The 123,382-nt window shown below is 41.2% G+C and overlaps 4 protein-coding genes across 5 annotated transcripts; 3 read left to right on the top strand and 1 right to left on the bottom strand.

The window, feature by feature from the left end:
- Nucleotides 1-1,738: 1,738 nt before the first annotated feature.
- On the top strand, nucleotides 1,739-44,608 carry TTC23L (tetratricopeptide repeat domain 23 like; the record flags this gene model as incomplete). The annotated part of the gene is made up of 12 exons (XM_080933748.1): nucleotides 1,739-1,779; nucleotides 2,731-2,802; nucleotides 8,074-8,257; nucleotides 12,177-12,300; nucleotides 19,906-20,080; nucleotides 21,912-22,019; nucleotides 24,837-25,014; nucleotides 27,284-27,392; nucleotides 34,213-34,337; nucleotides 38,727-38,870; nucleotides 40,297-40,379; nucleotides 44,533-44,608. 12 exons carry the CDS (start codon nucleotides 1,739-1,741, stop codon nucleotides 44,606-44,608), a joined length of 1,419 nt encoding a protein of 472 aa, XP_080789874.1.
- Nucleotides 44,609-53,219: 8,611 nt separating this feature from the next.
- On the bottom strand, nucleotides 53,220-60,693 carry RAD1 (RAD1 checkpoint DNA exonuclease). 2 transcript variants are annotated; one of them, XM_080933645.1, is made up of 6 exons: nucleotides 60,681-60,693; nucleotides 59,923-60,186; nucleotides 58,473-58,581; nucleotides 56,091-56,349; nucleotides 53,871-53,969; nucleotides 53,220-53,578 (listed from the first exon to the last, which is right to left on the bottom strand). In XM_080933645.1, exons 2-6 carry the CDS (start codon nucleotides 60,118-60,120, stop codon nucleotides 53,404-53,406), a joined length of 840 nt encoding a protein of 279 aa, XP_080789771.1. In that variant the 5' UTR covers nucleotides 60,121-60,186; nucleotides 60,681-60,693; the 3' UTR covers nucleotides 53,220-53,403. The 2 variants fall into 2 exon arrangements, with proteins under 2 accessions (XP_080789771.1, XP_080789770.1); XM_080933644.1 differs by lacking the exon at nucleotides 60,681-60,693 and adding an exon at nucleotides 60,491-60,580.
- Nucleotides 60,694-60,761: 68 nt separating this feature from the next.
- On the top strand, nucleotides 60,762-70,306 carry BRIX1 (biogenesis of ribosomes BRX1). Its single transcript, XM_080933692.1, has 10 exons — nucleotides 60,762-60,923; nucleotides 62,697-62,808; nucleotides 64,395-64,438; nucleotides 65,851-65,921; nucleotides 66,194-66,243; nucleotides 66,337-66,410; nucleotides 66,539-66,589; nucleotides 66,726-66,827; nucleotides 68,308-68,436; nucleotides 68,623-70,306. Exons 1-10 carry the CDS (start codon nucleotides 60,768-60,770, stop codon nucleotides 68,890-68,892), a joined length of 1,059 nt encoding a protein of 352 aa, XP_080789818.1. The 5' UTR covers nucleotides 60,762-60,767; the 3' UTR covers nucleotides 68,893-70,306.
- A 3,758-nt stretch (nucleotides 70,307-74,064) lies between these two features.
- On the top strand, nucleotides 74,065-89,952 carry DNAJC21 (DnaJ heat shock protein family (Hsp40) member C21). The gene is made up of 12 exons (XM_080933638.1): nucleotides 74,065-74,378; nucleotides 76,524-76,617; nucleotides 78,175-78,298; nucleotides 78,520-78,642; nucleotides 79,327-79,631; nucleotides 80,492-80,643; nucleotides 83,583-83,670; nucleotides 84,765-84,923; nucleotides 85,322-85,364; nucleotides 86,943-87,115; nucleotides 88,720-88,795; nucleotides 89,484-89,952. Exons 1-12 carry the CDS (start codon nucleotides 74,282-74,284, stop codon nucleotides 89,649-89,651), a joined length of 1,602 nt encoding a protein of 533 aa, XP_080789764.1. The 5' UTR covers nucleotides 74,065-74,281; the 3' UTR covers nucleotides 89,652-89,952.
- The last annotated feature ends 33,430 nt before the right edge of the window (nucleotides 89,953-123,382 follow it).

Genomic DNA, 123,382 nt, shown 5'->3' with positions numbered 1-123,382 from the left:
CTATCTTGCTGCAATCAGGCAAGAGGTCTATTTAAGGGGGGGGGGGAAGGCCAGAGCTCTGGGGACGACACATATCTCACGCAGGAGAAAGAGGAGTCAACAGCGAACTCAATTAGGAGGACATATTTATAGGGAAGATTACATAGGCAGTTAGCAACAAGCACATAGCAATTTCATTGGTTCGTTCAAATTGGCACACTGCTTTTGGATATGATTCAACTCCAGACCACTCTGTTTAGGGGCACACTGACCTTCATACTAGTTTTTCTCAGGACTGCAGAGTCAGACCTTATCAAGACCAGGTGGTCTTCGGTTTTTGTTCTCAGCCTTGAGACATACTTGTCCTCAAGGAAGGGCTAGTGGGGGTAACTTGAAATTTTAACTCTTTCAGAAGCAGACTCATTATCACTTTTAGGAAGGGGGTTTAGTGTCAATCCTGGTACCACACTAACAGTCACAATGATTGGCAAAAACAAGTATTTGGAAGAAACAAACTTTCCTTTCACAGACTTAAATTTTCAACTCCATGGAGCCTGACTTCATTAAGGGAAATGGAGTCTTAGACAATACAAAATTCTTCCTTTTATTAAATCCCCATAAATGTCAAATATCAGTCATGGGGTCATGAGAGTCCTCATAGAATCCTCGAACCAAAGCAGCATCAGAGAGGAAGTGGTACATATATACTTAGAGTGTAGTCAAGGAAAGTGATACCCATGGGATGTGACTTACACCAAGCCTCAGAGGCAAAACTGCAGCCTTGCCATCCTGAAACCGAGTGTATCATTCTGGCCATCATTTCATAAAGGTTTACCTCAGAAACTGGAAAGCAGACGAGTGGGAACTTTCCAAACGTTTGGCTCAGGCGCTTGAGAATACAGATTATTAATCCGAATTATCAGATATGAAAGCAAACTCATTTAAGTCCTCCTGCCTTGAAAGGCTTTCTTGACATTCTAGCATCAATGATAAATTTCCAACCCAGATATGTAAGAACAAATGCAAAACATACAAATTTTCTCTGGTCTTTTTTTTCTCTACCCGGGCTTTCCTTTTAAAACAGGAGGGTCTTGCCTGCTCAGTTCTCAAGAGCCCAGTGCAGAGTATAGTTCATTATATCTCTTTCAAATGGGTGCCACAGAGAGTGTGTTCTTCACATCTGTGTAGTACTGCTGTGTGCTCCGTAACCTTGTGGTGGAAACCTGCCTGTGATTTAGAGCTACATGGTGTTTACCAACTGTGCCTATCTCCCCGAAATGGTAAGCATTTGACAGCTACTGGCCCATTCCTGAATCTTCCTGTACAGCACTGTTTTCTTCAACAAGCCTGATTCTAACCTTATCCGGAGAAGTCACAGACCATGACCCCAGGACACCTGGAGACTGCTGGGGTGCTGGTTGCTTCAGGAAAGGGGAGGACTGGCTAGCCCAGAATCATCGCTGTAAACACCCGTAGACAGAGCAATTTTAAAACCACCAGGCTCCTGAGGCCTACAGCTCCTTCCTTTCTTCCAAGGGGTTTATTCTCTCTCCCTTCCTCTTCAAGAAACAATGTCCTTGTGCGACAGGCACTACAGGACCATTCACAGAAGCAGCAAGTCTGTCTGAACGCCAGAGTCGGCCGGCCTTGGCCTTAGATCGCTGAAAGTGCCTCACTTTGGGGCTCTGGTGTCAGCGTTCCGTTCCTATGGCAACGCATTGTCTCCAGATCTAGAAGCCCAGCTTCAGTGAGACTCGACATGGACCAAGCAAGGTGCAGAGGTCTGAACTGCCTAGCCGGGTGAGCGGGCCGGGAAGGTGTTTCAGTGTCGGCGAGCCAGAAGAGCTCACCAGCTTCCGGTGCAGGACCCCAGAAACCAGGCAGGGAAGATGGGGCTAAGCTCCAAGGGCGTTTGCTGTTAGGAAGCGACGGTAGAAAAGCCACGGATGAGCAGCAAGAAACATGAGACATGTCTTAGAGGGGGACCAAGTGTGGTGTCCTAGTCCAGCCAGGGGCCAATGAAACTGTGTGGTGGGGACTGTTTGGGACTTTGAGAGCCCAGAATGTGAAAGAAAGTAGGACTTAGACCCCCTCTCCCCGGCCTACCCACCCTCCCCCACTCCTTTTTCAAAGTTGGGTGTTCTGGACCAAGGGAAGTTACCACAGTAATCTTCAGGGAGCAACTTGGATGGTGTTACTATTCGATAAACTGTATTTAAGGCTTAGGGATAATCTAGAGTTTCAGAAATCATTATCAACCACATCCCCCGCCCCCCATCTTCCCACGGGGTTCACTTTGTCAGCAGCTAACAGCAACAGCCTAAGTGGGAACCTGAGTTTTAGCCTCTTAACTAGAACTTCCTATTAAGTAGTGGCATGGGTTCTGGAAAAGGAAGAATTGTTGATTCGACTTTCCTTTGGCACTGCCAAACAATTATTTGGGTTGAGTAGCACACCATAGTGTTTGGATGATTCAGTAAATGTAAAAAGGCGTGTCATTTAAGAAACGTTTTTTAAAAAGAACTTTGGCGATGTAATGTAGAGTAGACGTTAGGGAAAGGAAATAAAACTCCAATAAGCACCTTCAATTTCTTCTTCTGAGGAGTGTCTAAACATTGGTCTGCATAGTTTATTTGTAGGTTTATATTTAGCAGTTTTAATTTAAAGTCAGTAGCATCCACCGGAGGGAAAATTGAACAAACGTCTAAGCCCTTTACCCCTAAACCTTACCTCAAGCGTGACTCTTGGTAGGAAAACTCAAGCCAACACCATCTGCATCCCAACCATTAGCAAGGACACAGGCTGGGACTTCTGCTTCCACCTGTAAGTACTGACAGTGCCTTGTCATGAAGTCACTTGCCAGAAAAGATAGGACTTCCCATTTTGAGGAAAGCCTGAGTGAAAGGCTTTGTGAGCACTTTCTGTAGAAGCGAAAGGTCCACAGCTGTGCTGTATGCTAACAGTATTGACGTCATTAACAGAATGACGTCCAGTCGTGTCGACAACCTCTGAAGGATGGACGATAATTTTTTTTCTAACTTATGAAAATGTCCACGTTTACAAAAATGAAATGACAGTAAAACAACTCTAGTAAAGCCAGTGGGAAGAACATAGCAAAACCAATGAGTAAGATTTCATGAGATAAAAGGCAGTGGACAAATAAAAGCAGTTTTAAATTAATTTTACTGTTTTTATTATTATGTTTGGGGGGAGGGTATGTGAATGAAAGAGGGATGGATACCCGAGTGCTGTAGTTACAGAGAATTGTGAACCACCTGACATAAATTCTGGGAACTAAGCTATGTCTTCTGGAAGAGTCGTGAGTGCTTTTAACAAGTCCTACTAAAAACTTTGACATCCTAGTAGGTAGTCCTAGTACGGAGCAGATTCTGTACAGATAGTCTATTTTTAACCATCAGCCATGTCTCTAGATGGAGATCCCTTACTCTTGGCAAGACTGACATTTTGAGTTAGAAAACTTGTTGTTTGGGAGGATTAAAAGCATACTTTGTACTGCCCAGTTTGTGACAGAAAATATCCTTAGACGTTGCCACATATACCCAGGTGGCAGAGCCGGCCTTAAATGAGAACCCTGCTTTGTACAAATGCAGCAGAAACAATGGCTATCAACACTGAAGCCATTTAAGCTTTGCTGATAGACATAATAAAATGTGGACAGAAATAAGTATATTTAATATCAATGTTCTCTTAATTCAGTATACTTAAGATATCACATATAACTGCTAAATATGTTATATCATTTTTTTCATAGCGAGTCACAACAATTCAGCCTGTTTTCACATTTTTGAGAACATTAATGTTCACTAGCCATATTTCTGGCTCATAATTGCCACCTGTGGCTACTGGTCATCTTATTGGAGAGAGATTATGTAACACATCATAAAATATCTTAAGGTTAAATGTTTTTGAAGCTGTGGCGTTCTAAAGCTCGGCGGCTGTCTCCGAAGTTAAGAGCGCACTCTGCACTTCCAGGCAACTAGAGCTCAAGTCATGGCTCCCATGTGGCAGCCGACAGTTGTCTGTTAGGAGATCCAAACCCTCTTCTGGCTTCTACATGCATGCGCAAGGTGCCCTGACATACATACAGGCAAAATATTAATAAAACAAGAATAAACAAATCGTCTTAAAAATGTAGAGTTAACAATATAGCATCGTGGGGATAACCCAGTTCTTTAAATATGTTACTGATCAGGATTCATATTTATGATGTCAACAGACAGAATGTGTCTCAAGTCTAGGAAGGCTTCATTCAACTTGCCCATTCCTCTCGTTCTGATTTTCCTTTGAGATCTCTCAAGTGTCCTGAATAATTGTGAGATATCTCCACTGTCATGTCTCAATTGTTAACTTTTTTATTTTATATTATTTTTTTAGCTGAATATTCAAAACTAGCTCAGGGCTATTCTCAAATCACCTTCAAAGACCTCATTGTTTCTCTCTCTCTCTCTCTCTCTCTCTCTCTCTCTCTCTCTCTCTCTCTCTCTCTCTCTTTTGAGATTATTGTTGAAAACTGCTGCCTTGATCTCAGCACGATATCATTCAAGGCTTAATTAAACACATTAGAGCTTACAATTTTTAACACCCATACTTTGAAACCTCGTTCGTGAATTGATGGAGTTAACTTCTGTACCACGTCTATAAAATAAGCAGCTCAGGGAAAATTTTCTAATGAGTGCAAACTTCTTTCCATTAGCGGTTCTGAGTTTAGAAACTCTTGTCACAGGTTCCCCCACTCCTTAGTTTTCAAACATTCCAAGAGGCGTGCTGTTTCTCACACCCATTCTTGTTCCCAGTGCAGCAAAATGCTTGAATTTACTGTGAGCTACACAGGTATTAGGATTTGAGAAATAAGTGTGATTCAGACCCAGTGTCAGTCGAATTTACTTTTCAAAAAGCAAGAAGACTCTTGGGGGTGGGGGGCAGTGGGAAGGGGTAATTGGAGAGGGAGGAATAGGTAAGACGATAATGCAAATTGCACTTTAATAAAAATTTGGAGAAATTTTTGCACCCCCTCTGAAGTGTCTCTTTAGTTCTAAAAGAATTCTCATAATGTATATTCAACCCCCTTTCCTACCCACCCAACTTGGTCTTCTTTAAACAAGCAGCAAAACATTATCAAGTCTATTTTGAACTGACCAGATACCATGGGGTGTGTAGCCATGCACTGGAGTGGTATCCTTAAACAGAACTGACTCCCTCCCCCAGAAACCATTAGTTCCCAATAGCAGTTCAGCGAGGGTTGAGACTTCATGCCCACCTCCTCTCTCTATGCTGGAATTTTCCCTGGTCATGTATGCCAGTACAATGGCTGGGAGTTCATAAATGCAACCGCCCTGGTGTGTCCAGGGAATGCTTTTGTTGTAGTCATCTACTACCTCTGGCTCTTAAAGTCTTTCCTCTCTCACTTCTGAAATGATCCCTGAGTTTTTGGGAGGAGGAGTATAAAAAAACATTAGTTACTTTTCTATTGCTGTGATAAGACTCAATGAATAAGGCACCTTCAAAAGAAAAAGGTTATTGGGAGCTTTATAGGTTCAGAGGGTAAGTCCATGACTATTTTGGTGGGGAGCATGGCTGTAGGCAGGCATCCATGGTCTAGGGCAGCAACCAAGAGCATGCATCTTGACCACAACCATGAGGCAAAGATAGCTAACTGGGAATGACATGGAATTTTGAAACCTTAAAGCCTACCCCCTAGTGACACAACTTTTCTAAGGCCACAAGGTCACACCTCCTAATCCTTCCCAAACAGTTCATCAACTAGGGACCAACCTTCAAATATATGAGCCTATGAGAGCCATTCTCAATAGCCCATAATGTTTGCAGATCTAGAGGGCTTCACTGGTCAACAACTCCAAAAGAAGTAGTCTATTCATGACCCTGAGATTTTTGTTAGCCTGCTGTGTCTAATAAAAGCATTGTCACCACATTATAGTGCAACTACATTTAAATTCACCTTATCACATGATCCAGCCATACTTCTTTTAGGCATATAACCGATGTAATTGTATAATCATACTTCAGAGATAGCTGGACATTTATGTTCATTGCTGCTCTATTCACAATAACTAGGAGTGGACACAGCTTTGATGACCATTGGCTGATGAGTTGATAATGAAAATGTGGTACATTTACACAATGGAATGTCATTTAATTGTTCAGAAAATAGAATTATGAAATTCACCAGTAAATGGATGAAATTGGAAACAGTCATTCCAAGTGGAGTAACCCAGACCCAGAAAATACAAATGTCATGTGTTTTTTTCTCACTTGTGGATATTAGCTTTGGATCTTTAATCATGTATGTTTCCTTTGCAATACTCAACGATGACAGGAAATTAGTATGAGGCCATGGAGAAGAGCCTTCGAGAAAGGGGCGATAGAACTGCGTGGTAGTAAGGAAAGCAAGGGAACAGGAAGGGTTACATGAAGCATGGGGAGGGAAATGGTAGGGCAAGGCAGAGGAGGGCATATGGAGAAGCATGAATATCATTAAAGAACTTTTGAAACAGGCACAGAGAAACCTAACACTGGAGAATCCTCTTAAAGTACATATGATACGCATATAAAGAGAGTTGAAGTGGACCGTTTTGGTCACTGCTTCTGAGATTTCCTAGCAGATGTCCAGCCTGTGTCTGGCAGGGAGGTAGAGCATTCAGTAGATGGAGGAGAGTCCACTCCTTCCCAAACCAGCCTTTTTCGTGGTCTACTAAAAGCAGGATCATCTAGGGTAAGGTCCATCCTGTCTGGCCTGAGGAAGAGCTCCTCTCTCCACATGAGCTGGCATGGTTGCTTGTCTCTGGGTGTGTTATTTGAAAGAAGACTCTGGATTTTATGTAATTTTTCAAACGTGGAGTAAAAGATAACACTTGGCCTTTTCCCCCCATCATACCTTCCTCAAGTCCACCCTTTAAAAGAAGAGTAAATATGTGTTACCCAAGTATCAGTGGAAAAGGATAGTTTTTTGAGACAATTTTGTTTTGGAGCACATACTGATCTTGAACTCGTAATTCTGCTTGAGTCTCCTGAGTCTTCTTCCATAGGCAGAAGGCCCTACAACTGCTTAAGCAAGACAAACTTTATTTTTAAAAGGTTTCAGCATCTGGACTCTTAAAAAGCATTTTGAATACAAAAATGATTCCAATGGGGGACGTTTCTAAGTATTATTCCTCTTAAGTTGTCAGACTTCGGTTTATTTCAGATCACTCACATTTTTCTGGGGATGTTAGGATCTTCTCTTTTATCTTCTGTACACTTTTGTACACTTCCTATTACCCACTTAACAACTGCTATGGGTCTAGCCATCAGAAGTGGTTGTCTAGATTGTATGTGATTTTGCATATGTTTGTGGAGAATTCACAACTTGGTTCTTTCTTTCTTACCACATTGATTTCTATTTCTAACACAGCAAAAGAGCCACTTGCTTCTCAGTCTGCACTTGACCTAGGACGTGGTTCTCTCTTGCCAAAAGCTGCATTCTCTCTGGTTAGTGACAACTTCCAGGTTGATGGCTTTGAGATATGTGAAGGAGGAGCTGTGCAGTCAGCCAGGCCTGCAAATGTTAGTCCCCACTCTCAAGCTTGGATCTTAACTATAGATTCTTCAAGATTTTCTAACTCAACACTCTGGTTTTAGAAGAAGAAGCCAAACCATAGAGCCAATATCAGAAATAATAGCGAACGTTAAGGAAGCACTTGCAAAATGCAGCTCACTACAACAGTGATTTATGAATATCACCTCTGTTGTCCTTCTAATTACAGAAAGCAGGTGTTGGCTTTAGCCCGCATTTGTAGAGAAACCATTTACATAATGGCTTGTGTAAGGTTACCTAGTTTACCAGCAGAGGATTCAAATGCTCTGGTTCTAATGCAAGGTGACATGTCTACCAAATGTTTGCTTTGAGCTCCCATATTGCTGTCCTAGATGCTGGGTCTTGAGAGTAGTGTGTGTTTACTGTGTTTCCTTATGTGAAACTGAGCTTAGAAAGCAAGTTCGTATCCCCAGCTGTGGACACTTTGGCCTTCTGTTTTGTCTTTCTGAGAATCCTAACCCATGCCCCTCTTCTGCCCTCAGGTCCCAGCAAACCAGAATCCCAGCACAGGAAACAGATGGCTTGTTCACTACTTGTTACTGTGGAGAGACTGAGGGAGACACTGCAATTCAGGAAACAGCGATGACTGTTGACTCTCTGTGTATTCCAAAACAGAAGTTAGCTCAGTCCCAGAAGAAAATTAAACAATTCATTAACAAAAAAATGGTAAACAAATGAAATCTTTACTGGGTCTAGCTTGCCATTTCTAAGTGCACACGTGATATCAGATAGTCTGCCTTTACTGTAGGATAACGCGTGTGAGGAGAATGTTATGTGTTGTAACCAGGAGAGGACATAGCAGAGGATGTTTTGGGAGCCAGCCTACCCTCCAGTTCTCCTCTTCATCTTCTGGTCCTCACAGGAGGGCTTATGCTTTTGACTTTTAACCAAGCATTTAACTGAAAATTCAATGTTTGCCATATCCAGTTGCCCTTGGGTTATTGTTACCTGAAAGGTCTCTTAATTCTTATGTCAGAATTTCAACATGATCCTAGTGTAAGAAGAGGGTCAGGATAGTGAAGCAGGGGAAGAGTGGTGGTGGTCAAGGAGACACTTATTGTGGGTAGGATGCTATGGCCACAATAGAATGAGCCATAAACCAAAGGCTGAGAAACAAAGTAGCAGAGGTGAGCAGCCTGGTGAAAGTCCCAAGCATTTCTAAAGCCTAGCGAAGGACTTGGGAACTTGGGAATCCAGATAGCTGAATAAACGTATAAACAAAGTGTCCAAATCTAGGATCTCGAGATAGCAACACATTGGCTTTCTTCATTAAGACATGCCACCAGCCTGCTACAGAGGTTCGTACACTGACTTCCAGCCAGTCATGGTCAAAGGAAAATGATTCCAAAGTATGTGTGAGGAAAATAGGGAGAGGGCTCAGAGAAGGCCAAGAAGGCCAATAGAGGCAAGGGATGTTGATGCCTCTAATGGATATCTGTAAGCCTGCCTCTGAAAACCCTCCAGAGAACTTTGAGTAGACAATTACCACAGCTTATATCTTCTTCCTCAGTTCACACATGCAGTCTGGAAATATCAATGGAGTCTTAAGTGTACATCTTTGCTTTCTGTTGCTCTAATCAGCACCAAGACCAATAGCAATGGTTTCTTTGTCTTGTAATTAACAGCCCATCACTGAAGGAACCCAAGGCAGGAACTCAAGCAGGGGCACAGGCAGCAACCATGGAGGAAACATGCTTTCTAGTTTGCTCTATTTCTTATATACGCCAGACTCACCTGCCTAGGCCTTTTCTGCCCACTGTGGGCTGGGCCCTCCTGTATCGCTTAGCAATCAAGACAGCTCTCCATAGACACGCACAAGAGGCCATTCTGATCTGAGCAGTCCCCAGTTGAGAGCCACTCTTCCCAAGTAACTCTAGATTTCTTTCAAGTCCAAAATAAGCATTAAGCAACATAGAAAATAGGGTTTTTAAGGTTTGAAAATCCTCAGCCAGTTTAGATAATGGAAATATTTATATCATAGGAGTTATGTGTCACAGTGCTGAAGGACAAGATACTGCCATTAGTCACAGTGGAGGGGTGGCCTCTAAAGCACACACTAGTCATGTCTTCTTCCCTAGGACAAGGAGTGTATGGGGTAATTCATACTGTTAGAGGCCAGCCAATCTAATTCGGAGCCTGTGGGAATTCTGGTGTTTTGTTTTCTACTGAAAATAGAACTTAATATTTGCTATGGCTAGCACACAATGAGCTCTTCAAAATGCTGACTGGATGTTTCTGAAGTATTGGGAAATGCCCTTTGCCTGTGGCTTGCATCATTAGATGCAGATGAAGTACCTGAGTGAGGAAGAAAATGTGGGAATCAGGAGGAGGCAGTCGGTGGACCCATTTGAAGTGTTACTGTATTTTAACTGGATATAATTAGATAACATTTAACAAATTTGGATCATGTGAACATGACCTAATAATTTTCTTGCAAAAACTGTTTTAGGTAGATTGTGTAGGTTCCCAAATTTCAGGAAAGGAAGCTGGGATGTGGGCGAGCATCCCCAAAGCACCACATAGCCAGCAAACATCACAATAGTGCTGGATCCTTTAAAGTGGTACTTCATTTCACCTGGAAATTGATGTCAACCACTGTAGCCAGTGAGTGACTATGTAAAGTCACTGAAATGCATGGGGACACATGCATTTCATCATTTCTAGAGCTCTTGGCTGAGCTCTTTGCCTTACATTATCCTTATCACAAAAGATAATCCACTCCTTAGATGGTGGACATTAAATGTCCTCGGTGCACAGACTTGAAACAGTGAATGTGAAGGATAAACACATACTCTCTCTTTCTTTCTCTCTGTGTCCCTCCTCTCCTCTCCCTTCTTCCTCCCTCCCTCTCTTCCTCCCCCCTCCCCCTCTGACAAGGTCTCACTGTAGAGCTCTGGCTGTCCTGGAACTCACTATGTAGACCAAGCTGACCCTTAACTTGTAGAGATCCCTCTGCCCCTGCCCCTGCCTCTGCCTCCCAAAGGCTGAGATTAAAGGTGTGAGTCATCATGTCCAACAGGAATAAACTTCTTATGGAAGTTATAGTCTATTTGTGAAGGCAGATAGTAAACAAACAAGCTGCAATATCAGATAGGGGTACTATGGATTAAAATAAGACAGGCAAGGATTGGTGAGTAGCTCTTTTAGAACAGTAGCCAAGGATAGCCTGTGAGGAGAACAAAGTGAAAATGGAGAAGGGCAAGAGCCCCACAATGAAAGCTATTCTGCCCCATTCAGGGTCAACTGGCCACTGTGTGTAGCAGCGGGAGAAAGTGAGAAAAGTGAGAAATAAACAAGTTACTGGATGGTCATAAGGTAGTGTAGATCATTTAAATAGAACTATATAGGCCATGGTAAACATTTTGGATTTAATTTAACAATACAAAGAATAATTTATAAAAAACAGTCACATAAGCTAATTATACTTTTAGAAGATAATGTTAAGCTTATTATAATTATAATAAAGTATTTGATCACTTGGAGCTTGCTAATAAATTAACTTATTCTGAAAGTTGGTAGGCAAAAGAGAAAGAATGATCACGTGTCCTGCCTTTCCAATATGCACTGCACTATGGGGTGTTTGTGTGTGCACACACATGGACATTCCGGCACGCACACACATGTGCATGCATCATGGTACATATCAGAGGACAGCATTGTAAAATCAGCTCTCCTCTTCCCACTCTTACATAAGAGCCACAGATCGTGCCTTAACTAAGCCATCTCACAGTCCTGAGGAATTTCAGTGCAGAGAAGTTTTCCAGCTAACATGTGAGGGAGTAATATGGGAGATTAGGAAAGTATTACTTACACGCTTTTATGAATGGAACTACGCAAGTGTGCTAACACAGCATAGCAGGAGACGAGACAAGGAAATACTACCTTCTCATAGACTGCCATGCCATACTTCCAAAGGTTTTTAAGATAAGGGCAGGGTAGCACTCTCCACTCAGGAAGCAGAAGCAGGAGAACCATAACTTTAAGGCCAGCCTGAGCTACATAGCAAAACTGTCCGAAATGCCAAATGACAATCAAAATCCTCAAACTCTTCAGACTGTTAGGTTTCTGATACTATATGCTATTACGAACTCATTGCTAGCACCTGGTGAAATGATTTGTGGCTCTTTTCAATTCCCCATCTTTTAGACATATTAACAGATGAGATCATGTAGTCTTTCTTCGGTGCAAGAGAAGGTGAGGGTGTGGAGGGGGAGTCTAGGCTGGCGCAGGACCGACAGCACAATACCCGGGAAACTGACGAGGCCCCGTGCCTCACTCTCTAGGGGGAATGAACGTCTTCCAGGTCAAGGTGCAAAAGGGAGCTCTGTGGCTATTGGAAGCGCATGGAGGACCAGGGTAGCAGCAGTTAGGACAGTGACTGTCAAGTGACATAAAAGATGGCGGTGGCTGAGAGACAGGGATCCAAAGTGGAAATGAGAACTTGGTTTCAGGATGTACATAGAAGGTGGCGACCAGCAGATGCAGCGTGATGAGAGAGGACAAGAGTGACACACCAATGCCACCCTATCCTCTAGTGGGCCCCAATCTGCCTTCTGTCCCTAAAACGCCTTTCCCTTCTTTGCAGAGCACCAAAGCAAACAAGGAGCTGGTCCGGAGCTTCACCCTCTCTCAGATTGTGTTTGGGAGAGACCACTGGAAATGCGCACAGGCTTCAGCCAACCTGGCTTACGGTTACCTGACACTAAGAGGTACTTGGTTTCCCCAGCCAGATTTTGATGTGCCAGCCTGTGAGGCCAAACTAAGCCTTTTTCTGGGGGGCTAGGATGACTGGGAGGACCCCCACATAACTCCACACCACACCTCTTAAAGAGAAGTGCAGAGTCTGGGCAAAGGAGACAGTGTACCTTAGTAATAAAGATGATGATGACCATAGTTACTGAATATTCACTTTGTGCCAAGGTAGTCGTTTTTTTTAGTCTTCATAAATCCTTTGAAGACCACCAGGTGGTGATGGTGTACACCTTTAATCCCAACACTTAATGAGGCTGAGGCTGACAGATCTCTGAGGCCACCTGGTCTACTCCATGTAGTCCACAGAGTGAGTTCCAGGACAGCCAGGACTGCACAGAGAAAGCCGGTACAGATAACATGTTCTGGTACAGATTGCCAATTGGAATCCCTTTGCTGAAACTGGAACCTTAAGTAAAACTCTGAGTTCAGGACTTTTCAGTAAGAGCTCAATAAATATCTTCAACACACTGAGGCACTTCTGCAACAAGGGTGAGTGGGAACTGGGAAGTAGACATTCTACACAAAACTCCTTTTTTTCAGAATGGTGTACTCTTTAGACCCGAAGGGTGAGAGCCTTTACCAAAAGCCAAATAAAAGTTTCCTCCCCATGGTGCTTCTGGTCATGATGATTAGCCAACAGTGGAAAACAAACTAGGCTCGTTGGCCACTGAAAAGAAGATGTGCAGCTGGGAGAGCATGAACCAGGGGTGATCCGTCCAGAGTAGCAGTGGAAGCTGTCGGATTGGACAAGCTTCAGGAAAAGCTTGATGCAAGAGGGCAGAAAGCAAGAGTTTTAGGAACGAGCAGCAGGAGAGGAGGCAGAGAAGAAAATGGACGGGCTGTGTCCTGGAAGTTCAGGGAGGACACAGGGTTTGCACAGGAAGTGTAGTCTGTCTCGGCAGCAGCACTTGGTAGTCAGCAGTCAAACAAGGTCATGTCTGGGGACCCGATGGAGTCGGAAGTTGGTCACTGTTATGGATGAAAGCTCTGTCTGGGCCATGGGAAAGCCCGGATTCACAGTCACTACCCAAGAGGCTATCTGACTAGAGTTCACACTTGAGGAGTGTGAACCTGAAAGGGAGAGTTGTCTGATCTTAGAATAATGCCAGAGGCTGTTTCTTATGGAGCAGGTAGAAGACAGCCATGGTCAGGCTATGCAAGAAGAGTGTCCCCTATCCCTTTGCACTGTCAACCACAAACTGACTTTGAGTTTTACCTTTCCAATTCAATTCAGAGCTGAGTCTTAAGTAAGGGGTGATCTCACAAAACATGGTGTCAACAGCCTTTTTTGGAAATTTGAAGTTCTTCCTGCTGTGTGAGTGGAAAACTACATATGGGATAAAAAGTGAGAAGAAAAAAAATCTGTGAAGGGGAGTGTTTTATTTTGTTTGTGTCTCTCTAGATGGGAGAATTTTCTACTTACAAAGAAGTACCTAGACTTGAAACCCGAGTCCCTGGCACCCAACAAGAGTTTTTGTAGACTACACTGATTGTGACCTTTCTTTGGGAGTAGGCCCATGTCTCAGATTTCAGCTCTAGTCTTTAGTCTCTCCTTCAAGCTTTTCCTAGTGTTTGCCCATGGACTAAACAATGAGATTTTGAGAGGGACAAGGGACCTTCTGTTGCTACTAATCCCATAACTCCTTTTAAAATGGACAGACGGACAGACTATATGAATCACCCTGCTGTGGGGACTAAGGGAACATCCATTAGTGTGTTCAGACCTGGCTGCACAAGTGCAAGTTTTATAGAGATCAGACCCATTTTCTTCATTTTTCCCCCGTATATGTTCCTGCATTGAAATATGGGTGTCAAGCCCAAAAGCTGCTCTCTCAATAAACAGCCCATTATTAAATATTCTGTGAGAAATGTATACATACAAAAGAAATACCAGGAAGAGCAGGCTGAGAATATAGTGTGTATGTACCCTTAAGTGAAGTAAACTACCCAGAGACCTATGATTGCAGGCATTTAAGGTCAGTGTAATCTAATAAAAGCCCTTGGAAGGTTGAGTAAAGTCATTCCTGACTGAGGCAGCAAGTAGTAAGTACATGGTGTGTGTGTGTGTGTGTGTGTGTGTGTGTGTGTGTGTGCCTTCTTGTGTTTGTGTGCCTATGAGTGTGTGCGCATGTGTGCATGTATGTGTGCCTGCGTCTGTATGCCTGTGTGTTTTCAAGAAAGCATGTGGGAAATGAATAGGGTATGTTTGGTAAAGGAAAGCATGTTGTGAGAGGGACCAGGCTAGAGGTGACAACTTAGTGTAACAATATGCAGCACCTGTTTAGATAACAGGGAAATAACCTATCTACGAATGATTTGGAGCAGGAAAATGAACTTGGGAAGGAGAATGTGCTGGGTAGATAAAAGCATGGCATTTAAACATGGGCCGAGAACTTTGTCCTGATCCAGTAGGCAGGGATGGTTGCTAGAGATTTTTCGGCAAGCTGATGAAAATATCAAAGCATCCCTCTAACAAAACTAACCCCACAAGTGATAGTTGAATGGAAACCATCTAAGTTATCTGGATCTAATACTAAGGCTAAACCTAGAATGAATGAGTAAAAAAGTAAGGATTCAGGAATCTATGAGAAAAAAGGCAATTTTAAAATCAAGTCTCACTCCAGGAATCTTCCTTATATACCCACTTAGAACATATAGATAAGCAATATTTCTTCTGAATATTGCTATGGCACAGAAATATGATAAACAGCAAAGAATCTGTCAACGGAGAACAAGAATTGCAAACACAAAGGGAGTATGATTTACTAAAGAACATAAGGGAATCTCTATATACAATCAGGGAAATATCTAAACACGTCTTTAGGGAAAAAGGAATCACAGTGAAGTATACAATTAGTATTCAGTTATTTCTTCATAATTAAGAGGGGATAAAAACATACAATACCGAGGGTTTGTGATGACAGTAAATCAGACTGGAAATGAGTCCTCAATGTTTGCCACTTCATACACCTTTAACTTTTAACAAAACTGTTGTATGATGTGGCCCAGGCTGGCCTCCAGTTACTATGCAGCTGAGGATGATGTTGAGCTCCAGATCCTTCTGCCTCCATCTTCCAACTCTAGCTTGGTTTTAGCTTTTCCACTATAGAAGTAAATAATCTATCCTAAAATTATTATTGCACATGAGGGCAGAGCAGCATGTGCTTGTAACCCACAGCAGCCAGGAAGCTGGAGCAGCAGGAGGATCACAAGCTAGAAGCCAAACCACAGACCAAGCTTCAAGGCCAGCTCTGGGTTACACAGTACCCACCACAAAAGAAAGGGAGAATTCCCAAAGGTGACCTTGATCCCAAAGATGCAATTTTCAAAGATGAATAGGTCATGAAAGAAGAACTGGGATTATCATATAGAAGGGTTTTTGTTGTTATTGTTATCATTTGTTTTTGAGATAGGGTCTCACTATATAGCCCTGACTGGCCACAGACTCACAGAGATCTGTCTGCCTCTCACTGCTGGGGTTGAAGTCCTGGCTGGATCCAGGCTTTGCTGTGTTGACTCTGAATTGCAATAGGGAAACCTACCACTTTCTTACTTGGTGTTAGAAATTGGGGATCAAGAAGGAAAATCATAAACATCAGGACAATTTGAGGCTAAGGCTAACCTAGAGATATGGATGCATTGAAGGGTTGTAATTACAGGAATTCATAAACTGGCTGAGATGCAAAGAGAAGAGAACTATATGGAGACTTGAATATGAACGTGTTAATGAACATAGGAACAAAGAGCATTGGGATAGACTTAGGAAGAATTGGTTAGAATGGATCAAGTAAATAAGGGTACCCAACGCTGCAGCAAGGTGGGAACTGAGAAACTGATTTGATGCATTCTTTTAGGACTTCAGAATCCTGTGAACAGTTGCTCCACAGTAGTTGCAGCAAAAGACAGATTCCAGAGATAAGTTTAAGGTTACACTGTATGTTCTTTGGTGTTAGTTTAGTTTGATTGGTTTTGAGACAGTGCTTCATTTTTTTAGACCAGGCTAACCTCAAACCTATAATCCTGATGTCTAACCCTTCTGGGTGTTGAAATGACAGGCATGTACCACCATGCCTACCTGAACTACATGCTATATATACTATATAATGAAAGAGATAAAGGGAGATGGAAAGAATAGCTAAAAATGTGCGGAGGAGGAGAAGGTAGAGGAGGGGAGGTAAAAGAAGACATCTTGTTTTCTAAAAGAAAGAGAAACTAATATTTAAGGCAGGGGGAGGGCGCAAGTTGGGAAAGTATTGGAAGTGTCTTACTCAGTGATCTGTGAAGAGATACCTGGCCCTGGCAACTCTTATTTAAACAAACAAACCAACAGACAAACAAAAAATTAGTATTGGATTAGGACTTTGTGATGGTTTGCATATGCTTAGCCCAGGGAGTGGCACTATTAGAAGGTGGGGCCTTGTTGGAGGAAGTGTGTCACTCTGGGTGTGTCTTGGAGACACTCCTAGCTGCCTGAGGTTGCTCAGTCTGTTCCTGGTTTCTGTTGGTTGAAGATGTAGAACTCTCAGCTTTTCCTGCACCATGTCTGCCTGGATGCTGCCATGTTCTCACCTTGACGATACTGGACTGAACCTCTGAGCCTGCAAGCCAGCCCCAATGAAATGTTGTCCTTATAAGACTTGCCTTGGTCATGGTGTCTGTTCACAGCAATAAAACCCTAACTAAGACAGGCTTGCTTACAGTTTCAGAGGTTTGGTCCTTGGTCATCTTGGAGGAGAGCATGGTGATGTGTAGGATGGCATATTGCTGGAGATGTAGCTGAGAGACTACATCTGGATCCACAGGCTGTAAGAAGAAACACTGGGACTGGCTTGCACATTTGAAAACCCAAAGCCCAACCCCAGTGACAATTTCCTCCATCATGGCCATCACTACACCCACAAGGCCATACCTCTTAATTCCTCTCAGTACTGCCACACTCCCTGATGGCCAAGTATTCAAATATATGGGCCTGTATGGGCCCATTCACATTTAAACCACCACAGGAAGGAGTTTTCAAGATGGTGACACATAATGATAGTCTCAACTTGGGAGACTGAGGCGAGGGCTATCAGACCAGAGCCATTCTAGGCTACATAGTGAAACCCTATTCAGTCAATGAACTAGTGGGTTGGATGGGGTGCATAAGGGAGCCTGAAACCTGCTTAGAGTAGAATGCGTAGGTGGCTATTGCTTGATGAGTCAAAGTTGAGGATGCCAGAAGTGTAACTGTTTCCAAATGCCTTGTGGAGAAATTCCAAAGAGCTTGAAGACGCTGCAGCTGAGAAGAGCAGGCAGGGAACACCAGGGTAGCTTGGCACCTGATGATGCGCTGTTTCCAAGCACACAGAAAGGAGCATATGGTATGTGGACAAGCAATTTCCTGCTATTTTGCTTATTATTAAATGAATAAGTTTGTTGTAATTGGGAACTGTCCAGGTATTCATAGCTCTGTTTTAAGTGGTACAGAACCAGAAAGAGTAACAGTTATGAGCCCTGTTTTCTCTAATTAGTGAAAAACCTGGTACAGACACAAGTGAGGATTTAAAACAAAGTCAAATAAACAACCAACAAACAAGCAGATCCAGACCTGCAGGAAGCATGACCTCGGCTTAAAGCGAATTTGCAGTCGAGAGAATCTATAGGCTCAGCCATGAAAAATGACCAAACTTTAGACAAATGTAAGAAATTACTCACTAGGAGCCTCTGGGAATAAAAGTGGTTAATTTGTATCCAGACTCAATTCCAATACCACTGAATCCTTTCTCATGGGTTAAATTTATCCTGGAGGTCAAAATAAAATAGAAAATGTTTTCCTTAGCATCTTTTAGAAAGATAAACCTTGAGGCACAAGTAAACTAAATAATTTGTTCAAGACCACATGTATGTGGCTGGCAGGACTTATTTCAGAAATCTGACCCTTGACACTGCTCACTGGTTCTAAAATAGCCTCTTAAACATAAAAGATGACCAAAGGTAACTGCTTTCAGGTAACAATAGTGACCTCCAAAGACTGGATCACTCTGAGCAGATTCCCTCTGGCCTGCATCGAGTTAAGAGGCCGGACATTGTGGTGCACACACCTTTAATTCCAGCATGAGGAGGCAGAGGCAGGCAGATTCCTGAATTCAAAACTTGGCCTGCAGAGCAAGGCAGGGCACTAGGGCTGCATGGAGAGACTCTGTCTCAAAACAGACAGAGAGACATGGAGGAAGGAGAGAGATCAGAAAGTGCCTGCCCACAGTGAAACTAAACAATAAGATGTTCAGTGGACGAGTTTGAATCCACTTTGCCATTCAGCACTTCCCTGTAATCCGTGACTCAGGCTTTTGCAGACACTCCGACTTTTACCTCTTTTATGCACCGTTAGTTCGGGGGAGTACAGATGGTGCTGTTCCTGACCTGGAAAGGCAGATAAAGGAAAAACCGAAGTTGGAAGTTAGAGTTGTAGAGCTAGTCCAGGGATGACTTTGCTCCTTTCCTTGTAGCTCACTAAGGAGGTCTTGCACATTTAGAACATGAGGGTCGTGGGCACTGAAGGCCAGTCCTTTCCGAATACCCTTGTTGAAAACCAAGTTGAACCCATGCTGTGACACTGTTTATGCTCCAAGGCCAAAGCAAGTTAGACATGAGCCATTGGTGTGAAGTGAGGCCTGAGAGGCCTACTTGGTAGGCATTAGGATGTTTACCAGCCCTAGATGCCTGCAGAGAGGGGGAAAGTGAGCACTAGCTCCTTGTTTCCAATAGAATGGCCTTTTTCTTTTCCCATTAGGAAACAGGAAAGATGGGAGTTAGGGTTGATGATGACACAATAGTCTAATAACCTGTGTTCTCTAGTCTACCGTCTACCTCCGTTCACTGCACTCATAGTTGGAAAACTTCTCAGGAAGACGATTTTCCTTAGAGAACAACAGAATCCCCACACCAGCTCTGTCTAGCTGGGGTTTGGCATTCCCTGTGTCTCCCTAGTGAGGGGCCCCATTGCACTGAGAAACTGGATTCTTGTGTGTGTTTGTGACCAATTAGTATGGCCAGCTTCATCTTGGATTGGATTGGACAACAAGAAATGTCAGATGGAAGTAATTACATTCCTGAACCCTTGTATTTATAGAATGTGTTTTCCAGAAAGCTTGAAAACTAGCCTGTATGTCTCCATGTGCTTGGTAAGGGGCAGCTTTCAAAATGAGTGTCATTTGCCATTTGGAGGATGGAGATGCTTTGCAAGTTGAAAAGGTCACATGGCATTTTCAGCAGAACTATGAAGGGTTTACTCAGCTCCTTTCCCTGGAAGTTGGCGATTTTCAAAGTGAGATCTGCAGATCGATCCGGGGAAAACTGCATAAAGATCATTTATGGAGTTCAAAATAGAATTTTCTGGACCTAGTCTAGAAAATTCAGCTTACTAGGTCCAGGTTGGATCCAGGGAACTGTTCTGTATAAAGACTCCAAATACTGTGGTTCACAATAGGAACAATACCTGACAACCATGCTGTCCCCCTCCCTTTGACAGGGGACATGCCTTGTGTAATGTCTTTTTGTCTTGATACCTCCTCTAACTTCCTCAGGCCTCCCAGCTCAGGCCAAGAAACATGCGGAGTCGGCCAGGAACACACTGCTGACCTGGAAGCGAAACACCACCTCAGACAAGGACAAAAAGGAAATCCTGGAAACTTTGGTCATACTCTACTATACTCTGGGGACAGCCTGGCTCCTAGAAAACCAATATCCTTCCTTTCTCAAGTGTATCTGATGATCAAGGTTACAGACCACATGGCAGATGGGAGGGTAGGAAATGGAACTGTTTCCTGTTAGCTGTGTTTCAATATCTAGGCCCTCTATAAGGTGCTTGTCCATCTAAAGGGGTACACATTTTATTTTATTTTATTTTATTTTATTTTATTTTATTTTATTTTATTTTATTTTATTTTATAGGAATTCTCTAAGCCCAGAGTTGAGGCATGGAAGTCATCTCACTAGTGACACCATAGCCAGTTGGAATGTTGCGAGGCTGATGGGCTTTTCATGGACCACTAGAAGTCAGCACTCACAGTGCATGTGAAAGGTAGTGGTGGTCACAGTATAGGACTGGAAAGAATGAGTGGTGATTTGGGGTCCACTTTAGCAACATAGCTCCCCATCTATTGTAATTTCCTGGGCAACTTTATGAACACATGCTAAATGGCTTCCTTCCTGGAGATTTTGGTTTACTAGTGCTGCTTGAAAGCTACAGGCAACTATGATATATAGAAGAACCCAATGGTTTAATGGGTTCTTGATCATCTAATCATGTTTAAAATTACTGCTGAGACTATTACCTGTGAAACTGGAAGCCAAGAAAATGGACCACTGAAGTTCTCTCCAAAGCTCCAGAAAGGGGTCCTCATATATACCTGTATCACCTGAGACTACACAGTTTATTTCAGCTGATAGCTGTAGAAGTTCTAGTTGGAAATCTGATAGGTCCTTTACTTTTGGGTCTGTAGCAGAGAGCATCATGGCAGGAGCAACTACTGAAGCAGAACCACTTACCTCAGAGCCAGGGAAGAGGTGAGAAACACAGAGGAGGCTGGAGAGATGGCTCAGTGATTAGGAACACCGGCTACTCTTCCAGAGGTCCTGAGTTCAATTCCCAGCAGCCACATGGTGGCTCATGACCTTCCATAATGGGATCCTATACCCTCTTCAGGCACGCAGGTATACATGCAGACAGAACACTCAAATTAAAAAAAAGAAGTGGAAGGTTCTGGGACCCCACTGCAGTCATCAAGGCCTTCTGCCCATGACCAGATCCCACCTCATACAGGCCCATCACCTCCACTGCTGTCACACTCGTGTACAAACCCGTGCCGTGTAGACCTTTCAGGACACCAGACAGACATGATATCAATGTCTGTCCTCAAGAGATCGTTGTGTATAATCTCCCCCACTCGGAAGCCGTCAAGAGACCTATAGTTCCTGAAAAATCTTAAACATTCTGGGATCAGCAGCCTCTGTCTCTCCCCCTCTACATCCCCACCTCTCTATCAGTTCTGTGGTCAGCTTGCTGGGTGTGGTCTTCCGCTGTTACACCCTTAGCGAGGATGAAATTCGGGAAATGGAAGGATGTTTAGGAATTAAGGGGATTTTCTTTTCTGCTATTTGCCTCTGGCCCCAAACCTGCTTTTCCTGGATTTTGTAAATGACCCGAAAAGTCCCTTTTATCCTAATTAGTTCCTCCCTTTTCCCACCACTATGAAACAATTTGGTTAAAATGAGTAACTGTCGTCCGGTAGTTGATGTTGTTAAAGGAAATCTAGTATAATTTACAGTTCAGTCCTGCAGACACTCACCACTCCAGACCTGGATTCAGGCAGCCACCACAGGAAACCCAAGATCTTGTTCTTGTTCAGAGAATTCTCCCTTCTTGTTGACACATGGAGACTAGAGAACACAGTGAAAATGCCCATTTTCAAGCACTGCATTGGTTTCCCATTGGCCCCTCTCGTTAGCTTATAGGCTACTATCTCTGTATAGTAGAAGTTAGTGTGCCTGGCATGACCCTTGACTGTGTCACTGGGAAACAGGCCTACAGCCACCTGCAGAAAGCAGAGAGGAATATGAAGGAACTGGAGGAGTTAAACAATGGCAGCATTTGTGAAATTCAAGTCTCAGAGAAAGATCTAACCATTGCATTGGGCAGGTAAGATCAGCCAAAAAGAAGCAGAAACTTTCATGTTGTCTGGGGTACTTTCTGTTCTGTGGCCTAATAAAAGGGGTGTTCAGACCCAAAAGCCCACAGATCAACTAATAATAAAAGAGGTCACACTTATCAAATGTGGATACTTTGAGCTTACTGTATACTGCCACGGTTAATCCTCACAGCCACTTTGGAGGTGGTCAGTATAATTATTGTTTCCTCAGAGGAACAGCAAGAGACTGGACTGACTAAGCAAGTGGTATAAGGTTTTCAGCCAACATGTCGGATATATACATTACAGTCCATAAGAGTAGCAAATTTAGTAGCAATGAAGTAATTTTATGGTTAGGGTTCACCACAACAAGAGGAACTATATTAAAGTTGCAGCATTGGGAAGGTGGAGAACCAGTGGTTTAAGGTAACTTAACTTGTACATATTGAATCTGTGATCTGAACACACACGGACACACACACACACACACACACACACACACACACACACACAACATTACATTACTTTGGGATTGGTTATTTTTCTCAGTGGCCTCTAACTTTTATCATCAGATGTGGCATCTTAACAGATAAGAAGTGAACACTTGAGACATTTAATTGGAGACTATCAGAGCAATGTATAGGCATACATATTCTTAAGGAAAACTGTGTTCTGTATAGAAACAAAGTCCATGGGATTTGTTAAAGCCAGAAAAAGACTTAAAACTGTTTTGAGTTAAGGATCCTCTGAGAGTTGAGTATTTAGAAAGGAGAGTGGGCCCATCAGATTATCAGGAAAAAGAAATAAGGAGAGTTTACTGTTTCCCAGATTTTTCAAATATCTTCACATCCTTGAAAGAAATCTCTTTCCAAAAACTATAAGTACTTGGCATGGTAGGGCAGATGACCGAATGGTAAGTAAATGAAACCCAGGTGTCACATCTGCCTCCTCTAAACACATGAATCTAGAAGTCAAGTGGGACATGGTGGGGACACGGTGGAATAAAGTAAGACTGTTGACACAAGTCCATAGGGCCATAGTTAGAATCTGGTGAATGTCTGCTGCTGTCATGGAAGGCAGCACTCAAAACCAATAATCAATCCTGGTGTTTACTTTGTTTATTCATACCATAATCTTTGAGTATCTTTGTCTATACTTAAGTGTTAGAATCCTTTCTAGGTTCTGGGTGCTTTGAAATTGTATTCCATTCAGTTCTTGTTATAACCTATAGGAATAGGCATTCTTAACATTTTTATTTTACAGATGAGAAAATAAGGCACAGAAATATTAACTGAGGTGATAGAACAAGTCAAAAAGTTTGGATTATCATTGAAACATCTGAATTCATAGCTCATTTTCTGCACCTTGCTGTTACGTTTGATATGGGTCAAATATACAGTAAAGACAAATATGTAGGAATGCCTTTTCCCACTGAAAGGTAGAGACAATAAGGCAAGATCGTTCAAGCCAAACAGCTTCCTATCCCCTCTTTCAAAGCTCTTGGTGGGAGCCATTCTTAATGTTTGACGACCAAGAGAAATGCCTTTGGTCAAGAGAAATACCCGTCTGCTTGATAGAAGGGGTGGTTGTGACAAAGAATGGTCAGACAGCCTGCCATTGCTCCTTGTCACTCACTCTCATGTTCAGGAAAAGATAAGTCTTTCAGAAATGGCTGACTCATGGGTCTCTTGCTCTCTTCAGGTGCAAATCATAACTATCTAACCCTGAGTTGTTTTTTTTTTTTTACTGGGACATGATCTCAACTCTGTTGCCTAGGCTTCCCTCAAATTTAGAACAATCCTGCTTCTGCCTTATAAGTGTGGGCCATCATATTTAGCAGAGAGTTCTGGGGGTTTATAAACCCAAAAGCTATAAGATGTACCATCTAGTTCCATAGCTTTAGCAACCAGTAGTTGGTATCTCTAGATGCTCAAGCAAAGTCACATTGCTCTAGGTTTTGAGTTCCATCAACCTTCAGTAGATGGTAATTCATCTCCTGAGACTCAGGAGCCAAGAAACTGAGCTTTAAATATTGATGGCTCTCTAGCTCTGCTTTGTGGCCAGGCTTGAAGGTCTTACAGTACCAGCTTTCAGAGCCTCATGCCTTCCACAGTCTTAACTCTCCAGTTCCTAACCTAAGCTGCACTCTCTTGAACTCTTCAGACACCTTTTTTTTTGTTCTTTTGCTGATAGGTAATCTCAGGCTGATTATTACAGGGTCTTAGTGTCTTCTATTGTGATAAAGAGAACGGCTAAGTAATAAAAGACAATTCTGGAGAAGCCTCTACTGGGGCCTAATTTTGCAGCCCAAGATATGCCCTAGAGAGAAGCCTCCAGCACAGCCTTGCTTGCATGACTGCTAGTTATCCCAGTTATGAGTCTCTCCTGTAAGCCTCTCACGTGTTAAGTATGTACGGATTGTCAGACTCACATAGATGCAGCCTGTCAGGCATGCTCTGCTAGGTCATTGGGGCTGGTGCTTCACCCTACCGTCACTGAAGACGGTTACTGACATTACAAGACCCAAATTATCCCATCTTAGGAATTTCTGAGTGACATTTTTCCATTTGAGTTTTTATAAGGAATTATACAAGAATCAAACATACCCGTGGGTTAAGCAAGTGGTGGTAGTCTGTGGGATCTTGTGGGCAAAATTCAGGATAATGGGAGTTTATTTATAGTAAAGGCTGGATTTTGAGCCAATTGTCCAGTTGATTGGCCTATGAAGACAAATTCTTTACTTCTTGTAATTAATTCCATATGTGTCTGCAAAGTGAGTGACCTCTGTGTGACTTCCCACCTTCAATTTTTTTTTTTTTTTCCTGTAGAGCCTCCTTGGCCATGCACAGGATGAACCTAGCTCTGGCATACTTTGAGAAGGCAATTTGTGGTGTTATCCTTGCCAAGGGTCAGGACACATCAGATCTGATTAGTTTGTATGAAGAAATTGCTCAGATTGAGCAGCTGAGGAAGAACCATGAACAGGCCATCCAGTATTTGCAGCAGGTTGGTTCTTTGGCAGGGTGGTCTTGTTTGGCTCTGGGCCCTGTTGCTCTCCATAACAAGGGATTAAGGTTGGTTCCTAATTTCAACCCTAACATTTTAAGGGGTAGAATTGGTTCCATGTTAGCCTCAACTCCTCTCCAGCCCCGTACAACAGCCTCAAACCTAAAAACCTGAGCAGAGGCCCCTGACTGTAGTAAACTGAGCAGGAAATGCCACAGCCCCTCCTAGGCCTTTCATCTTTGTTAGTGCAGGGAGGAAACCAAGAGGGGAAAACACAGCTGGCCTCGAAGAAGACACAAAGGGTAGACCGGTGATTCAGCTCAGAGGTGTTTGCCATGTAAGTCTGGTGACCGAAGTTTAATCCCTGGAACCCATCTGAAAACAGAATGGGACAATAGGTTCCACAGAATAGCCCTCTGGCCTCCACTTGTGTCTGTACATGTCGATTTGCACACACATACACACACACACAAATAATAATAGTAATAAGAATAATATATAAAAAATTTTAAACTACATAGGTCTTTTAATTGAAAATCCACATAGGTTTTTACAATGTGTCAGATGCCCTTTGAGTTCATTGCAGATGGTTTTATTTCCAAGTCTAACGTTAAGGTAACAACAGTGCATCTCACTTGGAGATAACTAACAAATACTCAAACCAAAACCTAGGCCTAAATGTTGGTCTTATGACATGAAAATCATTTAAGGCATTTCCATTTAAAATGCACTCTAAAATGTTAGTGAAATTCACCTTCCTCTGCTGGAGAAAAGGCTGCAGTGCCGCGGGAGCCTCGGATACCCTCACATGCTGCACTTGCTGCATGAGAAAAGCAGTAGCACCTTCCTGCAGTCCATGTGAACAGCCGGCTAGCAAAGAAGACATGTGGCAAACAATTTGGCAACCCAAGATTGTGAACACCAGGCAATGGAGAGAAACACTGATACAATGGCTCTCATCCTTCCTAATGCTGTGATCCTTTAATACAGTTCCTCATGTCGTGTGACCCCCCCAACCATATAATTATTTCATGACTACTTCATGACTGTAACTTTGCTACTGTTATGAATCACAATGTAAACATCTGACGTGCAGAATATCTGTACGCAACCCCTGTGGAAGGGTTGGAGAAGCGCTGCAGTAGAGGAGTCACTGCCTATGGAGAAAGGCGTGCTCTTTAAATTTGAGGATCTCTTAAAGGTGTGGTCAAATTAGAACGAAGAAAATAATCAGCCTCAATGTTCACAGTAGCACCAAAGAGTTAAAATGTATACAGTGTTAACCATACGCACCTGAGTATGGTGTTATTCTAACCCACAAGCAAAGACCTTTAAAATGGGGATCGTTGTATAATCTCACTTTTTTTAAAGGATCAGAGCGGAGCACAGAGTTAGAGCAAAGTGGAGAGGTGGACTCAGAAAACCTGACCCAGGAGCTTATTGTTAAAGGAGCAGTGTGCACACACTGCCCTGCTTCCTGGCTCTGTAGCGAGTTCGGGTGTTAACAGTCCCTCTGGCTCCTTGGAATAAGTATGGGTTTGGCCAGTGAGTTGCTGCTAGCTGTGGGTCATCTGTTGTCATTCTTCTCTCCCTCTAAGTGACAGTACTTGCCATTCAGCCACAAAGAATATGAACAATGCTAGTAATTATTATTTTACATTAATGGCTACTGAATGCCAGGTGGCATTATAAGCACTTTACATATATTAATAAATTTAACATTTATAGCAACGGTGACACATACTGTTTCCATCATATTTTCTCCTATATTTGACAGAGTTAAGGGACCATCCTGTATCATGATAAGTGGTCAAGCAGGCCTGGAGCTCTTAGCCCCTCATTTTTTGACTGGCTTTGACACTGAACTCTTGTAATGCTGAACTAAGGTCACAGTGATCCTCTGCTGGGAAACCCAGTGGAAGTAATGTGGCTGAGATTTAGTTAGAACTAACCACATGATAGTGCTCAATCATTACATCGGTGCCTCCTTTAATGTTCCCTGAGCCCTCATCACTAAGAAGCATACATTTCATCTGCATAAGAAGGTGAAATTACTTTGTCAAGAACCACAGTAGGAAGTGGCTGAGCTGGAACGTACAGGCTGCTCTCATCCAAGTCCGAGTTTAGCTGAGTTGGCCCCCAGTCAGCTAGCAGGTCTGGTAGCTGCTGAAAAAGGCAATGAAAGACTGCCACTGGGCAATCACTGAGTTTGTTGTCATGGTTTCCAGACTGTCACTGGGTACTGACCTTGTCATGTTTTTCTCCCCAGGCCTATTCTATCTGCGTTTCTTCATTTTCTGAAGTCAGCCCCCAAACTGCTGAAGCAAGTGCTTTACTAGCAAAAGCTTATGCCATGTCCGGAGAATCCCAGCACAGAGGTAGGTAGAAGATAGCGTTGCATTTCTCATCTTTTCCCAGTGACGTATGAGAAGCAAACTGACAAATGATCTTCATATAAGTAAGAGCTTATAGGTAGCCACTCTTAGTGGAAAGATAAAGCTGGTTCTGATTCTGTACAAAATCAATTCCATAATTACACGTGATGATATACCTTATAATGTCTTCTGGAATTAATTGAGCACCAAAACCAACAATTTCCTGTATTCCCTTCCAATATCCACCACTTCCCCTCTCTGCACTGTCAGCATGGCTTGCTGTAAAGCTCAGTAGTGAGGTAGCATCGACTCCTCTCTCCCTGTGCTCAGCCTTAACTCCTTCCCTCTGGATTACAGAAGAGAAGGATGGAAGAGTTAGAATTTTCTTGTCTGTATTCAAAGACAATGTACCAGGATTTCAGAGGAAAGCTAAGGATTTAGTGGATCCTCCAGCCAGGCTCCTCTGCCCATCAAGGTTGGGGGAGGGATAGAGCTGGTGGGGGATGACAGTGTGGTCTGGGCAGCCTAAGGGGAGTTCATGGTTGGAGGACCTCTCCTCTATCTATGGTTGGAGGAAGGGGAGGAAGAGAGCCAGAACTGCAGAGGAATATGCATAGCATTGGTTTTCCTATGCTACTAAAAATCTTCTCTCAGTTTGAAGTTTGGTGTTTTGTTTTCTCAACACTGAGTGTTCACTGAAGACTTTCTGAGTCAGACTTTTCTAACTAATAATTTTCTACTTTGAAGATTTATGTATACTTGATAGTGGGCATATTGCGTGGATAAAAGATTTTCACAATTTTTAATTTTAACAAAGCTGATATATTTGTAGATTGTGAAATAATTAGCTTTTTATGTGAGAAAAACTTCAATTCCGAGACAACTTATATTTTCTCAATTTTTAAAAAAATGAATATTTATTTATTTACTCTGTGTGTGTGTGTGTGTGCATGCTCACACTAGTGCATAGACTTGCTTGCACACATGATTGCACATGCAAATGGATGGTACACATGTGAAAATGATCGGACAACTTGAAGGAGTCAGTCCTTTTCTTTTACTACTTGAGACCTGGGGTTTGAACTCAGTTCACTGGGCTTGGAAGCAAGCTCCTGTGCTACTGAGCCAACTTGCCAGCCTCCTGCATACTTATTTTTAACATTAAGTAAAAGGATGGAGAAATGTACATTGGAGAAAAAAAAATCAGTCTTTTCAAAATTAAGTGCTAGAAAAACTGGATTAGCACATGTGAAAGCTTGGGTCACAATCCTATCTCTTACCCTGTGAGACAACTAACTTCAAATTTGATCACCAAATGCCTTAGAATAAGATGAAACTTCCAAAGTGATGGAGGACTAAGTAGGGGAAACACTGAGGACACTGGCATAGTGCGCACTTTTGGAGTGGCTCCAGTCACTCGGGAAACAACAGACCAACAGATAGCAAGTGAGAGTTCGTCAGATTGAGCCGCTGCAGAGCAAAGGAAAAGACTGAGGAGTCAGCCTGTCTTTGCTAGCTCTACAGCGTATGGGATGAACATCTAGAATATAAAAGGAAATAAAAAAAAAAAAAAAAAAAAAAAAAAAAAAAAAAAAAAAAACAACTCAATCCTAGATGAGATGATAAACGAGAAGCAGGTCTTGAACCATGAATACAGATGATGTTACGTTGGCTGCGGGCAGTTAGCAGAGCTGCCTTCCACCTGGGCAATAAGTGAGAAATAAGGCTCAACATCAGCAGCAGTCAGAGACGTGCACACAGAGACTGAGTTGAGATTCTCTCATCTCCATCGGAAGTCACATGAAAGCAGGCTTTCTTTAAATCCCATTAAAACCAGAGAAGTTTTAAAATGTACATCATCAAGCCTTATAATTAAGTACATTAAACTCCAGCTAGATTACAAATAAAATTCCTGATGGCTAAAACTTTATAATAAATATCCGTTCTAGAATAGAAGGAATTAAAATTAAACTCTGAGAAAGGACTTTCTAAGCACACATGTACAGTGAAAGAAGTTGAAAACTTTAATTACAAAAAATGTCTCAAACTCTATCAGGCAAACAGACAAGAACAAATGCTGGCGAGGATGTGAACAGGAACAGGGCTGGGGGGATGTAAATGGAGACACTTGCTCATGAGTGTTTGTGATAGCACTATTCACAACAGCTAAGCTATGAAACAGCCAAGGTGTCCATTGACAGGAACACATAAAATACACATACAACAGAACGTTTTCAGCTATAAAGAAGAATGAAGTTATGCTCAGAATCGTAGATATAACCAGAGGTCATCATACTTTGTGAATTAAGTCAATATCAGAAAGACGAATTTTATGAGACTCATAAAATATGTACATAATAAATGGAAGTAAAAACGAATGTGTCTAAGAAAACAAAAGGCACAGCAGGGAGGGTGCTGGGCTCAATGGGGAGGGGAGAGAGCCGGACATATTAGCTACAGGTCTCATTGCTGTGATAAATCACCTGACAGAAGAGGCTGGACGAAGAGTTTGTTTGGGTGCACAGTTTCGGAGTGTGTTCCATCCTCGCAGAGGATGTGTGTTGTCGTGGTGACAAGAATAGGAGGCAACTGGTGTCTGCTGCATCTGTAGTCAGGAAGCAGGGAGCTGACGAATGCCTGTCCTCGGCATCCTTTATTTTAATTCACCCTGGACCTCAGCCCACAGAGTGATGCTGGCCTTATTTAGGGCAGGCCTTCTCATTACAGTTAGCCTGGTAACTCAGTTAGATGATTCTTCATAGATTTGTCCAGAGATTTGTTCCCATGGGGACTCTAAATCACATAAACTTAACAATCAAGGTGAACACCATATGAGGTCTTATGGGTGGGAAGGATATGCTCAAAGTATGATGTAGATATCTATGAAAGAAGTCTTATTTAACCCCGCACAATAAAATTTTTAAAAATATTTTAAAATTGTATAGTTATGTTATTACTAAATCAAACCAGATAGACCCAAATTTTATGCAGCAAAACTAAAACTAAAATTTGGCCCGAGAAACGACAGTTCTAGGATAGAAAGAACGAAAATCTAAGTTTGAGAAGGGTTTTCTAAGAAGTCATTAAAAATTTAATAGCAAAAAGATTGAAAACTATGTCACAAAGTACTGTACATAGAATATAAAACTCACCCAGGATGAATAAGTCACAGATGCATATGAATTAAAAATACATTCATAGTTAACCATCCCCCCCAAAAAAAAAAATCTCTAGGTATAGACACTGTCCCTTTGGAAGTCCACCAAACATTTGAAGAAAGAAAATACCAATTCTCCATCATCTCTGTGACACAGAAGAGGATGGTGAGGTGACGTCAGATAAAGGTGGTTGCCACCAAGCCTGATGCCTGAATTCAATCCCCAAACCCCACATGGCAGAAGGAGAGAGCTGACTCTGAAGGCTGGGCTCTGACCTCCATGGGCACACCATGGCACATGAATACCCATCCTTAGTACTTACATGTGTACTTACAAAAGTAAATTTAGGATATAGTAAATAAAAAATCATACAAGAGTCTTTTAGCTCCTTCCTGTTTCAGAGACTGCTGCATCTTCTCATGCAGTGCCATGAGACATGATGGTGAATGTAGGAGTGGGCAGACTTGGCCATATCAGTCACTTGGTCACTAAGTCTGCTTTCAACTCTGATGAAGTGGATATGGACACCAGTGATGCCTTAGTTGACCTTAGCTACATAGTCTTCCTTTCTGTTCCAGAATCACTCTACCCCACAGCAGGTCACATAGTCAAATCTGAGAAAAGGAACCTTGTCATCAAAGAGAGGGCATCTCTTATCTTCTAGGAGTGAGGTCCTGCCAACATCAAGTGGGGTGATGTTGGTGCAGGTATGTTGTAGACTCTACTGGTATCTTCATTATGATGGAAAGGGCTGGGTTCATTTGAAGGGTAGAGCCAAAGGGGCCATTACCTCTGGCCCTTCTGTGGATGCCCCCATGTCCGTGGTGGATTTGTACCATGAGACAACTCATATGACAATTCACTCACGGCTGTCAGCAGCAACTATTCTTCTAGCCCTGATCTGTCCAACATTATCCCATGACAACTTTGGTGTAATTGATGGACTCATAAGTGTGGTTCATGCCATCACTACCACCAAGAAAATGGTGGAATGCTCCTCTGGGAAACTGTGGTATGATAAGACATGGGGCTGACCGAAACATTGTCCTGTATCTGTCAAAGAACTGTGGGTAGTGTTATCCCAGAGCTAAGGGGAAAGTCATCGCATTCTTCTGCATTCCTACCCTCAATGTGTCTGCCATGGATCTGACATTCCAATTAAAGACACCAAATACTAGTGAGAACACACACACCATGGCAGGCACTATGCCCCAGAGTAGTTGACTAAATACAAAATATACTGCATGGTTTTTTTTGTCTGTGCTTTTGATTTTGTTTTGATATTTTTGTCTTAATGTTTTTCATTTTGTTTTAATGTTAAGTGTCTTTTGTTTTGAGAGAGAGAGCAAGAGACTGCACATGAATCTGGAAGTCATGTGGGTAGAGAGATGGGGAGGAGGGGAGGACCTGGGAGGAGTTGGGAGAGTAGAAAATATGACAAAATTAGTGCATGGAAAATAAATAAAGACCGTGCTGAAGCCACTAGTGGAGTGTGCCTGTATCAGTCAGTGCTCCTAGCTATTACAGTCCCCTAAAAGGCATCCTAAGCTATACTGAAAACCAGACTGTCTCCTGAAATTTTTAACAGTGACACCCACCTTTCAGCCTTTAACATGGGGTTGGCATTGACTTCAATAAGCTCTTTGTCCAACTCATTTTCTGACTTAACAATGAATGGTGAACCAACCTCACTGTCTACATGTTCACCAAGGAGTAAGAAGCCCTTGAACCATCCACCCGAGAAAGAACTTGAGAGGAAGAGAGAGGCCGATAGTTTCTGGAAAGACCTTGACCCAACTTGACCCCTAACACATTGAGTATCTTCCTCATAATCTCCACTTTAAAGTCTCAGGGGGAAAAAAAGAGTCTTACTCTTAATTACATCAATCAAATTCACTGCAACAAGCTTCCCTCCAACACACACATATGAAAGCAAACAAAAAAGCAAAAACCATAAGAGACATGAATAACTCCTAATTTTATGATGTCAGTATCATAAAGACATTGCAAGGGAAGCACCACAAATCAGCACTTTCAGCTCTGTAGATAAATGCATAGCAACTAAATACTATACAATAAACAACCCAAAGCTCGACCGGAAACGGTCAGAGGAAAGTTCTCAGGCTCATTCAATATTCAACTTCCAGCCAGTGCACCACACTAACAAAGATGTAAACATATCATTTGTATCAATTTCTTCAGAAAAAAATTATACAAAATTTAATAGCCACTCATAATAAAGGGGAAGAATTTCCTTAATCCACAAAAGGTGTGTATGAAGAACCCTACAGTAAAAATCTTGCTTGATGATAAAAGACTCTTTGTATCTTAAAATCAATCAGCAAGGCAAGGTTCTTTTTTTTTTTTCTATCCATAATTTTTTTATTCACTTTATATTCCAATCCCAGGCCTCCTCCCCTCCGCCTAGTCCCACCCTCACAAGACCCTCCCACCATTACTTCCTCCAATTCTCCTTGGACATCTCTCTGCTTCCACCTCTGCAGGGTAATGGATGGAATTAGAAAATATCCTGTGTGAGGTAACCTAGACCCAAAAGGGCAAGCTTGGTATGACTCCCTTATTATGAGTGGTTAGTAATCATAAAGTACAGGCTAACCATCTTATAATCAACACACCTAAAATAATAATGGGTTGGAGAGATGGCTCAGTGGTTAAGAGCACTGACTGCTCTTCTAGAGGTTCTGAGTTCAATTCCCAGCAACCACATGGTGGCTCACAACCATCTGTAATGGGATCTGATGCCCTCTTCTGGTGTGTCTGAAGACAGTTATAGTGTACTCACATACATAAAATAAATAAGTAAAACTTAAAAAACAAAAATACAAACAAATAACTGGGAGGGTCCAAAGGAGGATGGCTGAGTTTTTCTCAGAAGGGGAAACAAAATGGATATTGGAGGTAGATTTCCTTAATCTAAGGTTAGCTAGTTTAAAGAAAGGCAAGATGGCTGACTGACCCACAACTGTTGCATAAACATGTTCTGATCCAGACTTGAGTTTGTTGAGCCATTCCATGAGCAGGCATTCTTACTGGCAGGAGAAAAAAAAACACAAGACATTTATTTGAGACAGCGTCTCCATTTGGAACCCAATAGTATATGGCCTAGGATTCCTTATATAGTCCAGGCAATGTTTCATGCCTCAGCCCATTAAGTGCTAGAATTGTAGGAGTGAGCTGCCATATTCTGATTGTACAATACATTCAAAACAGTAAAACTTGCCAAATCATATCTCTGTATATACATATATAATATGCACATAGTAAATATATAAACATGCATATAATGTGTTAAATACACAAAATTTCTATCAGAGTTTTAGCTAACAGTATAGTCTTTCATAGCTAAAATTATAGTCTTTCAATGCCCCTGGAGGTCTAATACAGTAATTATTTTGGCCTTTAGGTTAACATGACTATTTGGACATTAGCCTTTCTCCCTTCATGTGTTCCATGCATGTGTTCCATCGTGAGAATACCATCTGATTCTATCCAGTCCTGTCTTGGACTTTTTGAGGATCTTTGTGAATCCTGGAACAGGAGCAGGCATAGACTACAACCATGAAAATGCCAATGGAACCCAAGCTGACAATAGACACTTCTGAAGGCTTTAAGTTTGCCTTAAATAATCCTTTCCATTTTTATAGATGCCGTTGAGATATATTTTATAAGAAGTATTAGTACATACCAAACCCTGGGCTCAGAAGACTATGAAACTCTTACCACCATTGAAGACTTTTGTACATGGCTCATCCAAAACGGCGAAAAAGAGGTAAATGTTACCTTATTCCTATTTTGTTTGTTAGCTGTAGATGGTTTTATTTCACAGTTCAGAAACAAGAGCTCACAAAAGTCTCTGATTAAACTGGGTAGAATACATAAGATTGCTGTTGCTTATGATATCAATAAAAAATAATTTGCTTTTGTCATTATACACGAAGTTCTTTAAACCCAGAACACGTCAAGCTCAGTGTTGAGGTTTGGTCTGTGGCTATGAACTGTAATGCTAAATTCTGTATCCTAAGGACTAGTTGCTTCAAGAAGATTAGATTCTCACATAGGTCAGCTTTTGTTGTGCAAACCTTGCTCCTGAATTTAAAACTATTGGTTTAACAAAGATGCCTACAGCCTGTAGCTGAGGAGGAAAGTAAGTGGGGCTTTGGAGGAGAGTAGATGAGGCTTCGGAGGACAGTAGGTAGGGCTTCGGTTTGCAGGGCTGGGGGTCTGAAGCAGAGCACTAGGAGAGGAGGAGGAAAGAAGAATGAGCCACGGGGTCGGTGGATCATGAGCGCATGGACATGAGAGTCAGCCCATTGGAGTAAGAATGGCCCGTGGCAAGTGATATCTTGGGATTATTGACAGGGAAATAGACAAAACAGCACAGAGGGTTGATATTTGTCTGTCTCTAATGCTTTAAGGTTTATTATAAATATAAAGGCTTTGTGTCTTTAATTTGGAAACTAAATGATCTCAGATGGGGTAGAAACCCGCAAATAATATTTATTGCAACAGCTCAGACCTTTATAAACTTATTAATTTCAGGTAGAACTAGCTACTACCTTTGGCTCTAAATGCTAGTTTCTTTTTTTAAGGTGGTGTTTCCCTTTCAATCTGACCTTCATCTCTTACTCACTAGGATTTTGTCTACACATTTAAAAAGTTATGTAAAAATGCTTCAGAAGCTATCTTATCTATGACTTTTATTGCTGTGATGAAACACAAAGACCATAAACAACTTTGGGAAGAAAGGGTTTATTTCAGCTTACATTTCCACAGCACAGTCCATTGCTGAGGGAGGTTAGTGCAGGAACCTAAGTGGAACAGGAACCTGGAAGCAGGAAGTGAAGCAGAGGTGGGAGGCGGGGCAGTGCAGCTCCTCATGGCTTACTCAGCGTACTTTCTTATAGCACCCCAGAACACCAGGCCAGGGGAGGCACCACCCACAACATTCTGGGTCCTCTCACAGTAACCACTATTAAAATGACCTACAGCTGATATATAGATGTATTTTCTCAATTGAACTTCCCTCCTCTCCAGCTTGTATCAAGTTGACTCAAAAACCAACCAGCGCATATACTCATATTTTTACTTAGTGATCTCAGTAGTCTAAGTCATTGCTTAAGTTATGACCTAATCTCTATGTATTTAAACACAGCGTTGACCTTTGTGTGTTATGAGAGTCTATATAGTGTTGAGCTGACCAAACCAACCTAGTACTTCCTCAGGCAAGTGAGAAACTTGGATGGATTTGACATAGTTTCACTGGCCATGTGTGACAACTAGTTTTATAGTGGATTTATAAGCATAGAGTTAAGAACATATTTTCTTTCATTAATAAAAGCTTTTCGATGGTACATAGAAGTATTTCTATTTTCTATGGTACATAGTGTAATTCTTGACACTTTTATCAACTCGTGTTTTATAAAAACAAAAGAAACAGTGATTTATGACATTTCTGAGGGCTGAGAAGGTTAATTTGAATCTCACTGCCGTAGAATAACCACAAGTCTATAATTTTTCTTTTAAAGATGAGTCTTCCAGCTTTTAATAGCTCATTCTTGTTATATTGTGATGCAAAGAACATCATGATCTTGTTTATAATAAAATTGCAAAAGCCCGCCTCTTCTAAAATCAGGTGCTTTCTGGAATAACAAGCTCTTGGGAAAAGACAAGAAGAGGAGTTGTGTCCGGGTCATCCCTAATGTATTATGAAGCAGAACTTTGAAACGGTTGCTGTGCCATTCAGGAAAAAGAGCACAGAGCAGGAATCAGCATCTGCTTTGTTAGCTGCTGTGTACCCACTGTGTGGAGCAGTAACTAGCACAAAGTAGGTGCTCAATAATGAGCTCATGAAGTGTCTTCATTGTATTACATGGCTTTTGCTTTAAAGGGGACTTCTTTATTCTTACCAAGTAATTTAAAACTAAGTGTGTGTCACAACTTCAATCAATTTAATTTAGTTTCATTTAAAAGGCAAATACAAAATATTTTGTGTCTGTGCACTATTCACAAAAAATCTGAAAAGCAATAAAACAATTGAAAACAAGCCCATTTACACGGGTAAAAGAAGACGACACTTAGAAGTAAGCTTGGCTAGGTAGGTAAGATATTTTTGAAAACTGAGAAGATAGAGAAACCTTTTAACTATATTTATTGTGCTTTTCTTCTCTAAAATATACAAAGGTATAGAGTTTTGAGTTTCCCGAATTGTTGGCCTTGTTTTCTGAAAACCAGGGTGACATCCTTAGAGATGTGCTGTTCAACAGCCTCACCCCAGGCTCAGGAATATCATAGGAGAGGAGACAGGAAGTTTGTAAGAGCCAGAGGGCTAGGCTCGTAACAATGTTGTGAGATGGTTTTCTCTGGACAGAACCTGTGAGCTGCACTCACGAACTCTCAGAAATGAAACCAGCACAAGACCACACCTGTCCACATACCAACTGGGCAGGCATTCTTAAAGTGCCACCCCAGATGAAGACCTTCACGGTAGTCAGTGGCTGATGAGGGAGGGAGAATCAAGTTTTCCTCACAACCCCCTAACATGTTGTCAGGCCTACATGGTGAAGCTCTAAGCATGTATGCAAATGGAAGAGGTCATGGACTTGAGAGGAGGGTGGGGGGTGCGTGGGAAAAGTTGGAGAGAAGAAAATGAAGGGTATAAATACAGGAAATGCAGCAGACTCGCTTATGACCTTCTCAAAACCGTTGCAATATGAACGCTCTGTTTGGAAGTGGAAATGTTAGGGTTCTTTGGAAAGTCAGTTGGATGGTGTGTTGCTGGGGCAAACCTGTGAAGGACGTTTCACTAAAGTGGACACAGGTGTGAAAGGCTAAGGCCTACTGGGGAAGGAATGGTTTTGCTGAAGCAGACACAGGAGAGAGGACATTCTGCTAAAGGGAGCAAGAGAAAGAACTCGTGATGAAGGATTCCTTGCTAGTGACGTGCATGTATCGGTCAGCCTTACATTGCATAGTTGAGCAGCATTTGTCAGGACGCCATATGCAAGTAGATTGAGCTGCTGCTGCCTTCTGACCTGTGAACTCTGGTTTCCACACAACACAGACAGGAGTTGCTCCAAAGAACTTTTCAAAGTCCACCCTCCCCACCCCCCTGCCTGTATACTTTCTTTTTCACTACCTCAGGTGGGTGGTGGGCTACAAGGGAGGTTAGAGCATTTAAGAACCATCACTAAAAATACCGGTTGAAGAATTAAAGTTACAATGTTTTGTTCAGTTGGGCACCTAAAAGATGATGATTGTTCAATTTAGTTCTAAGGAAATGGTCTGTTTAGACGTTCAAAGTGGATAATTAAGCAATGCCATAAGTGAGGAGTACAGCAATTACTGAAGCTCTTCGCTCCCTCTGAGAAAAGTACATTGGCTATGGGAACACCAAAGGCTGTGGACAGCTAAAGCCATTCAAAGCAGAAAGAACACAGCTGGACCCTCACATTACGTGGCTCCAGGCTGTACTAGAGTCACAGTGATAGGTACCATGGGATTAGTACAAAAACACACACATAGATCAGTGGAACATGACAGAAGACCCAGAGACAAACCTACAACACATAATCTTGACAAAGATACCAAAAACTTGCACTAGAAAAATGATGGCCTCATCAACAAAACTGCTGGCAAAACTGGATATGCCCCCTGTAGAAAACCAACTTGGTTCCATATTTCTTTCCATGAATAAAACCCTTCATGAATCATGTATGGCATAATCTCAATCAAAGGCTTTAATTTAAAAAAAAATAGAACAATAAAATAAATGTGAGGAAGTGGTGATCTTTTGTGAATCTAGGGAAAAACTTTATGGGTGTTGAGTCTTCTAGTCTCTGGCTTTTCTGAAAGTCTGAAAAGTGGAAGAAAGAAAAAATCAGGCCTATGCACTTATAATGTGGAATCCCAACTCTTATAATGTGGGCAATGCGATCATGAGGAAGAGCTTAGCTTTTATCCAGGCCTCTTCCATTGTCTGTAAAGTAAGTACAGTGATGACAGTTATCCACTGGGAACATTAATTCATAGCACGACAGAGACTTGGATGAGTCACCGTAAGTGACTGCTTGTGACTGGCTGTGTCATCGTGAGGTGAGAACATCCTTTCCCAAGATCCACAACTGCCAGCTTGACTTTATTTTTAATGTTTATTCCCTAGGAGGCCTACAGACTGCTAAAGTCTACACTGAATTCTGGCACCTTTGGGGACTGTGGCAAAAATGTAGCTGAAACCTTCTATAACATGGGCAGCATCTGTTTTGCCAAAGGAGAACTCAGAGAAGCAGTTGAGCTACTGAGGAAGGTGAGTGAAAAAAGGCAAGCTTGGCTCAACTTCATTACATTTTCTTCATGGGATTACTAGAAGCAGAATGTGGGGAATGGTGCGTGTATATATGTATGTGTTTTAGTCAGGATTCTCTAGAGGAGCAGGACTGACTGATAGAATGAATGTGTACACACACACACACACACACACACACACACACACACACACAGGGATTTATGATTAGAGTGGCTTAAACCTCCAGCTAATCCCACAATGGCTAGCTATGACTGTAACGTCCGAGAATCTCAGTATATGGGGCTGGATGTCTCGTTTGGTTTTGGATTGTGCTGAGATCCTGAAGAAGTATGCCCTAAAGCTAGGGGAGAGCTGCCATTGAGAGTGAGGGCAAACATGTTTTCCACCTCGAAGACCCAGATTAAAGGTGGGCTTCCCACTTCAAATGATTTCCTTTAAGAAATGAAAGAAAGGCAGTTGGAGAGATGGCTTAGTGGTTAAGAGCACTGATTGCTCTTTCAGAGGTCCTGAGTTCAATTCCCAGCAACCACATGGTGGCTCAGAACCATCTGTAATGAGATCTGATGCCCTCTTCTGGTGTGTCTGAAGACAGCTACAGTGTACTCACACATATGAAACAAACAAACAAACAAACAAATCTTTAAAGAAAATAAAACCATTTTTAAAAAAGAAGGAAGGAGAGGGAGGGAAGGGAGGAGAGAGAGGGAAGGGAGGAGAGGGAAGAGACGGGGAGAGAAGAGAAGAGAGAAGACCCTCACAGGTACTTTCAGCACTATGAGAGATTCTGGTGAGCATGATTTTGTCTCTGTGTGTGGCCCAGAAACTCCGAGTGATAGCCTGGCCCAGTCATGTTGCTTACCACACTTACTTTCTCCCTTTGGGACGATCACAGCCCTTTATTGCCTGATGTCCAGTGTCTTGAAAATCAGTTCATGCACTTTGTATGCTTTCTATAGGCTGTTTGAGATAAAGATCAAATCTGGTTCTACTATTCTATTTTATATGGAAACACTTAGCAGCAATAGAATTTCAAGAAACTTGCCTAAGAGTAAAGTGGTCAGCATCAGAATAGAGGGCAGTTCTGAGAGGCATGTGGACTTTGATTGTGTTTATTTACTTTGACTTATTTCAAAAATCCTACCAGAAACCACTGCTGTTGGCATGTCTGAAGGAGTGATTCCATCACTTTGGGGTCTTGTTACTTTGGTTGTCTGTAGCAACAAGGGCAGTAGAGTGGATTTTGTATGTAGTACATGGAGCACACAGAACATAACTAGAACCCTCAGTGCATGCTGATTTGCTTTTTGGATAGAAACCAACAGACTTGTCACACCCCCAGTTCCCTAGTCTGTTTCTGAATTGGGTTTGCATTGATGTGTCTACTCTGAGTCTCGTTAACCTGCTATGTTTCTCACTTCACCTGTAGTGTCTGATGATTCAGAGTCTCATCTATGGAAGTGAGCACGTTAAGAGCATAGAGACTAAAAGCCTCCTTTCCCTACTGCAGAGGTAAGTTCTGAATCTGGATACAAGCCATGTCATCACTGTGGGTGTATAAATATGTCTGTCTCTGATTCAGGCAGGTATCGATGACTTACCTAGTAAAGCAAAAATTCTTACCATAGTTATGGATTTTCTCAGATTCTATACTGGGAATAATCAATTGATCTCTTAATATCTTAGGACCGGAATTATAGGCATTGGTTAATTCTATACAGTGTATTATTTCTTCTACAATAACATTAAGCATATTTCTATGTTAAACATTTTAGCCAAATCAGGGTCTTTTCTGACTGCATGATGGACACAATATTATAGGAGCATGGATTTTTACCAAGTCAAATAAGTGGGTACTTTAAAATTATTTTTCTCATTGACTATATGCAGGTCTCTAAATTTATGGCAGTTGTTTGAGGCAATTTAGCATGTTCAGATTCCCCTTTGATGCTTAGATTTAAGGCAAAGAGAATGATGGTTGGCAGAGACCTGCTGTGTCCTCCTTTCTTATGCCATTGATATTTACATCTCAATGCAATCTTGAACTCAAATTGTCCCCTAACTGTGTTAGATGTTGACTAAAACCCTCAACTGAGCTAGGTTCTGCTTAAAAAGGGTTTCATCTAAACTTCCACAACTGCCCAAAATGAAGCTCTCATTTGACAGAACAAAGACCAAGCTTCTGAAGATTTTCTCTAATCCATAGTCTCAGAGATTTGGATTCAAGTAAATATGACCCTAAGGGTTGTATGATTTTCAAAGAGAGTTCTCTGACAAAATGAGTGTCATTATTATTGGGTGAGGTTAGGATTCTGATTTCAGTCACCAGAAATGGTTCCTAGTCAGTCCAGTCTAGTCAGAGACATGAGCTTTAAAAACGGCTGTAGCCCATTCTATCCACACCAGTCTTAGTAAGCCACATCTGAGGTGGGTGCTGAAGAAAGCTATTGCATACTTACTACCATCTGGAGAATTAGATTCTCAGCCCCTTCCATGACATTCAGGTTAGGGGTACAGAGAACCAGCCTCACAGAAGCGTCCCACTTGCAAGTGTGTGTACACAAAAGCATATTTCTTAATCAAAACAGAAAGCATATGACAAACTAGAATATTGATCTTTTATTTCTGACTCACGTATGTTTTTCTCTCAGGATAAAACTGAAGCTTAGATGTTTGGGTATTTTGTTTAAAAAACAAACAAAAAACAAAAAACCAAAAAACCCACAAAGTTTGCCCAGGAAGAGACAGATCTGGAATCTACCACGTCTCTCTAATGTCAGAGTCTGGCTTCTGAAGGCAGAAGTCCAGCTTCTACTCTAAAAACAGATTCACAACTCAAGACTCCAACTCTCAGATCTCTCATCTTAGAGAATGAACTTAATGCCCATAGTCTGGAGCTATGCAACACTATAATAACCACACTTCCCTCGACGAATGGGCGTTTCCCTCTCACTTCTGCATTAATGAGACCATAAATAATTGCCGGGTTCAGGAAAGCCTTTAATATTAAATATTCTCTTCTCTTATTGTCAGTATCATGATAAAATATCAATACTGATAGTAATTTCTTTTCTGAAGAGTAGACATAATTTATTGTAATGTTTAAACAAGTTATATATATATATATATATATATATATACACATATATATATATATATATGGCTCTATTACTGTTATATATTTAGAATAGGGTAAGGAATACTCAGAGTAAGATTTATGATTTTAATCCATTTTACCACTTGGGAAGTACATGAACCTGAGCAAATCATTTGCCTTTTGTGAGCTTTGGATTCTTCATTACTAATGTGCAAATATCAGTCTATCATGAGTTAAGCAAATTCCTGTCTATACATGCATATTCCAGTGCCCAGCAGAGTATGTGCTAAATCGATGTTAGCAAAACATTCCTCCCTCCCCTTCCTTATAGAACACTCACTGCCTCTTACTTTTTAGACAAGTCAGGATCATTGAAAGTAAGAGTAATTGTTAGCCAGAATCACCATATTTTGTGTTTGAGATTTTGACATTCTGTACCTTTTATGTTTTGAAATTGTCAATAATGAAACAAAGCAAAAACAGCATGCAATTTCAGAGAACCACAGAGCTCTTTCTTCAAAATTGGGGCAAAAATTCTACCCAGCTTGTATCCAAACAATAGGAAGCTCAGAACTGGTGGAATGGCTCAGTAGGTTAGGGGGACCTGCTGCCATGTCTGCAGCCCTAAATATGATCTCTGGGACCCACGTGGTGGGAGAAAAGAATAGACTCCTCCAAGTTGTCCTCTGAACTTCAAATGTGTGGCAGAGCGCACACACACACACACACACACACACACACACACACACACACACACACGTACACATGGGGAGGGGGGACCCACAACTGACCAAGTTTAAAGAATAGGTGACCGTCGAGTGCTTAGCACTAAAGGAGATGTCCACAGATGCCCCCTCTTCACAGGGCTCAGGGCTCACTGTGGAAGAGGGAGCAGAAAGACCATCGGGGGCAGGTGGATGACTACAGGGAAAAAGTGTCCTCTGTGTACAGCAGTTGTCTGTATGGACTCATAGTGGTTATGGCAAGTTCTTATGCTCGCGATCCGTACAAGTCGAAGGTACACATGTAAAATTATGTAGCCAACAGCAGAACTCTAAGGCTTTAACAAAAGAGGAAATGAAGTCAGCTGGGTGGGTAAGAAGCGAGGTGGATCGGAAGGAGAAAGAGACAAGATGGCCAAAATACAATGCACTCTCCAAGAGTTAATAAAATGCACCTCTAACTCTGTAAAGGGAGAAAGCAAGATAAATGGAGCGAATATATTTATTTTCTCAGTAGCTTCAAGGTGACAAGTGCCTGAAAATGAGGAGAAACTGGGGGACTTTTGTGGACACTAATCCAGATGCCAGGCAGTCTAAGTTCCTTTAAGTGCTTGATCAGATTCCTGCTCTTTCACTTTATAAAGAATCTGGCTTTGAAGGGTTTCCATCTTCATATAGAGAGGCCTCACAGCAGGTTACACTCCCCTACCCATTTTACATGGGGTAGTTGCCAAAACCCAGATGTCCAAAAGCAGTGCAGGGACAGCTCTTTCTACTTCAACCTCTCACTGGAACAGTGAGTCCCAGCTGTTCTCTTGTTCAGTGTGCTCTAGTGTGCTTTGTGACACCTCCTTCAGGAACTCAGTGAAGTACTCAGTGGACTGCCACAGCCAGCAGCCTGAGTTCTTGTCTTGTGGAGGCTCTGCACAGAAACCAGAGCAGAACGGGCTGCTTGAGGCAGGAGCTAACTCCCGAGCAAAACAACAGCTACAAAGGCATTGCGTAGGATTTCAGTGCTTAGAAAAGGCAGAGAAAACTTCATATTTGTAAAATAAGCCTGGAAGTTGTTACGTTTCTGCCTATTCATTCACAAATCACCCATAAGTCAAGTTTAATCATTTAGTCATAAATTCAGTTTAATCATTCATAAATCAAACTCAAGTACTAAGTACTCAATGTGTTTAAGAGACTTCTCTTCCAGAACAAAATACACATAACCCGTTTGAAATTACTCCGAAGTATGCTTTCAAGAGAATTATAAATAAAAACGATAGGGAATAAATTGTGAAGCCAAAACTGCGAGCGTAAACTGCGGGCAGGAAGGGTAGGGAGCCTTCAAAGTAGGTAGATGACTGAAACCACAGACTGAAAAGGAGCCAGAGAGTTGTTGTTTCTCAGGAAAGCAAGTAGTCTTGAGTTGTTCTACTTAAGTAGAGCACGGGTTATAGCAAGCTGGGGATAAACTCGGGGTGAAATATTAGGATCATACCGTGGGGCTTTCATAAACTAAACTAAACTTTTAGATTTATATAGAAGGAGGCTATCTTATTCATGCCTTCAAGATCCGCTAAGAACCTCTTAAATAACAGGTACAGCCATAGGTACGTCACAGGTAAGCAAGATAAATAAGACATTCACAAGCTGTCAGAGGTAACCATCATAAATAAACTAGGGTCAGTCACCGCTAGGGGGCAGCCCTCCATGCAAGAAAGAGCTCAAAGAAACAGTAAAATATAGAATGTGTGTCCCAGATTAGAGCCCGCTATGCGATGAGGCTAAAAATGAGACAGTAGCTATAGGACCCAGCAAAGCCTTCATGGTGCAACCATTGAGCTGTTTCCCAAAGGGCAAGTTTATCCAGATGGAAAAAAGAAGCCACTCCAGGAAGAAAGAAAAGTGTATGCAGAGACAGAATGGAATGAAGGCGGGCAGTGCCTGGAAGGAACGTACGTACTTAGCTCTTTCACAGTCTTGCTGCCGTTTCTAATAGGGGATGCTGACTCCCAAGAGATGCACACAGGCTACCTGGGGAGGGGGAAAGAACTGTGGTCGAAACCAACTGAGGTCGAAACAGGTTCTTCACTGTAACTCACAGGATTTGGAATACACTACATCTGCTCCTTCCATCTGCAGATTAAGCTGTTATTTTTAATGCTGTATTTCTATGAACCTAAATTCTGAAATGGTCAGTGATTTAAATTTTTGCAAATGAAACTTTATATTATCTTAGGACCAAAATAGACTAAGTTGGTCTTGTTGAATTCAAAGGGTATAGGATATGGTTGGTCTGAGTGTTCAAGAATGCCTTTGTAGTTTGGTAAAGAATTTGGGTTCTTCTTTAGAGCATGATGAAGTCTTAGGACAATAATTATGTCAGCAACCAACCATTTATCTGATCATAGAGAGTTGACTTGACCAGGTCCTGGTGAGCTAATTGTCTCTTATGACTCACAGTGGTTAAGGGTATATAAGGGTAGCTCAAATGCCAGACATCGGGGCAGCTGCCTATGGTCTCAGCTACTTGGGAGTCAGCATTGGCAACACAGTGGGCTACAATTTGAGTGTAGCTCTAAAAACGGAGGCCTGGGTTCAAACCACGAATACTTTCTAGTTATATCTAATCCCATTTTCCTGGTCTATAAAGTAAAGTTGAGTACTATACTTATGTCAGGGTGGCTGTGAGAAACCAATGGAGCACTTGCAAAGCATTCGCCTACAGTGACCATGTTCTAAACCGACAGCCATGTTTATTATTGTGACTTCATCATCTTTTGGCTAGAGCATTGATGCTTAAAGCAAATGGGAACAGGGGACGGCTGCTTGAGAAAGCTAACACTAATCTCATGGGCAAAACATTTTGTTGGTTCACGTTCAAATGGGATCTAGAGCCCATGAAAACAGAAAAGGAAACATAATTAGAAATGAACACTTAAACCCAAGGAAGGGACTGACTATACTTAGTGCAAATCAATGCTGACAACAGAGGACTTTGGACAGGGGAATCCTGCCACCGTGTGGCAGCTCGCTGGCTCACTCGCCTACCAGTCAGTCCTCAGATCTTTGCCCACCTCTGATTTAGTGTAGCCCTTGAGCAGAAGGGCATCTGTGCCTGTTTCCTCTGTTAACATTATCTCTTGTTACTGACAAGGTAACTAAAGCCATAGCTATTTGGTTTTTTGAAATATTTATTTATTTTATTCAAGTAAGTGCATTGTAGTGTCTTCAGACACAGCAGAAGAAGGCATCAGATCTCATTACAGATGGTTGTGAGCCACCATGTGGTTGCTGGGAATTGAACTCAGGACCTCTGGAAGAGCAGTCAGAGCTCTTAACCACTGAGCCATCTCTCCAGCCCCCAACTTCCTGTATCTTATGTAGCCTGATAGTAGTCAGAGCATGAAACAGTCTGTAATGAGATTATACATTTAAAACCCAAGTCCCACTCCTCCACTGTTGGTGGGGTTGTAAACTGGTACAACCACTCTGGAAATCAGTCTGGTGATTCCTCAAAAAATTGGACATAGTCCTACCTGAAGACCCAGTTATTCCACTTCTGGGGTATATTCTATATACCCCAAAGATGCTCCAACATACAATAAGGACACATGCTCCACCATATTCATAGCAGCCTTATTTATAATAACCAGAAGCTGGAAAGAACCCAGATGTTCTTCAGTAGATGAATGGATACAAAAATTGTGGTATATTTACACAATGGAGTACTACTCAGCCATCAGAAACAATGACTTTATGAAATTCCTTTGAAAATGGATGATGCATCTAAAGAATATCATCCTGAGTGAGGTAACCCAGTCACAAAAGAATAGACATAATATGCAGTCACTGATAATTGGATACTAACCCCAGAAAGCTCTGAATACCTCAGAAACAACTCACAGGCCATATGAAGCTCAAGAAAAACAAAGGCCAAAAAGTGAAAGCCTCAGTCCTTCTTAAGAAAAAATAAAAGTGTATAGCACCCTCTAAGAGTGTGGTACTCCTGGACCTTAAATCATTAATAACTCAAGAGCTAAGAAGATAGCCTTGTTGCAATTTTTGGTATTTAAAAATCATTAAGTTTAATCTTTACACCCCAAGAAAACTTTGACTATTTCCATGTTACGTTCTGTTCTACATGTACTTTATGCTTATGGTAACTAGTAAAATTTCAATGTATACTATCAAACCTTTAAAAAAATCAAGTACTGACAAAATATATTCATATAGTTTTATGCCAAAATGCTTTAAAAATTTGTACATGTTTCTCTGTTTTTTTAAAAAATAAAGTTGTAAGAAAAAAAAAAGGATTTGGAAAAAAAAAAAACCCACGTTTCTTGTAAATTGTGTATCAGATCTGTGGAATATAGTTACTCCATGCCTCCAAGGGCTATGAAGTCACCCTGTGAAATGGGAACATAGAAGCATTAATAGCCAGAAACAGGCAAGGTGGGCCCTCTTGGGATTTGAATTTCTGTGCCCATCAGAAATTATTTGAAAATCCTCAAGTACACTGGATAAATTAGATAGGTTTTCCTCGGCGGCAGGTTAAATGCAACCCAGATAGATATGATACCCAGACTTAGCCATCTAAGTCCAGGGAAGAGCTTTGGTCTTTTGGGTCAAATCCAAGACTCCAGTCCTATTTTGGATTTGGTTAAACACCCATTCAACATAGTTAAGTATGGTAATGTGAAGTCATACGACACTGTCCTAGCTTTAGGATGAGCTTTCAACACTGATAAGGCACTGATGTGGTGTTGGTGGAAGGGGTGGCTGTTATCAGAGGGAACAAAAATAAAAATGCTTTTCTCCTTCATTTCCAGGTCTTTCTCATGTTATCAGGGACAGAAACCTCTACATAAGATAACCAACAATAAAAACAACCTTGTTGCTAACCAAACTTCTAGAGCACAAAGTATGTTAATCAGCATAGACAGCAGCAACAGAGCAAATGTGGAAGTGTTTTTTTTTTCTTTAATTAAAAAAAAAGATTTATTTATTTATTATATGTAAGCACACTGTAGCTCTTCAGACACACCAAAGGAGGTGTTGGGAGCCACCATGTGGTTGCTGGGAATTGAACAGTGCTCTTAACCACTGAGCCATCTCTCCAGTCCCTCATTTCTTCTCTTTTAAACTAAGGGCTCTAAAGATTCTTGAGGAAAGAGTTCCATCTCACAGTCGTGCTGGTGGGCTATGTAAGAGCTGTTAGAAACCAGCTCTTGATCTATAACCTGGCAGAGAAACCCTTTAGCGATGCTTTGTTCAGGCTGTGCTCAACGCAGCTGGTCTCTGTCACCTCCCATTTCTCTCTGCTAACTGTAACTCAGTTACGTCTTGACTTCTCATCTAGATACTGTGGGTTGAACAGAACCACGTGCTGAGAGAGGGCTCCAGAACTGCACCTCAGTCTCATGCCTTACTAAGCAGTTTATCAATGAACATCCTAATAAACTGGAAGTGGTCTGAGTCACAGCCTGTTCAAGGCTACTGAAACTGCTTTGTGAGTAATGTTTGAGGCTCCTGAGAAGTCAGCCCTGATCTGATCGTTTGTTAGAATCAGAAAGGACCTTATTTTATAAATGACCTATGGGTAGGAGAAAAGAGATCATGGGGTTTGTGTAAGGGTAGCTTGGTAGTTACTCCTGGATTACAGATGGGCTTCCAGAACTCAAAGACTTTGTCTTTGGGAAACTCAGTGTCTCATTACCAAGTACCCTTTGTTTCTTTATTCAAGAGGTAACTTGTTCAGCCAGTAAAATCCAATAATCATACAGTTCCCACGCGATAGGAAGTGATGAGCAGTGTTTGGCTATGGCCAGAGCACATGCACTAAGCTAGCTCATAGACTGGTAGGTTTTCTCTGAGCGGCTGCCATCTTTTTCCCAGAATGCTTTAGTCTGGCACTCAGAATCAAAGTCCCCAGGTGAGGCCCCACCACTGGTTACTCGGCTTGTCATTGTTGATTTTAGTCCTGCCCAGAGCTGGAACCCCTGCTCACATCCAGCAGATGATCTTCTAAGTAGCACTGGAAGAGTGGCCTCCTCCTCCACACAGTCATGTATGGATCTGAGAAATCTATAGACTCAAACCACTGTGGTAACTGTATGTTTACAGGTAAGTGAACTCAAAGAAACAGTAGAAATGTTGAGTAGAACGTAGCCGAATCTGAAGTTGCATTCCCGTTGGAAAACTGGGGAAGTACCCAGCTGCATTCCAAACTGAATCATTTGGGAGCCAGCAAGCAGGATCACACCATCAAACTCCTGATGTTCCCCATCCAAGTGCTAACCAGGGCTAATTCTGCTCCCTCCTGAGACTACAGTAAGCTGTGTGTGTTTGGGGTGGTGTGGCTGTAGACAAGCACACACAGCTGCTCATGGGCCTGCACTCCACTGCTCTTCTGGGTTAGCTGGACATTGCATTTTAGGCTGTATGAGACTAAGCTATTTTCTTATATCAAGCTGGAAGAAATCAAAGCCCGAACAAGGTTGTGTCACATGGAGATGTTCATGCAGCTTAGCAAAGTTTCTGCCACCCGTCCACAAGCTCCACTGTACTTATGGTTTGAGCCATCAACCCACCTGATCAAAGTTCCACCCAATCAGGGACCAGACAAAATTGTTTCAACCCAGAAAGTAACAGTAACCAAGCCTCTTGGATAATAACAGCAGCCAAAACCTTTCGGACAGGAAGGAAGACTATTTAGGAACCAAACTTCTGAACCATTCCTAGAGGGACAGGCCACAGCCCTAACAAAACTCTTCTTTTGCATGAAAGGATAAGGAACTTCTCTGAGTTAATTTAGTCAGTTTACAATCCTAAATCTCTTTAGCTTTACCAAGGGCATCTATAACTATCTCTTATTAATCAATAAGCTTTAGTTTCACAAGGAAAATATATTTCAAAGATTATCAAAATTCCCCTTCGTAACAGATATGCATGTTTAAGTACTCCTAACGTTTCTAATTACGGCATTGTCTGTTCCCCTGGAGGGAAGTGGGCTGCAGTATCAGTGAGCATGCTTAAGTGCACATAACCTGACATGTTTAAAAGGAACCCTGGAAAGTGAAGATCGAGCTCAGTGGCTCAGCACTTGCTCAATCCCCTAATTTTTATTTCAATAATGAGGAACAGGAAATGTGAAAGAAGGAAGAAGTCTATCTATATATACAACAAACAAACAAACAAACAAAACGGAGTGTAGGCCATGTGTGAAGGTCTGCGAACTCTTCAGGACTTCTGCCCATTTTTGAGGCAGGTCTTTCTTTTGTTGTGCTGGGTACTCCAGACTAGCTGGACTGCAAACTTTGGGCTGATTCTGTTTCCCTCCATCTTGCCCTAGAGTGCTGGGATAACAGATATACACCACCACAACCAGCTTTTTCTACAGGTCCTAAGGACTGAACGCAAGCCATGAGGCTTGCATGGGCTACACTGACCCACTGCGCCACCTCCTGGCTCCTTCAGCTCTGAAAGAGCCCCATGTGGAATCATAAAATGGGGAATAAACAAGGTAAAAAAAAAGGTTAAGAAGGGCTAATTACCTATTTGTGGCAAGCAAATTTTTCCAAAAGAAAAGTGATATAAACTCCAAAAACACAAAACTAAAACTTATAAAACCCAGCTTGCATTCTTCCATCAGCTGTGTGTGATATAATTTAGTGACCCCCAAGTGTCCCCAGCTCTGCCAGAGGAAGCACTCTTCGGGGTGGTCTCTCACTGGAGGTAAAACAAAGGTAAGCTCAAAAAAAAAATTCCTAAATCAAGAGGCACATACATAAAAAAATTCTCTAATAAATCAGTACCTTAATGTTATAATGATTTATAACTGAAGAGGCAGCTCAGTAGTTAAGAGCATGTAATACCCTTGTAGAGGACGTGAGTTTGGTGGCCAGCACCCACATAGGGTGTTTCATGACTGCAACTCCAACTCCAGAAAGTCCTCTGTCAACAGCTGCACTCAAGTGCACACACATGGTTAGACATATAATTAAACATAAATCTACAAGATCACAACCCCCAAACACGTATACCCAGAAAGATAGTTTTAATTAAACCTATCAGTAGACTTAATTTTAAAAATTTCATAGTGAGTTTTAAAACACAATCTCAAATCAGAGGTTCTACCATTTAACACATATTAATGTTACTGTTCTAAGTACACAAAACAATAATGAACAAAAGCCCCAATCATACGTATCAAATGTTTATGTATTGCGTGTGTTGGGGCAGGGACATTAATAGAAAGCAGTTAAATTCTAAGTGTTATAATATTGCTTTCCTTAAATATAAAGGAAAACTGCAGTCCCTCAACTGATAACTGATTACCTTTTATAATTATGTCTTAAGGTTTCATTCTTAGTGCTTACAAAAACAGAAAAGTTTTCACACAGAGTAAATTTATTCATTTCCTTCTCAAAACACTGTAGCTCATAAACATCGACCTCCTTGGTAGGCAATGGACACCGAGATTGTCTGGGATACTCACAAGTCATTACTACTAAGCTGGCCCTTAGTCACCTTCATTTCTAAGCTAGCTTTTTCCAGTGCTCAGTATGCTACTTTAGAGTGAGGCATTCTAAATGTGCCCACAGATTTTGGTGGATATCACTAAATTGTTTTCCACCATCAGTAGCCCTAAGCACTTTTATTTGGGGACAGGAGTCATAATGAGACAGTTTTGGACAGGAAGAGAAAATTTTAGGAATGCTAAATAAATCTTGCAACAGAATGACATTATTTTCCCATGACAAAAATATCATGCCCCGAACTATCAGTGCCTGTTTACAATGTTATCACCTAGCACACAGGAAAGTCAGAAACTTCATTTTAGTCTTGTATTTTCTTCTACTGAGAAAGCTAATCATATGATTTTGGTATTATGTTTTGTTAATGACAAAAAAATCTATTGCTACAAAAACTATTGTAGTAAAAACTACCCAAGAAAATATAACCATGGCTCATTTTGTGTGGGGGATGTAGGAGTTAGCCTTATGTGATGGAGGTGCTCAGTGAGTCCTGAGTCCTGATGGTACTGGGGCATTAGATCTAAGATGGCTCCTGGAACACCAGTGAGACAGCGAAAAGAAACCAAGGCAGTGCACCTTTAATCCCAGTACTCAGGAGTCAGAGGCACAGTGGACCTCTTTAAGTTCAAGGGCAACCTGGTCTACATAGTAAGTTCTAGAACAGCTAGGGCTATCTAGAGAGTCCCTGTCTCAAAACAAACAGAAGCCCTCAGAACAGAAGTAATAATAACGACAATAATAATAATAAACCATAGAAAGCATTGCTCAAATTTCGTGGTAATGCCTCAACCCAAAACGTGTGAAGTCATTTGTAAAGGTAATGCAGGTAAGCACATCTTTAATCCTAGGACTTGGGGGGTGGGCAGAGATAAGAAGAGCTTTTGAGTACCAGGCCAGCCTGGTCTATTGAGTTCCAGGACAGACAGAGCTACACAAAGGAACCCTATTTTGAAAAGTTAGAAAGAGAGAGAGAGAGGGAGGGGGAGAGAGAGGGAGGGAGGGGGAGGGGGAGAGGGAGAGGGAGAGAGGGAGAGGGGGAGAGAGAGAGAGAAAGGGGGAGAGAGAGAGAGAGAGAGAGAGAGAGAGAGAGAGAGAGAGAGAGAGAAAGAGAGAGGGAGAGGGAGAGGGAGAGAGGGAGAGGGGGAGAGAGAGAGAGAGAGAGGGAGAGGGAGAGGGAGAGGGGGAGGGAGAGAGAGAGAGAGAGAGAGAGAGAGAGAGAGAGAGAGAGAGAGAGAGAGAGAGAAGCAATATAGGTGAATGTTACAAAATCAAGAATATTCTCTCAAACAGTGGTTCAACTGTTTGTTTCACACTTTGGCAAACATCTAAATTTTCTGAAGGAAGCTTGATAAATAAAACAAAACAAACAAGCAAACAAAAAACAAAACAAAACAAAACAAAAAAAAAAAACCACTGCTGTCCCCACTACCAAGTTCCTAGACAGTTGGTGTGGTGGTGAGCCACTCAGCTTTAAGATCTAGTTTCTATAATTTTTACTAATATATAAATAAAAGAACATATTAAATATGGCTCCATCCAACTTTGTATAGAGATTCTCAAGAAAGTGTATGTTTGGCCAGGCATGGTGGTTTATGTCTTTAATGGCAGCACTCCAGAGGCAGGGAATCTCTGAATTTGATGCCAGCCTGGTCTACAAAGCGAGTCCAGGACAGCCAGTGCTATTACACAGAGCAACCCTGTCTTGAAAAACTGAAAAGAACAAAAAAAGCCCACTTAAGTGAAAAAACACAATTTATTCATCTTGCTTCACTGATTCCCATGTGGAGAGTGTTGGAGACACGGCTCAGTCATTGCAGAGGACTAGAGTTTGGTGCCCAGAATCCACGTAGTGGCTCGTAACCATTTGTAACTCTAGTTCAAAGGCATCAAATGCTTTCTTCTGAAGTCTGCAGGCACCAGACATACATGTGGTGTGCATGCATCCAAGGTAGGCAAACGCACGCACACAACACATTTTTAAAAAAGAATGATAGTCACGGGACAGTACAATAAGCCAGATAATTTTTGGCTCTATGAAAAATTTATTAACAAAAACTATTTACAGAACGGACCTTGCTCTATTTTCTCCATGCATCTCTACATGCAGTCCAATATGAAATCATCAAGATTATACAGGCAGGGTGAGAACACCAACTAAAGAGACACAAATATTCACAGTGAATTATTCAAGACTCAGGGACTTCATCCGGGCAGCAGTAATATTCCACAAAACATATTTGTCCATCTTCATTTCTAATCATGTACTGTAATGAGAGGAATCCTCGATTATCTGTTCGAATAGACACTTTACAAGATAAAGCTAATGCCTTTATCGAGGGTTTCAGTAGAGAAAGCTTGTATCTGTAGGACAGTAAAGGAAAAGCTGTTATTTGGATCCATTAAATGCAATGCATGCAACAAAGAACAAAAGTTCTCCAGGAACTCCTGAGCAGCAAATACTTAACCAAGGTGCTGGACTCCCCGCTTTATCCACCCGCAATTACGACCCAAAATCCCCAAGTAAATCTAGTGCTCAACCATCTACTCTCTTTAATATGATGCATTTTTTAACAGATTAAAAATTGTTTTGTTTTTATATGTAAATCTGGTACTTAATCTCTATCACAATGTAATCTTCATATTAAGTACTGACCTGTTGACCTGGGTCTTATTACAGTGAAATGCTTCCACCAAGTCAGAATCTTTGGGATAATCAAGATGGGAGTTTCCTGCATTTCCAAAAGTAGACAACCTATATTTGAAAGTAAGTAACTCATTTATTCTTAGGTTCAATAATAAGCAACATTAGAATTCATGCTATCTTAAGAAATGGTATTAAAATCCTAGTTATAGGGGTTACAGTTCAGCAGGTAAGTGCATTTGCTCTGCAAGCCTCAGGACCGGAGTTCAAATCCTAGATCTCACATGAAAGGCCAGGTCTGACCATGCATGCCGTAACCCTATCACTAGCAGGTCCTCATAACCAAGTAGCCAGCTGCTTAGCCAAAATGGGGAGCTTGTGATTCAGGGCAACAAGGATGAAGACAATAGAGAAAAACACCCCATGTCCTTTTCTGGCCTCTAATGTGCACATAACACCACATGTACCTGCATATTCATGTAAATGCACTACATACAAATAGATAATACATGACACTGTCACTATGTAACAGGCTCAAGCTGGTAGCAACACACACACAGTTAATAGACACCTTATCAAACACCATAATGTTTTCCACAGGATGTTATAGAAGCAAAGAGTAACTAGTAACAAGCTTAAAAGTATTTCTTCTGTCTACTTTGTGTGTGTGTGTCTGTCTGTCTATGTTTGAGAGTCCAGATGCTCCAGATCACCACTTTGGAGCTGGAGTTCCAGGCAGTCGTGAGATGCCTGACATGGCTGGGAATCAAACCTGGGTCCTCTGAAAGAGCAAGCTCTAAATTATCTGAAGCATCCCTCCAGCCTGGGAACAGCTTTGAAGAAAATGTCACATCAGACGATACAGTATTTACTCGGAACAGTTGTATAATGAGTTAACTTCCATATCTCTATCTAGAAATATATTTCAGAGAACTGCATATGGAAGACCTTGGTTTAAATCGACTGTCAGGGCCCCATTCCTAGCTTATACAGCTTCATATACATCAACTTGTCCAATAATGTTTTACTATACAGCACTTCTCTGTGCTAGACTCATCTTACAAGTCTGTCCAACTTCCTACTGTCAGCAAATGTATACAACTCCAAGAGCTGCTCAAGCCTTTGCTGTGGGAGAAGCATGCTGACGCGCACACTGATCCGTCCTTCTCCGGTATAACTTTATATGCTCATAAGTTCCTTATGCTCTGCTGCCAAGCGGATGACTGTCCTCGATCCCCATTTCCAGTCTAGGCTGACTTCCTCAGCACCACATCCACGGGTCTAACCACCTCACCAGTGCCACATAAACTTTCAATTTTAACATATCCAGAAAAACATTCACAACCACTTCCACACATCAAATTGTTTCCCATCCTGGAATGGGACACAGGGCCCATCTAGGTACTTCTTTGGAAGAGGATCCTCTGATATTTGTTTTAAAGGCTTGATTGTTGATTGGGGTGTCAATGCTTTCTTTCTGTTTTGGTTAACTTTTGGTATATCATGAGTGACAGTCTTATCTGACTAATAATCACAAGAAAAACTTCTCCATAACTGTTCCTAAGTCAAAAACAAAATATTTTCTGTACATCTTCAAAATTTTTAAGTTTTATAAAATCATTCTAGTTCTGAAAAAAAAAAAACCCTCAGAAATTTTGCTGGGACAAAGTACCAGAACAGTTTTAACACTGCATTTTTGCTGAAAACTGCCTGACCCAATGAGGTCCACCTTGTCCAATACTCCAAGTACTTGGAAACTGCTTTGTTTGCAACTTGTTCTTTCTCTGCTGATTCACATTTTTCCCTCACCAGTCTTAAGACGGATCATCAATAACTACTAAATAAAAAAAGTGATCAGCAACCTACTTACTTCCTTCTGTATCCTGAACTATTGTAAAAGAAAAATGAATACCATGTAATATAAACGTGCTGTTTAAAGGTTGAAATCCAATTTTCCTCAAGACATAACCTTATCTACATCACAGACAGCAATTAAAATACCACTGGTTTCTAGATTATGAGATTTGGCTTCTAACTATAAAATGCTTTGTGGGTTACTCTTTGTATGTAAGTTTCCTATCTTAAGGTTATAAAAGTATGGAATAATCAAATGCTTCTGAAAATTCTAGAATGGGTTAAAGAAACAAGCAAAAAAACTCTCAACACAACTCAATGTTTCTCGGAGAGCTGGATACATGGCAGACCACAGTAAGGTTAACTGCACCGACGTACCTGAAATAGGGCTTGTCAGGAGACACAGTGATCTGTAGGATGTCACCTGTCATGTCTAGCTCAGAAAAGGCTTCCCGGAGCCCCTCGGACTGCAGGATAATTTTATTCATAACATTGGTGCTGCAGAAATCAAAATCCAGCGTTTCCTCAGGTTCCTGAGTGGTGATTTTGCAGTCTGTCACCACTCCCCCTTCTTCCAGAAATAGCATCAGTGGGTGACCATAACCTTGGTAACACATCCGGAGTGCAGTTAAAGTCCCTGCAGTGAAATAAGTCATAAGGGGCTTAGCTCTGTGGCTCTGGGGTAAGCTATCCCTTTAAATGATGTACATATTGCATGTCTCTTCTTACAGACACCTAATTCCAATAACACCAAGGAAACTGGGAATCAGAGCAGAATTTACTTTGCTAAAATGATTTTCCCACTTCTTACATGCAGTGTCTCCTATTGAGATACCGTATGATTTTAAATCAAATTGGTAGCAGTAGAGGGTAGCCATTGGCAATATAGTTTAACACCTCAAATCCCTACAGAGGAGAAATATAAAATATCCAGGCTCCTTCCTACTGGTTAGAGAGCCACTAAAAGATATGGGAAATCAAATGTGTTCTCAGGAAAAACCCAAGCTGGAACACTGCATTAGCAAATGCATTATTAAAAACATACCTTTCCTGTAGTATGTGTGAGATGGCTGAGTGTGAATGCATACATACCATGCATGCCCATGGGTGTCATAGAACAACTCTTGGGAATTGGTTCTCTCTTTCTACTACAGGACCTGGGAATCAAACTCAGGTTTTGTCAGGCTTCCTAGGTATGTACTTTATTTACTAAGTTATCCCATCTGCTCAAAGTGTGAAATTAGACCCAGCTACAGATCATGCCTCAGACTTGCAATCCTAGTATCTTGAAGGCAAAGGCAAGGGGGGGGGGTGTCACAGCAAGTGCCAGGCCATCCAGAGCACATGGTATGGCAGAGTACACTGTAATCCCAACACTCAGAAGTTAAGACAGGAATATCTCAAGTTTAAGGCCAACCTGAGCTACACTCAAGACCCTGTCTACAAAACCCAGAATTTAATTATGGACGTGCTGGTGCAAAGCCATGAGTTACTTCCTTATGAAGTAAAGTAATTCTTGGATTCTTCTATTCCTATATACAGGGCAACTGAACTTCCTAATCAGTCAACCAGGAGTCAGTAAAATTTGTTTCTCTCTGCTTCTAAGTAATTCTGAGTATGTTAGAATAAAAATGCAATTAAAATATTTCACAATGTTAAAAGTATTTTATGAATTTAAAGTCTTCTGATTTTAAACTTAGAACCTTGGAGCCTTGTGTGATGAATAACACTGTCAACTTGACAAGCTCAAGCATCACCTAATAAACAAGCCCCTAGGCATGTCTGATGAGGGAGTTTCCTGATCGGGATGAGGTGGTAGGAGCCCCACACTAAATGTAGGTAGTCTCATTTTAAGAGCTTCTGTCTTAGCCTGAATATAAAGAAGAGAGCCACCTAAGCTTCTCTGCTTCCTGCCTGTGGACATAATATGAGCAGTTGCCTCATGCTCTTGCTTTGCTTCCAGGCCCTTCCTTGCCACATGGACTAACACACTCCAACTGCGAGCTGAAATAAACCCCAAAACTGCTTTGTCTGTCATTTTTATCCACAGCAACAAGGAAGGTAACAACATATGTTGCATATTAAGATTAACGGGGATGAATAAATACCTTCACAAATATATAAAGAACTATAAACAAATATTCAACTGGCAGTTTGAATATTTATGTTCTATTATTTTAATAACCACTGGGAGGGAAATGAGTTGGAAATTAGTTTCCCTTTATTTTTTGAAAATTTAATACATGTAAACAAATGTACTCCCTAATTATTAGGGCCTAATACTTCCCACTTCCCTCCCTAGGACCTCCAAAGAAATGACTTTTCCCCCTGCTAGCATCTGTCAGCTGCCAAAAGCTTCTCCACTAGGGATGGGACCTCAATAGTCCTTCCCCAGGCAATGAGTTTTCTAACAAAATATCAGCTGGCTTGGGCTGTGGCTCATCTGTAGTATACTGCTTGGCTAGTGTGTACTAAGTGCTAGCTTCAATCCCCAATACCACATAACGCTAGAGGTGGTTATCTATATTTATAATCTCCTCACTTGAGGCAAAGGCAGGAAGATAAATTCAAGGACATCCTCAGCTACACAGAGAACTCAAGGCCAGACTGGGATACATAAGACTGTCTCAAAAAAAGAAAAAATAAAAAAATAAAAAAAGGTTATATTCTTCCTGTATTTTCTATTTTTTTAATCACAATAAACATTTTTATGCCACAACAATAGTAGTAGTAGTTAGTATTAGTAGTAATATAGTTCACCTGGTGTAGGACTTGATCCAAAAATAGATAAACAGTCTAAAAGGATAGTCAAGTTAATTCGAAAAGTAACAGATTCTTCCTGAATGATAAATTCTTGAAACACATCAGCCTATGAAAAAGCAAACATGAAAACATAAAAGTGAGGTTATATTAAAGAATGAAAATTCATACATAAGAGTCTACATTTCACTTTACGGTGAAAAAGTAACAATACTGTGATATTCCATGAGAATATTTCTCATTCCCAACTAAGACATGCTAAGTTTTTAACCTTTACCCACTTGATGGTTTAATCATTAAAGGTGTAACACCAAGGCTCCCGTTAGAAGCTCCTAAAGGGGATAGGGAGTAGAATATGATGAAAATATATTGTATGAAATTTTTTTTAATTAAAAGGGAGTTGGAGAGACGGCTCATCAGTTAACAACACTTGCAAACCTTTCAGAAGACACAGGTTTGATTTCCAGCACCCACATGATTCAAAACCACCAGTAACCATTTTCAGGGGCTCAAACACCCTCTTCTGGATTGGACAGGAACCAGGCATATGCCTTTGCAAGACATTCATGCAGGCAAAGCACTCATACACATAAAATTAAAAAGCAAAAAACCCCAAAAACCTAAAACAAGATAAAAAACCAAAACAAACCAAAACTAAAGACACCACCCCCCAGAAAGGGTTCTTTTAATCTTCATTTCTGGATCCAAATCTACCACCCATGCATGTGAGCTTACCCTAACTTTGTCTTTGTGCCTATCAGTTAAAGCTAAAGTCACTTCAGAATAGGACAATTTAATAGGAATGATGTAATAGTTTCCAATTTCTCTTGAAGACAGAATCCATATTTTAGTTATTCCTCCATAATTGTGAGGTCATACTATATGAATTGAATGTTGAGATCCACCCTAAACCCATACAAATATTACTTTGTAAGAATAATTATGGCTGTGGGTGATGGTCCAGGCTTTGATCTCAGTACTTCAATACAAGGTAGAAGCAAGTCATCTCCAAGAACTTGAGGCCAATCTGGTTTACAAAGCAAGTTCCAGGTAACCAAGGGTCATATGCTAGACTCTGTCTTGGGGGAAAAAATGCTATTACAGCCAACAAGAGGAAAAATTAAAACATCCATGACAATCATATTGTAAAGTGTAAACGTTCTGGGTTCTTATCCTAACTCAATCAGTTGTAAGAGTACTGAAAATTTGGTGCCACTTATGTCAAATAGGAAAGATAAAGTGTCTATATTTGTGAAGATTAAACGGTGAGAAGAGTGTCTTACTAATAAACTAGTACTAGTAATCGTTATCTGTGTGAGACAAGATGGGGGAAAAGTATTTGTTGGCAGGAAAGTAATGACATTTTGTTCTCTAACTTGAGTTTTGTCAAATAGGTCCTTCCAATTTCATTCATTAGGGAATGCTTTAAAATGTCTCCACTCCCCCATACCTGAATAAAGGCATTTGCTTGCACACACTTTGCATTCTCCACTGTAACCTTGATTCCATTTTTAGTAGCAAAACACGTGGCGTGTTCTTTGAAGTGAATGGCTTTTAAGACCGTGGAGAGATTCCTAACGTTGTCAAGGCTGGCCACTAGGCAGTACTGTTCGTACTCATCCTCATTGTACTGGGTTAGGAGAGGCATGGATGGTCCCCTGTGCCTTCGGCTCAGAGAGAAAGGATGCTCCTCTTCAGGAAGATCTCTGAAAACCTGAGACACGGAACAAACCTCGTTATCGGTCCTGATAGGACTGGCGACCTCAACCCGAGCCGAAATCCGGAACGTCTGATACAGGGGAGGAAACGCCGTCCCCAGGGTAGTTCTAATTGGCGCGGGTTTCTACAGGGTAACTATGGTACGAGGCTTGTTTAGCACCTCTGAGCGCCACCAACCTAACAGGCCACAGAACGCCGGAGCGCGGCGCCGACAGCCAGCCCACCAGCCCGCTCGCCGCACAGTGGCCACTAAGGGGAGCCCCGGGCGCCACGGCCCAGTCTTCGAGGTGACGTCCTACCCCTCAAAGCCCTTTCCAGCCCAAACTCAAGAACACCAGCAGAGTCCGGAAGTTAGCAAGCTCGGCAAACAGCTCCCGCCACTGTTCAGACCCACAGCCTCTTAGGCCACCGTCACCACCGAGCTGCCGGGTGCCTAGATAGTCTACCACGAGACCAGAAAGAAAAGCGCCTTAGAGCTGGAAGACTGACCCAGAGCGTAGCGTGTGTACCATAGAGATCGGAAGGAGCGAGCGGTAGAACCGGAAGTGCGGACAGCAACAAACGCGGTGAGGCAAGATGGCGGCGACCAAGAGAAAGCGGCGTGGGGGCCTGGAGATTCAAGCAAAAAAGGCAAAAAAGAGTCGGAAAGATGCCGGGCAGCCAGCTAAGCAGGCCGATGTGGCAAAAGAAGCGGAGGAAGATAGAGATTGTATTCCAGGGCCTGTTTGTAAGGTAAGAGGCCGGACTCCCAGAGTTGGAGTCGGCTTCCTGACCCGCCTTTGGGCTACAGAAGTGACTCCAGCCAAAACTTGACTGGATCATGAGATTAGGGTTTCCTTGACTGGACTGGACAATATTTAGTTTATGTCTAGTTTTCGTGCAGATGGTCTTCCCGGAGACAGCGGTTCGTAGACCCTTATCCAGCTAACAGGGAGGTGATTTAATGAGTATTTAGTTATAATATCCTGTCTTCCGGTTACTGGTCCCCTGCCTCCTCAGGGTTTTTTTTTTTTTTTTTTTTTTGTTTCTCAAAGTCTTTTTGGTGTATCAAAAAGTTCCTTTCATTTTGGTCCATATCACCCAGGGTTACCAAAGTTTGTTGTTTGCCAAGCTTTTAAAGTTACTGTCTTGTGAATCTTTGTTTGGTTAGATATTTAAAGGATCAGACTAATATTACCAATAATAATAAACCTAGACCATTGGTGTTCAACAGTGCGACGCACTTATACCAAGATGAGCTTCCCTGGCGTTGGCATCTAAGAGATGATAAACAAGATTTCCTCCAGAAATATTGGAGTATAGAAGAAAAGAGGGCTTCATTGAAAACCTCGCGTTTATTTTAAAGGCGAGCAGGTTCTTGTTAGAGTTACTTTCAGTCGCCTGAAAACTCCTTAAGTAAGGTATATTTATGGTGGAAATCTTGCCTCAGACTTGTCTATCCTTTGGGCCCAGTGTAGTACTCTAGTACTAAGTAAAAAGGAAATGTGAAAGGCCAATGTACATTGTACCCCAGTTTTAATGAACAGCTAAGTCTTGTACCCTTGTCTGAAAGGATAAAAGTAACTTTTGAGAAAAATAAGGACTCAAGGTTTTTCAATAAAAGTTAGTGCTCTCCTTCTTTTCAAAGAAAGGGTTCAATTTATATGTTGAGAGGGAGGGAGGATGAAAAAAGTTTATCAAAGGCCTTAAATGGGGGCAGGGTTGGTGGAGAAAAATCTAAAAACTCAGCTGGTTTGTTGTGAAAGTGCAGGGTCAGTGTTGGGCAGTGGTGGTGTAAACAGTGAAAAATGTATTTTCAAGTCCATTTTGAAGTTTGGAAACCAAGATTAAATTAGTGCTGGTTAGCTGTCAACAGTGATTCTTTCTGCTGATAGTTAGTTCTAGGGAATTAAGGACACGGTAAACTTTACAAGTTGTTGTAAAGAGGTTACTGATAGTAGTTAATAGTGCTTATGGTGTCTATATAAGAAATGAGGCGAATGTGATCTTCAGAGTATGAGGAACTAAAATGAAGTAGCAGAAAGAAGGATTGGAAAGAGGAGACAGAAATATTGGTAAGGAATTATGACAGATTTCAGTTTGGTAAAGTTTAGTGTTACACGGTTGAGTTTGAAACTTTACTCTGATAGCATGTATGATTAGAGCTAGAGAGACTTCTTACCTTTCTGTACATAATTAAAACTGGAAACAGTCATTGGGTCTGTAATGGGGAGAATAAAATGTTAAAGATGTTAGGGTGCTAAGAAAAGGTGCTTGTGGTAGTGAGGACCAGTTGAAACGTGGTTTGTTTTGTTTTAATGTTTCTGTTTAAGACAGTTGACTATGTTCCCAGAACAGCTGTAAATCCCTGGTGCAAGTGCTCCTCCTGCTTCAGCCTCAGTAGTTGGGACTACAGAGGTATACCGGTGATGCCTGACACTGGAAACTTAGCCTGTCACAGCACACTGAGTAAGTTCAACAACAACAACAAAAAAATGCTAGAATCTAATGTTTTCTCTTCTCCAGGGCAAATGGAAAAATAAGGAGCGGGTCCTCATCTTTTCTTCCAGAGGAATAAATTTCAGAACAAGACACTTAATGCAAGACTTGAGAATGTTGATGCCTCACTCTAAAGCAGGTACTTTAACACTGTGCTTGAAACTGTATGTGTATAAACCTGCCTAACATAGATTTACATGTTTACTTGCTTGGGTTAGGCAAGTAAAGAACCACAGTCCAAGGGCTGTGGGTACAGCTTAGTCAATGAAGTAGAGGATCTGAGTTTAGTCCTCAACTGCCATAAAGGATCTGGGTGTGGTAGCACAGGATTATAACTCCAGCTCTGAGATGGTGGAGGCAGATGAATGCCTGGGGCTTGATGGCAAGCCAGTCTTGCCAGGTTGGAAACCTCTCTGCCAGATTAGAAACCCTGTCTCAAAAACAAAGGTGAGTAGCACCCGAAGAAAAATACCCCAGGGTGACCTCTGGACTGATGAACACACACACACACTTCAAAAGTTCGCTCAAGAACTTTTAAAAGAGATTTGTAAATTCTATAGTAAATTATTAACAAAAGTCCATGTGTTCTTTACTTTTATCTATCCATCTTGATATGGAAGTGTTTTCTAGAAATCCAAGAACATTTACATTACAGAAATTTCCAGTGGTCAGAAGATGGGTGAGATATTAAGGGAGGACTGGCATGTATTGCATTCTGACATAACTTTTTCTTTCTTTCTTTCTTTCTTTCTTTCTTTCTTTCTTTCTTTCTTTCTTTCTTTCTTCTTTCCTTCCTCTCTCCCTCCCTCCCTCCCTCCTTCCCTCCCTCCCACCCACCACCCATGGCTTAACAGTGTGCTCTGTCTTAGCGGCTAGTGAAAAACGCTTGCTTTTGATTGAGACATGTCACTACTGTGTGTATGGCATATGGCTGTTTTCTGAGATGTTTGGATTGTGTCTTATGGAAGGTCTGAGTTCTTTAGACTTTCTTGAGCCAAAGTTGCCTATTGTCCTCAATCCCTAAAACCAATTGAAATTCTTTATTGATGTATTTCATTTCTAAGGTTATCCAAAGCCAATTTTAAGATTGCCTTTGATTCAAAATAATATTTTCATAAGCTAAAATTTAGGTTTTTGTCAGGTCCTGTGGCACACACTTTTAGCACCAGTATTTGGGAGGCTGACATCTTGAATTCAAGGCCAGCTAGGACTGCATAGTCTCATTTTCCTTTCAAGAGCTGGGCAGAGGGGTGCTTACCTATAAGATCACTGATGGGAGGTGGTGGTAGGAGGGTTAGGAATTGAAGGTCATCCTGAGTGAGTACATAGGCACTTTGAGGCCAGCCTAAACTACATGAGAGCCAATTTCAGTTTTGAGCCCGGCCAGGTGGCACAGGCCTATAATTCCAACTACTTGGAAGTTGGAAGGTTGAAAGTTCAAGGCCTGCCTGAGCAAGTTAGTGAGACCAACCTGAAAGTATAAGAGGGCTTGGCTGTAACTCAGGGTAGAGTGCTTGCCTGGCTTGTGCCTTGCCTGTCCTGGGTTCCAGTCCCCAGTCCAGTGGCAAGTATGCACTGCACTGTCTGCTCTCTACTTGTTTAGTTTATGAAGAAGTTGAGTATTTTTAGTTTTGCCTAGTCTTAAAGAAATTAGATAGCAAATGTAATCAAAGTTAGGTTCTTAAAATCTGTTATTTACTTGCTTTCTCTTTTTTCTTTTTATAGATACTAAAATGGATCGTAAAGACAAATTATTTGTAATAAATGAGGTAATTTTAAAGTTAATTACAAATATTTTATCAACTCTAAAGATGACTTAACTAATGAGTGACTTGTACAAATCACTTTGTGAATAATTTCAGTTTTATTAGTTTCACTAATTTGTCAGTTATTTTTCTTTCATGATATCTGGTATTACTTGAAACTTAGAGTAGGTACTGAAGGATTATTAACCAAAATGTTATAACAGTTCCCTCTTTGTCAGGAAGCTCCAATGAGGGAGGCAGGACATAAACAAGGTGATACTGTCCAGTCAGGAAACAAGAAATAAAGCAGTGTGTATTTTTCACTCCTGAGCTAGACTTGAAAAGCATTTCTGAGAGGAGTCGTCTTAAAGGGAAGTTGTCAGTTCACTCTTTCACTTAAGGAGGAAATGGTGGAAGAGCATTCTAGTAGAGAAGGCAAGTACAAGGTTCCAGAGAGCACTTACAAACAAAAGCAACAAAATCAAAGGAAAATGTTTTTAAGGTAGCAAGTTTCACATCTTGAGTAGTTTGAGTTTACTATAACAGGAGTTTATTCGTAGGATGCTTTTGTTTTTCTTAGAATAGATTTTTAAATCTTTACCACGTTACTGGGCATGGTGTTGCCTGCCCTTAGTCTTAGCACTTGTAAGGCAGAAAAGCAGGCAGATCTTTTGAGTTTGAGGCCAGCCTGGGCTATAGATATAGAGCAAGTTTCAGGACAGCCAGTGACATACAGAGACAAAATAAGACAAAATTCTTTAAGATGTTGATCAAATCACTTTGAAATAATAGATTTTGTTTACTTTTGTTTCTTACCAATCCCTTAGTTCATGAATAAATGCTTGTGTAAGTAAAATTTTAAATGTTATAAAATTAAAGTAGAAAACTGGTGATTGAAATAGAGGATATTGGGGCTGAAGAGATGGCTCAGTGATGAAGAGAATTGGCTGCTCTTTCAGAGGTCTTGAGTTCAATTTCCAGCAACCACACAGTGGCTCATAACCACCTATGATGTAATCAGATATCAGATACCCTTATTGGTTTTCTTAGAGCTGTATTTTATGCAGCTCTAGTATGGCATCTTTTCTAGTGTTATTTTCTTTCATTGTAGTTTGTGCATGGGACTCTAGTCAGAAGAGAACCCGTTACTCTAAAACATTAGCCTTGTGAGCCTGCAATCCAACACTCGGGAGGTGGCAGAGTATCAGGATAAGGGCAGTTTGGGCTGTGTGGTACTTGGTCCATAAAAAAGAGAACAACATAATACCATAGATGAAAGATTTGAGTGGAGGATCCTTCTACCAAAGAGACATAGAACATCACGTTTACCTTGAGTAGACTGTCAGAGAGGAAATTAATATACACAGGTTGTTTTTAAAAAGAAACTGGTTACTTACTCCTTTAGTTCATGTTTTATTATCTGTTGCCTTTTTTAGGTCTGTGAAATGAAAAATTGCAACAAATGCATCTATTTTGAAGCTAAGAAAAAACAGGATCTGTATATGTGGTAAGAGAATATATTAATAGAATTGAATAAATCTTTTTATAACAGGATGTAATTTTTATGTAAAAGGAGGAATGGAGTGAACTCATTTAATTGTGTAATGTTCGAAGCCCTTAAAGAACATGTGGCATGAATATTGTAGGCATGGGCTTACATTACAGACACTTGTCATCTTACACTCTAGACATCCTGTCTTATCTATAGACTTGCGGTGTGGGTGAGCAGTCACTGCTGTACATTCTAATCTGTGAAAAAGCTTCTTTCTTCTCTTTCAGGCTTTCAAATTCACCTCATGGGCCATCTGCCAAATTCTTGGTTCAAAATAGTAAGTTTGCCTTAATATTACTTAGTGAGCATTTTAGAAATATTTGGGGATAATTTTGTCAAAATTTTTAACTTTCATTACAATTTTTTTTAGTTCATACCCTGGCTGAACTAAAGATGACTGGAAACTGTTTGAAAGGGTCTCGGCCCCTCTTGTCTTTTGACCCTGTAAGTTCCTCATTCAGTGTGGTCTAATTTTCTTATTCTAAATGGCTGGTTTTAATTTAGCTATTATAAAGAAGTTTTACAGAAGGTATTCTTGATTTTAAGTAATGTGTTTATATTTTTATTTATAGGCTTTTGATGACTTGCCACATTATGCTTTGTTAAAAGAATTCTTAATTCAGGTAAATATTTTTCTTAGAAAGTGGTTTAGGGATATATAATAGACAAATGTCTTTGTGCTTATTAACTTAGACAACAAAGCACAGGCTGTGCCTTGGAATGAAAAACTAACAGATTTTTTTTTTTTTTAAATACAAGATCTTTAGTACTCCACGGTACCATCCCAAGAGTCAGCCATTTGTGGACCACGTGTTTACGTTCACCATTCTAGATAACAGGATATGGTTTCGGAACTTCCAGGTTGGCTTTGCTTTATTTTTCATGTCTTAAGTATTTTGGGGTATGTAGTGTTACTGACAGTGCAAGTGTATAGCTCCATTTCTCCTTCAGATACTGGGGCAGATGACGGCTGCCACACACCTGAAGTGCTCTCTCTGCTTGCTTGTCTGTTGATGTGGCATGCAACATTTGTAACAAGTGACATAGACTGGAACTCTGTGCTGATTGGTTCCAGCGTTTCCTGAGTCCTGTAAAGGACAGCTCATGTTTCTCATGCTGAAAGGTTAGAATATAGCAGGTAGAGAGTGGGAGGCTGGTAAGGGTTAGAAAAACAGAATTGCTATAGTAACAACCTTTAGGTGAGTCATGAGATGACTCATCCAGGGGAAGTGGGGCTTCTAGAAATCCCAAGGCAAGAATTGGTTCTAATGTGCAGAAAAGCAGGGAACTGCAAGATTTCATTCAGCTGTACATGATGGACATGGGCTCCTGACTGCATGTTTATAGAAGATTTCTTACCGTATCAGCTAAATCTGCTGACTTGGAAAGGTAGATCTATTGAGAATGTTAGTAAGAGGGCTTTCCCAGCAGAGGCAGGTGGATCTGGAACAGTAGAGAGACTGTCTCAAAGGACAAATGAAAAGAATGTCAGTGCTTGTTAGACTTAAGATACGAAACATATTCAGATTTCACAACTTTTAAAAAAGCACGGAGGGGTAAAGTACTTGTGTGTAAGCATGAAGACCTGAGGCATAAGTAGCACATGCTTGTAATCCTAGATCTGGAGAGGTAGAGACAGGTGGGTCTGTGTGGCTTGTTGGGTGGCCAGCGAAGGTTAATCTGCAAGTTCCAGCTAGCAGTGAAGGGCCATCTCAAAAAGCAAAGTGGGGTGAGAGATGGCTCAGCTGGTAGATGCTCATCACTGAGCCTGGCAACCTGGGTTGATTCCTAGGACATGTGGTAGATAGAAGGAGAAACTGACTCCTGTAAGTTGTCCTCTGGCTTCTGCATGTGTGCCAAAACATGCAAACACCCACATACAGTATAAATGGGTATAAATAAAGCGATATGTGTGCAGCTCCCAAACAACACTGTAGTTGCTTTGCCGTCTAGCCTTCACACATGCACATAAACACATGAACACTGAAAAAGAAAATCATGGTTTTTATTTTTAACAATTTCTTTGAGTAGTGACAGATTTTAGGAAGTATTGTGATTTACCACTTTGCAAGTTCTTACCATCTTTGAAGATTATTAGTTCTGGTTTTGTGACTTATTTTGGTTTTGTTTTGTACTATTTGTTTGAGACGGGGTCTCTTTATACAGCTCTGACTGGCCAGGACCTCTTTATGTAGACAATGCATCTGCCTTTGCCTCAGTGCTGAGATTCATGTACCATGCTTGTTTTATCAATTCTTAGAGCATGCTTGTAATGAAGTTGTGGCTGGTTTACCTTTTGGCAATGTACCCAAACCACAAGGATGTTTCTTTTTTATTGAAGATTATAGAAGAAGACGCTGCGCTTGTGGAAATAGGACCTCGCTTTGTCTTAAATCTCATAAAGATTTTTCAGGGAAGCTTTGGAGGACCAACCTTATATGAAAATCCTCATTACCAGTCTCCAAACATGGTGAGTGGGTGTTTTGGTTGGTTCTGTTCTGTTCTGTTCAATGATACTATAACTCTTTAGCCAAAATAATTTTGTAATCACTGGTTTACCGCCCATATGACTGAATTTGTATGACTTTGTTTATGACTTTGGGTGGAAGCACGCAAATGAGTGCCTTAATTCAAAAGCATCTACTCTTGTCTCCAGCATCGGCGCATCATCAGGTCCCTCACGGCTGCAAAGTACAGAGAGAGACAGCAAGTCAAAGATGTTCAGAAACTGAGGAAGAAAGAACCAAAGACTGTTCTTCCACATGATCCCACTGCAGACGTGTTTCTTACACCAGCAGAGGAGAAACCAGTAGAAATACAGTGGGTGAAACCAGAGCCAAAAGTAGACCTGGCAGCAAGAAAGAGAAGGATTTACAAAAGGCATCGGAAACTGCAGCAGAAGATGAGCAGAGGGAGTGCAAAATGAATCGGTGGATAACTATCTCTTTTAGTTACTGTGTATTTATTTTGTATTCCATGTGTAAATACTTTTAGTATACAGAGCTAGATATGTCTAAAGAGGGTACCATTTTTAAAAATTAAAATCTTTGAGTCAGTGTTGGTCTTTTTCTAAATAAAGCATCTTCAGAACTCACCAGCTACTTTATCTTTTCAGAGCCTCATTTACTATTAAATCTTTAGCACACTTAGCAGTTGGCTTGCCCTGTTGGCTTAGAATTGTAGTTTGGTTGCTGCAATTCAAACAGACTCATTGGGTCTGTAATTACAAAGAGGTTAGAGACTGGATGGCAGGGTGGAGGTCGATGGTCATTTCACTGAGCTTTTCTGCTGAGGTCACTACTGCATGAAGCCTTGGGAAGCTGATGTCTGGTTGTTCCAGGATATTTGATCACACTGAACCCCAAAGTTGTGTTTACTAGAAAAACCTGTTTCTAGTTATGGTTCATCCTTAGCACACACCTTTAATTCTTCTGGCCAGAATACAGACATGCCCTTAGTACATACCATTAATCCCAAAGTACAATTAGTCTGTAGAAGGAAACGTCCATGTTTGAAAGTGATATATAATTAGGTAGTAGACAAAGTAACAAATCAGAAAGATGAGACAGAATAGAATATGCCCAACTCATGAGAAGAGTGGCTTTCAGAGCAGCAGAGAGAAGGCAGTTTTACTGGGACAGTTGTACAGAGAGATGTTAAAGAAAGAACAAGCCAGAAGATTAGAACAGATAACCAGAGATAATTTGAGGCCAAGCACAGCAAAAAGAGGCCAAGAAATGTCAGATTGGATCAGGCAGCATGAAGAGTTTGAGCCAGGCTTCCAGGACTGTCTAGGTTAGACTGAGGCAGTAAGCCTCAGAGATAATTAGAATAAACGTTAAGTATACATCTGATCATTTCAGTACTTACACCACCAGTGCATTTAATTCTTAGGTTTTGAACAACTAATACCTGTTTGTAAAATTTATTCTAGACAATTTCAAATTTTAGAGAACAGTACCAACCTGATGCACCAGTGATGATGAGGCTGGCTGGTGAGATGCATGACCATAGGTGTTTTACGTACATATATGTGTATACACACATCTATGCTAAATTATATCAGATGGTTTTGTCACACCTTTTCACTTAACATTGTGTTTTCCGATATCTGCAGCATGGTTACTAACTAAACATAGGCTTTATTCAAAGATATTTAAGTTTTTGTGATTCTGGTACCTGTGGTAAATATTTCTGTACAGAAATCTTTGTATAACACTTGTTAAATAAAACTCTGGTCAAAGGTTTTCAGCAATAAGGCTTCCTGATATTTTTTGTAAAGTCTAAAGTTGTACCTTTGCAGACATTAGAACAACCAGATTCTTGTACACTTGCCTGAGAATACCAGTTGCAAAATAAAAATACTATTTTTGTGGGAGTGAGCTCTGACTAGTCTTGTTTTCCTGTGGTAGGGTTGTCTGTCACTTCTAGTTTTATGTAATTAACTGCTTCTAGCTACGATTTCTAGTTTTATTTATTTTGTCCTTGTTTGGCTTCTTTTTGCTGTGACAAATATCCTTACCAAATGCAACTTGGGAGGAAATAATTTCTCTTACACTTCTAGGCTCACCGCTGAGGGGAATAAAGGCAGGGACTAAAGTCAGAATCTAGAGGCAGGAACTGAGGCAGAGATGCAGCAGAACACATTTAGTGGCTTGCTGGTTTGCTCAGCTGCTTTTCCTACCAATCACCTGCCTAAGGATGGCACTGCCTTTGGGGGGGCTGCTTGCCCCTCCTACATCAGTTAGCAGTCAAAGTACCCTACAGACGTGCCCACAGGCCAGTCAGAAAGAAGTGCTTCCTTGTACCTAACTGACAATAGTTTGTCAAGTTGATAACCCCATGAAGTCACTTAAAACCTGTGTGCAGGGACTGGAGAGATGGCTCAGGGTTAAAAGCACTGTCTGCTCTCCCAGAAGACCTGGGTTCAGTTGAGTTGTTAGTTGTGCTATTTGGAAATAGTTTAAGACTACTTGAAGTCATTTAAATGACTCATGATTCAGATCAGATTCTCCTGAAGTACTTAGCTGGCTAGTTTCTCATGGCCATGGCTGGTCAAACACAGAAGACTCAATGGCCACTGGTTATTTAGTCAGCCGAGTAAAGCCTTGAATGAAAGAGCTTAGAGATTATATGTTATAAACAAATTACATATTAAAAAGTTGCCAGTTTTGAAAAACATGAACTTTAGATACCTGCATAGTGAGGTTTTGGTAGAATTTCTAATCTCACAATTTTCTTCTTGTAATTTTTTTCCTCTTAATTTTCCCAGTCGTAATTTCAAATTAACAGTTAATTTGTGGAAGTTTTTATTCCCCAAGTTGCATCCCTTTCACTCACAGATAGCTTATTTAAAATCAGTATGCTTAAATCAGAAGACTCTTGAGACAGAATACAGTGACTCATGCCTGTAATCCTATCCAGCCCTTGAGAGGCCGAGTCTATAGACCTGCAAATTCCAGACCAATTTGGACTACATAGTCTCAAAACCAAGCAACCAAAGACGACAGGAATAATATCCAGTTTAACTATATTTCAATCCATCTTTATGGGCCAAAATAAATAACTTTCACCCCAAAGCAGTAAAGCAATTGCAGAGCTTACAAACAACCACACATGACTGAAGATGAAAAAGTGTATTCATCCCACATCCCCCACCCCTAACTGATTCTCAGGAGAAGAAAGATCCTAGGTATCTTGGGAACTTAAACTTTTCCAACCCTATCCATTACCATTAACATGATGAGAAAATAGGCAAGTGTTTAAGTAGTGACTTAGGCATCTAATGCTGAGGCTTAGTTGGGTTTTCTGATTGTGTTGGGGGAAGGATATTAAGGGACAGTCACCCTTACATGTTTGGTTGCTCCAGCCCTGTACAAAAGATGCTAGCAAGGAATGTCTTTTTCAGCCATATATTATTTAGTAGGACCCACAGCTACCTGATATATGTAAACATTCCTTTTTAAAGTTAGTAAGGTGTTTTTATAGGCTATTCCAGTAGATTAGAATAAATGTACAGATATCTATCTCATCATGTCCGTAATAAAGAGTAATTAATATGACTACCCCAATCCTCTCAAACCTGTTGGCTAAATACTATCCCACGACTGCATTCTCAAGCCAATCAAGTTAATAATAGCATACTGAAAGTTAGGGTTCAAGAGAGACGCATGGTACTTGTTAAGCAGGTTAAGTCTCCAACACAGGGACAAAAGGCAGAGGTGGGTACTTAACATGTAAAAAGCAGACTTGGCTGCCAGATTCTCCCAGAATCCTTCACTCCCTACCTGTTACTGGCATAACCTGCCCTTTGCCCTCTACCAAGGACTCTCCAGCCCAAGGGAGGAGGGTGGGGGTGGGAGTAAGGGCAGGTGTTGCCCCCCCCCCCAGGCTCTTCCCTTATGACCCAGCCTGACTTCTGGTCTTACTTCTCCCCTCCCTTCCCATCTGGTGGCACAGGATCCTTGTTCACTGTGGACACGCCCAGATGCTCTGGCTACGCTTTTCCTTTTATCCACAATAAACTTTCTCCTCCACCAAACCTAGGAGCAGCCATGTCCTTTTATTCTTTATTTATTTATTTATTTATTTATTTATTTATTTATTTATTTTTCATTCAGCACCCAGGTTTCTCGTAGGTCATATAAACTGAAAGGAAAAGATGACGGGGCACCAATGAAAGGAAGTCAGTGAAAGGAAAAGTCACCGGGCACCAATGTTGTGAAAAGATGATGTCCTGGGTTTCAGCACCAATGTTAGGGGAAGGATGAAGAGAGTGGGGGGCAAGAGAGATGCCTCTAAGGGGCCCATGCTGGGAATCCCTTCTCCTGAGGGACCAGCCACAAAACGGTATAGTACAGAATAGAGTTTATTCAGGTCATGGGAGAGTTTAGAAGGTAGTGGGGATGTAGACGAGTAGAGGCCGGCCATGAGCACATGGAGGGAGAGAGGGGAACTAAAGGGGAAGAGGAGGGATAGGGTGGGAGAGCAAGGCTGCAAGAGGCCAAAAGGCCTAGAGAGGCAAGAGAGGTCAAGAGAGAAGAGGGGTCAAGCAGCCCCTTTTATAGTGTCAGGTCACTAGGGCGGAGCATACTTGGCTACCGCCAGGGAATTGAAGGGTGGGGTTTACAGAATCTCAACATAAACAATTTAACTTTTATTAAATATTTCCATGTAAAGAAACGGACTTATTATTATTATTATTATTATTATTAATAATTTTTTAAAATTGGAAGTTTGGTTTTGGACTCATGGCAATCATTCCGCTTTTGTCCCCCAATTGCTGGCAATAACAGGTATGATCCACCATCTCTAATCAGGCGGCTCAGTCTTCCAGAGTTTGCAAACAAAAGCATAGATGGAGGGAAGGGAAAGAATGTGTTGTTCCCCTCTACAGCCAAAGAAAGTTATTCAGAGAGGAAATTCTCGATTTAAAAAAAAAAAAAATGTCTTAGCCAGGCTGGGTGTTAAGACACTTCACGACAGGATCTTGAATTTAACTCATCAGGAAAAAGCAGGCCTTGAATTCAGATAATTGAAGGTGTGGTTTGGAACTCCAGAATACTCTAAACTGGCCTCCTGGGTGGGGGCTGGGATTAAAGGTGTGTTCCTGATACCCCGCACACAATCTGGCTTTTGGTATGCTACCTTAAAATGTTTTTAAAACTGATTTAAGCAATAAGTTATTTACTGTCAATCATGCATATCAGTCAAGAAGAGAGAAAAAGAGAGAGAGATCTAGGGAGTGGGAGCGGAAGAGAACTGAAAAGAAAAAAAGTAAACCCCAGTGTTTCCACCAAGAACTTCTAGCCTAAACTCAGCACTTGATCACTTGAAGCTGGAGTTGCCGCATCTGTAGAGAAACAATCCGAACGCCCGCCGGGAGGGTATTCCCCCGACTACTTCCCATAGCAAGCCAACCGTGCCCTCCACTCAGGACGGCTGGTCCTGCCACTCCAACAGCCCACTGTGCTCCTCACAATGACTCTCAGCGTGGCTCCCCCGCCCATCCTCCCCCGCCCAGGCCCCGCCTCCGCGGCGCGCGGCTCCCCCGGAACCCAGCCCAGCCCCCGCCCATGCGGAGCCGTCGGCGCCGCCCCCTCCGCGCGCCCGCGTGCCGCAGCCCGCGTCGTCCCCCGCCGCGCGCCTCCGCCGCCCCGCGCCGCTGCCGCCGCCGCCGCCGGGCTCGCTGGCTGGCGGGCTGCTGGCGCCGGGCTCCCGCCGGAGGAGAGGACAGCCAGCGCCGCCGCCGCCGCTTCTGCCCGGGCCCGGGCGTCGGCCCCGCCCCGGGCCCCGGCCCGGTGTCCAGCCCCGCCATGAAGTGTCACTACGAGGCACTGGGGGTGCGGCGCGACGCCAGCGAGGAGGAGCTCAAGAAGGCCTATCGGAAGCTGGCCCTGAGGTGGCACCCGGGTAGGTGACCCGGCGGGCTGGGGTCTCCCCGCCGGCCGGGACGCCGCCGCCAGCCGCCGGGCCTGGCGGGGCGCACGCTGTGGGGACATCGCCGCCCTGCCCGCACCGCGGAGGAGGAGCGGACTCGGCGTGCAGCCGCCTCCGACTCCTGCGGCCCGGCTGCCGGCCTCTCCCGCCGCCCGGCCGGGGACTGGCTTTTAAACAGGCCCGCTCGCGCCCGCCTTCAGAGTTCCCGGGCTCCCGCAGACCCGGCCCCGCACAGGACACGAGTTTCCCCACGGCGCGTTCCAGTTAGGGGGACCGCCCGGCGAGCCTGGGCGAGGTTACTTAGGAGTTTGCTTCCCCGGGATGGTTTTTGTCGCTGTAAAACGGGTCTGCGGGACTTTGGCGAAGTCTCAGCTTCCAGGCTAGGAAACTTAGTAGTTGAATCCCGTCTGTTTGATATTTCTGAGAGGCTCTTTTCCGCCTCTCTGGGTACAGGGAATTAAAGCCAGCGCTGCGCACCTGCTGGCAGGCGCTCCACCAGCCAGCACACCGCCCCAGTTTCTAACAATCATTTTGAGATGGGGTCTCGCTGTGTTGCCCAGGCAGCCTTTGAACGTGTGATCATTCTGCCTCATCTTCGCAAGTAATTGGAATTACTGCCCATTGCCAGCAGTCCTGGCTTAGTTCACGATTTTTTTTTTTCCTTAGTGGCTGATTTACCCGTTTTTATTGTAGTTTTGTTTTAATAGCTTCGCTTTACCCTTAAGCTGTTCATCCCAGAGTGTGCACACATAGATGACTAATAGGTTTGGAAGGGTATACATGACTTTTTGTTTTGCTTAAAAGAGAGAAAAAACACGCCACTGTGGCAGTACCTGTGCCAACATGTAGGCTCCTTTATTGCTTTTTGTTTGACACCGGCTGTTAATCTCCGTTCCACAGCCATCCAGCGCAGGTGCACGGGACGTAAAGTGAGAACCCCGTGACTAGTTGAAACCATTAAGAAGTTCCACTCAGAAGTTATATCTTGCTATTAAATGGTATATGCATAGGTTTTGTGTGTTTAAAAGCTTTATAGCTTTCTACAAATTTCTTTGGGGAGAGCAGGAATGGGAAGAAGTTGGACCAGGTGCAGCACTGATAAAAAGGAACACACACACTTGGCAACCTTTTTGTTTGTTTGTTTGTTTGTTTGTTTTAGCTTTTAGGTTACTTAATTTGAACTGCACTATTGTTTCTTGACAGGAATGTTTTGAGACTTATAGTTTTGCCCATTTTCCCAGGAGAACCCCCTCCCCCGCCCAAAAAAAAGGCAGTGTAGACTATTGGTGGTGCTGTAGCTATTTAGCAGCTTTTCAGGTATACTCTTTGAAGGCTGAGATGGATTTTGGCTTTTCAGAGTGTTAGGGATTTGTCCTCATTCTTTTTTTCCTTGGATCTGTTTATGAATGAGTTGATGAAGACATAGAAATCTTAACACTTGGAGCTTCCCCTTGAAAGGGTGTGAGGGCTGAACGTGGTAGGGAATCGGGTGTCATAGCTAATGCAGAAACCGATTTCTTTTTTCTCACCTCACAAAAAATCAGAGGTGACTAGTTGTGATAGCTCCTGTGTTTCATGAAGCCATTGGAGACTTGCCCTGTCATCCTCACTGTGTGTGGAGCTCTTGAATCAAAGGTAAACATTGAGTCTAGGATAGCAGTTCTCTCCTGTGGCCCAGTGGACTTTCTGCCTACCAGTTCTTAAATGGGCCCTCATTTGTCATCCAAAGTGGCAGGTCAAGATACTAGTCAGTTCAAGATACTAGTCATAGAAGGCATGTGTAAAGAAGAGACAAGAGTTTGTGCTGCTTGCCTTTGAAGGAAGATTCTTAAAACCTACTGCAGAATACTTTCATAGATTTTTATTAACTTAGTCATGTGGTTACACCTGAACATGTGGGTATATGGCAGACATGGAGATATAGGTATGCCATGGAGGGTACACGGAGATTGTGTCAGCCCGAGGAAAGACAGCTTACAAGATCAGTTTATCAATGCCATGCGGGCTCTAGAATGAGTTCAGGTCTTCAGGCTTGGAAACACCCTTTCCACTTAGCCATTTTGATGGCCTATGCATCTACTTTGTCATGACTAAATTTCTGTGACTTTATTTTAACAGATAAAAATCTGGATAATGCTGCAGAAGCAGCTGAACAGTTTAAGTTAATCCAAGCTGCATACGATGTCTTAAGTGATCCTCAGGAAAGAGCGTGGTAAGTGTCTTGTTGCCACTTTTGTCCGTGTTTAGTTTGTTAGGAATGGTCAGTATGAGGTTGTTGGTTTCTTAACAGTTGGACACACTGAGTGCTGGCAGTGCTCTGAAGCATCTGTCAGCCCTCGGTTATGTAAAGTGCAGTCTGTGGGCAGGAAGGAACTTAGGAGATGATTATTCCAACTGTCTGCTGTTAGCCATGAAGCTATCAGGTGATGTCATGCAGCTTTAATTCAGATGCTGCCAGTGGTTTCTCTGCAGGGTCCCGATAGTGTAGGGCAGGTTAGTTACACAGGAAGGAAGTTTGTTTCTCGTAGCCATTCTTATTTTAATTATTTTAATGTAAGAATTATAATACATTTCTACTGAGTACTTGAATAACTTTAATTGTACAAATAGATCTTTCTAACAATGAGCTCATAATACAGCTTCATTTTGTAACAAGAATTTGTGTGTTTGAGGTTCTGAGTTCTCAGCATCTTGGCCCTGCCGCAAATGAATAGGTTTTGAGCTCAGATCTAATAGTGAAAAACCCTGCTCCTAACAAGGTACTGCTGGGAAGCCATCTGCTTAACCTCTCTACAGCATATTGACTCTCAAGAGACAGGAGTAAAGGGAATGTTGTACAGCTTGTCTTAACCTCATAGAAGAACTAAACTTTCCTCTGACTAAGGACTTTGAAATTCTGAACTAAAGCCAGATGTGTGCACATGCCTATTGTCTCTGTGTTTGGTCCCTGTCCTGGGCTACATAGTGAGGGGGTTTTTCAAGCCACTTTGGGCTACATAGGGATAGCTTCTCTCCAAAGACCAAAACAAAACCATTTGCCTTCATTTATAGTGTTGGTATTTCTTGTGGCTTCTTTTTATGTAGTCCTCCTCTAAGTCTTAGATTGTCTCAATTTCCCTTAGAGCTCCTGCCCGCTTAATTTTCCTGTTGCCTGGTGCGAGGTGAGGAGCCCGGCCTTTGCAGTAGGAGCGACCAGACATTGAATTGTGGTCTTGCTGCTTACAGACTTCATGATGAACAGCCATTATTAATATTACTGAACTTTAGTTTTCTGCTGTATCAAGCAAGGATGATGATAAATACAACTACAGACTTTTTATGAAGAACAAATTCCTGTGTGTCTGTGTCTCTGTGTCTCCTAGCTGAAGTTTCTATAAACTCAAATGACTCTTTCAGGTAGATGATGGTAAATTCCCAGATCATAAATACATACTTATGGACAATATTATGTTTAATACTGTTCCATTTAGTAGTTCTCTTTCTGATGGATTTCAGCTACTGGTTAAGGGAGAGCCTCGAATTTCTAGTTGATAGGGGCTACTGTTATATATGGTATTAGAAGTTGCAGACATGATTTTAATCTTCAGTTCCTGAAAGACTTCCAAGTATTTTAATTTTCGGATTTCTTTAAAGCCATGAGGAGATGGGTTGCATATGTTGAGACATACACTATTGTTTGCAAGTTGAGGCCAGTCCTTGTGAATTTTTATATAACTGTATTTAAATAAGGCCTTATTTATTCGGCTGTTTTCACCTTTGAATGTTTTAGGTATGATAACCATAGAGAGGCTTTACTTAAAGGAGGGCTTGATGGAGAATATCAAGACGACAGCTTAGATTTGCTTCATTATTTCACGGTTACCTGCTATTCTGGTTATGGGGACGATGAAAAGGTAAGATAGGAAAACTTCTGATTTTCCTCAAGTGGTTAAGTAAAAGTCAAATGTGGAACTGTCCTAAAATTGTATAGAAGTGAGTGTGTGTCTGTTGACTGAGCTGTAGGCACGTGTGCATGAAGGGCCTTGCGAGTGAGCAGGGACCTCACTGCCTCAGCACGCAGTCTTGTCCCACACTTCCCGTGCTTCACTGAGTTTCTGGCTTTATTTTGTTTTAGGGTTTCTATGCAGTGTATCGTGATGTCTTCGAGCTGATTGCAAAAGAAGAGCTGGAATGTATGTCAGAGGGAGATGTTGAGGATTTTCCAACCTTTGGTGACTCCCAGAGCGACTATGACACGGTAAAAGAGAAACTACGGGCTTCTCTCTCAGGGTTTTCTAGTTTTAAAAGAAATCTTTTGTCTCTTTACCTGTCTTTATCCCTCATGTTTTCTACAGCTTGTACCTGTCTTGTAGTGCCAACTCTTGGCTTCTCTCTGTGGTTGTAGTAGTCTCTGTGTGGCCAGTGAGACCATTGTTCTTCTCTAAATATACGTAGGAGAATGAGTGTCTTTTCCTGGACAGTCTTTAGGAGAATTGTTTGACTTGTCCAGTAATTAACATTAGTGTCTGAGGGTCTAGAGTTGGGGTTTAGTGGTAGACCATTCACAAAGGCCCTAGCTTCAGCCCCCAGCAACAGAAGTAATCTTAGATACATGAAAAGAACACTAGGAGATATGTTACTCCTTAATATTTACTGCTCTTTTAAAGAAACTTAATCTATACACACCAAGAAAACTTTGAATATTTCCATGTTACGTTTTGTTTTACATGTACTTTATGCATATTGTAACGTAAGATTTCAATGCATACTATCAAACCTTTAAAAAATTCAAGTACTGACAAAAATATATTCATATAGTTTTATGCCAAAATGCCTTTAAAAATTTGTACATGTATCTCTTTTTTTAAAATAAAGTTGTAAGGAAAAAAAAAAGAAACTTAAGTAAAAACTAGGTAATTTTACTCATTTTCTTTGACACTAGGTGGTACACCCTTTCTACGCTTACTGGCAGAGTTTCTGTACACAAAAGAATTTTGCTTGGAAGGAAGAATATGATACTCGGCAAGCCTCCAACCGATGGGAAAAACGAGCGATGGAAAAAGAAAACAAAAAAATTCGAGACAAAGCAAGGAAAGAGAAAAATGAACTGGTTCGACAGCTTGTAGCCTTTATTCGTAAACGAGATAAGAGAGTGCAGGCACATCGGAAGCTTGTGGAGGAGCAGAACGCAGAGAAGGCGAGGAAAGCAGAGGAGATGAGGAGGCAGCAGAAGTTGAAGCAAGCCAAGTATGCAATCTGGAACTAGATCCTGTCTGCTGACGTGGGTCTGTGTGCTTGTCAGTAGGGTGGCCAGCATGGTAGAGCGTGTCCAAAGGGAGCCAGCACGGAGCTTCCATGTTAAGTCAGCATCCTGACTTGTAGCTTCTATGATAGTTTTCTTCTTTTTAAAATCTCTGAATTCTGGCTTTGTTTCTTTACCTCCAATGGAAACATCTAGGCTTTTGTTGACATATTTTCCTTCAGAGGCTGTTTATACTTGAGATCTTTTATCTCTACTGAAGTTTGTTAGCAACTAGTGTTAATTGAATTCTTATATGTGGAGCAATCTGTTCAAATGCTTTTCTGCTTTTTCTTGTGAGGAAATGAGGCCTTGTAGCTGGTAAGTCACAGCTGGGAATGGAGTTCAAGACGTCTAACCCAGAGCTCTGCCCTTTAAAAAATACTTTTTTAACTTTAAAAAATGTACTTTGTATGTGTGGGACACTCATGCGGAGAGGACAGCTTGCATAGACCAGTTCTTTCCTGCTGTAATGTGGGCTTCAGAGTCTCAGGTCTGACAGCAAGTTTGTTCTACTGAGCCATCTACCAAACCACAGCGTCCCATGAGCTACCATGCAATATCTTGTACTTGTTTTAATACTTCACTTAAAGTCACCTGAAGACTTTGACTGAGCTGCTGAGGGTTATAAGTCCTATAATTACTTAGACCAGTTAAAACCGGTTGGTGGGGACCTTGCCCCAGTCCTAGCTGAGTATGGGTGGTTGGTTTCCACTCATTGCAGCATCAGGGGCATTCTCACTAGGGCTAGTGTTTAGAGCCTGACAGAGCTGTTTCCAGTGGGACTGAGGCTCCGCTTTGTGTCTAGGCTGGCAGAGCAGTACAGGGAGCAGAGCTGGATGACGATGGCCAATTTGGAGAAGGAGCTCCAGGAGATGGAAGCGAGGTACGAAAAGGAGTTTGGAGATGGATCAGATGAAAACGAAGTAGAGGAGCAGGAGCCCAAAGATGGAGTAGATGGTAATGTTTCTTGTTATATTAAGTAATTTTGGAAAATAAATGTTATTGTGTTTACTCAGATACCTGTAGTGTGGCTCAAGGGTAAGAAACTAGAGAACAGAAGAGAGAATGGAAACCCAGAGAGCACCTGACTCGTACTTCATGGTTTCCTAGACTGAACTAGAAATTGGGAGTTCTAGTGGGCAGTCAGAGAACATTTTATTAAGCATTTTGTTTGTTTTTACAGATTGGTTTTTCATGTATAGACCTGGCTGTCCTGGAACTAGGTCTGTAGACCAGCTGGCCTCAAACTCAGAAATCATCCTGCTTCTGCCTCTGGAATCCTGGGATTAAAGGCGTGCATAACCACGCCCGGCAAGTTTTAATATACCTTATAGGACAGTAGTTACATAGGAGTATGTGTGTTATATCTGTCTTATTCCTCCCACTTAGGACTTAAGGAAGGTACTTGAAGTGCTAGAATATATTTCTCCCACCAGGTACCTCCCTTCCTCTGCATCTGTGATTGCTTTTCTCCCTCCCAAGTGAGATTGAGGCATCCTCTCTTGGGCCCTTCTGCTTGCTAACCATCCTGAGTTCTGTGGATTTTATCCTGGGTATTCTGTACTTGTTAGGCTAATATCCATTTATTAGTGAGCACATGCCACACATGTCCTTTTGGGACAGAGTTACCTCAATCAGGATGATATTTCTAGTTTCATCCATTTGCCTGCCAAACTCAGGATGTCCTCATAATAGCTGAGTAAGATTCCATTTTCCGTATCCATTCTTCATTGTGGGACATCTGGGTTGTTCCCTGTATCTATTCAATATAGTGCTTGAAATTTTAGCTAGAGTAATAAGACAACAAAAGGAGATCAGAGGGATACAAAGATGAAGGGGATTGGCGAAGAAGTCAAGGTATCACTATTTGCAGATGATAGTGTACATAAGCACCCCAGAAATCCTACCAGAGACGTCTAGAGCTAACAACTTGAACAAAGTGGCTGATATAGTTCAAACAAATCAGTAGTCTGACAAACAGGCTGAGAAAGAAAATAGGGAAACAACACTCTTCACAGTAGTCACGAATAATATAAACTATCTTGGTGTAACTTTAATCAAACAAGAGAAAAACATGTATGATAAGAACTTCCAAAAATCTCTCAAAAGAAATTGAAGATCTCAGAAAATGGAGAGATCTTCCATGCTCATGGATTGGTAGGATTAACATAATAAAAATGCTTATCCTACCAAAAGCAATCTACAGATTCAACGCAATCCCCATCAAAATTCCAACACAGTTCTTCAAAGATATGGAAAGATCAATTCTCAATTTCCTATGGGGGAAAAAAAAACAGGATAGTGAAAATAATTCTTAACACTAGAAGAACTTCTGGAGGAATGATCATCTCTGACCTCAAGCTGTACTACAGAGCAATATTGGTAAAATCTGCATGATATTGTTACAGAGACAGATGGATGAATGGGACTAAAGACCCAGAAATAAACCCACACAGTTATGGACACTTGATCTTTAACAAAGAAGCCAAAAATATACAATGGAAAAAGAGGGCATCTTAATAAATAGTGCTGGTCTAGTAGGCAGTCTGTATGTAGAAGAAAGATTTTCTGCTCCAAAGCTAGAGTTTTTGCTATCTGTTTAATGCATTAAAAATGATTACATGGAGAATGTTGGAAGTTGATGTGTAGTTAAGAAATGACATCGTGTGACCCTGCCTTATCTCTCCAGTTTACTTTGGCACTTTTAGTGCAACTGTGCAACTTTCAGTCAACTGTGTTCCGAAAATGTTAAATGGAATAATTCAGAAAAAAGTCCTCTACGTTTTAAATTCTGCCTTTGCCTGTATAATGTGATGAAATCTTGCACCACCCCATTCTAACTCTGTGCAGTGTCCCTGCATAGTACATAGCTCCCTAGTCACTTACTAGCCAAATAAATGTCAGCTCAGTTGTGATAGATTCAGAGAGCATGTGGTTAAATAACTTTGATGTAATGATGGCCCTCAAAGTATGAATGCTAACACGGAATATGCCAAAGAGAAGCTATGAAGTGCTTCCCTTTAAATGGGAGGAAAGGGGAAAGATTCCGTGCTGAGGTTGCCAAAGCATCTAGGAAGCATGAAGGTTACCAGGGATTGAAGAAGCCTGTGTTTGTTTTGCTATAAGACTTCACATGACAAAGCCGTGGCTTTGTATACTTTATAATATAGGGTTGGAATTGAACAGGCAGTAATTATTTGATTCTCTATCCAACATTGTAGGCACCCTTTGTTAAGGGGTTTGATTAGCATTGCCCAAAGAACATAGGATGTGTATTTATTTGGCTGTTAATAATTTGAGTCAGATTGTCTTAGAGAATTATATTTCTATCTGCAAAGAACCAAAATGTGGAATATGAGACATTGTGGCATCCTTATTGATATAAGCCTAAAATAGTCATTTTACGTACTTTTCTAAAGTAGAAAATAAGTCTGGAGCCCCAGTTAAGGGTTGTCCCTTAGAGCTTACTGATGGTGTTGACGCAGCTGCTGTGCTGTGATGAGCATTGGTTTATAATAAAAAGGTTTGCAGAAGCAATGCTGAGCTTTCGTGAGTGCTGTAAGCTAAGCTAGAGTGTTGGAGTAGCTCAGAGTGTATTTGAAGCCAGTTTTTTGAAGAAGATTGAAAAAGAACTTATGGTAATGGCATGGCGGTAGTACATGGTGGTTTTAGGGTTTTCTGACTCGTCTGAACAAATACAAGAAAAAGACTTGGAGGGTGAGGTGATTAATTTGAATTCTTTTTTGAAACAAGTGATGCTCAAAAAGACAACTCAAATACCAGTGGCTTTTTTTTTTTTTTTTTGGTAAAGGAAAAAATATATTTCTAAGTTGTATGTGTCTTGAGTTCTCTTCTAAGGATCCGTGTTTTGTTAACGTTTTAGCTTCTTCCCATAGGTAAGGACAGCGAGGAGGCTGAGGAGGCGGAGCTTTACGATGACCTTTACTGCCCAGCTTGTGACAAATCCTTCAAGACAGAAAAGGCGTAAGTCCTGTCCTTGAACTGGTCTTCTGTTGAGAATATGGTTGGCACAGTTTGATCAACAGTACTTCCACCCTCTGGGTTTTTGTTTGGTACAATAAAAAGAGGGATTTGTGCTTTTAAGCCTGTTGTAGCCATTCACATATTTCAGTATTCCTGTGTGATATTTCCAGAAATTCAACTATGACAAATTGTGGTTGGCACAGGTGAGGGAAAAATGAAACCAGATCTCATCTCTGCACTGCTTGGGTGAAACTCATTTCTACACGGCAGTGCTTTGTCTTGTGGGAACCACTGTAGAGGAAGGAAGGGCATGGGAGGGTATGAGAGCCGAAGCACCAGTCAAGAAGAAAGGGCAGTGGTGAGAATGGGTTGTAGGAGTCGGGAGAGAGGGTACCAGTTAGCCAGAGGAAAGGTGCCAGGGCAGGAGGAGACACAGGAGAGCTAGGAACAAGAGCACAGTGACAGCAGTCAGAGATTTTTTTAATTTATTGTTATTTTGGAAATAATTATGCCTAAAGAAAAATTAGAAGAATAGCATATGATGCACTCCCTAGCTCGTCTGTGGTTTCCTGTATATCAAATGAGTTAATTTTGCCTATGGAGTTTTTGGGATACCTGTCTGAATTCACATTTAAGGTAGTAAGAAGGAGGTGAGAATATGCTATTGAGAAAGCCAAAGGAAATGAACCACTCTTGTTCTCTGAGGCTTGACATCACCTCTCTAGGCCCTCTTGCAATTAGGATGTGTCTTACGGTTTCCAGTACTGTGGTCTGCAATAGACAGATTAAGTAAATATTTAATGGTTAAAAGAAACCCGGCAAAACTTTTAAGTTTTAGAATAGAAAAAAAAAATCAAACTAAAAGAATGGAGAATTTGGCTGGAAAATATGTTTAAATAAAAAGTAATGAGGGGAATGCTGGCATTGGGAAGAAAGAACTTCTGCATGACTCTCCTGGCAGTCCGACAGACTTCTGTTACTCTGTTTATTAGAGCATCCTAACACTTGGCAGGTCAGTGGTTGCAGTCTCCCGCTGTGTACCTGGCACATGTGATTACTGTACTATCGCCTCTCACACCACATTGTTCTTCCAGCATGAAGAATCACGAGAAGTCCAAGAAGCATCGGGAAATGGTTGCCTTGTTAAAACAACAGTTGGAGGAGGAGGAAGAACAGTTTTCAGGAGCTCAAATGGATGAAAATTTATTGAATGCCAATTCTGAGGAAGAAATGGAAGATACACCAAAGCAAAAGTAATTCACAGTATTAAATGCCACTGACACATTGGTCACATTAGAGATGGTATTCACATGTGTTTTCTCCAGGAAGTTTGTCCCCTGCAGTTGTCCTCATCTGCTTCAGATAGCAAGAGCTCACGGGGCTCAGTGAGGAGCAGAGACCTTAGGCCGGCCTGTTTATAGATTGTTGTGACTACTGAAAGCGCTTTCTGCCTTTTGCAGTTGGCATGCTAATTACTATTTGTCCAGTGTTCTCCAAAACAATAATGTGAGCATTTTCTTGTCATTTTAATGCTGCATGAGATTATTACATTTTTAGTATTTATTTACCATTCTGTTTCAGTATTTATTTTTTATTTAGTAAAATTTCACAAAGTCAAATACTTAACATTTTGATTTATGTTTGCTCTTAGGCTTTCTAAAAAACAGAAGAAAAAGAAACAGAGATCAGTGCAGGTATGTTGAAAGTTTTTATTATATATTTCACCCCTCCAATAAGTATATTTTAAATAATTCCAACACCGTTGGAGATTTGAAGTGTGCTAGTTTATTTAGTACACTATAATAAAGGGGAAGAGCTTCACTCAGTTTCATATGAGCTGTAAAATTAGTGTATGTGTTATGTGTGTACGGATGGATGTGTATGCCTTTACATTCACATTTGGGTGCCGGAGGAAGTGTTTGTTATTTCCTTTGGTCATTTTCTGCCTTGTTCATTTAAGGCAGAGTCCCCACTGAACCTGAAGCTGTATTTTTCATGTAGGTTGGAAGCCAGCAGTCCTTGGGATCCTCACTGCTATCCTGCAGTACTGGGCTTCCAGGTGCATATAGACAGTGCCCATTTTGTTCTGTGGTAAGGGGGTCTGAACTCAGGTCTTCAGGCTGTTTCAACATGTGCTCATCACCCTCTGAACAGTCTTGAATCCTAGTAAATTGTTCAGAAGGGAGTAAAATGTTTACAGGATAATTTACATTTTCCTCCTTGTTGTTTGCCTGTAATTACAGTTGTGTACTGGAAGTTCTTTGCATGTAGAACTCACCTGATAGGAATTTATTATTAATTTTGTTGTCTGCAATATTCTCATTTAAAATGGATCAAAAACCTTAATATGGGCCTGAATCAAAGACCTGAAATGTAGACTTGTCAGAGGTTAGTTTTGTTCTGAGAGAAACGTGGTAGAGACTTGTATCTCCCTGCCACTTGTTTGAGTTCACGAGGAAAATGTGTATGGTAAGGAGAGTACACATGGATGTGAATGTGCAAACATGGCCAGTTGTTACTCAGAATAAACCAGAGTTGCACTTAGTAACGTTTGCCAGACACCTTTGTTTGTGACTTCTTAAAGTAATGCTTCATTACAATCCAAGACAATTATCTTGGATTCCCCTATAGAGATCACTTAATGTTGAATTAAATTGTGACTGGACTTTATGTATAATTTTCCTTTTCCTTTTTGCTAATATATTGTCTTTTTTCACATTATTAAATGAATATCATTAGAAATGTAGGTTAAATTTATTTCTCATATTCACATATTCACTTAACATTTCCTCTAATATCTTTGAGTACCTGATCTGTAAATTTGCAAGTTTTAGAAACATATCACAACCCATTATATAGGGGCTAAGGAGATACTTTGTAATTGGTAAAGTACCTGCTACACAGTATGAAGACCTTAGTTTGGCTTCCCCCAACTCATGTTAAAGAAAACAAAATTAAGGTTGCATATGTCTGTAATCTATATCGGGAGGGCAGAGACAAGCAGCTCCCTGGAGCAAGCACGTAAGTCAGCCTAGTCCTTCAGTGAGCATCAGGCTCAGTGAAAGAAAGACCCTGTCAAAAAAGATGCCTGCTTTTGGTCTCCACATGTGCTCATGCACACGTACACTACACATAAATGCATGCACACATGAAAATGAAGCCATTACTATTAGATTTGTTGTCTTTAAGAAAAATGGGCTGGAGAGAGATGGCTCAGCGGTTAAGAGCATTGACTGTTAATTTGGTTTTATAATAGCATATATGTTCTCTAGAATTTTGATGACAATTTGAATGAAAATGGAACTGAAGAAAGACGAAAGATTGATCCAGAAGAGACTAAGTCAAATGAAGACAATGCCAAAGAATTAGAAAATAGGCCCCAAGAAAATGTCTGTATTACAGAGACCACAGAAGCCTGTGAGGATCCAAAAAGTGAAGCTAAAAGGTAAGTCAGAGTTTCCTGTTATTTCCTGACTACTGATTAATTAATGGTAAAGTCATCAAGAGAAGGTCAAAGAACTTCCTTGAATGCCCGAGTTAGATGTAAACTGTAACTGTGTATACATAGCCACACAGACAAACAAACTTAGATGTATGAGGTGACATTGTGTTAACTGTCACTATGGCAGCAATAATATCACTGTGGTCATTACTAGGGGAAGAATCTAGTTTCGTGGGCCTATTCCATATTGATCCTATGGACTAGGGGTGGAGCTGTAGGTCCACCTCTATTCATGTAGAGCATTCACTTGGGAATGATAAAAGACTCTTGGATTCAGCAACCACTGATGATAGTTCAGTTTTCTCATTTTAATGATGTGAGAGAAGGACTCCGAGAATTCAGCTGATCTCTTACCTGCCGAGGAATAGCAGGGCTTGAGATATCTCATTGTTCCATCTAACCCTCCAACTGGTTTTCAAACAGTAAGACTTTGGTTTAGCCCTTGAGCACTTCTTGTGTAGTGGTGTATGTCTGTTTCACTTCTGCCCTTCCTTAGCAGTTAAGAAGTCCAGTAAACTCACTTCTCAGGATAGCTCAAGCTTGGTCTCAAATTTGCAGTGCTCCTGCCTCAGCACCCTCTCTTTGTTTTTAATGGTACACCATTGCCTGCCTGTAATCTGAGCCCATGTCACACAGCAGAGAGCAGATTAGTGTTCACAGGAATGTTCAGGATTCAAACAATAGGAGGAGCCTGACATCAGAGGCTGTGCTGTGATTTTTGGTTTAAAGGTACTAGGGGAGCACACCAGATTAGCAGGAGGACATTAATTATATTTGTAGTAATGATTTCTTTGCTAGCATATAAAATGAGTTTGTTTTATGACATTTTCACACATTGTACTTTTTTCAGTCAACCAGATACCATTTTTAATAAAAGCAAATTTCTTAGTATATAATAAATTAAAATTAATTCATTTCATAAAATTATGAAAAGGTTATTATAATGCTTTTCTTCTCATTTCATTGTAGAACTGTTGAAATATTCCTTACAGACTTGATCAGGTTCAGGAAGTTGTTAGTTGGGTGCAGTAGCTAGCACCAGTAATTCTAGCCTTCCAGAGGTTTAGGCAGGAGGGTTGACATGAATTTGAGGGCAACCTGGTCTACATAGTAAGTTCCAGGCTAGCCTGGGTATAGGGTGCTGTAGTTTACTACAGAAACAATAAGCTAGAGAAAATAAACAATAAAGTCACTATTACAGGACACTCACTATTGTGTACTAGTGTGATAACATGGTTGTAAAGGAAGTGTGAAGCACTCTTCTTTTCAGTAAACATACCATATAGAAATGCCATATAGAAATGCATAAGAATGTTTTAGGGCATCCCTTTAGCTTTTGCTTTAAGTAATTTTTTTAGTTTTGTGCCAAATCTAATTATCTCAGGTTGGTTTTTAAAGTTTTGTTGACATGTGAAAATTAACTAAATTACTCATTAAAATGAATAAATCAGCCTGACTCATATATTTAATCTTTAGAATATTTTTGGAAATAGTTGACAACTAGAAAGTTTTTTACTTTAGATTATATAAAATAATTTATTTTTCAGTGTTCCTAAATCCAAAGGAAAGAAAACCAAAGATGTGAAGAAATCTGTCAGAGCACCTGCTGAACCACAAGCAGTGGTAGGTCAGACCATACTCACGGGCTCCACAGTAACCTTGTCATGCCTTAACCGTGTTAGTCTGTACCCCTGAGCTTTGCAGTGAACTAGAGTTTATGTGGAATCTGTCTCTCTACCTACTTATAAACATAAGTTCTATAAAAATATGTGCAAATTGGAAATATAGATACTGGCAAAGTTGCTGTTTCTTTTTTTTTTTTTTAAGACTTATTTTTTATTTATCTATTTGTTATATACAAGTACACGGTAGATTTATTATATAACAAACACACCAGAAGAGGGCATCAGATCTCATTACAGATGGTTGTGAGCCACCATGTGGTTGCTGGGATTTGAACTCAGGACCTCTGAAAGAGCAGTCAGTGCTCTTAACCTCTGAGCCATCTCTCCAGCCCAAAGTTGCTGTTTCATTCTTGATGAGTATAATCTAAGAAAGACCTTGGGTTAAGAGGTGTGTGTGTGTGTTGGTGTTACATGTGCAGATCAGTTGTGAAGCACAGGCTCTTGTAGTCATGCAGTAAAAGCTGTTGACAGGATCTGGGCCTTCAGAGTGGGTAGTGTTTGGTGATTTGTCTTCTGAGAACAGCTGCTTTTTGGCAGCGGTCAGATTTGCATTTCTTTGATGTTTAGCCTTAACATGCTTTTATCAGCTCACCATGTGCTCTGATGTGCTTTCCCTCTCTCCTCAGAGTGATGTCCTCATCAGCTGTGCAACTTGCCACAGTGAATTTCCATCCCGGAATAAACTGTTTGATCATCTAAAGGCTACTGGTCATGCAAGAGCACCTTCAACAGCAGCACCTTTAAACAGTGTAACTAGTAGTCGAAACAAGAAAGAGAAGCGTAGAAATAGATAGGAGTTCTGTTCATTTTTTTTTTTTAATTGTCTCTAGATTCTGGAACCAAAAACTGAACTGAAATAATCTAGAGTTAAAATTTCAGTGATCTGCAATTCATTGCATTGTGGAAGATTATTTTTATCTTATAAAGACATTTTTTGTTTAATATATATTTTTAAACATTTCACTAGTGATTGAATTCTACTTTGCCATCTGAATTCACTTGAATGTTTCATGACAGGTAAATATTATAAATGTGTATCTGGATTTCTCATGTGAGCAGAAATGTACAGGGAAAATTAAATTATTTTGACACATACATGTGCCCTTCTGCTTCAGTGTTTTAATTCTGGGGTGTTTTTATTTTCTGTTGTCATTATGTTTTGTGATTTCTCAAATACTCTGATCTCTTTAAAAAAACATCATAGATATCTTTTCACACTTGATATCATGACTCCAGTTCTGATATAAAATTCTATATAAATGACCAGCAGTCAGATCCATGCTACTTTTTCCTTAAGTTCAGATAGAGCTGACTGGACATACATAGTTTGGTTCAAGAACAGTGTCTCTGTGGTTTAGCTGTGTTGATGTGTATAGATTTATGTTAAGGCAGTACATGATTAGACAGGGAGAGGAGGAGTCAGGGAGTAAAACGGGAGAGGAGGAGTTAGAGGAGAGGGAGGAGAGGATGGAAAGGGAACAAGTGGACTGTTCACGGCAAGTGAGAGGGATTTCTTAGGAGGGGAATAGAGACTGTAGTGCTAAATCTGCCCAAAATAGACGCAGTTTGTTTTCCTAATTACTGAGTCCTGTTTTCATTGAATGGGTTTATTTGGGTTGAAGAGAAAACGGCAACAAATTGGCGATTGGGTTGAAAAGGATATTGCAACAGATGTGGTCTGATATACTGGTAAAAATCAATAAGGAATGTTAAAATTGTGTATTGATTTCTGATATACTGGTACTAATCAATAGGAATGTTAGAATTTTGGGGGTGGAAGCATCTAGTTGACACTTCCCTTAACCAGATGACTGTGGGGGAAGGGCACTTTGACTCCTCATTCCCCCACACTTGCTGTGTTCACAGGGTTTTTGTTCAACTTTTCCCCTCTGTATTCATTGGGAGTGGGGGTGGGGGTGGGGGACTTTCTCTTAGTCCTTTAAAAACAACCACCACCACAACAAAACCATGCAAGTTTTTGCTATATAACTCAGAATCCAACTACTTTAGCCTTCCAACTGCTAGAATAAGAAGCTTATGCTACTTGTTAGGTTTTTAAAAAAAGTCTCCATCCCCTCTGTGTCTGTATGTCTGGAGATAGGATCTCACTGTATAGCCTCTATATGCTGACCCAAGATGGATCTAGCCTCTAGCTCACAGATCCTTGGGCCTCTGCCTCCCATTGATAGGATTAAGTACTACCATAGCTAGCCAAACAGTTTTCTTAACAAGACATTTTTAGATAAGGGCAATATATTTATTCTGTAGGAGTGGTACATGTTAAATACAGAGAATCTTTGCTGTGTGTGATCTACATGCAGAGGTGCAAGAGGGAGATGAAATAGGCAATTCCTTAAACTACTCTTGGGAGGAACTTTAAACTTACTAGCTTAGAATGTGTGCCTTCTGGTCAATGGAGTTACATGTGTTTTATTTTTAAGTACTTAAATGAGTGGCTGTTTATTCATGAGTAAAGTTTAAAGCACTTATAGCACTCAGTGACGTTTCCAATAATGTCCTAAAAGAAAAGTTCATTAATGGTCTGGATCATTCTGATGACATGTAGGTCCATCCCATTAGGAAAATGGTAAAAGACATAAACAGAAAGACATCATCACTTTCCGTGACAATTGCTTTGTGCTTTCAGGTGAGCAAAGTCAAAAGCCGTGAAATATCAAGTGCTGAATGTTGAGAAACGGGGATGTACTTCTTTAGAAGTCACAGTTATTCAAGAAGGTGACGTGTAAGGAAGTCGATGGCATGAAACATTATGACCAAAAGGTTCTCAGTGTATGCCTGTATACCTATATAGGGTGTGCAAAGGAACTCACAGCTAGATTGTTTGTACTTCAGAAGACTTAGAAATAGCTCAGATGCTATGAAGAAGAAACTGGGGGAAATGTGGCCTACTTAGAAAATGGCCGATGACTGGGCGGTGAGGTGGAATGCCCTTGATATAGTCTGGATAGAGTGAGAATAATTTGTCAAGATGGTATATATGCCCAGTACACAGTTTTTGTTGGTCTGGTTGCTATTTATGTAATAATTTTCCACCAGTGAAAAAGAGACATTGAGAACTGATTACCTATGGAGATGGAAGGAAAGGAAAGAACTGTGCAGGCTGTCAAGAGGACAGCAGAGTCCTCTAATCTGAGAATTGTAAGCATCTGCTAATTTTTAATGTTGGCTGTGTCGGGGCTTGTTACTCTGCTTCTCACAAAAATAGATATCCAGGAAAATAGTAAATTGCCATTTTAGTAGCAAATTTATTTGTTCCTAAAGGGTTTAAGTTTCCGTTTCTATTCCTGGCATACTAAGCCATTGTGGCAGAGGCTCTCTTGTCTTTTAATGATCCTTCTTCCTTTTAGAAGTGTGGTTTATAGTTGGGCACAGAGCTGTCTAGAATATATAACTACCTCCCTATCTTGCCTTGCAGCTTGCTATCCATTCTGGCCACTGATCTGAGTGACTTGTGGAACTTGTCTTTAAAAGTCAATGCCTATGTCCCAATTAATGCTATCTTTTTATCTAGCTGAAATGAAGAAGCAAGGGCTGATGTCTGGCTCCATCTGGGATAACAAGTTCTCACTAGGGCTGATGAACTGAAGGATATATCTCATACTCCAATCCCCAGAGGGATTCTAGAGCCCAGATAAACTGTGTGCACTAGGGAGAAGGAAAGCTACATCAGGAGGCCAAGGCTGTGAGTGTTTAGTCACGGTGACTCAGAGCCTAGTCAACTCACACTCAAATGTGCACAGTCATCCAAATTAGAGGCACAGCCTTAAACAGAAACAAGGGCACATGGAATCTTGGGTTGGATTTCAGCACTGATGTTGCCCGTGACCCTGGGCAGATTAGTTAAGATACCTAAGTAATTTCTTTTGAATCTGGAAAGGCTGAGAGACTAATCTTCCAGGATTGTAGTTCTAGTATGAACTACAAACATGCCTGGCCATATGGTAGGCCTTCAGCTGGTACTGGTTCTCAGTAATTGGTTTTCCTTGCTTGATTTATTTACTTTGGTACCTGAAATAACTCAAACAGGGTAACTTGGATGGAAACTGGAGAATAAATTGATTTTACACATGTTAAAAAGAAGTACTATTAAGCTGAATATGGTGTCTCTCCCCAGCACTTGGAAAGCTAAGGCAGGAAGATTGCTGAGAATTCACGGGGTGAGACATCATAAGAAAATTTGAATCTAAAACAATCTAAAACAAAACTAACCCCCAAGTGTCTATTGTAGGTATATTATATATGTTGAAATTCAGTTCAAACAAACAAGATGTTCTCCCTAAAGCTGGACATCATACTGGAAATTGGTAATCCTTAAATATTTTAGAAGGCTTTATATGGATAATCAGATGATTAGTTGGCCATAAAAAATAGAGGCCTTGCTGTTGATGTCTATTTCAGGTGCCAAGGGCCTTCTGAAAATTGAAAAGGCTCTGATTATCCTTTGCACTGTTGTCAGTTGAGTTTCTCCAAATTTCTGGAAATATGAAGGCCATAAAAACTTAGCCATTAGCCACACTGGTATATGGTCTGTCTTAAATTCAGTAAGAATTCAGGTGTCTCACCATGTAGTGAAGTAGGATTTTTAATAGTCCTGTTCTTTAGTAACACCAGGCTTTTGTGGTGTGACCTTACTGTCCATGTGAGTACACACAGACAGCTACCTGTTTCTCCTAACGGAAGGGTTCCTGGGCTGTCTGAGGGTTGTGGTGGTACAGTGTGACAGGCCCAGGGAAGCCCCACATACTGATGACAAGGCAGCAGTTACCTTTGCCAGCAAGACTCATGCCATACTCTACCCCTTATGGCTTCACTCTTATCAGTAGCACCAAGGACTGTTGACCAAGCTTTTAAAACATGACCCTGTGGGGCATTCCATATGTAAAGTGTGGCAGACATTCCCCACTATGTTTCTTTCAAAGATACTTGGCTTGTGGCTTCTAGTTGCTACGGTGATACTTTTGTTCTGATCATAAAGTCTGCCAATCAGGAAGTACATGCTGAGGATGTTGAGTCATTTTCTTGTGTTTCTGGCAAGATTGTTATGGATAATTTGTTGTTTTGTTTTGCTTTGCTTTGGAGTTTAGTGCCTATTTTTCAGAAAGAAACAGCAGTTTGATTTGTTTTTTAGCTTAGAAATTGTTTCAATAATGGAATTATAAAGTAGTCTCTACAAAATATTCAGCAGAATAGAAAAACATTAAATATTACTTTGATCCTGAAACTGGAAAGATTTTAGTGTACGTCTACCCAAACCATTTTTAGGCAAATGTGCTTTCTACAGTTGAACTTCTCTTGATGTTGGAAAATTTGCCTTCCAACATTATTTGTTCAACATTATTTGAAGGCTGCATGACAGTGTTGGTTTCCCATAATTCCCTCTTGATGACTGGAGTTTTCATCATCGCATCTGGTGAGCATGTTTACATTTGGCTTTTTGTTTCTTCGATAGTTTTCTTCCCCACCTGAGGAATCATTTCTGAGGAAGTGCTAGAGCAGAGGGATTACCTGTTGAAAATATTTGCTGCACTATCAAGTGTGTCCAGTGATGCTCTGGGGACAGGGTAGAAGCAAAGAGCTTACATCGTGGTGAAGCCGTGGGTCATCTACAATGCATCCTAAATAATGCAGGTTTAACCCTGGAAAGGAATGAAAACATTTTCAGCAACTTTGGTCCCTTCCTCACAATACTTAGTTTGTCTAGGTATCTGAATGACATCATATGCATGCCTTGTGACGGATGTGGGCATTGGGTCAGGCCAGGTGAGCAGAATGTCCTGCCTAGTGGTCTGAGTGCGGTACCTTCGCATATGTTCACCCTACTCAAGGCACTGAATGGAATTCTAGGATACGGGCACAGAGAAGAGAGTATCTTGATCATTTCACGCTGTGATCTGCTTGTCTTCAATCCATGATACTTAACAGTCTCCCTACACTAATGCAAGTGACCCCTCCAGGTCCTTCTGGGTCCTTGCTGTTTGTGAAGGTCCCATCCTCCTGATACTCAGTAACAAAAATAAATAAATAAATAAATAAATAAGGAGTGTGAAAATCAAGGAAGGTGGGTGAGCAGCCTTGTCTCAAACAGAAGGTGGCAGTGGAGAAATACCCTTTATCTGTGTAAGAGAGTGAAGAAAGACAAAGCAGGAGAAAGAGTTGAAGACTTGGTCCTGGCACCGGGATCCACACATTATATCTCTGAACATGTTCTCTTGAAAGTAATGTTTTTCATAAGTTAGTAATTTAAACTGTATGCACTATTATATGAATGTCTCTTAGTATCAGTCTTTGGCCATAACTTCTGGTCAGCATGGTTTCCTCACTTGAGCTTAGCTCCGCCCCTAGTCCATAAAGAGCTGACTATGTGCCCTGCCTTGATTCTTTGTGGTCATTCACCTGAAGCCCATTCACAATGCAGTTTTAGCACCTTATGTCTAGAGAACCCTCAGGAAAAGGATATATAGCAACAAGCCCGTTCAAGAATATATCATTTTTGGTGCTGGAAAGATGGCTTAGTGGTTCTAAGTGCCCACTTCAGAAGGTTCACACTGCCTGTAAGTCCAGCCCCAGGGAGTTTGACACCTTCCATAGAATAAGAGGTGATTGATTCTTCAAAGAAAAGAACCTAGTGTTTTCAAGTATGGACTTAGAATCCTAACTTGGCCACTCACCTGCTGTATGGGACCTGAAACTAATTACGTAGTCTCACTGAGCTTTCTTATCCGTAAAATGAAGACAATGATATATCAGTTGTCTGTTGCTGCTGCAACAAATTATCACAGTGACTTAAAACTGCAGGAACTTTGGGCCATGGCGATGGCTTAGTGAATTAATGATCCCTGAGACCACATGGTGGCAGGAGAGAACTGACTACCAAAAGCCATCCTCTGACCTCCAGTCAGTGTTCACAATACATAAATGAAAAAACACAAGCCCAATCATGAACTTATTTGGGCTTCTGGGCATCAGACTGCGTAAGATAGGTGTTAGTGAACTAAACCCAGAGCATTTGGTTCTTTTTGGAGGCACTAGAGAACCTATCCCTTCTCTTCCAGTGTCTAGAGGCTGATTGTGTTCTGCAGGGACAGAGTCAGTGGCACAAGTGACTGACACCAGTGTAGGTCATTCGATGCCCTGAATACAACAGCTCAACAAATGGGACAGGCCTATATTTAGACATGTTTGTTGACATGGATGTAAGCTGAGATACAGCCTCTTTCTGCAAAGTCTCCTTTGCCATGTAAAGAAATGTTCACAACTTCCCAGCTCTAAAGATTTAAATAATATCTGAGACAGGAATAATGTATATTTCACTGAAGAGGTACACAGGTCAGATGGTAATGCTATAGAGATATAGAGGATGCTTTTGCTATAAACAAATAAAGAAAAGGAAAAAAAAAAAAAACGAGAAAAAGAAATTAAGACCCTTTACTTAAGGTCGTAAGTCTGCAGGCCAGTTTTGATAGAACTACATTGCAGGGTAAAATCTATAATCTCTGCCTTTGTCTGGTATTTATTTCCTTTGCTGTTTTGCAGCTTTGGATCAGATTTTCATCTCTGCATATAGGAACATTAACCACATCAAGAATATTCCTGATAACCTGTAAAGGATAAAGATACCAAGATAAAGTAAGGTATTTGCAAGGTCTCTACAGTATCAGAATCAATAGATTGTCAACTGCTAGCTTTTATCACATCATATCATACCCATACTCAGGATGGTACCCAAAAGCCTCAAGTCATCTCCCCATTATCAGTTTGCTCTGACCTCAGGAGCAAGTTTCTCATGATGGGAAACCAAGTTGCTTCCTCAAGTGGCAGTGATTTCCCTGGAGTTTGACAGAACTAGTTCTGATAATGATAAAACAGACTAGTGTGGCCAGGATGGCTTGGGTGTGCATAACTCTCCTTTGTCTTGTTTCTTAAAGGGGAGGCTGCTAAGGATTAAACTCAGAGCCAAGTGCATGGTGAACACATACTACTCCTGGACTCCTAGTCCTTGCTCGTTTGAAATGAACCTTCACAATGTTGTGCAAAATGGCCTGCATTTGTTACAAAGTCCAAGCTTTCCTCAAATTCAGAATCCTGTTTCAGTTTGAGAGCTAGGATTGCAACACTTGGCTTGTATGTTAGCATATTTCTTGCCCCCCTTCTTTCTAATCCTGAAACGCAGGTTAGCACCCCTAAAGATGAAAGGTTCCCGATCCCCTATCACTTCTCTTACTGATAGTGCTGTTTTGAATAAATCCCTTTCCTGTGTTTTATAGCAGTCATTCATATATGGTTTCTGGAGCAAGTGGCCAGACCAGTTGACTGGTCCCCTCAGGCCTAGAACTCTGGTAACAATAATTAATGTTCATGAACCTAGGTTGGCTGGGCTGGAGCTAGGTGCCCTGTTGGTAGTAGAGGAACATTTCCTGAGCCAAGTACCAAACAGAATTCAGGACATATGCAAAGAAGGCAGGATATAACAGTGCTAGGTTCTGTAAAAAAGCAAATGGCATCACAAATACTTTTGTTGGGCATTTTAAATGCTCAGTCCTCATAGTGCCGATTTCAGCTGTACTGGGGTGGGGGGGGGGGTGGATAACCCAAATAAATGCTTGTATTTAGCAAAGCCAAGGGCCAGCTAATGTAACACTAGTGAACATGCCTGGGTTTTCTGTCACACAAGACAGAGCTGCACTTGCTATATATGCATGCTTGATGAGAAGGAACAGCTAAAACTTCCTCAAAAGCCAAACCCCAGGCTTTGTGCTTGTATAATGTCTTTCATCAGTACCAAGATAGCCCGTCTTAAATGAAATGGCAGAGCTTGGAAGAAGATAAATCAAAATGACATACCAATGCACTTTCTGGGAGCAATTCACTAATTTGGTTGTTTACTTCTTAGTATGAATCATTTGTTAGGGACTTTCTTCATCCCAGTCTTGTGTTGTCTCCTCTCAGAGACATGGATATTAGATTGGGAACTTGAGAGAGAACTAGGCATAGGTGTCTCCCATGAAATGGTCATTCTGCCTGTGGGGATGTCAGGTTCCAGTCTGATACAGGCCCATGAAATGTAAGCAAACATAAGGGCTCTGTTTGGGTAATGGGCACGGGCAGGTCCATGAGTGGGGTCAGGGGACATTCATAGCTGCACAGTGAGTACTGCTGTGATTGGGTGGTTTGTACTGGACCCACTGGCACAGGGTCAAACAGTCTTTGTGTGTGTGGGGGGGGACGGTGAGGATGATTATAGGAAAGGCAGGAAGAAGGTGCAAGAGACAGATATAGGAGGGCTGCAGGTCAATACCATGCCAGCATCAAGTTTACTTTTCTTAGCCTTTTTATACTACACAGTACCGTGGGAAGCAAAGCCACAGCTAACAAACACTTCTGAAATATATGCATAAGACATTTGTTTCCAAGAAGGAACACTACCCAGTTCATTCTTCAAAGCCACAATTATGCCCATACCTAAACCACATAAAGACCCCACAAAGAGAACTTCAGACCAGTTTCCCTCATGAACATTGATTCAAAAATACTCAATAAAATTCTTGCAAACCGAATCCAAGAATTCATCAAAACCATCTGTCTTAGTCAGAGTTTCTATTCCTGCACAAAGCATCATGACTAAGAATCAAGTTGATGAGGAAAGGGTTTATTCAGCTTACACTTCCACACTGCTGTTTATCATTAAAGGAAGTCAGGACTCGAACTCGAGCAGATCAGGAAGCGGGAGCTGATGCTAAGGCCATGCAGGGATGTTACTTAGTGACTGGCTTCTCCTGGCTTGCTCAGTCTGCTTTCTTATAGAACCCAGGTCTACCAGCCCAGGAATGGCACCACCTACAATGGGCTGGGCCCTCCCAACTTGATCACTAGTTGAGAAAATGCCTTACAGCAGGATCTCATGGAGGCATTTCCTCAACTGATGTTCCTTTTTCTGTGATAACTCCAGCTTGTGTCAGGTTGACACCAAACCATCCAATACACCATCATTCACCATGATCAAGTAGGCTTTATCCCAGGGATGCAGGAATGGTTCAGGATATGGAAATCCATCAACATAATCCACCATATAAACAAACTTAAAACCACATGATCATCTTATTAAATGCTGAGAAAGCATTTGACAAAATTCAACACCCCTTCATGATAAAAATCTTGGAAAGACCAGGAATTCAAGGCCCATACTTGAACATATTAAAAGCATTATACAGCAAACCAGTAGCCAACATCAAACTAAATGGTGAGAAACTTGAAGCAATCCCACTAAAATCAGGGACTAGACAAGACTCTCCCTCTACCTATTCAGTGAGGTACTGGAAGTCCTAGCCAGAACAATTAGACAACAAAAGGATGTCAAAGGGATGCAAATTAGAAAGGAAGAAGTCAAAATATTTACAGATGATATGATAGTATACTTAAGTGACCCTAAAAATTTCACCAGAGAACTATAACTGATAAACAACTTCAGCAAATTGGTTGGATATAAAATTAAATCAGTAGCCTTCTTCTACTCAAATGATAAACAGTTTGAGAAAGTAATTAGGGAATCAATACCCTTCACAATAGTCATAAATAATAATAAAAATAATACCGTGGTATGATCCAAACCAAGCAAGTGAAAGATCTGTATGGCAAGAACTTAACGTCTCTGAAGAACTTCACATCTCTGAAGGAGGAAAGTGAAGACCTCAGGAGATGGAATGATTTCCCATGCTCATGGATTGGCAGGATATACAGTAAAACTGGTCATCTTGCCAAAACCAATCTACAGATACAATGCAATCCCTATCAAACTTCCAACTCAATTCTTAATAGAGTTAGAGCAATTTACAGATTCATTTGGAATAACAAAAACCCAGGATAGTGACAACTATTCTGAACAATAAAAGACCTGGGCAAATCACCATTCCTGACCTCAAGTTGTATTACAGATCAATCACGATAAAAGCTGCATGGTATTGGTACAGAGACAGGCAGGTAGACCAATGGAATAGAATTGAAGACCCAGAAATGAACCCACACACCTATGGTCACTTGATCTTTGACAAAGGAGCTAAAAACATTCAATGGAAAAAGAACAGCCTCTTCAACAAATGGTGTTGGTTCAACTGTCAGTCAGCATGCAGAAGAATGCAAATCGACCCATTTTTATCTCCTTGTACAAAGCTCAAGTCCAGGTAGATCAAGGACCTCCACATAAACCCAGGTACACTAAAACTAATAGAAGAGAAAGTGGGGAAAAACTTACAACACATAGGCACAGGGAGAAATTTCCTGAACAGAACACCAATGGCTTATGCTCTAAGATCAAGAATCAACAAATGAGACCTCATAAAATTGCAAAGCTTCTGTAAGACAAAGGACACTGTCAATAGGACAAAATGATAGCCAACAGATTGGGAAAAGATCTTTACCAATCCTACATCTGATAGAAGTCTAATATCCAAAATATACAAAGAACCCAAGAAGTTAGACTCCTGAGGCCTTTAGTCCAGGGAAGGCTAGTTTTCCCAGTGTAGGGGAATGCCAAGATGCTGAGGTGGGAGTGGTTGGTTGGGAGTGAGAGCATCTTCATGGAAGCAAGAGGAGGTGGAGGGGATATTGGAGTCCTGGGAAAGGGGACAACATATGAAATGTAAATACAGATAATATCTGATAAAAATTATATAAAAAAAGACATTCGTTTTCAGTCAAAGGCCTCCCTATTTATTCCACCAAGATGAATAGAATCTTCAGCCCTTCACAATGAGCCTCATGCGCACTTCCTTTTATAGTTCCATGCCTCAGCAGGCCTGGAAATTCAGCCGACCTCCTCCCACATTGACTCGGCCCATGAACCCTCTTCCCGCACCCGTACCCCCTCTGCTTCAGAGAAGTGACAAATGGCTCCTGACAGCACCCTCTGCTTTATCCAGGGGTTTCATATTGGCAATGAATCATTACTACATACTTTTGATCTATTAGCAGAACTGATAAATCATTTTATCTTAATTGTTTTAGAGTTATGGTGGAAAAGTGTTGTATACACTAGGCTTCCTCAGTACCAGTCCAGGGGTAACTTTTGCAGTAATAGTGTATAATACTGACATGTTTGTATAAATTATGATTATAATTTGATTACTTAAGCAAGACTAATTATAGCAAAGAAGGAGACCAGAACACTAGCACTACAGGCGTTAGGGGCAGGATGTCGCAGAGCTACCCATTGCTTCCTTTAGAAGGGATAATTGACATCCACCGGAAGAGAATCTCAATTAGACCAGCAGAAAGAGACCACCTTTCAATCAACGTACTCAACTGCAAAATGTAAGAAGTTTGAAAACATTCTCTGTGGAGAAGATGTAAAAAGAGACAATTTATAAAAATTGCAAATGCATATATTCTCAGTGACTCCAAAATTATAGTTCTAAAAAAAAAAAAACCAAAAAAAAAAAAAAAAAAAAAAACCAGAAAACCAAAAAACTGTACCTTAAAGATGTACTTAAATGGATGTGGAGAGGTCTTAGCTGGAGCCCTTTTTGCCTTTGAGAAGGGTTCTCAGCCTCGGCTGGCTTGTAGTTCATAATCCTTTGCCCTCGGCCTCTCAGTTCTGGCATTACAGTTGTAAATCACTTCTCCCAGTTTTAGTTGCAGCTGGCTTTGATCCTAAATACCTGTATAAACATGACCAACTAAGAAAGCATGGGACAAAATGAGCTAACTGCATTAACAAGAGCATGCTCTTTTTAAAATTTTATCTATCTATCTATCTATCTATCTATCTATCTATCTATCTATCTATCTATCATCTATCTACCTATCTATCTATCTATCTATCTATCTATCTATCTATCTATCTATCTATTTAATGTATGAGTGCCCTATCTGCCTGTATACTTACATGCCAGAAGAGGGCTTCAGACCACTTTACAGATGGTCATGAGCCAACACATGGTTGTTGGGAATTGAACTCAGGACCTCTGGAAGGGCAGCTAGTACTCTTAACTACTGAGCCATCTAACCAGCCCATTAATGTCCTGTCTTTAAATCTAAAATAAAACAAAAGGCCAAAAGAAAAAACAGATCCCATTGCAGATGGTTGTGAGCCATGATGTGGTTGCTGGGAACTGAACTCAGGACCTCTGGAAGAGCAGCCAGCCCTCTTAACCACTGAATCATCTCTCCACTCTGGTATTTGTTTTATTTTTAAAGGATATTCTAAAGGCATGCATAGACGACCAGATGAAGAGGGGCGTAAGATGAAGTCCAGAAGGTTCCCCAGTCCAGGAAGTCATTTTGGGGGCAATACAGAAACTGTGCTAACCTGTCGTTTTGGAACTTTCACAATGGCTTTAATCTCAAAAGTAAGATCACTAACTCTGTTTTCAGCCTTTCTTCTTTTTCCAGATAATGGAAGCCAGGGTTTTCTGGAACCTACCCAAGCCAACAAAGAATTGCCTCATGAGCACAAATGTATGCCTATCACCCAAGTAACCTCAGGAAACTGGGGTGTCTGGAACTGGGGCACAAGGACAAATGTTGGGGCACTAGAAGCTCCTTAGCACCCCATCACTTAGGAAGCAATTAAATTCGATACCAGCAGCCAAGGCTGAAGAATATATGTGTCTTATTATAGCACAGCACCTGAGTCATTTCTTTTCTTCTTTTTAAAAACAGGAACTTCACGGGAAGGTAGGTGGGGATCTTTCTAGAAGCTTCCCACTCTACCTCCCGCAGTTCTTCCCTTTTACCTTGTAGGCCATGGATTTATGAGACTACCGAGGTAGCTATGAATTCATCTCCGAGGCCATGGATGGAGGCCTATCTCCTTACAGTGGGAGTGGGGCCCTCCTTCTGTACTGAGCGCACAAGAGGGCATCAGGGGGCGTAAGGCTGCCGGCCAGTGCCGTGGTTTGGATCTAAAACGTCCACATCCCTGTTGAATGCTGGGCTCTGAGCTGCTGCTGCTCTCCTGGGAGGTTCTAAAAGAGAAGTAGATCACCGTGGAGCAGGACGTTAAAGATGGTGTCTGGTCTCTTCTCCCCTCCTCCTCACCCTGCTTTCGGTCCTCCAGGAGAAAAAGAGCCTCCTCTGCTACATGTTCCCACTGCTGTGATGTTCTGAGTACATGGTACCCAGCGACCATGACCCAGACCCTCTGAAACAGTCAGCAAAGAGAAATCTCTCCGTGGGGTAGGCTGTGCTTTTGGGTAAGTGATAGAGGCAGGCAACCAGCAGGGTCTGCTCCAGTGGTTAATCCTGAGATTCAGTGGATGAAACAGAAGGGACACAAGACAGAAAGTGAAGAAAACACAAGGAGACGAAATAAATTGTAGAGAAAGGCCGGCATATACTCACTAGACTGGGCAAGTCAAAGGTTCCTGGATGTGTCTGGGGACTGCTGACCGTGAAACAAAGTGGTCAAGAAGCTGATCATAGCAGGATCAGATAACAAGCACCGAGATGGTGCAGTGTAAACAGAACGTGGTTGCCTAGAGCTCCGACCAGGCAGCACATCAGGACCGAGTAAAGCTACCGTGACTGAAGATGGCCAGTGGTTACCAGGGCCCCGGGCAGGGAGAGGTTCTTTACAAATCTGTCATGAGCATTGTGGGGGCTGGGCATCACTGTGATTTGGGCATAGTCACATGTATTTACACATTTCTCAAATCGTGCAGAACGCATCCTTTTCAGGATGAATACACATGGTGGGGGAACCCGAGGCTCCAGCCGCATGTGTAGCAGAGGTGGGAGGGAGTGGGTGGGTGGGTACGCACTCTTATAGAAGTAAGGGGAGGGGAAAGGGAAAGAGGATAACATTTGAAATGTAAATAAAAAATATCCAATAAGAGAAAAGAAAAAATAAAAATGAAAAAACAAGCAGAACACTATGCGTGTGGACCCTCCTGGCAAGACCTTGGGAACCCTTCTGTGGGGGACTGAGTAAGTTAAAAGAACCCTGCCCAGACCCCAGACCTCACTCACTTTTGCCAAATCCTGCCTAGATCCAGTGACCCAGAGACCCGCACATCAGGATCAGCCCTAAGAAATCTGCTTCAGAGATCCCTCAACAATGGAGACCAAGAGACAAGTGAAAAATGGCGTCTTCAGAATCTCTACGTGACTCTTACCTATTTTTAGCTAGGAAGTTGAAGTTATTAGATCTAAGACTTGTCTTCTTTAAAATTTAATTAACCCCAAGTTTAATTCTCAGCCTTAATTCTCTGTGTCAATCTCTCAGCATTAACACAGTAAAGTATCAGAGGAAAATGAGTTCACCCTCCTGAAATGACCAACTTTTGGGGATGCCCCTAAAGATAACACTGCATATACTTTTATGAGTCTAGTTTGAAATTTTAGAAACTGACAGAGTGTGCTTGTATGTGTGTGCATACATGTGTGTGTGGATAACATGGTATGTGGTATGGTGTGGTATATGTGCACATGTGTGTGTGCGCATGGGTAACATATGAATGTATGCTCACCTGGTCAGGGTGGAGGAAGATATCAGGTGCTTTGCTTTTTATCTTATTCTTTCCAGACAGGTGCTCTCATTAGCCTGGATCTAATCTGCTGGTCAATAAGCCCCAGCAATCCTTTCCTTTCTATACCCCGCAGATCAGGGGCTATAGACTCATGCATGGCCATGCAGGACTTTTTATGTGGGTACTGGAACCTAAACGTGGGTCCCTCAACACCCTTACTTACTGAACCTTCTCTATGGCCCTGGATGTTGTTAATTTTTAATCATGACAAATTAATGGAGAACATATTTTCCCTGCTTCTTTTGAGATGGGGTCTTATGTAACCCATCTTCCTCTAGGATGAGCTTGAACTCCAGACTCTTGTACCTCCATCTTCCAGAGTGCTGGATCACGAGTCTGCATCACCATATACTGCTTAAAACCTTAAGCATCATTTAGAACTACACATCATTTAGCCTCATAAAGCAAACATATCCTTTCAACTCATTAATTTACGTTTAGTGCTTGACTTTCTTTATGAGCCGTAAGCGCTTCCTCACAGTAGAAAATGATGTAGACTAAGGTAAGAGTGCCTGTAGGATGTTGACAGTCATGATTAGACTTGACCTATTTCTTGAGGCTTGCTCTGTGCACACCCCATGTTTGGTGTGGTGGGGCATCCAAAAAGCAATAAACATGCTAACTGCTAACTTCAAGGAGAGAGAAGGGGTGGGCATGTCTTCCTTAATTCCCGGATTTGGGAGGACAACTTTTGATTTCTCATGTCAACATCAACATCATGGCATCCTCACATCTTTACTTGGTACTCAGCAAGTCAGTGGGTAAAACACATTGGTAATGCAGGCACTTCAGGGGTATTCGGGACATACCGAGGTCTTCTTACTGCCAAGAGTAGAATATTAGAGTGATATAGACCTTTGTTATCTATCTAGTTCAACATGATTGTTTTACAGATGAGAGCTTACTCCAGCAAAAGACGCCTCTACCGGCTTCCTGAATAGTGATCTCAAACTCTCATCCGTATTTACACACATTTAATATGCATGAATACTTTTTTATGTTGTCCCAGGAAAGATCTAGGACCAAGTATCTACTTAACAATGAAAAGAACACTATTTATTAAGGAGGTAGATGATGTTCCCTGTGATAAAGGACTTTTTTTTTTTGCATGCAGATATGAAGTAGAACCCATTTTATTGAAAGCAACTAAAATTTTCATTCTCCTCATTTAAACATCTGAAGCAATGGCTCCATCCACTCTCACAGAAGTACATTTTTCTTCATATGGGAATATATTCTTTATAAGCTTTCAGAAATTGCTAGAAAAATTTTCATGTTAGTCTGTTTTTTTTTTTTTTTTAAGGCATTGAGTACAGTGGTACAATGTATGTTTGTGATGATTATGGACAATTACTACCAACTTTACAAAGTCTTCATCATTTGAAGCAGAAATGACTCATTAAACCTTGACTTTCTGTGCCCCTCAGCCCATAAGAGTAACACTTATACCTTATGCCTCTGTGTATGTGACTATTGCAGTTACCTCTTGTAAGGGGAACTATATGCTATATGCTGAATTAGGTCACTTTGTATCTTTGTTTTAAGACTTGTCTATGTTATAACTTGTGTCAGAATTTCCTCCCTTTAAAAAAAACGAGTAATATATAATAATATATTTAATATATTGGATATATATTTAATAGTAATATATTCATTATTTTTACATGCCACATTTTATTTAACAGTTTGTCTATTGATGAACATTTTTATTGGACGACTCTTTAGTCAATGTGAGTTGTAGTTTTGGGAATCTGAATGTGTAAACATCTGAGTCCAACTTCTAATTCTTTTGGAGATTATGCAGAAGTGGAGTTGTTGGGCCAACTGGCAAATTCTACATTTAGCTCTCTTAGAAAACCCAATATTATTTTCCACAGCAAAAAAAAAATGTTATTAGACATATGAAAGTTCTCTGACTTTTCTGTGTTTCATTTAGCAACTGTTACTTCCTGCTTACAAAAAACAAAACAAAACAAAACAAAACAAAAATAACCCTTAAACAAGTAATATCCATTTTAATGGGTGTGAGAAAGGAGCTCATGATTATTGCTTTGCTTACTCTTGTGTGTGTGTGTGTGTGTGTGTGTGTGTGTGTGTGTGTGTGTGTGTGAGTGACTGCAGGTATATGTGTATCACAGTGCACTTGTGGAGTCAGAAAACGGATTTCAGCCCTTGCCTTGCATGTTGAGAGACGAAGTCTTTTAGTTCACTGCTGCATGCTACAGGATGGCTGGCCCAATGAGTTTCTGGGGAACTTCCTGTTTCCACCTCTCATTTCACCATGGCAACACTGTGATTTGCAGGTGCATGCTACCATGTCATTGTGCTTATATGGGAGTACACTGAATCATCTCCCTACCCACATTATTATTTTGATTTTCATTTCTCTAATGTTAAGCAGTGTTGAGATTGTTTCCTCATACTTCTTAGCCACATGCATACTTCTGTTGACCATTGTTTATTGTTTCTATTACTTTTTGAGATTAAAATAGAATTACCTCATTATTATTGTTGTTGTTCTTTCGAGATAAGGTTTCTCTGTGTAGCCCTGGCTGTCCTGGAAATTGCTCTGTAGACCAGAGTGGCCTTGAACTCAAAGATCCACCTACTCCTGCCTCCTAAGAACTGGGATTAAAGGCTTGAGCCACCACTGACCGACTTCCCTCTTCCATTATTTCAAAGGTTGCTTTGTATTGTTGTTGTTAAGGTGAGAAACCTTTTTATATATCATGGAAATAGCCATTATTAAATATCCAATTCATATAATTTCTCTTATTATGTGTCTTTTCTTTCTTCCTTCCTTCTTTCCTATCCCCACATTATACTGCTCACTGCAGACTTTACAGCAGGTTTTGAAATCAGGAACATGAGTCTGCCAATCAGAGTTCCTTTAAAAATACACTGTAAAAACCAGGTGTGCACCCAGGCAGCATACATCCATGGAAGATCATTTTCAAGAGGGCATAATTTCAATCTCCAGATTTTGATACAGAAAACGGTGTCCTTTTTCTTCTTTACTTACTGCACTAAAGACGGAATGTGAACTCAGCCTGCTTTTTTTTTTTTTTTCCTTCTAAGACCTGCCCAGAGGAATTGATTCTGGGTGCTAAGATTCTAACTGGGAGAAATATGAGAGGAGGCAGAGGGTAGAGGATGGTAATGTTACTGGGCAGAGGAGCCGCGTACTGAAAGTGAGAAGGATCCTGGGGAATTGGTTAAACAAAGACCGAGCTGTTGGACAGGGCTTTTGGATCTAGGACCTGACTCAAGGGATGTTGACAAGGTTAGGGAGGGCCTTGTCTTCTTTTTTGTTGACACTGGACACCCAAGAAGCATTGCTCTGACCCTCCTCGCTAGGTACTCATGTGTGGGGTGCCTCACGGTAGCTGGAGCACTCCACAGGTGGGACAAAGATGCTCAGCCACATCCTTACCATGATTAACTTTTACTTACCATTCTTCCCTGGTCCATCTTACAGAGAAAAGAGAAATCCCCAAATATGTTTTATTTCTGGCCTAATTTCCACCATTCTTTGATTTCCATTCTTTTAAAAAATTTGCCCTACATAGCAATCAGTGATGCTGCGGGTTGAGTTTGCCCTGAACCAGAGGGAGAGTTAGAAAAAAAAATCAGCTCTAGCATAGCTAATGGACTGGGCAGTGTAACACGGAAGGGGACAAATAGGCCTGTGAGTAGAGTAAAGAACTCCCTGTGCCAATGGCTAGGTTTGAACTTCGTAATCAGCCACTACTGGCATGACGTCTGGGAGAGTTTGCCAAAGCCATTGACCTATGATCAGCAGATTAATTGGGCAGCAAGCAAGATGGCAAGACAAGGATGTAGAACCGGAAACTCGGCTGAGACTGGCAATGACAAGCAGACACACAGCAAGAAGGCAGTGGATCAGTTAGTGATGTCATGCTCAACCATCACTGAGTGCATCCTCTAGGGGAGGCGGCAGATAATAGAGCAAGCAGTGGGAAATGCTCGAGCAGTTGACTGTTGACAAAGGGAACTCATAAGCTCAAGACGAGGTTGCCCTGGAGATGTGCTCAGCATTCTCAGAATCGGGATGGAAAGCTGCCCTGGATAATGGATGAAATCATCCAGTTAAAGAACAGGTAAGGGAAAAGTCCCCGTGCACACCAGCAATAAGAAGTAAATGAAGCAAAAAACCAACTCATTCGAGACTGAAAAGGACTTGAGAGGTAGGGAAAAAACATCCAAGCAAACAAACAAAAAACCAGGAAGAACGTGCGGTAACAATTTCCTATTCGTTGATTCTTTTCTCAAGTAATACATCCTGGCTACAGTTTTCCCTCTCTCCACTCCTCCCAGTTCCTCTCAACCCCTCCTCCACTCCGGAGCTACTCCCTTTCTGTCTCTCATTAGAAAAGAACAGGCTTCTAAGAGATAATAAAATACAACAAAATTAAACATGGTAAGATAAAACAAATCTAAGACATCAAAGTTGGACATGAGAAGGAAAAGATCCTAAGAGAAGGAACAGCAACAGAAACCCACTTGTTCACTACTCAGGAACCCCACAAGAGTGATAACTAAAGTAGAATCTATAATGTATATGCAGAGGACCTGGTGCCAACTCAATGCTGGCCCTGCACATGTTGCTTCAGTATCTGTGTGTTCATATGAGCTTTGTTTAGGTTGATTTAAAGAGTATTGTTTTCTTGGTATCCTCTCTCTGGCTCTTACACTCTTTCTGCCTCTTCTTCTTCAGTGGTCCCAGAGCCCTGATGAGGGAGGATGGAGGTGTCTCACTCCCCGAGTAATGGGCTGTGGCTCTATACTCAGTCCTATCTGCTGCAGGAGGAAGGAAGCTTCTTTGATGATGACTGAACAAGACACTATGAGCATAGCAGAATATCAATTGTATCACTGCATTTTGTTTATTTTTTTAAGAACAGTAGAATTTGGTTTTACTCTAGGTCTCTGTACTATCTAGTATGTAGTTCTTGGTCACACAAACAATGTTGGAAATGGATTTATCTTGTGGTTGGTTACTCCCAAAGCTTTGCACCACCATTGCCCTAGGACAGTGGTTTTCAGTCTTCCTAATGCTGTGACCCTTCACAGGTTCACAGTTCCTGACTGTTCATCAGGTTGAGAACTGCTACCCTAGGACTGTGGCTGGCTGGTGTTTATATTCCTCTTTTGGTAGCGTGCAGAGTACCTTCCTGTACCGAAAATGCTAGAACATGTGGGAGAAGGGTCTATGTAGGTACTGGCTCAATGTCCACATGTTCAATCGGTTGCATACTTGTTGTCTTTAGCAATGAGATCTTTCTATCAGTTTGGAGAGATCAATCCATTGTCTTTGCAACAACCTTTGTTGTTCAGGGTTCCCAAAGGATTCCTTTGGCTAACAGCTCAATTAGGTGTAATCCAATACCTATACTGGAAGCTTCATTTGGTGACAAGAGATAGACAGTTAGGACTCTGTCTTTCTCATTGTTTGGCAAGTTCATTTAGGTTGCTTTATATATGTGTATATTTTAGAAAGTTTCTACTGTATTGAAAGTTTCTATAACTTTCCTCAAATGCCCTTTACTTTTAGCTGGCTCTCCCTGTATTACCTCCCCAAACTTTTTTTTATCTTTCTCCCCACTTTATACTGTCATTCCAGCCCCCTATCCATCCATTATTATCTTTCAATTGCCATTTCCTAACAAGATCTATCTGTACCCTCTGGTCCCTTACTGTATGCTTACCCTCTGTGGTCCTAAAGATTATAACTTGGCTATCATTGATTTAACAGCTAACATTCACATATAAGTGAGTATATACCATATTTGTCTTTCTAGGTCTGGGTTACCTTACTCAGGATAATTTTTTTTCTTGTTTCATCCATTTGCCTACAAAATTTATGTCTTTTGTTTTTTAACAGCTGAGTAATACCCCATTGTATAAATGTGCCATGTTTTCTTTATCCATTCTTTCTGTTGAAGGACATCTAATTGCTGGCTATTACAATAGTAGTTTTGAAATGGAGGGTAACAGGCTTTGTGTAGTGGGGTATACCAGTAAGCCTTGCACAGGAGAGGCTGAGGAAGATTGCGTTCCAACCCAGTCAGAAAAAGAATAACAGCAGATATTGATGAGGATGTGGGTAAAAAGAAACCTTTATTTGTGTAAATATAGATTGGTGTTGTGACCATGGAAGTCAAGGTGGAGGCTTTTCAGAAACTCAAAACAGAACTAGCATATGCTCCAGGCTCTGTGAGCCCCTATATACACAGAGACTGAATCACCAATTAAAGAACATGCAGGGCCTGGATCTGGCCCTTACACAATAGAAATGTGGTATATTTACACAGTGGAATTTTATTCAACTTCAGTGAAAGGGATATGGATGTTGTTATACCAAGTGAAGTAGCCCAGAAATACAAATATTGTATGTCCTCTCTCACATACACATCCTAGCTTTTAATGTTTACATATATGTGAGTGTAATGATTTATAGACTGTGAAATTAGAAAGAAGAGTGTGAGATAAGAAAAACAGATTTGAGGATGGACGGGAGGTAATGGGACACATGTGGCAGGCAGAGTGACTAGGGTGGGTACCTGTGGGGAGATGGGAAGTGGTGATCTAAGTGGATGTATGAAAATGCCCCAGTGAAACCTAATACTTTGTTTACTAATTGAAACAAAAAATAACAGCAAAACTAAAGAAGAAAAGAAACAGGTCTAAACTCATATTTGTGACTACAACTGAACGATTATATCTTATATACACTTATAAAACATTGAGTTATGGGCCGGAGAGGTGGGTCAGTGGTTAAGAGCACTGACTGCTCTTCCAGAGGTGCTGAGTTTAATTCCCAACAACCACATGGTGGTTCACAACCCTATGTAATAGGATCTGATGCCCTCTTCTGGTGTGTCTGAAGAACCACAGTGTATTTACATACATAAAATAAACAAATAATTCTAAAACAAAAAACCCATTGATTTATATGTGATATTTATGAATGACAATATAATATTTATATTTAAATATGCATTTGTAAGCACATGTAAACAAAAGACTTTATCATCACATGGGTCATTGTTTTATTTCAGATGGGCCTTGAACACCTATAAATAAAATAGATATAGTACCTTTGGGGTGTAGGTTTTGTTTTACACTGTGTGCCCATCCACTAACTACTTGAGGCTAAGACGAATACCCTGTCAATAGCTAGAGTCTGATTAAGAAGTATATACAAGCAAACAACTCAAAGCAGTGTGAGCCAAGGGCGTACCAGGGAAGTCCTGTCAAAAGGCAGGGACTCTGGGCTTGAGTTTGCAATACACTCAGTTGTAGGGTGACCCCAAGTGCTGAGAGATAAATAATAGGACCGAAAAAGACAAAGAAACACAGGAGGCATTAAACACCGTGGAGACAGTCACTACTGCCCACCATCCATCCCCACATTTCCTCAACCAACTTCTTCCAAGCTTTCATGGAGTTATCGTGACCTCCTTGTGGACATGGGAAAGCTACAGCTAAGAGATGCTGAATTGCTCAGAGCGAGTCACATGGAGGACCTGTATGGCTCCTATGTCTGTGTCATGTTCTATTGAATTAGGCTGTTGTCAGTCTTGGCTGTCTGCCCTACCAGACCCTGATTTTAACTACACTGTGTTCTGAGATCTCTGTTATGGCTGCTAGTCTCCATGCTGGATCATTTTCCCAGTTCATTCAGAACCACCCAACACTCTGCTCTGCCACCAACCGAGTCTAGAACAACCTCTCCTGTCTTCACTAAACCCACATGATTTATAACCGTTGTGCCTTTGTTTCTTTGACTCCACCCAGCTTCATTCAGAGGGCTTTTTCTTTTCTTAAGATTCCACCATCATTTGCTTTCAAGTCGTTGAAGACACGCACCCTTCTCATTGTTGAACTCTAGTTCCCTGGAGATGAGACAAAAGGTGGCTGTAATATCCTTGTGTTTCCCTTGGCAACTTGATGACAGACGCAATCATATTGTTATTTGATTTTCTACAGGCAGATTCCCTGTCTGCTGAAGTCGCAAGGTTTTGACTCACATCTCATGGGAGCACATTAAACTCCTTGAACATTTCTGTGTTTCAGAACTTTAACTTGTGGGGGGGTAAACACAGAAGTCCTTTTTTTATGGTTTACTTAAGAATTTCTGTGTCCCTTGGGGGCAGAGTTCTGCATACTGTTATGTCATCCGGTGTGAAAGACTAAATTATGGCGTGTGAGGGAGGCAAGTACCAGCAGGACAAAACAGCTGCTAGATCTTGGCACAAGTCCCATCCATCTGAACTTTTTTTGTAAATTTTATTTCCCAACCCTTGTTGGTGGCTACCACCATCTTTAATGGGACAACTGATGTCATGTTTATGGATTGAGCCTTCACTTTAAATATTTAAGAGTAGACTCTTGTGCGGGACCCAGCAGTCATTCAATGCTACTTGCAAGTGATGCTTCTCTGGTAACGTGTTGATGATGAAGAGGCCAATGCTTTCTGTTATCTTTTGTTGCTCTTTACAGAAAAGGTGAGATCTGAGTATTATTTCAGGATGCTTGTAGGATTGAACCCTATTAAAGTTCACAGATGTCTTCTAAGGTTAAAATGAATTATAGTTGCCTTTCTGGGTCCTGGGGTTCTCATTCAAGGATTCAGTCATGGGACTGGAGAGATGGCTCATTGGTTAAGAGCACTGACTGCTCTTCCAGAGGTCCTGAGTTCAAATCCCAGCAACCACATGATGGCTCACAACCATCTGTAATGAGATCTGATGCCTTCTTCTGGTGTGTCTGAAGATAGCTACAATGTACTTATATGTAATAAATAAATAAATTTAAAAAAAGGGGATTCAGCCAACTGTGGACCAAAAGCATCTGAAAAACTTATACCTGAAACTGACATTGTATTAGTCAAGGTTCTCTAAAGTAACAGGACTTACAGATTAAATCTGCCTTCTTCTACCAATGTCTGTCTGTCTATCTATCTATCTATCTATCTATCTATCTATCTATCTATCTGTCTGTCTGTCTGTCTGTCTGTCTGTCTGTCTGTCTGTCTGTCGGTCTGTCTGTCAGTCTGTCTGTCAGTCAGTCAGTCATTCAGTCTGTCTGTCTGTCTGTCAGTCAGTCTGTCTGCCTGTCTGTCTATCTATCCATCTATTATCTATCTATCTAAAGGAGGTTTATTAAAATTATTTATAGGCAGAGGTTCTGCTAACCCAACAGTGGCTGCCTATGAATGGAAAGTCAAGGACCCGGCGGTTAGCTGTTCAGTCCACAGATCTTGGTGTCTCAGCTGTCTCAGGCTAGGCTGGAATCCTGAAGAAGTAGGCTTTACTTCCAGTGAAGAAATGCTAGCAGGGCCAGGGACAAGGAAGCAAAAAGAGTCTTCCTTGTTCCATGTTCTTTACTTAGGCTGCCAGCAGAAGGGGTGCCTCAGATTACAGACGAGTCTTCCCACCTCAAAAGACCTGGATTAAAGGTGTGTCTTTCCACCTCAAAGATCCAGATTAGGGATGGATCTTCCTACTTCAAATGATCCTACTAAGCAAAAATCCCTTACAGCTGTGCCCAGCCATTTTCTGGTTTTAGTTAATTCCAGATGTAGTCAAGTTGACAATCAAGAATAGTCATCATAGACATGTACAGACTGGTTTTTGTGTTTATTCCATAAACTAAATACTAAAATTTGTACTATATTTTATGAATAATCTAATTGTGATTTAAGATGTATGTTTGAAAGTCATATGCATATTCTATGTGTGCCTGTTTAGATAAAAGATTTAAACATAATATTCTGCTTAAATTGTCATATGTTGCCTAAGCTCATAGAAAGCAGATTCTGGCAGCAAGGAGGCCCTCGTTTGTGGCAGACTCAAACATGTTTACATGTTTAACAAACACTCTGTTAATGTCCTGCTCTGGGTTAGGCTGGCCCCTGGCTCTGTGGCAAGAGCTTAAAAAAAAAGCCGGTAACTAAATATTAAAAACACTGTGTCTATGAAAGGTAAGTTATTTCCAGCATAGTTACTATTCTTTATCCTATGGGTAAAAACAGTGCTGAGACGGGAAAGAGAAGTTGGAAATGTGTCCATGTAGAGAAAGCTCGGCCGGCAACTTCAGCTGTCTGGGCCGACTTCCACAGTCGGTTTAGGTTGTTGTAGGCCCAGGCTCCAATGATCTCTCTGCTTCTGCCTGTTCTTTGAGTCAGGCTATTCCAGTCACATCGGCTGGATGCTTTCTGTGTATCTTACTGTTCACTGCTTCTAGCTGTCTGTTACGTGTTATTTGCTTTTCTCTTTTCTTGCTTGCTATATCTGTAGTAGAACAAGTCCCCTCACATTTGGTACCTACATCGGGTCCTGGAAATAATGTCTTAAGAACAGTGGGAGACAAAGGTTCTGGAAAGTTAAATGCTACACTAACATATGAATGGAATTTTTAAGATCCAAATAAGAGCATAGTTTATTATTCTGTCATTTGCTTGTAGTTTTTTTTTTTTTTAACAATAATTCTGATCATTAATCTTATAACCCAAGCTTGGTGTGATTAAAAAAAAAAAACAAATTTAAAAAACATATGCCCTTTTGAATAGATTGGTATTTAAAGTATATTAAAACAGTTGTAACATCTTGCCATTGTATTCTAATTACGTGATAACTTTGAATATGTCCCAGGTGTGGAAGAAGTTCATTTGAGCTAAGTATTCACTGTCTTCACTTGAGGCTGTTTTAATAGAAAAGGGGAAAAAAAGAAGTTGGCAAGAATGTAGGCTCCTTGTCTTATGCAAGCTGGCTTATAGCCCACCTCCTGTGGGTAGAGCAGAAAATGGAAGGGAGAAAGATGGTGGTGTTAAGTGTCTGCCTACGACTCCAAGTGGAACAAAGAAGGGTGCCTTCCTGTTTGGAAACCAGGAGGAAGAATGAAAGGCTATACAGTGTCCCAGTGCGCCAAGTCAGACCCTTCCTGCCTTTAGGTCTGTGTTCATCTCCATCTCTTTTCAAGAGTTACCGTTTCCTCGAGTCATCTGGGATCTGGGTAGAGCCATGCACCTTTTAAAACCCAGAGATCATGCCCAGCATCTGGGTACCTATGGGAATCGTATTGTTGGCTTTTTGTTAGGATTTGCATGTTTCGTCTCCAGTGAGGTAGTGTTGGGAGGCCCAGTGACAGATGTTGGATCATGAGGGTGAGACCCATGTCAATAGATGACTTCTTTTCTCTTGTAAGTCCATTTTCTTGTCAGGTTGGAATGATTCCTGCCCCAGCCATTTGTGATAGAGCAAGTTTGCCATATCTCTTTTTCTTTCTATACACAACACCTGTCTCTTTGCTCTACTGTGATTTGAAGCCGCCTTCATCATATAGGCTTCATGATATCATGTTTTCAGCCTCTAGTACTGTGAACCCGAATCAACCTCTTTTCTTTAAAACTATCTTGTTTTGAGTGTTCTAACCAAACAGAAGAAGAGAAAACAAACAAAACAACAGCAAAGGCTAACGTAAGATGACTCCTCCTCAGCGGAACTCGGGGACTAGCAAATTATACTGTGAGGTATGTGCCTGATCCTGTAGAACTGAGAATGTACTGGATAATTTTATTTCAGTGACTGGATTCCTCAGCTCCCCTTCCCAGAAAATGGAGGGGAGAAAAATCATGGATACTTTATATTATTCTGCGACTCCAAGGGACCACAGCCTGAGTAAAAAAAAAACAAAAAACAAAAAAATCAAAATAAAAAACCAAAAAACTAGGCTTTGGTTTTATTACTGTTTTTGGCCTTAAATTAAATTCTGCTGTTTTATATTTATATTCCACTAAATACCTAAATAGCTGCTATACGTTTTCTTTTCAATGCCATCCTCTCTTTTCATTTGGGAAAGTACTGTTGGGAACAGGAGGTTTTGAAGAATCAGTAAGAAGCATTACTTTCTTGTCTGAAGTCTCTGACCCCACATTTTCCATTGTAGAAGGAAGAGAGTAGGAACGTTCTCATGAACACACTTGCCATGTCAAGGTTCATGGTACAGTAAGAATGATGAAAATGTAGCAACAAGATGCCTTTGTGCTGAGTGTGTGGAAAGCCATGTAGCAGGAGTTTGAACAATAGGGAGCCCTTGAAAGCTTTGAAAGACACGAGATACAAACTATGGGTTGAATGAGGGCTTTTGCTTTTTATATGGAGAATGGATAAGAACGGGTTTGATGCTTCAGCTCATCTCTCTAGCTGCACAGAAACTCATCCCAGACACTACCAGTGATGTTCGACAGCAATGAAAGATGAAAGGCATGGCCCCTGGCAGCTCCCAAGGGAAAAGACCACTAGCCCACCATAACTGATCGTACCAGGTAAGAAGTGGATAAAGTTCTTTAGCAAATATGATTGACCAAATTAAGGCAATTTTTGAAAAGATATATTTATTTACTATACATAAGCACACTGTAGCTGTCGTCAGACACACCAGAAGAGGGCATCAGATCTTATTACAGATGGTTGTGAACCACCACCATACGGTTGCTGGGATTTGAACTCAGGACCTCTGGAAGAGCAATTAGTGCTCTTAACCACTGAGCCATCTCTCCAGTTCGGCAATATTTTTATAACTAGGTTATGTTGAGAAAGTTATAATGAAGAAAAGTATGATGACATTTAATCATATAACTTGGACAAAAAAATGTGAAACACTAAAATAATAAACCTGGAATAAAAGGTTTATTTAAATCAAGAAATAAAATTGAACATAAGAGAGCGATTTATAATTTATAATACTCTCGTGGTTTCCAGGCAAATGTATTTAGAAAACAATAACATTGGAGTTGGAGCTCAGAGAAAACCTGGGATTTAAAAGTCATTGGCATAGTTAGAGCAGGTCAATGTTTCAGGAGTGGATATGTTGCTTACAATCAGAGAATACAACATGGCAGAAGAAACAGCTCAGGACTTAATCATCAAGTCGAGGTTGTTCTAGGAAAGAGACTAAGACAGATCATCTGAGGCAGAAGGCCACATTTCAGAAGCCAAGAAAGATATACAAGATGGAGAAGTTGCTTTGGATAAACAAGCTACAAAGGAAACAGTATTGGTCATAAGGAAATTATCTGTGTGATTCCTCCAACCTCATCCTCCAGGCAGGGATTCTCCATGTAGCCTTGGCTGTCCTCGAACTCTCCCTGTAGAGCAGGCTAGTTGGCCTTGACCTCACAGAGCTATGCCAGTTTCTGAGTCTTGAGTGCTGGCATTAAAGGTGTGTGCCACCAGACCCAGCCTGTCTGATGAGTGGTAGGACTGGGACGCTGGCAGCTGGGCTGGGAGGAAAAAGAACAGAACACAGAAACTCTTCCTGGGGAAACGGTAGTTATGAAGGAAAGAAGAAAGACATAATTAGAAAGAATGCTCTCTTTTGCAGAGCTTGTCAGTTTTCTGAGTTTTATGTCATCGAATCCACTCATAAGACAAGTCCAAGAGGTGACAATGGCAAGTTAATACATTTAGTTATCAACTGGGGCTAAGGAAGGCTAAAAGACTTGTTCAAGGTCAATTATAGCAAACTTAGCTGGAGATCCAAGTAGAGAATGCAAGTGCTTTACTCAAGTGGTCTTCCCATGGTGTCAAACTGAACATTTCTGGTAGTCTCTCTCAGGATCCTGGTGAGCATGGCATTCCACACTGAGGGAATTGGATTTGTCTGAGGGACACTGGGGAGAAGGTGGGAGGCTTTGCACTAGGGAATGCTAAGTTTAAGTCAATGCCGGATGGAAACAAATCTGGTAGCAAGCTGTAGGATGTGTTAAAAGAGACATCACAGAAGGATAAGACAATCAGGACATGGCTTCAAGCTGGGACATAATGTTAAATATATATCCAATCACCTGATTACTTTAACTCTTCAGTTGCTTTTTAGCTTTTGTTCCGGAGAAGGTCTCAGTCAATTTGCCAGTATTAATTTGCCAGTATTATTTTATTTATTGGATATTTTATGTATTTACATTTCAAATGTTATCTCCTTTCTCCCATCTCTCATCCCCCTTCCCCCTCCCCTGCTTCTGTGAAGATGCTCCCACTCCCATTCACCCACTCCCACCTCAACACCCTGGCATTCCCCTACATTGGGGAAATGAGCCTCCACAGGACCAAGGGCTTCTCCTCCTATTGATGCCAGACAATGCCATCCTCTGCTACATATGCAGATGAAGCCATGGGCTTCTCCATGTGTACTCATTGGTTGGTGGTTTAGTCCCTGGGAGCTCTGGGGCATCTGGGTAGTTGATATTGTTCTTCCTGTGAGGTTGCAAACCCTTTCAACTTCTTCAGTCTTTTCTCCAACTCTTCCACTAGGGTCCCTGTGCTCAATCCAATGGTTAGCTGCAAGCATCCTCATCTGTATCAGTAAAGCTCTGGCAGAGCCTCTCAGGAGACGTCCATATCAGGCTTCTGTCAGCAAGCACTTCTTGGCATCAGCAATAGTGATGGTTTGGTGACTGCATATAGAATGGGTTCCCAGGTGGAGCAATTCCTGGATGACCTTTCCTTCAGTCCCCGTTTTACTCTTTGTCTCTGTAATTCTTCCCATATTTTGTTCCTCCTTCTAAGTAGGACTGATATATCTACATTTTGATCTTCCTTCTTCTTGATCTGCATATGGTCTGTGAATTGTATCTTGAGTTTTCTAAGCTTTTGGGCTAATATTCACTTATCAGTGAGTGCATACCATATGTGTTCTTTTGTGACTGGGTTACCTCCCTCAGGATGATATTTTCTAGCTCCATCCATTTGTCTAAGAATTTCATGAAATTATTGTTTTTAATGGCTGATTAGTACTTCATTATGGAAATTTCCACATTTTCTGTATCCATTCCTCTATTGAACAACATCTGGGTTCTTTCCAGCTTCTGGTTATTACAAATAAAGCTGCTATGAACATGGTGGAACACGTGTCCTTGTGAGATGTTGAGGCATATTTTGAGTATATGCCCAGGAGTGGTATAGCTGGGTTCTCAGGTAGTACCAGTTTTCTGAGGAACTGCCAGTCAGATTTCCAGAGTGGTTGTACCAGCTTGCAATCCCACCAACAGTGGAGGAGTGTTTCTCTTCCTCTCCATCCTCGCCAGCATCTGCTGTCACCTGAGTTTTTGATCTTAGCCATTCTGACTGATATGTGATAGAATCTCAGGGTTGTTTTTATTTGCATTTCCCTGATGACTAAAGATGTTGAACATTTCTTTAGGTGCTTCTCAGCCATTCAGTATTCCTCGGCTGAGAATTCTTTGTTTAGCTCTGTACCCCACTTTTAAATACAATTATTTGATTCTCTGGAGTCTAACTTCTTGAGTTCTCTGTATAGATTGGATATTGTCCCCCTGTCAGATGTAGGACTGGTAAAGATCTTTTCTAAATCTGTTAGTTGGCATTTTGTTCTATTGAAAGTGTCCTTTGTCTTATAGAACCTTTGCAATTTTATGAGGTCCCATTTGTTGATTCTTAATCATAGAGCATATGCCACTGTTGTTCTGTTCAGGAAAATTTTCCCTGTGCTCATGTGTTCTAAGCTCTTCCCCACTTTCTCTTCTATTAGTTTTAGTGTATCTGATTTGATGTGGAGGTATTTAATTCACTTGGACTTGAGCTTTGTACAAGGAGATAAAAATGAGTCTATTTGCATTCTTCTACATGCTGACTGACAGTTGGACCAGCACCATTTGTTAAAAATGTCTTTTTTTCATTACATGTTTTTAACTCTTTCGTCAAATAGCAAGTAACCATAGGTGTGTGGGTTCATTTCTAGGTCTTCAATTCTATTCCATTGATCTACCCACCTGTCTCTGTACCAATACCATAAAATTTTTATCATGATTGCTCTGTCATCTTGAGGTCAGGGATAGTGATTTTCCCAAAATTTCTTTCATTATTGAGAATAATTTTTGCTATCTTGGGATTTTTGTTATTCCAAATAAATTTGCAAATTGCTCTTTTGTTTTAGGATGAAATGTTCTATGGATATCTGTTAGATCCATTTGGTTAATAACTTCTGTTAGTTTCACTGTGTCTCTGTTTAGTTTCTGTTTCCATGATCTGTCTATTGATGAGAGTGGGATGTTGAAGTCTTCCACTATAATTGTGTGGTATAATGTATACTTTGAGCTTCAGTAAGGTTTCTTTTATGACCGTGGGTGCCCTTGCATTTGGAGCATAGATGTTCAGTATTATAAGTTTATTTTGGAAGATTTTTTTGAGGAGTATGAAGTGTCTCTCCTTATCTTTTTTTTTATAACTTTTGGGTGAAAGTCAATTTTATTCAATATTAGAATGAGTACTCCAGCTTGTTTCCTAGGACCATTTGCATGGAAAATATTTTTCCAGCCTTTTACTCTTAGGTAGTGCCCGTCTTTGTCATTGAGGTGTGTTTCCTCTATGTAGCAAAATGCTGGGTCCTGTTTACATATCCAGTGTGTTATGTTAGTGTATGTCCTTTTATTTGGGGAGTTGAGTCCATTGATGTTAAGGGATATTAAGGAATAGTGATTGTTGTTTCCTGTTATTTATGTTGTTAGAGGTAGAATTATGTTAGTGTGGTTATCTTCTTTTTGGTTTGTTGCAAGAATATCACTTTTCCCCCCTTTTCCTAGGGTGTAGTTTCCCTCCTTGTGTTGGAGTTTTCCATTTATTATTCTTTGAAGAGCTGGATTTGTGAAAAGATATTGTGTAAATTTTGTTTTGTCATGAAATATCTTGTTTTCTCCATTATGTTCATTGAGAGTTTTCCTGGGTATAGTAACCTGGGGTGGCATTTGTGTTTTCTTAGGGTCTATATGACATCTCTCCTGGATATTCTAGCTTTCATAGTCTCTGTTGAGAAATCTGGTGTGAATCTGATAGGTCTGTTTTTGTATGTTATTTGACCATTTTCCCTTACTGCTTTTTAATATTTTGTTTGTTTTGTGTATTTGGTGTTTTGACTATTATGTGGTGAGAAGAATTTCTTTTTTGGTCCAGTCTATTTGTAGGCTTATTGTTTGTTCATGAACACCTTTTTTTTTTTAGGTTAGGAAAGTTTTCTTTTTCTTTCAATTGGATATTTTCTTTACTTACATTTTAAATATCATCCCCTTTTCTGGTTTCCCCCTGGAATTCTCCCTATCTCCTCCCCCGCTTCTATGAGAGTGTTCTCCCACCCACCCACTCCCTTCAATCTCCCTGCCCTAGCATTTCCCTACACTGGGGTATTGATCCTCCACAGGGCTAAGGACTTCCCCTCTTGTTGATGCTTGATAAGGCCATCTTCTGCTACCTAAGTTGCTGGAACCATGGGTCCCTCCATGTGTACTCTTTGGTTGGTGATTTAGTCTCTGGGAGCTCTGGGGGTCTGTTTGGTTGATGTTTTTTCTTGTGGGGTTGCAAACACCTTTATCTCCTTTAGTTCTTTATCTAACTTCTTCATTTAGGACCCCATTCTCAGTCTAATGGCTGGTTGAGAGCATCTGACTCTTGTATTTCTCAGGCTTTGGTGGAGCCTCTTAGGATACAGTGATATCAGGCACTTGTCAGCATGCACTTCTTGGCATCCACAATATTGTCTGGGTTTGGTGACGGTATATAGGTTGGATCCCCACAGTCTCTAGATGGCCTTTTCTTCAGTCTTTGCTCTATAATTTTGTTGAAGACATATACTGGCCCTTTAAGTTGGGGATCTTTGCTCTCTTTTATACATATTATCCTTAGGTTTGGTCTTCTCATCATGTCCTGGATTTTCTGGATATTTTGGGTTAGGAGCTTTTTGCATTTTGCATTCTCATTGAGTGTTGTGTCAATGTTTTCTGTGGTCTTTTGCTTCTGAGATTTTCTCTTTCATCTCTTGGGTTCTGATGAAACCAAGTAGCCTTGGTTTCTGTTACTTCAGTTCTTGTGCTTGCCTCTCACCATCTGGTTATCTCTGAAGTCAGTTGGTCTTGCTGTCTCTGAATGGAGCTTGTCCCTCCTGTGGCCTGTGAACCCTGGGAGACCAGCTCTCTCCGGGGAAGCTTTGGGTCTGGAGGGTTGTGGGACAGCCTTAGCTCTGGGCATAGATTGGGACTGGAAGGGTCCTGTCCCAGGCTGCTATGCCCTGTGTGCTTCTGGCAGGTCCCTCTTTGGACAGTCAGTGTAGGGAAAGTGGGGTTTCACCTGTAGGCTTGGGAGTGAGAGCACTTCTCAGAGACCAGGTCTCTCTGGGCAAGTTTTGCGTCCAGAGGGCTGTGGAGAAGCCTTACCTCTGGGCACAGATGGAGACTGGAAGTGCTAGTATTATTTTTAAGAGGCTTCAAATACTCTAATGTTTTTAAAAATGAATTCTTTGGCTGAATGCATTTGGAATAGGATTTTAAAATTATTAATTTGGATGGGTGTGTACAAGTGAGTAAGATATCCAGGGGCCAACCTGGGCTCTCATTCCTCAGGGCTAGCCACCTTGAGTTTTTGGGACAGGACTTCTCTCTATTCTGGGATTTGTTAATCGGGCTAGCCTGGCTAGAAAGTGAGTCCCAGGAATTTCTCTGTCTCAGCCTATCCAGTGGTGGAGCACACGTGTCCACTACCATATGTTGGCGATCCAGCAGAAGTCTGTATTTGAGACAAACACAGTACAGACTATTCCCAGGCTCATTTACTCTGTTTTCATGGATTCTCTGTCAGTAGTATATTTTATCACTTATGATAATTATATGAGTGTTACTGTTAAATACATTCCAGTGAATATATCAAATTAGAGAATATTGCCAGTTCTAAAATACAGATCAGGTAGCACCTATGTCAAAGAATATTTACAATGTCCATACTAATGACTAGAATTTTGGAAATTATGTATGCATTTGCCACAGTAGAAAGACAGGTTTATGTTTAGGTTTGGGCCTTGAATACCTGATCTTTCCAAGACTTTTAACATGAAGGGGTTGTTAAATGCTTTTTCATCATCTAATGAGATGAACATGTGGTTTTGCATATGTAGCA

The sequence above is a fragment of the Micromys minutus genome (assembly GCF_963924665.1).
Source record: "Micromys minutus genome assembly, chromosome: 20".
NCBI lineage: Eukaryota > Metazoa > Chordata > Mammalia > Rodentia > Muridae > Micromys > Micromys minutus.
Note: the sequence above shows the minus strand (reverse complement) of the source record. Positions and strands in the feature narration are given on the sequence as shown.

What these genes read in the sequence shown, in the direction of transcription:
- BRIX1 (XM_080933692.1), top strand. Translation starts at nt 60,768, where the DNA reads ATGGCGGCGACCAAGAGAAAGCGGCGTGGGGGCCTGGAGATTCAAGCA. An exon ending in CAAATTCTTGGTTCAAAATA is followed by an intron (nt 66,244 to 66,336) that starts GTAAGTTTGCCT and finishes AATTTTTTTTAG; the next exon opens with TTCATACCCTGGCTGAACTA. An exon ending in TAAAAGAATTCTTAATTCAG is followed by an intron (nt 66,590 to 66,725) that starts GTAAATATTTTT and finishes TTTAAATACAAG; the next exon opens with ATCTTTAGTACTCCACGGTA.
- DNAJC21 (XM_080933638.1), top strand. Translation starts at nt 74,282, where the DNA reads ATGAAGTGTCACTACGAGGCACTGGGGGTGCGGCGCGACGCCAGCGAG. An exon ending in CAGAAGTTGAAGCAAGCCAA is followed by an intron (nt 79,632 to 80,491) that starts GTATGCAATCTG and finishes CTTTGTGTCTAG; the next exon opens with GCTGGCAGAGCAGTACAGGG. An exon ending in CCAAAAAGTGAAGCTAAAAG is followed by an intron (nt 87,116 to 88,719) that starts GTAAGTCAGAGT and finishes TTTATTTTTCAG; the next exon opens with TGTTCCTAAATCCAAAGGAA.
- RAD1 (XM_080933645.1), bottom strand. Translation starts at nt 60,120, where the DNA reads ATGCCTCTCCTAACCCAGTACAATGAGGATGAGTACGAACAGTACTGC. An exon ending in AAGCAAATGCCTTTATTCAG is followed by an intron (nt 58,582 to 59,922) that starts GTATGGGGGAGT and finishes GCTTTTTCATAG; the next exon opens with GCTGATGTGTTTCAAGAATT. An exon ending in TGGATCAAGTCCTACACCAG is followed by an intron (nt 56,350 to 58,472) that starts GTGAACTATATT and finishes ATTTCACTGCAG; the next exon opens with GGACTTTAACTGCACTCCGG.